This window comes from Cervus canadensis, chromosome 12 (assembly GCF_019320065.1).
Source record: "Cervus canadensis isolate Bull #8, Minnesota chromosome 12, ASM1932006v1, whole genome shotgun sequence".
NCBI lineage: Eukaryota > Metazoa > Chordata > Mammalia > Artiodactyla > Cervidae > Cervus > Cervus canadensis.
This window is the reverse complement of record NC_057397.1, coordinates 35504927-35628870: the sequence shown is the minus strand read 5'-3', so window position 1 is coordinate 35628870 and position 123944 is coordinate 35504927. Positions and strand designations below refer to the sequence as shown.

General features: G+C 38.8%; 2 protein-coding genes and 1 pseudogene across 3 annotated transcripts; 1 reads left to right on the top strand and 2 right to left on the bottom strand.

The window, feature by feature from the left end:
- Window positions 1-29553: 29553 nt before the first annotated feature.
- Window positions 29554-96083, top strand: UBE2W (ubiquitin conjugating enzyme E2 W). 2 transcript variants are annotated; one of them, XM_043483343.1, is made up of 6 exons: window positions 29554-29670; window positions 59552-59643; window positions 65929-66031; window positions 78719-78874; window positions 82378-82453; window positions 90446-96083. In XM_043483343.1, exons 1-6 carry the CDS (start codon window positions 29569-29571, stop codon window positions 90457-90459), a joined length of 543 nt encoding a protein of 180 aa, XP_043339278.1. In that variant the 5' UTR covers window positions 29554-29568; the 3' UTR covers window positions 90460-96083. The 2 variants fall into 2 exon arrangements, with proteins under 2 accessions (XP_043339278.1, XP_043339277.1); XM_043483342.1 differs by lacking the exon at window positions 90446-96083 and adding an exon at window positions 83156-83207.
- Window positions 67489-69809, bottom strand: LOC122450971 (protein Spindly-like). The gene is given in 4 exon segments (XM_043483341.1): window positions 67489-68585; window positions 68587-69177; window positions 69179-69356; window positions 69358-69809. Coding segments are annotated over 4 exon segments (1800 nt in total). The 3' UTR covers window positions 67489-68006.
- A 12266-nt stretch (window positions 96084-108349) lies between the features above and the next one.
- Window positions 108350-108481, bottom strand: LOC122451561 (annotated as a pseudogene).
- Between the last annotated feature and the right edge of the window lie 15463 nt (window positions 108482-123944).

The window sequence follows — 123944 nt, the reverse complement described above, 5'->3', positions numbered from 1 at the left end:
GATTAAATTCTTAAGTATTATACCCAGTGGTCTGTTGGTTTAAACAAATCATTAATCTATATTATAGCACCAAACTAAGAGTTAAAAAGTCTAATGTCTTGTGCTAATAAGCCATGTGATTTTGAGCAAGTGACTGGGTCTTAATTTCACATCTAGGAAATTAGGAGACCACACATCAATAGGGTGATGTTGGCCACATTTTTTAATGAACAAACAAGATCGTGTTTGTCAATGTTGCTTAAATCTAAAATTGTAACATTACAGATGATCATAAGAATTATGAATGAGGAAAAAAGCTTTCTTGCTGCATTTTCTAAGTAGCAGTCTATAAATTTCAATTTTTGCTGCTTTTGATTAGGCATTAAATATTACACATAGTACTAAATAGATTAATTTAGAATCCTTGTTTTCTGTTGCCTGCTATATAAAGAAAATTCCATTTTAGCTATGGTCATCATAACTATGGTCATCATTAACTTTGTGATACAAAGGGAAGTTTATATGCCGTTTCCCTACCAGTAATATGTGATGCCAGGTCAATCCAAAATTCAGTCTTCATTTATGCTCAAGTTTATTAATTTATCCTGAATTAAATACTTAATTTTTTTTATTTACGCCATGTTTCTTTAGCTGTAAACAAGACTGTTTCAAAATGCCTTATAGAATATTCCACTTCCTTTCTCCACATTTCCTCCCCCTGCACACACACACAGTTTTTTTAATTTGGAAAATTTTTAAATTGTTTTGAGGTAGAACTCCTGGTCTTAATCATCAAATTGTTCTATAAGTTTTGTGTTTTCATATCACTCTAATACAGGACGCAACTGTATCAGTATTTGGAGTTTTCCCCTCTTTCTAGATGCTTATATCATTTTTAATACAAGAGTGTTACATTTACCTAGATATATATGTATGCTAAGACTTTTATTTGTGACAGAAGTCACACAATAAGACCTTCATTATTTACAGAAGTATGCATAAGATGATAGCTTGTGATAGGAAAAATTCAAATTTCATGATTTTTACTCAACCAGAATTGTCTCAAATTTTTCCATTTGAACCTTTTATATCATGAAGTAAAGCTGGTGATTAATTCTACCTATGCATACTAACTGGCCCAGGTCCAGTGTTAGGATTTTTTTTTTAACACATCAGAATTTTAACTAGGCATGTGACATTTTGATGCAAATTTACAAATGTATTTTTCTTTTGAAATAGTATATACTGTATCATTTCTGCTCTTGAAAACTTCAAGAGTCTGTGCATCCATCTCAAGTATAATTTTGAATTGTAAAATACATTTTCTTCAGACCATTAGAGACCATTTTTGTCTTTCCATAATTTCATTCAGCTGTTTTTGAAAATGATTGTTTCTTTTCCTACAGCCACCATTTGAATCAGCCAATATATGTTTGATTTTTGTTTTAATGAGGATTAGTTTGGTTAGTCCAAGGTTACAAGCTAATTTACAGTGAGATTCTAGACCCAGATCATAGTTCAAATTAGAACAAACATGGTGCTTAGATTCTAGAAACATCCTATGAATGTTACATTCAGTAAAAGAAGTCACGTTAAGAGTAATGAAATAATATACAGAATATTGAAATGGTGGAATTAGGGTAGGGAGTTAATGCATGAGATGTGCTTATAAAATAATAAATGCTTTTTAAAGTATATGACATTTCTATCCAAATGAACATCATCCTTCACTTACTAGGGCTATTGTTGCTCAAAAATGTTTCTGGAACTGACTTCAGAGCTTATAATAAATGTTCTTTTGAATAGCCTCAGTGGTGGGAGATGCTTTTCTTTCTTTTTTAGGTTCTCTTAAATGTTTTGCAACAGTCAGTGTTTTTTATGTAAAACTACTGAATAAAGATGAGTGGCCAGGCAGAAGATACATAATTAAAGGAATTAGAGTAGGTTTCTCATGCAACCAGTTACCATGCCAGCAGCATGGCATGTCACGAAGCCAAATTTAAGAAAGTAGCTGCATCAAAGTTGTGATTAAAATGGGTTTTTATAATTGTTATCTTACAGTGTAAGACATCATCTATGTTATTTTGTTCAATGCAGCAAGGTTTCCTACAACATCATACTAACAGTTTCTCTGTTATGGGCAAGAGTATGATCTGTCTGATAAGTACCATTTCATCCTTAAATATTGAATGAAAACCTGCTTTCCTAAAGAGCGGAGTCCATGAAGTTCCATTGACTGGTGGAATGACAATACAAAAGTCATAAAAAGCCAGGAGCTCCTTAAAACTGATGAAATCACAATTTATATGATTATCCTTATGTGTAACTAACTATATTTTTGTGCTTTTCCTAGTGGCAATTTTTGCTTTATGTATATCAGCTAAAACTAGGTTGTAAAGCAACAAGGATGGCATTTTGTATTTTGTGGGGATGTTGTCTCATCTCTTCCAGTGCTTAACAGGCTGATTTAAACATGGTAGATGTTCAGCGCGTGAGTGCCAAGTCACTTCAGTCCTTCTCCAGGGGATCTTCCTGACCCAGGGATCGAACCTGAGTCTTAAGTCTCCTGCATTGGCAAGCAGGTTCTTTACCACTAGTGCCATGTGAGGTTATTATTTACCCCAAATTTGAAAATTGTGGTTGAGTGATTTTCTAAGGAAAATATAAATTGTGAAAATTAAATCAAGACAAAATCTAAATAACCATGACAGGAAAATGAAGTAGTTGTCAAGATATTTCTCCCAAAGAAGCATAACATTCTATTATTATTACAGTTAAGTATTTTTTCAAATCTTCAAGGAGCATGATTCACACAGTAAACTGTTCTAACACAATAAAAAACAGCACATTTACAAGCCTCTGTTAGAAAGCTAGTATAATCCTGATAGCAAATTCTGAGAAAACATAGACTCCCCCACCTTAAAAAAAAATCCTATAGACCTATAACACAGGTATATAGAGACAACAATCTTAAATAAAATACTAGCAAATCAAATCCGGGCTGTCATCAGAGCTGTAATTGTTTAGTCTAAGAAAGCAAAGATGGTTTAACGTAAGAAAATTCACTGGTACACATTTACCGAAGGAAAAATGTAGGCACATTTCAATAGAGGTTTAAAAATAATTTGGTAAGGCATCATGTCCACGCCTGATTTTAAACTAATACACTAGGAATAGACTATTTCATTTTTTATTTTATTTTTCAGCTGCACTGCATAGCAAGCAGGATCTTGGTTCCCCTACCAAGGATCAAACCCATGCCCCCTGCATTGGGAGCATGGGGCTTAACCACTGGACCACTGGGTGAGTCCCACATTTATTATTTTAAAACAACCTCAAGCTAAAGTTATCACAAGAAACATTCATCAGAGACACTCTCATTAAAAATGAGGACCAATGAACAAGTGTGGGCTAGGATGTGGAGAAGAGAGACTCCTCATGCACTGTTGGTGGGAATGTAAAATTGTACAGCCACTAGGGAAGACTTGGAGGTTCCTCAAAAAACTAAAAATACAACTACAGTATGATCCGGCATTTCCACTCCTGGGTATTTATCCAAAAACAGTAACTCAAAAAGATACATGCACCCCCATGTTCATTGAGACATCATTTATAACAGCCAAGATATGAAAACCTGTGTCCACTAAAGGATAAAGAAATTGTGGTATATAAATACAATGGAATATTATTCAGCTTTTAAAAAGAAAACCTTGCCATTTGCAACATTATGGATAGATCTAGTGCATTATGGTAAATGACATAAGGCAAAGACAAATACATGATCTCACTTATATGTAAAAACAAAACCCAAGCAGATTGGTAGTTGGTAGAGGTAAGGGGTGGGGAGTGAGCAAACTGAGTGAAGGGGGTCAAGAGATCCAAACGTCCCATTGTAATATGTCATGGGAATGTAATGTACAGCATGTATGTAGTTAGTAATTTTATATTGCTAAGAGAGTTCATCTTGAAAGTTCTCATCAAAAGAAAAAAAATTTTTCTGTGTATGGTGAGAGATGGTAACTAGATTTAATGTAGAGATGATATTGTAACATATACAAATATTGTATCATTATGTTTTACACCTGAAAGTAATGTTTCATGTCAATTATACATCAAAATAAAACACATAGGAATACTTGCTATCAGTACATTCTAGCATTTCTTGGAAATATCCAGACAATGTTTTTTGTTTTTTGTTTTTTAAGTTAGGCATAAATCAGTTCAGTTCAGTCACTCAGTCGTATCCGACTGTTGTGACCCCATGGACGGCAGCATACCAGGCTTCCCTGTCCATCACCAACTCCAGAGCTTACTCAAACTCAAGTCCATTGAGTCGATGCCATCCAACCATCTCATCCTCTGTTATCCCCTTCTCTCACCTTCAATCTTTCCTAGCATCAGGGTCTTTTCCAATGAGTCAGTTCTTCACATCAGGTGGCCAAAGTATTGCAACTTCAGCTTCAGCATCAGTCCTTCCAATGAATATTCAGGACTGATTTCCTTTAGGATTGACTGGTTTGATCTCCTTGCAGTCCAAGGGATTTTCAAGAGTCTTCTCCAACACCACAGTTCAAAAGCATCAATTCTTCAGCGCTCAGCTTTCTTTATGGTCCAATTCTCACATCCATACATCACTACTGGAAAAACCATAGCTTTGACTAGATGGACCTTTGTTGATAAAGTAATGTCTCTGCTTTTTAATATGCTGTCTAGTTTGTTTATAGCTTTTCTTTCAGGGAGCAAGCATCTTTTACCTTTGTGGCTGCAGTCACCATCTACAGTGATTTTGGAGCCTCCAGAAATAAAGTCTGTCACTGTTTCCACTGTTTCCCCATCTATTTGCCATGAAGTGATGGGACTGGATGCCATGATCTTAGTTTTCTGAATGTTGAGCTTTAAGCCAACTTTTTCACTCTCCTCTTTCACTTTCATCAAGAGGTTCTTTAGTTCCTCTTCACTTTCTGCCATAAGGGTGGTGTCATCTGCATATCTGAGGTTATTGATATTTCTCTCGGCAATCTTGATTCCAGCTTGTGCTTCTTCCAGCCCAGCATTTCTCATGATGTACTCTGCATGTAAGTTAAATAAGCAGGGTGACAATATATAGTCTTGACATACTCCTTTCCTGATTTGAAACCAGTCTGTTTTTCCATGTCCAGTTCTAACTGTTGCTTCTTGACCTGCATACAGATTTCTCAGGGGGCCGGTCAGGTGGTCTGGTATTCCCATCTCTTGAAGAATTTTCCACAGTTTGCTGTGATCCACACAGTCAAAGGCTTTGGCATAGTCAATAAAGCAGAGGTAGATGTTTTTCTGGAACTCTCTTACTTTTTCTGTGATCCAGTGGATGTTGGCAATTTGATGTCTGATTCATTTGCCTTTTTTAAATCCAGCTTGAACATTTGGAAGTTCACAGGTCCTTTTCATTATAGGGGACTAGAATGCAAAAGTAGGAAGTGAAGAGATACCTGGAGTAACAGGCAAATTTGGCCTTGGAGTACAGAATGAAGCAGGGCAAAGGCTAATAGAGTTTTGCCAAGAGAACACACTGGTCATAGCAAACACCCTCTTCCAACAACACAAGAGAAGACTCTACACGTGGACATCACCAGGTGGTCAATACCAGAATCAGATTGATTATATTCTTTGCAGTCAAAGATGGAGAAGCTCTATCCAGTCAGCAAAAACAAGACTGGGAGCTGACTGTGGCTCAGATCATGAACTCCTTATTGCCAAATTCAGGCTTAAATTGAAGAAAATAGGCATAAATACTGGAAAAAAGTAAAAAAAAAATATCTGCAGGCAATATAGAATCTCGTAGAAAAATTCCAGAAGTGTGAACTGAAAAATTCTGAAATCTAAAACAGAAGTAGAAAGTGTAGTGGGCATTGTGGGATGTTTTCTTTTGTTTTGGCTGTACAGCATAGAAATCCCCACCCTGGGTTTAGGAAACACCCATTATCTACATCCAGGTGAAAGTGGCGCCCCCACATACTGCTACAGAAATCGAAAAAGTGACTTCTTCCCTGCCTCCTGCCTGCCAGGGCATAGGAACATGACGAAGGAACCCTCCACATCCTTCCAATAATTGCCTTTTCTACTTAGGCTTTCAGTTGAGAACTACAACTCTTACAGAAATGGATATTAATGGTAGGTTACAGGCAACAAATCCTCCAGAAAATGGGGGATCTAATTTTGATTATCTTGCTCAGGTAGAGCCAAAAGTGGGAACAATTCCACAATATTCATAAATGAGAATCTGAAAGCCAAGAGCTCGGGAGGGTTAAATAGCTATTTGAGTTATTTCTTGTCTATTGAGAACAGGGATATGTGAGCATTCATTGCACCTATCAAAGAACATAATAGAAGACAACGGGTTTTTATTTTTATTTTTTGGCCAACTGGCATGCAGGATGTCAGTTCCCTGACCAGAGATCAAACCCATGCTCCGTGCAGTGGAAACTCAAAGCCCTAACCGCTGGACCCCCAGGAAATTCCCCCAACATTGAAAATCAATGGTGTGAATTTATATAGCCTGAGAAGTGGAATGACTGCTTTTAATGATACTGGATAGCTTAAAGAAAGAGTATAACCTCAAATGCCTCAGATTTCATTTCAGGGCACAGCAGGATCCTAGGAAATACCTAGTATTCTGTTCTTTAACCCCAGATAGCTGTTCGATCATTGTAAAACCAAAGTTAAGATTGGTCCAATAAGTTGCTAAGTTAAATGTAGTTTAGTTAGTACTTTGACCACCTTATGCAAAGAGCCAACTCACTGGAAAGTATCCTGATTCTGGGAAAGATTGAAGGCAAAAGGAGAAGAAGCTGGCAGAGAATGAGATGGTTAGAGAGCATCACTGACTCAATGAACATGAATTTGAGCAATCTTTGTGAGATAGTGAAGGACAGGGAAGCCTGGCATGCTGCAGTCCATGGGGTCACAAAGAGTCAGACATGACTCAGCTGAACTGAACTGAACTCAGTACCATGTAAAATTTAGGATACTGATTGAGAAAAGGTGCTACCCTAAGAATTTTAGCAGGGGGTCATTCTGAAACCCTCATGATCCTCCTGGACAGTTAAATCAATCTGCCACCATCTTTTGGAAAGAAGCAGGGTCTCCCTATTACCTGAAGATACCCTCTGGGGACAGGTAATTCTCATCTCACCTGTCATTGTTGCTGACTAAGACTACAAATGGATCCCTGGGGACTCCTAGAATTCAGCATCGAAGTTTTCCGAAGATTACTGCCAGCTCCTTGAAGACAAGACCACTTGGAGCTCAGATCCCTCAGAAATAAAAGTTCAAGTCACCCCTCTGGGTAAAACTCTAGCCAGGAGGTTTGCTGCCTGAAGGCAAAGGAAACATGGTAACGGAAGAGGGAGATCATGAAAATCTGCTTCAGCCTTAGTGAGAAAGTTGCTCAGTCGTGTCCAACGTTTTGCAACCCCATGGACTATACAGTGCATGGAATTCTCCAGACCAGAATACTGGAGTGGGTAGCCATTCTCTTCTCCAGGAGATCTTCCCAGCCCAGGGATCAAACCCAGGTGTCCTGCATCACAGGCAGATTCTTTACCAGTTGATCCACCAGGGAAGTCCTCAGCCTTACTACTCATTCTACTGCTGCTACTACTGCAGCCTACTACTCGTTCACTCTACTCATGTGGAAATGACAGTTACAAACCCTCCTTTACGTTCTTCTCTGCTATGTCCTGTGTATGTTTATATGTGAAAACGTTTGAGTCTTGTTAAGGGGTTTCCGAAGATCTCCAGCACCAGAGTCCTTTATATCTCAGTGCAAAAAAGAATTCAGCCAAAGGCAAAGTGAGATAAGAAGTGATTAATTAGAGTAGGACACTTGTGAGGTTTACAAGCAGGCGGGCAAGGGGGTTGCTTCGCCCCAAGAACTTACTGGGCTACAGTTTTATAATCAAAGGAAAAGTGGGGGAGGAGAGAACTTCTCTGTCTTCCTCGAGCAGGTTGGGCAGGAAAGTTTTCTTGTCCCTACATCGTTAAGCTAGGTCCACAAATTATCATTTTTTTAATGTGTGCAGAGAGCATGTCCTAGGGACCATTAGCTTACTGAGCTCGCCGGGCAGGACGTGGGGCTCATGCCATCACTGTTTTATTGTTTGGGAGCATGTCTCCTGCTTCCGTTGCATGGTTTTGTTAACTTAAGCAAGCCTGCTTGGTTCTGTGGTGAAGCAAACCTGCTTTCTTAAAAGACAACCTCTTTAACAAGTGGTGCTGGGAAAACTGGTCAACCCCTTGTAAAAGAATGAAACTAGAACACTTTCTAACACCATACACAAAAATAAACTCAAAATGGATTAAAGATCTAAATGTAAGACCAGAAACTATAAAACTCCTAGAGGAGAACATCGGCAAAACACTCTCCGACATAAATCACAGCAAGATCCTCTATGACCCACCTCCCAGAATATTGGAAATAAAAGCAAAAATAAACAAATGGGACCTAATGAAACTTAAAAGCTTTTGCACTACAAAGGAAACTATAAGTAAGGTGAAAAGACAGCCCTCAGATTGGGAGAAAATAATAGCAAATGAAGAAACAGACAAAGGATTCATCTCAAAAATATACAAGCAACTCCTGAAGCTCAATTCCAGAAAAATAAATGACCCAATCAAAAAATGGGCCAAAGAACTAAACAGACATTTCTCCAAAGAAGACATACAGATGGCTAACAAACACATGAAAAGATGCTCAACATCACTCATTATTAGAGAAATGCAAATCAAAACCACAATGAGGTACCATTACACGCCAGTCAGGATGGCTGCTATCCAAAAGTCTACAAGCAATAAATGCTGGAGAGGGTGTGGAGAAAAGGGAACCCTCTTACACTGTTGGTGGGAATGCAAACTAGTACAGCCTGCTATGGAAAACAGTGTGGAGATTTCTTAAAAAACTGGAAATAGAACTGCCATATGACCCAGCAATCCCACTTCTGGGCATACACACTGAGGAAACCAGATCTGAAAGAGACACGTGCACCCCAATGTTCATCGCAGCACTGTTTATAATAGCCAGGACATGGAAGCAACCTAGATGCCCATCAGCAGATGAATGGATAAGGAAGCTGTGGTACATATACACCATGGAATATTACTCAGCCATTAAAAAGAATTCATTTGAACCAGTCCTAATGAGATGGATGAAACTGGAGCCCATTATACAGAGTGAAGTAAGCCAGAAAGATAAAGAACATTACAGCATACTAACACATATATATGGAATTTAGAAAGATGGTAACGATAACCCTATATGCAAAACAGAAAAAAAGACACAGAAATACAGAACAGACTTTTGAACTCTGTGGGAAAAGGTGAGGGTGGGATATTTCAAAAGAACAGCATGTATACTATCTATGGTGAAACAGATCACCAGCCCAGGTGGGATGCATGAGACAAGTGCTCCGGCCTGGTGCACTGGGAAGACCCAGAGGAATCGGGTGGAGAGGGAGGTGGGAGGGGGGATCGGGATTGGGAATACATGTAAATCCATGGCTGATTCAAAGAATAAAAAACAAAAAACAAAAAACAAAAAAAAACAAACCTGCTTTCTTGAGCAATCATTAGTTTACAGGGGTCTCCCATCTTTTTTTCTACTCACAGTCTCCTAGTGGGATTCACTAATTAATCACCTACTTTGTCCGTTTACTCTATCATATGTGTTAACTAATTCCCTTCTTTTTTTTTCCCCCCTATCATCTCCTTTTTCCACCTAAGTGTTAGTTGCTCAGTCGTGTCTGACTGTTTTTGACCCCATGGACTGTAGCCTGCCAGGCTCCTCTGTCCAGGGGATTTTCCAGGCAAGAGTACTGCAGTGGGTTGCTATTTCCTTCTCCAGGGGATCTTCCCAACCAGGGATCAAACATACATCTCCTGCATTGGCAGGGGGATTCTTTACTCTCTGAGTCACCAGGGAAGCCCAGAATTAAGGCCTTACAGAGGTTTAACTTTATAATTAGTCCTTGATTGGGATCACAAGAGAACTAGACAAGAAACTGACAGCATTTAGAGATCTCAGATTTTTTTTTAACTCAGTACTTGTCAAAATAGTTGCTCCTCTTCAGGAAAGGAAGGGTTATTGCTTATTTTTCCCAGTTTTGTTGAGATATAATTGACATACAGCACAGTATAAGTTTATTCATTCCACTGTTGATGGACACTTAAGTTGTCTCCAGTTTTGGGCTGTTACAAGCAATACTTCTATGAAGTTTTTTGTACATGGCTTTTAGGGTTACATATACACATTTTGTGTAAAACCTAGAAGTAAAGTTGCAGATTCATAGGGAATACAGATGTTTGACTTTGCATGGTTTTGGCTAACAGTTTCCTAAGTTGTCCCAAAGTATGCTTTCACCCAGCAGTGTATGAAAATTCCTGTTACTCTACGTTCTTACCAACCAACACTCAGTATTGACATTTTTATTTTAGCCACCCTCCTGGAGGTGTAGTTGTATTGCATTTATTTAGTTATTCTCACCCATGCACTTGTGCACTTGCTAAGTCACTTCAGTCGTGTCTGACTCTTTTGCAATCCCATGGATGGTAGCCCACCAGGCTTCTCTGCCTATGGGATTCTCCAGGCAAGAATACTTGAGTGGGCTGCCATGCCCTCCTCCAGGGGATCTTCCCAACCCAGGGATCAAACCTGAGTCTCTTTAAGTCTTCTGCATTGGCAGGTGGGTTCTTTACCACTAGCGCCACCTGGGACACCACACCCATGCATCTATGGTCAATTAGTCGATGACAAAGCTTTGAGGCAAGACTATGCAATGGAGAAAAGACAGTCTCTTCAATAAATAGTACTGGGGAAATTGGACAGCTGCACGTTAAAAAAAAAAAATGAACATAGAACGTTTTTTAACACCATACACAAAAATAAACTCCAAATGGATTAAAGATGTAAATGTAAGACCGGATATTATAAAACTCTTAGAGGAAAACATAGGCACAACACTGACATAAATCACAGCAGTATCTTTTTTGATATGCCTCCTAGAGTAATGGGAATAACAAAATTTTTTTTTTTTTTTGCCACACTGCTGGCATGTGAGATCATGACCATGGATCAAACCTGGGGACCCTGCAATGGAAGCATGCAGTGCTAACCACTGATTGCCTGAGAATTCCCTGACTGGAGGTCATGTTGCTCACCACAAAAACACACAGAAAAAGGGCCTTAACCTCAGTTGAGTCTCTATTCTCAGGATTTCCTAGTGATTTTGATTGAGGTAGATTTTACAACTTTTATTTTTAAAAGGCATGAGAGATGACCTGTGGGAAACTAAATCCTCAAATATATCCAAAATGGAACGATTTTTTCCTTCCATTCTATTTTCATTTCTTCTGTCTCTACCAACTCCCCTATTTTCAAGTCAGAAACCTGAGATTCAACTCCTTTCTTGTCCCATACCTGCCACAAATCTCAGTCCTGTCTGTTCCCCTTTCTTAAGGGAATTCTTAAGGAATTAATATCCCTTCCCTACATGCCCTAGTCCAAGCTCTCATCATGCATCTGTCAGGCCCTTACAAATAGCCTTCTTTTCTGATCTTACCTGACAAAATCTGTTCAGCTACCAGAGCAGCCATTTCAAAATACAAATCTGGCCTCACCATATCCACTTGAACATAACTCATATTTGCCAAGTGGTTTCTCAGATAAAGTCCAGCCTCGGCAGCCAACAAAGCCTTCCATGACCAGATCTTGCCTGCCTCTTGTCTCCCACCTCCTTCCACCAATTTCTTCTGGGTGACTCCAAAGTGTTTGTCGTCCTCTGTAGACACCATTTACATGGTTCATGTTCCCTCTGCCCAGCACACCTCTCTTCTCCTGTTCAGCTCTGCTCAGGCCTTAGCCCTTGCAGGCAGTCATCTTCAGCTCCTAGGCAAGCTCAGGTGCCCCTCAGTTATAGTCCCAACACAGCCAGGAAGTAGCCTTTTCCATATTCTTTCAAAATACCCCCTTTCATCTGTTTCCCTGTTTGCAAGTGATGTAAATATTAGGTGACTATCTTTATCATCTTGCATCCCCAATGCCTGGCATTCAATATATGCTTTGGGGACAAAATTACCACATTTTTAAAAATTTTGTTAAATGTCTGAAAATTCACCAATTAGATCTATTTAGGGGCATCAGATATTCTTAGCACAACGTAAAGTCTACCCTCCCTATTAGGTTTCATAGTTTAAAATGAATCAATTTGATTAGAGCTAATCAAGCTTTCACTTTAAAACCTCACCGGTATGGGTCATTAAGAGAATGGATTTGGAAGGACAGTAGGTGTACTAGTTAAAGAATTCAATCCGTAAAGTAATAGAGTTAGTTTTCAAGGTAAAATTCTGACTCTTCTTTTCAGAAGCTGGGTGACTCTGGCAAATTACCTAGCCTCACTAAGCCTGTTTCCTCTCCTATAAAATGGGAATTGTTTTATGTCCCTCACAGTGCTGTGTTAAAGACTAAATCACACGGGAAATATAAGTGCCTCTCATGTGCCTGTGTGGCACATATAAATATTCAATCCCAGGCAGCTGTCCTTGTTTTTCTCATTAATAAGGGCAGGTCTGGGAGGATGCCATGTGGGGAAGCACACTGGGTAAGGCAGAGAGAGAGAAGATTTCAACCTTGAAGGTTTGTCTATGGCAAGTTCAGTTCCAAGCAGTTTGTCTGGTCTCTGCCATGTTCACAAAGTGGTATGCAACTTGGGAATCTTGGTATGAGTATTTCTCACTCACTGTTATATACCCCATTTCTCATCTCTACCCAACATCTCACCTTTTCACTGCAGAAAGAACAGAGTAATTCAGAAGAAAAGCTAGGCATTGGACTTTCCTGCTGGTGCAATGGATAGGAATCTGCCTGCCAATGCAGGGTTTGCTCCCTGGTCAGGGAAGATTCCACATGCCATGGAGCAATGAAGTCCATGCGGCAAACTTCTGAGTCCACGCTCTAGAGCCTTCGAGCTACCACTACTGAGCCTGTGTGCTGCAACTACTGAAGCATTCATGCCTAGAGCCTGTGTTGTGCAACAAGAGCAGACACTACAATGAGAAGCTCATGCACCACGACCAAGAGTAACCTTCATTCACTGCAACTAGAGAAAGCCTGTGCGCAGCAAGGAAGACCCAGTTCAACCTTCCCACCGCTGGAAAAAACAAAACAAAACAAAACAGGCTGATGCTGAAGCTGAAGCTCCAATACTTGGCCACCTGATGTGAAGAGCCAACTCATTGGAAAAGACCCTGTTGCTGGGAAAGTTTGAGGGCAGGTGGAGAAGGGGATGACAGAGGATGGGACGGTTGGAAGGCATGACTGACTCAACAGACAGGAGTTTGAGCAAACTCTGGGAGATATTGAAGGATGGGGAAGTCTAGCCGCTACAGTCCATGGGGTCACAAAGAGTCGGACATGGCTTAGCAACTGAACAATGAACAACAGGCTTCGCCTCTCATTAGTGGGTGCTGTATAGTTCACCAAGCTCCTTCACATCCATGATAATATCTGGACTTCAACACATGTTGGCATTTTTAATCCCCATTTTGCAGATGATGAAACTAAGGTTCAGAGAAATTTAAGTGACCAACTGCAAGTCACAGAACTAAGAGGTAGCTGAATTAGGATTCACAATCTAGCCCTTCAGAGGTCAAGTCTAGTGTCTTTTTGAACAGGTGTTAAATGGTGATCAGGCAAAAAGGGGCAGAGAAAAAGGGGGGTGAAATAATTGGGAAAGGAGGCAGAGTCATAAGATAAGAAAGAATCGCCAGGCAGGGACAGAATCACCAAGGCTGCGGTCCCTCCTAAGCAGCAGTGTGCATCTGTGCTAAGTCACTGAGTTGCGTTCGACTCTTTGTGACCCCATGGACTGTAGCCCACCAGGCTCCTCTGTCCATGGGGATTCTCCAGGCAAGAATACTGGAGTGGGTTGCATGCCCTCCTCCTGGGGATCTTCCTGACCCAGGGATTGAACTCGAGCCTCTTACCTCTCTTGCATTGGCAAGTGAGTTCTTTACCACCAGTACCACCTGGGGAGCCCCCTAAAGCAGCAGAGGAAGGATATATATGTATTTGGGCCATGACAGCTTAATAAGCCAGTGAAAAAAAAAAAAGAAAAAAAAAAAGAAGCCAGTGAAAAAGGACAATATGCAATATGATGAGTCTTGAGAACAAGATGGCCGAGGAGTAGGTGGACATGGAGTACATCTCTCTCCACGGATACATCAAGAATACACCTTCAGACACAGAAGTGCATGCAGAACATCAGCTGAGAGCGCACAGGCGTACCTGACCAGCAGAAAAGAAGATACAGAACCAGGCAAAACTTGGTAGGATGAAGGAACTAGGGGGGAAAATAGGAATGTTAGTAGGACTGGACCTACCCTCAGAGGGTGGGGTAACTGAAGCATGGGTCTGATCCCCACATCAGGGCAACTGTCTGAGTCAGAGGAGAAACGTCTAAGGCTGAGAGTGAAACAGCTAATCTGTGGCAGCCTAAATGGAATGAGAATCAGACAGTCCTTGTTGCAGGCATGTATACCCTGAACAGGGAGGCTGGTCCCTGGAAGGCACAGTGGCTGGGAGCTGGAGTTTAGGGATTGTGGAGCAATCCCAGGGTGAGGGCTGCTCTTGACTGTGGAGAGACAGACCGAGGGGATGTGAGGGAGGAGATAGTGGTGGGAAATGCCTGTGGAGGAAAGCTAGGCAGCCATGGAAGCAAGGTGATACTGCTGAGTCACGCATAGAGGGTGGGGCCATCACCATAGCCTCTCTCTCCCGGCTGAACAATAGAGAGGCTGGCCCATCAAATGCCTGACGCACTGTACTACGGAGTAGGACCCCAGCCAGTGGGGCCCCTCTATGTGCCTGATGTGCCAAATAACAGAGAAGGGCCCCAGGCAAAGGAGCCCTCTAAGTGCCTAAACAGGCAGAGCTGCAGAGAAAGACTGGCCAAAGATGTCTTTTGATCGCCAGCTACAAGAGCCTCGAAAAAAGACTAAGATAGGGCTGTAACTCCTGGGGCAGAGGCAGTCCATGTCCCGGCACACTTTATGCCACGAGGATACCCACAAGGCAAGCAGCCACGCCACTTTCACGCTCAACTCTCATGGGGGCAGAGCTGCCACAGGCAAAACAAAATATTGTCTATGTGCACAAGGTCACTTCAGTCATGTCCAACTCTTTGCGACTTTGTGGACTGTGGCCGGCCAGGCTTCTCTGTCAGGGATTTCTCCAATACTGAAGAGTATTGGCCAATATTGGCTGCCATATTCTTCTAGAGTGCTATATTTCCTGCTGCCCTAGCCGCCAACTCCCCTGAGTATCGCTAATTCCCCTGGTGCTACCAGAACCCCTGCGACCCAAGCAGCTGCACCACCTCCACAGCTGGCCCTCATGGGGCAAACCCAAGTCCTCCAGGGCACCCTCAGGAGCAATCCCCAGTGGAAGGCCCACACGCAGAGGTGGAAATAAAACCACAGTTGAAACCCAGGGGCAGTGTGGCTAAGGGAGCTGACTCAAAACCGTCCCACCAGCTGTACAAACTGCAGATTAAGCCCACACGATCAACCAAGCAGACTCTGTGTCTATGGAATATATAAAAGGCCATTGAGAGCTCTCCCAAAAGAAAGCGCACTAGCCCTGATAGCTGTGGACATTGAAGGCAAGAACACACAGGAGTAGGACCAGATTAGACTCTGAGCTGCCCCCACAGCAGGTCCAGAGATCAGCACAGTGCTGGAGGGCATCCTAGGGAGGTGAGGTAGACTGATTCCCACTGAGGGAAAGGACTCTGACAGCAGAGACTCAAGAAAAACATTTATTTTTCTTAGGTTTTGACTTGCTCTGTAGATTCTTTTGGATGTTTTTTTCTTTTTCTCTTTTCCTTTTTTCCCCCCAACTGTTGTAGTTGTTGATTTTATTGGTACTATGAAATCTAACTAAGCTTTTGAGCCTTTTTTTTCCTTTCTTTCTTTTTTCTGTCACATTTTTTATTGTTATAAACCTCTGTCTCTACATTGGGCTTTTGCAGTTCTGTGGAGTTTTCCTTTTTTTTCCCCCCCCTCTTTTTTTAATCTTAGCTTTAAATTTTTAAACCTATTATTATTTTTCTACATTTCCTATTGTTCTTTTCCCCTTGCAGTTAGTCTTTAATGTATATAAATCTTCTTTATCTACCTCTATTTAACTTTGCATATCTATTCTTTCTTTTCTTTCCTCTCAACATATTTGTTAGTTTTATTTTCATTGCTTTATTCCCCAATTGGCACCTTGATTTAGTTTTGTCTTCCAGTTTGTGCTTTAGTTAGTTAGTTTTGTTCTTAACTGGTATATATAATTTTTGGTTTCCTTTGTTCTTTGGGTCAATGTATTTATTGTACTTTACTTTTTTGGACTGTTTTGATTTTGTTATGGGTGTATATGTATATGTGTATATTCAGTTACACTTTTTATTGTTGTTATAAACCTCTGCCTCTGTGTTGGGCTTTTGCAGTTCTGTGGTTTTCCTTTTTTTTTTTTTCTTCTTTACTCTTTCTTTAATTTAAATTTTAAATTTTAAATCTATTATTATTTTTTCTACATTTATTCCTGTTTGCCTTTCCTACTGTTCTTTCCCCCTTGCAGTTAACCTTTAATGTATATAAATCTTCTTTGTCTTCCTCTGTTTAACTTCGCCTATCTATTCTTTCTTTTCTTCCTTTCCTTTCCTCTCAGCATATTTGTTAGTTTTATTTTCATTGCTTTATTCCCCAATTGGCACCTTGTTTTAGTTTTGTTTTCCAGTTTGTGCTCTAGCTAGTTTTGTTCTTAACTGCTAGATATAATTTTTGGTTTCCTTTGTTTGCCAGGTACTTTATTTTTGTTGGACTGTTTTGATTTTCCTAATGGCTGTATATGTATATGTGTATGTGTATATGTGTATATTCAGTCACACTTTTTATTGTTGTTATAAACCTCTGCCTCTACATTGAGCTTTTGCAGTTCTGTGGAATTTTTTTCTTCTTCCTTTTTTTCCCCCTTTTCTCTTTTTTATAATTTTAAGTTTTAATTTTTTAAAACTTATTATATTTTTTCTACATCTATTCCTTTGTTTGCCTTTCCTACTGTTTTTTCCCCCTTGCAGTTAATCTTTAATGTATATAAATCTTCATCTACCTCTATTTAACGTTGCATATGTATTCTTTCTTTCTTTTCTTTCTTCCCTTTCCTCTCAACATATTTGTTAGTTTTGTTTTTGTTGCTTTATCCTCCTCTTGGAAACTTGCTTTATTTTTGTTTTACAGTTTGTGCTTTAGTTAGTTTTGTTCTTAACTGGTAAATATAATTTTTGATTTCCTTTGCTGGTTCAATCTACTGTACTTTATTTTAGTTGGACTGTTTTGACTTTGCTTATGGGTGTATATGTATATGTGTATAGTCCATTATTTTAATTATTATTTGCCTGACTTTGTAACTGCCATTTGTCTGGGGTTCATCTTTGGTTTCTTGTTTTTGGGTATTTGTTTTAATCTCACTTAATGCCATAACAAACCACTTGTGGAATTTTCATTCCTAACCAGAGATCATGCCTTGAGCCTTTGGAGTGGGAACACTGACTCCAAGACCCTAGACTACCAAAGAACCAACCCTCAGTTCAGTTCAGTCACTCAGTTGTGTCTGACTCTTTGCGACCCCATGAACCACAGCACACCAGGCCTCCCTGTCCATCACCAACTCCCGGAGTCCACCCAAATCCACGTCCGTTGAGTTGGTGATGCCATCCAACCTTCTCATCCTCTGCCGTCCCCTTCTCCTCCTGCCCTCAATCTTTTCCAGCATCAGGGTCTTTTCAAATGAGTCAGCTCTTCACATCAGGTGGCCAAAGTATTGGAGTTTCAGCTTCAACATCAGTCCTTCCAATGAACACCCAGGATTTCCTTTAGGATGGACTGGTTGGATCTCCTTGCAGTCCAAGGGACTCTCAAGAGTCTTCTTTAACACCACAGTTCAAAAGCATCAATTCTTCTGTGCTCAGCTTTCTTTATAGTCCAACTTTCACATCCATACATGACCACTGGAAAAACCATAGCCTTGACTAGATAGGGAGTATCAAATAGAACTCACAGTAAGAAAACAACTTGAATACAAGACCTAGTATCACCCAACCACCAGTAGCACCCTGTGCAGGACGCCTCATCTAAACAACAACAAAACCAAAATACAAACCCAATCATCAGCAGACAGGATTACCACCTCACTCAATCTTGCCCATCAGAGGAAAAACAAACAAACAAACAAACAAAAAACTCAGCACAAATCTCACCCTATAAGAAGTGTACACAAACTACTGGACCAACCTTAGAGGGGCAGAAACCAGAAGAAAGAAAGAATTCAACCTTGAAGTTTGGGAAAAGGAGACCTCAAACACAATAAGTTTAAAAAAAAAAGTATAATGAAAAGGCAGAGAAATACTACACAAATGAAGGAACAAATTAGAAACATAGAAGTCCAAATAAATGAAGAAGAAATAGGCCAACTACCTGAAAAAGAATTCAGAATAATGATAGTAAAGATGATCAAAAATCTTGAAAACAAAATGGAGAAAATGCAAGAATCAATTAACAAAGACCTAGAAGAATTAAAGAATAAACATACAGAGACAAACAACACAATTACTGAAATTAAAAATACTCTAGAAGGACTCAATAGCAGAATATCTGAAGCAGAAGAACAAATCAGTGAGCTGAAAGATAAAATGGTGGAAATAACTTCTGAAGAGCAGAATAAAGTAAGAATGAAAAGAGCTGAGGACAGTCTCAGAGACCTCTGGGACCATATTAAATGCACCAACATTCAAATTATAGGGGTCCCAGGAGAAGAAGAGAAAAAGAAAGAGTATGAGAAATTTTTTGAAGAGATTATAGTTGAAAATTTCCCCAACATGGAAAAGGAAATAGCCAATGAAGTCCAAGAGGCACAAAGAGTCCCATACGGAATAAACCCAAGGAGAAACATGCCAAGACACATACTAATCAAACTAACGAAGACTAAACACAAAGAATATTAAAAGCAGCAAGGGAGAAGCAACAAGTAACATACATAGGAAATCCCATATGCTTAACAGCTGATCTTTCAGCAGAAACTCTGCAGGCCAGAAAGGAATGGCAGGATATATTTAAAGTGCAGAACAGGAAAAATCTACAACCAAGATTACTGTAACCTGCAAGGATCTCATTTAAAATTGATGGAGAAATAAAGAGCTTTTCAGACAAGCAAAAGTTAAGAGAATTCAGTACCACCAAACCAGCTCTACAACAAATGTTAAAGGGACTTGTACAGTCAAAAAATACAAGAGAAGGAAAAAAAGCTACAAAATCAATCCCAAACAATTAAGAAAATGGCAATAGGAATATACATATCAATAATTACTTTAAATACAAATGGATTAAATTCTTCAACCAAAAGACACAGACTGGCTGAATGGATACAAAAGCAAGACCCATATATATGCTGTCTACAAGAAACCCACTTCAGACCTAAAGACACATATAGACGGAAAATGAGAGGGTGGAAAAATACATTCCATGTAAATGGGAAGCAAAAGAATGCTGGAGTAGCAATCCTCGTATCAGAAAAAACAGACCTTAAAATAAAGATTACAAGAGATAAGGAAGGACACTACATAATGATCAAGGGATCAATCCAAGAGGAAGACGAACAATTAATATCTATGCACCCAACATAGAAGCACCTCTATACATACGACAAACACTAACAGACATAAAAGGAGAAACTGACAGTAACACAATAATAGTAGGAGACTTTAACACTCCACTCACACCAATGGACAGATCATCAAAACAGAAAATTATTAAGGAAACACAAGTGTTAAATGATACGTTAGATGAGATGGATCTCATTGATATCTTCAGGACATTTCATCCAAATGCAGAATACACCTCCTTCTTAAGTGCACATGGAACATTTTCCAGGACAGACCACATCTTGGGTCACAAATCAAATCTCAGTAAATTTAAGAAAATTGAAATCATATATAGCATCTTCTCTGCCCACAATGTTATGAGACTAGATATCAATACAAGAAAAAAGAAAAAAAAACTGTAAGAAACACAAACACATGAAGATAAAACAATATGTTTCTAAATAACCAACAGGTACTGAAGAAATAAAAAAATTTCTAGGAACAAATGACAATGAAAACAAGACAGCTCAAAACTTTTGGAATGCAGCAAAAGCAGTTCTAAGAGGGAAGTTTATAGCAATACAATCCTACCTAAAGAAACAAGAAAAACATCGAACAGACAACCTAACTTTACACCTAAAACAACTGGAAAAAGAAAACAAACAAAAAAAGACCCCCCAAAATTAGTAGAAAGAAAGAAATTATAAAGATCTGAGCAGAAATAAATGAAAAAGAAATGAAAGAAACAATAGTAAAGATTAATAATACTAAAAGCTGGTTCTTTGAGAAGATAAACAAAATTGACAAAGCTTTAGCCAGACTCATCAAGGAAAAAAGAGAGAAGAATCAAATCAACAAAATTAGAAATGAAAAAGGAGAGGTTACAACAGACAATGCAGAAATACAAAGGATTATAAGAGACTATTATGAACAACTATGTGGCAATATAATGGATAACCTGGAAGAAATAGGCAGATTCTTAGAAAAGTTCAATCTTCCAAGCCTGAACCAGGAAGAAATAGAAATTATGAACAGCCCAATTACAAGCACTGAAGTTGAAGCTGTGATCAAAAATCTCCCCAAAAAAACCAAAAGCCCAGGACCACATGGCTTCATAGGAGAATTCTATCAAACATTTAGACATGAGCTAATGCCTATCCTTCTAAAACTCTTTAAAAAAATTGCAGAAGAAGGCACACTTCCAAACTCATTCTACAAGGCCACCATCACCCTGATACCAAAACCAGACAAAGACAATACAAAAAAAGAAAACTACAGGCCAATATCACTGATGAACATAGATGCAAAAATCCTCAACAAAATTTTAGCAGACAGAATTCAGCAACACATCAAAAAGCTCATACACCATGATCAAGTTGGGTTTATTCCAGGAATGCAAGGATTCTTCAATATATGCAAATCAATGTGTGATACACCATATTAACAAATTGAAAGATAAAAACCATATGATAATCTCAATAGATGCAGAAAAAGCCTTTGACAAAATTCAGTACCCATTTATAATTAAAACTCTTCAAAAAATGAGCATAGAAGGAATCTACCTCAACATAATAATGGCCATATATGATAAGCCTACAGCAAACATTATTTTCAATGGTGAAAAACTGAAAGCATTCCCTAAGATCAGGAATACGACAAGGGTGCTCAGTTTCCCTGCTATTATTCAACATAGTTCTGGAAGTCCTAGCTACAGCAATCAGAGAAGAAAAAGAAATAAAAGGAATCCAGACTGGAAAAGAAAAAGTAAAGCTCTCACTGTTTGCAGATGACAAGATACTGTACATAGAACACCTGAAAGATAGTATCAGAAAATTACTAGAGCTAATCAGTGAATTAAGCAAAGTTTCAGGATACAAAATCAATACACAGAAATCACTTGCATTTCTACTTGTTAGTATAGCATTTATACTTGTTAGTATAAACAATGAAAAATTAGAAAGAGAAATTAAGGAATCAATCCCATTCACCACTGCAACAAAAAGAATTAAATACCTAGGAATAAACTTACCTAAGGAGACAAAGGTAAGGGGCTTCCCTCATAGCTCAGTTGGTAAATCATTCGCCTGCAATGCAGGAGACCGAGGTTCAATTACTGGGTCAGGAAGATCCCCTGGAGAAGAAAATGGCAGCCCACTCCAGTATTCTTGCCTGGAGAATCCCATGGACAAAGGAGCTTGGCAGGTTATAGTCCATGGAATCGCAAGAGTCAGACACGACTTAGTGACTAAACCACCACCACCACCAAGGAGACAAAAGAACTGTACACAGAAAATTATAAAACACTAATGAAAAAAATCAAAGACGACATAAACAAATGGAGAGAGACTCCATTTTCCTGGGTAGGAAGAATCAATATTGTGAAAATGACTATACTACCAAAAGCAATCTACAGATTCAATGCAATCCCTATCAAATTATCAACGGCATTTTTCACAGAACTAGAACAAAAACTTTCACAATTCATATGGAAACACAAAAGACCCCAAATAGTCAAAGCAGTCTTAAGAAAGAAGAATGGAGCTAAAGGAATCAACCTTCCTGACTTCAGATCATACTACAAAGCTACAGTCATCAAGACAGTATGGTACTGGCACAGAAACAGAAATATAGACCAATGGAACAAGATTAAAAGCCCAGAAATAAACCCATGCACTGATGGGTACCTTATATTTGACAAAGGAGGAAGAATATACAATGGGGCAAAAATAGCATCTTCAATAAATGTTGCTGGGAAAACTGGATAGCTCTATGTAAAAGAATGAAATTAGAACACTTCCTAACACCATACACAAAGATAAATTCAAAATGGATTAAAGACCTAAATGTAAGACCAGAAACTATAAAACTCTTAGAGGAAAACTTCAGCAGAACACTCGATGACATAAATCAAAGCAAGAGCCTCTATGACCCACCTCCTAGAGTAATGGAAATAAAAACAAAAGTAAACAAGTGGGACCTAATTAAACTTAAAAGCTTCTGGACAGCAAAGGAAAGTAGAAGCAAGATGAAAAGACAGCCCTCAATGGGAGAAAATAATAGCAAATGAAACTACTGACAAAGGATTAATTTCCAAAGTATACAAGCAGCTCATACAACTCAATACCAGAAAAACAAACAACCCAATCAAAAAGTGGGAAAAAGACCTAAACAGACATTTCTCCAAAGAAGATATACAGATGGCTAACAAACACATGAAAAGATGCTCAACAGTGCTCATTATTAGAGAAATACAAATCACAACTACAATGAGATATCACCTCACACAGGTCAGAATGACCATCATCAAAAAGTCTACAAACAATAAATGCTGGAGAGAAGGTGTGGAGAAAAGGGAACGCTCTTGCACTGTTGGTGGAAATGTAAATTGATACAGCCACTATGGAAGATGAGGAGATTCCTTTAAAAACTAGGAATAAAAGCACCATGTGACCCAGAAATCCCACTCCTAAGAATATACCCTGAGGAAACCAAAACTACATTGCAGCACTATTTACAATAGCTAGAACATGGAAGCAACCTAGATGTTCATTGACACATGAATGGATAAAGAAGTTGTGGTACATATACACAATGGAATATTACTCAGCCATAAAAAGGCATGCATTTGAGTCAGTTCTAATGAGATGGATGAACCTAGAACCTATTATACAGAGTGAAGTAAGTCAGAAAGAGAAAGATAAATATCATATTCTAATGCATATATAGAGAATCTAGAAAAATAGTACTGAAGAATTTATTTACAGAGCAGCAATGGAGAAACAGACATGGAGAATAAACTTGTGGACATGGGGAGAGGGGAGGAGAGGGTGAGATGTATGGAAAGAGTAAAATGGAAACTTACATTACCATGTAAAATAGATAGCCAACAGGAATTTGCTGTATGGCTAAGAAACTCAAACAGGGGCTCTGTATCAACAACATAGAGGGGTGAGATGGGAAGGAAGTTCGGGGGGAGGGGATATGTGTATACCTATGGCTTATTCAGGTTAAGATTTGACAGAAAACAACAAAACTCTGCAAAGCAATTATCCTTCAATAAAAAAATACGTTTTAAAAAAAGAAAAGTAAGGAAGCAAATTAAAATATATATATATATATATAAAGAAATATGACACAATTATGGATTTTTTTTTTTTTTTGGCAAGGAAAAGGATTATCTGGAAATTTTTGCAGAAACCATTTTACAGATAAAAAAATCTAGTCCCAGGGAGACACCTGACCAGCCTTTGGTCTCATACCATTAATGGGAGAGCCAGTCTGAAGGCCAGCCAGGACTTACGGCTGTGTTAAAATATTGAAATGTTCCTTTCTGTTTTTAAACAGTTTTTATTAGGGTATAATTCACATATCATAAAGGTCACCCAGAATAATTATTCAATAATTTCCAGTAAATTTATACAATTGAGCAACTATCACCATAATGCAGTTTTAGAACATTTCTGTCACCGCCAAAAGAAAACACTGAAATACTTTCATGTTGTTAGTCACCAAGTCATGTCTGACTCTTTGTAACCTCATGGACTGTAACCCACCAGGCTCCTTTGTTCATGGAATTCTTCAGGCAAGAATACTGGAATGGGTTGCCATGTCCTTCTTCAGGGGATCTTCCCACCCAGGGGTTGAACCCAAGTCTCCTGTGGCACCTGCATTGGCAGATGGATTCTTTACCACTAAGCCATCAGGGAAGCCCATGAAATACTTCTATAGCAGTTGGTTAATAGCCACTGCCCTCAGACCCCCGAAAGAATCTCCTTCTATGGTCTTGGAATCCCCCCACACCTCACTATGATCCAATTACAGATACCTGGCCCCCAGGGCAGGGAGCATCCACACCCTAGCTTCAGCACTGAGCAGTTTCTGTTATGCGTGGTTAGTACCTGTGCCGCATCTGTTGTTAAATAAGTTGAGTTATCCCCTCTGAGAAGGATCAGGGCAAGTGGTCATCTTTTCTGGTTCCTGATCCAGAGCTCTGCACACAGCAATCTGCTTTTGAGAAAGACTAGAAAATAAACAAGTGAACGAAAAGCAAACAAGTGCTATGTGACATCATGTAGACATGAAAGTTAGACGAGTTTTGAAAAGGGCAAAGGGTATCCATCATTGCCTCTTCAGTAAAAGCGTTCTTACCTTGAGGTTGCCAAACCTCTGCCAATGGATGTATTTCTGGGGGGGGGGGTCAGGTAACCTCTAAACTACAAATTTTATGAGTATGAATATTTTCCTGTCAAGTGGGTCCATAGTTTTCATTCGGTTATTTATTTATTTTTAGCTGTCCTGGGTCCTCATTGCTGAGCAAGCTTTTCTCTAGTCGCAGCAAGCGGGGGCTACTCTCAAGTTGTAGTGTGTGGGCTTCTCATTGCAGTGACTTCTCTTGTTGTGGAACATGGGCTCTAGGGTGTGCGGGCTTCGGGAGCTGTGGCTGGAGGGCTCAGTAGCTGAGGTTCTTAGACTCAAGAGCACAGGCTCAGAAGTTTCAGGGCACGGGCTTAGTTGCTCTGAAGCAAGTGGATCTTCCTGGACCAGGGATGGAACGCATGTCTCCTCATTAACACGTGGATTCTTTATCACTGAGCTGCCAGGGAAGCCCTTCACTTGGCTTTTAAAGCGCCCCCTGTCCCCCTCAAAAGGATAACTTTCTAAGAGGTCTAGGGGAGAAGCAAGGAAGAAAGGTGCTTGAGGTCCGCACATCTGGGTAAAAAAATTCTTGACAGAAAGGCTTGGGGGAAGGGGAGAAAGTGAAAACAAAGTTCTCCTGAGAGTCAGTCTTATTTACAAACCAGGCATTATATAAATTGTTTCTGACATGTAGAATAGGTCACACATACAAACCATCTGGTATTTTGTTAATTTTCTTTGTCTCTTCTTAGGAGATCCACATGAAATGACTAGTTTAGATTCAAAATTATAAAAGAAAAGACACTTTTTTAGATATGCTTTTCCTTTTTGGCTTCACTGTGCAGGATGTGGGATCTTAGCTCCCCAACCAGGGATCGAACCTGAGTCCCCTACATTGGGAGCCCAGAGTCTTAACCACTGGACAGGGAAGCCCCCAAATATGCTTTTAAAAGTATCACTCTAAATTGTGGATTTGGAATTTTTGATACTTTTTGAAATCCCTTTTATAGCTCAATTGCCTTATATTAGCATTTTTAAATCTAGAGTTCAATTCTTCCCTGGTGGTTCAGACAGTAAGGAATCTGCCTGCAATGCAGGAGACCAGGGTTCGATCCCTGGGTCAGGAAGATCCCCTGCAGAAGGGAATGGCAACCCACTCCTATATTCTTGCCTGGAGAATCCCGTGGACAGAGTTGCCTGGTGGGCTATAGTCCACAGGGTTGCAAAGAGTTGGACACAACTGAGTGACTTTCATTTTAAAATTGTTAACTAAAGCACCCCAGTATTTCTACATAAATTACAATGACACCAAGTTCCTTCCTCATTTTACAATTTATAAAAGTCATTTTTTAAACTCCAGATAGTATGTCATTTCCATTGCATTTTATCTTAAACATAGTATTTTAGACAAATCATTGAAAATTTATATTTCCTCTGATAGGTGCCTGGAATTTGAAATCTGGAGAGATCATGAAGATTATATAGTCTGACTTGCTCATTTTATTGATAAGGAAATAAACCCAGGGGTGTTAAAAGCCTTGACCAAGCTTGCCAATGACAAAGCTTGGACAAGAATACAAGCCTTGGATTCCTGGCTTGGTGCCTTTCCCAACAACCAATAAACAAGGTGCTGGTTGTTAAACTGCCTCTGTTTCTCTGGTGAGATCACCCAGTGGCAGACTAAGAATAAACCACTCTGGAGAGACACAGACTCAAGTAAGGACAAGTTGACTCTGCCTCTTTACACCCCAACAAGCATTTTCTCATAGGACTGCTCCTAACTCACCAATCTACTGAATCTCTAGAATTCAAACATTCATAAATCATGTGACATTATCAATATTGCAGGATTTGCCCACTGTTCCCTCTCTGGATCCCTCAACTAATTCGTCAGTTTGTTTTCCCATATTTCTTTCCCTTTTCTGCCAGGAAGTCCAGATGCTTTTAGTCTTCTGTGTTAGAGACTGTTTCTTTTCCTTGGCAGGGAAGACCTCAGGTACATATACAGCTTGTGTCTCTTCTGGTTTTTTTCTTCCAGGAAGGTGGAAGTGGGGGTAGTTTGTGAGATGAAGGAGAATGAACTCCGTGAACCTGATGGTCATTTCTTTCTTTTTTTAATGTACAGGTCTTCAATACAGTTTTATGAGTTTTAAAAATTTTTTATTTATTATTTATTTGGCTGTGACCAGTCTTAGTTGCAATGTGCTGGCTTCTCTCTGTGGTGCTTGGGCTCAACAGTTACCCCTTGACACGTGGGATCTTAGTTCCCTAGGCAGGGATCAAACCGCATCACCTGCATTGGAAGGCAGATTCTTAACCACTAGACAACCAGGGAACTTCCCTGATGGTCATTTCTAATTGCTGTGGAAATTTAAAAATGAACATCATTATCAAATCTAACACAGTAATTATTCCTTACTATTATATAATACCTATTTTATGTAAATTTCTCCAGTTGTCTCCCAAATACCTTTTATAGTGGTTTGTTTGAATCAGGATCCAAACAAGATTAACCTACTGCATTTGTTTAATATGTCTCATGTCTCTTTTATTGAAAATGATGCTATTAAAAAGATACTTTAAGGGTAAGGGAAGCTTTATTGTTGCTGAACCGTTTTCTGAAGAGACTGTACCAATCTTGTTTAGAGTTTATGAGAGCTCCATTTCCTTTCCTACTTTTGAAATTGTCGGGCATTTTATCTTTTGCCTATCTGATAGCAAGCCCCACTCTGTAAAGAAATGAGATGTGTAAAAAAAACAAAATAGAACAAAAACTGAAGAAATGAGATGTGAGTCTGGTCCTCAAACGTTGTATAATCGTTTTAGATATAAACATTTCATGTTTCCTGGAGATAATGATATGTTCCCACTCCATCTGATAGTCACTGTTTTAGCTCCTGAGTACATCAGGATCTTTTATGTACCAATGAAAGAATAAAGAAGATAGTGAGGTAATTATGTCCTATTTAATATTTCCTGGAAAGATATGACTGGTACTGACTTGTCCCTCCTGTGACCATCTTAACACATATAAACCCCAAGGGGCCAGATGTTGATTTTACTGTGAGGAGTGTTAAGACTCCTGTAATTCCTTTTCTTCCTTATTAGTATTTGTCATGGCAAGGTGTTGATTCTGATGATGTCATAATGCTTTGTTTGTGGGGTTATTTAAAGTCACTTACACCTTAGGAAGAATCAGCTTTTAAAGCGAACTGTAGGTGGTTACATTTGATCTTCTGAGATCATAGGGCTAAAGATCTCCAGAAGAAAATATATCTGGAAAAGCTCTCTTTCATGATATGAGATTTACTCAGCTGAAATGTAGGCAACACAACTGGGCTGACATCTAATATGTCCCTGGGTCATCCTTGGTTGCCAAGAGCCTCCAAACATTCCTCAAGGACATGGTCATTTTGTATAACAAAGGGAAAACCAGTCCATTTCTGGGAATCAGGTGGAAGTTTGAGAGAAGAAAAGTATATCAATATAAATTCCTCTTCAGTGATGAAGAATAGGGTGTTTAACATTATACCATAGAATAATTAGTGTATTTTAAGGATCTTTCCCCCTTTTTGAACACATTTTACATTAGAGAATTTCACAGAGAACATTGTGATCTAAAGAGTGGTGTGATCTAAAGTGTGATCTATGTTGCTCTTATATTTAAATCTTATATATATTTCTAAAAAGAACTTCAAGTTAACGACAGTTTAAGGTTTCATTCTGGTAAAGTAAAAGCTTTCTACTCAATGTATCAGCCACCTACATGGAGAAAAAAAAAGAACAGGAAGTGCAAACCTTTGGCTTCCATTTTCCTGTTATAAATCAATAACATCTTCAGTTCTGGAACAGCTTTTAAATGCATGGCTTCTTATAAACGTTAGGAGAACTAGTGCATTCCCAGAACAAATTATGTTATTCAGCTCTCCCTACTCAAATACATGCCTGCGTCAAATGCCCACCATGAAACAGGCTTCAGAGGAGTCTAGATGTGATACAAGGAACAAGTGTATATTGTAACATGACACTGGTACATTAAAAACAATTTCACGTCGAGGGGCAAATCGCTATAACCAAATGTCAATGCCATTACAACTTAACTATTAGTGACACACGGGAAGTTTCAAACTGAGGGTCTAGGGTTAAGGGGAGAAATTGTACACCAAAGAAAAACTTCAAAATGTTCTCTTCCCTCAGGCAAATTTCGGCACTACAAACTTTCTTTTCATTTAAAATATCGAAGTGCTGTTCTGCCCTCAATTCTTATCCCATTGTAGAAGGAAATCTGTGTCTCTCTCTTCCCCAAATTAGGAATATGAGAAGCCTTCCGGGTCCGTAAAGAGCAGAAAACAGCCCGGCAGGAAGTTTCATCTTGCCCAAAGCTGTGAAAGTGGGCATGGTGGTGTAGAAAGAGAATACGAAAGGTAAACTCTGTAAATTTTAACACCTGTGGTTGGGAAAACAAACAAAAACCTCACGGGCCTGGACATCATCAGGATCTCGGAATATAGACAGAAAAAAACAACAACCGTGGTTCGGGTCAGAACCCGAGCAGCGTTTCCTAAGTGATCAGGGTAGCCAGTGGGTTCGTGGTGGAGGCCGGAGAGGTCTACGCGACCGAAGGTAGGGACAGCGCCATTCACTGCGCCCTCGCTTGCCCCTCCCCCGCCCGGGCGCGTAGCCCGCCAGCCAATCCCCTGGCGCCATCCCCTTCCCATCGGAGGCCCCGCCCCCGGCGCCCGGGATGCTGGGCCCCCGCGGCGTGACGCGAGCACGGCAGCTCCGCCCCCTGCGTCTCTGGCCTCGCCGGCCTTGGGGGGATGGTTCCATCATGGCGTCAATGCAGGTAAGAGGAGTTTGCAGCATCTGGGCGGGCTCCGTTGCCGCGGGGAGGATGAGAGCCTTTCCTCCGGGGGTGTGTCTGGGACTCTGGGGCACCTGGGCGGGCTCCGGAGCGGCCCCGGCCACCGTTCCTTCCCACCTTCAGGGCGTTGGGGAGGGGTGAGAGGCGGCGAGAAGAAGGGGGGGTCTCGGTCGGTCGAAGCGGACACCAGCCGGCCGGGAAGTTGGGGGATAAAGAAGGCTAAAGGGGAGGAAGGGGCGAAGTTTGATGTTGGCTCCGCGGCGTTGGTCTCGAATCACCTCCGGCTCACACGGACGACTGTCGCCTGCCTGCCTGCCTGCCTCTGGGCCCAGGGATGCCTTTTCCACCGCGGTCCCCGGCTGGGCGGAAACAGCTGCTCTCGCCGTAGTCGCCGGAGCAGGGGCGGCCCTGAGAGGGGCTGAGTGTGGGGAGCCGAAAAGGCGTTCCAGGAGAAGGCGTTTCGCGGCCTCGACTCAGGCCTCCCACGCCCGGCCTCCCTGGCTGTTCGGTCCCTCGACTCTCCTTTTGACTCTCAGTCCTTTGCCCCAGGGGTACCTTCCTCTATCAGCCTTCGCACTCTCAACGAACAGAAGTCCCACAGCTCATTTTCTCACTCGCCGAAGCTATCCTCAGCCCCTCAGAATCATTTGCCGTCTAACAGGCTATCTCCCCGAAGGACGGATCACCAGCCCCCTATACCTCCCGGGATAGCTCACCCTCCAATCTTTTTATTTCCTACAGTGCCCCACCCTTGCGGTCGCGGTTAGGCTACAGCCCTTTGCCCTTCTTCCCCAGACCTTAGTGGCACCTTAGTTTGGTAAGAGGCGTTTGTTAACCCATGTTATAGCTACCTGACTTGGCAACGCGTGGTTTTCTGGTTTTCCAACTTAATAGACTCTTTTCTTTTTCCAAATCCGAAGAGTTTTTTTTTATTTTAACAGACAAAGATGGCATCCATAATTGCAGTTTTGTAGAGATGAACTCTGCATTATCTATAGCTTGCATTTAATTTATAGATGAAGACTAGCTCTGTCAAAACATAGGAAGAGAAGGCAGAACTCCCCTTTGAAGTATCAGCTGAGCGCTTTTTAGTTTTAACAGCATCTTAAAGAGACCACGTTTTTCTTAGAAGGATTTTATATGCTTTTGTTTCTAGAAGGATAATCAAGTTTCCTTATCCCCCTGCCGATTTTTTCTCTTTTTAGGCGAGAACAGTGCTTTTCTTTTAGCTCCTTTCTGCATTTTCTTCCTCTTTTGTGCACGTATTTGCTTCGCATTTACTTCTGTGCTTTTGTGTTATCTGTCCCCTTTGAGCCTGTTCTCCGTACAAGACTCTTTCTACCTTTGCTTCTCCCTCTGGACTTTACTGCAGAATAGGAAAAAAAACAAAATTGTATATAACATTCCTAGTTGAAGAGATGTCATGAAACTGTCCAGAGAAAAAACAAAAACAATTTCAGGAAACATTATACTTTACCGTAATCTCCCCAGAGACGTTGGAGAGGTTTCGTCATTTGAGGCCAAAAAAGGAACTGTGGAACGCGAGTTGAACAGTAGATCGGCTATGTGACCAATTTAAGATTATTTGTGTTAAGATTAAAACCATTCTTCTTAAGAATAAAAAGATTAAAATCCACAGTACTAGTGATGATATTTGGCAGAGGAATATAGGGATAACTGATATGCTGATTAAAATTAGACCTTCAGTGTCTGGAAAAAGCAGATTTCAAAACTGAGTCAGTACAAAACTTAATGTTGATAGTCTGGAATTTTACACGGCGACTTAAGCAATAGACACAATACTTGCCAGTGTAATACTACATTTTTCTATGTCCCAAGTACCTCTATCTTTTTACCCTTTATTCCTTTATGTCTTCTGATTAGAGGAATGGAAAACTGATGTTTTCCATTTTAATTAAAACTAAATTTTTCCTTTTATTTGTATTTTAGAAGTACCTGATACAGATTCTCTGGTAGTATCTTTTTATTTTTTAAGTTTTTTATTGAAGCATAGTTGATTTACAATATTTTGTTTCAGGTGTTCATCATAATGATTCACAACTTTTAAAGATTATACTCCATTTATAGTTATTAGTAAATATTTGCTATATTCCCTGTTCTGTACAATATATCCTTGTAGCTTATTCATTTTATACATAATAGTTTGTACTTTAGCTTGTACCTGTTAACCTTGTCTCCCTATTTCTCTCCTCTCCCTTTCCCTCTCCAATGGTAACCACTAATCATATCTGTGAGTCTATTTCTTTTTTGTTATATTCACTAGTTTTACTTTTTAGATTTGATATGTAAATGATATTCTACAGTGTTTCTTTCTCTGGTTTATTTCACTGAACATTATACCCTCCACGTGCATCCATGTTGTTGCAAATGGCAAAGTTTCACTCTTTTATGGCTGAGGAATACTGCATCGTGTGTGTGCATGCGCACATGCGCATGCATGCATCAACATCTTATTTATCCATTCATTGGTTGATGGACACTTAAGTAGCTTCCCTGTCCTGACAATTATAAATAGTGCTGCTGTGAACATTTGGCTGCATGTATCTTTTCAAATTAGTGTTTTCGTTTTCTTATACATACCCAGTAGTGGATCATATAGTACTTCTAATTTACATCTTTTTGGGGACCCTTCATACTGTTTATCATAATGCCTGTACCAATTTACATTCCCACCAACAGTGTGCAAGGGTTCCCTCTTTTATGTGCTCTCCTGATAGTATTTGAAAAATATTTTAATAGAGATTAACCAAGCTTTTTGAAACACAGCACTTCTCTGTGTGGTTATTCTGTGTCTTTGCACAAAATTTTTTCCTGACCGTCTTAATAGCAAAGTTTAACTCTTCAAGACAAATAAATTATACATAAAACAGCAACTAAGTTATATTTGTTCATTTACACCTCATTTATTTTTTGAGGGCCCTTTATGTCGGATATTCATCTAGGTGCTGGGGATAGAGCAATGAACAAAAGCAGACAAGGTTTCTGCCTTTGTGGATGTAATAGTCTGGTTAGGAGTGATGGGTAAGAACGAAATATTTAAGTTAATTGCTATTATGTTAAATGGCTATAGTGCTATAGAGAAAACTTGTGGAAGGAGGTTGCTAAATGTTTTTTGAATTTTAGTTAGAGTCCTTAGGAAAAAGTAAGCTGTACATGAATGCTGCTTTAACCATGTCGTTACCTAAAACGTTTTCAGTAGATTTCTTCATCTTACCCACACCAGGGTATTACTGCTGCTGAAGAGGTTACTTAACCTGTAAGAGGAACTGTGTTTTAAAAGTATGCATATTATGCAAATGAATGAGACTTACCTGTATTGATAAAGATGGAAAAAATTAGCCATGAGGATCATCAGGATAGCAAGTAAGGGTGGACTTTCAGGTTTTTTTTTTTTGGAGAGTATGTTGTTGTTTTGTCTTTTTAAAAAAATTTTTATTGAAATATAGTTGATTTACAATGTCATGTTAATTTCAGGTGTGTGGCACAGTGATTCAGTTATACATATCTATATGTAGATAGATATAAAGGGCTTCCCATGTGGCTCAGTGGTAAAGAATCCATCTGCCAATGCAGGAAACACAGGTTTGATCCCTGGGTCGGGATAGTACCCTGGAGAAGGAAATGGCAATCCACTCCAGTATTCTTGCCTGGAGAATCCATTGAACGGAGGAGCCTGGCGAACTACAGTCCATGGTTGCAAAGAGCTGGACACAACTGAGTGGACAGGACTGAGTGCACCTGCACATAATGACTAAACAACAACAACAACAGCATAAGATATACAGTTATATCTGTTGTTTTTCAGATTCTTTTTGGATATCTTAAAGCTGACATTGTAACTACTGTAGTATACTCTATTGGTGCCTTGAAACCTGTTTTTACATTGTAACACACATAGAAAATAATTTTTGAATTGCACACCAGGGTGGATGAGATTGTTGGAGGCTGGAAGCACCTGGCTGGGCAGCTCACAGCGAAACATTGGGAATGAGGATCAGTGTTCTGGTATATCCATAATGCTGGGGAAGCTTCTGTTCCATAGTTTTGCTAGAGTTGTTCTTCAACATATAATTCAAAATTGTGGTTTTCAGATTTCTGTGAACCCTTTGAGATTTTTTTTCCTACTTTTGCTTTTTTTTTCTTTCATTTTTTTCCCTACTGTTTCTTCCTAGAACAGACACAAATCACCAAGTAAGATATGGTTAAATTCTATTTTAAGAAACCATTTGTTCTTCAACATACGATTCAAGATTGTGATTTTCAGATTTCTGTGAGCCCTTTGAGATGTTTTTTTCCTCTTTTTGCTTTTTTTTTTCTTTCATTTTTTCCCTACTGTTTCTTCCTAGAACAGACACAAATCACCAAGTAAGATATGGTTAGATTCTGTTTCAAGAAACCATTCTTAGAGAATGGTGGGCTCATGATGGTACTTCAACTTTACAGGAATTGAATAAATAGATTTACATTAATTCTGATGATTCTAGAAATCTTAAATTATCAAGTGGAAAGTTGGTCATACCAGTTGTTTAGATTAGCATTTTAGGGACTTAGATTATTTGGTAAGACTTTCTTAGAACGTTATTAGAGTGAATCTTTTACGTGATTCAAAACATTTCTTAAAAGTGGAGCAATATTAGGGCATTCTGTTTTCAACTAAACCATAAATTTGCATTTTTTGTGTATGTTTCTTTTTTCATTTTGTTCTTAATCTTTTTTTTCTTCCCCATGGGCTCATTTCATATTATGAAATGATTAATTAATTTTGCCTCCTGGATATATTTTCTGATTTTAGATTTTAGCTGTTTCATTCAGACTTCTTTATGTTGGAAGATTTTTAGTATACCTGGTATACTTTTCTAATTTGACCACCTAGATTTATTAATTTTAGTTAATAAGCAGCCTTTACTTTATGTCTTAAGATCTTAGAAAGTCAGTGTATAGTAGTTGATACTTTAGCAGTGATATACTTGAGAGAAATGATCAGTTGAATTACTCTTGTGGCTTTTCTTCATTTTCTTCTTTCTTATTTGGGTATTATACTGACTGTTGATTTGGTTAGATGGAGGGAGATTGATTGTGAATATGTGCTTATTTTTAGATGACTTAGAAGCAATAAATTATTTTGGGGTATTCACAACTTTGCATTGTTGTTTACTCAAATAGTTGGTTCTAGCCATTGAGAGAGAGAGTGTGGGTTCTTGAAAGTGAAAGTGTTAGTTGCTCAGTCTTGTCCAGCTCTTTGTGACCCCATGGACTGTAGCTCACCAGGCTCCTCTGTCCATGGAATTCTCCAGGCAGGAATACTGGAGTGGGTTGCCATTTCCTTCTCCAGGGGAACTTCCCGACCTAAGGATCAAACCTGGGTCTCCTGCATTACAGTCAGATTCTTTACCATCTGAGCCACCAGGGAAGCCCCAGGGAAGTGATTGAGAGATAAGAGTATGAGTTCTTTCTGACATTATTATTATAGTCATATTACTTGACAGTTAGATTCCATATGACTATTTTTGTTGATATCATCATGAAGGGTTACAGCTTAATCAAAAGTGAGAAAACTGATTGTCATCCCAGATCCTGAGGCTTACTAAATACTGGAGGCTTGTGGAGTGTACCTAGAATTATAGTACCTAAGAAGGTTGGCTAGATACTCTGGCCGGGAATGGGGCCAACACAGAGCTGTTGGAGCAAGTGCTGAAGGAAAAGGGAAACAGCAAAGAGTAGAATTGAAGATGTTCTGTGTCAGTGATAAACATAAGTAGAAAAAAAAAAAAGTAGATAGTAGACTTCACCAAACAAAAGCATAAAGCTGGGGTGATTATCTTTTCTTTGTGTGTGTGTGTGTGTGTATGTGTATGTGTGTGTGTAATAAAGTTTAATAAAGAGTACCCCCCTGCTAGTCTTTAGCTCTGTGTTCATCAGAAGGTGGCAGAAAGAGTACCTGATTGTCTTAATTCTCACAGCAGTCATTGTGGTATTTTTCTTTTTGCTTTTAATCAATTGTTGCTTTACAAGATGCCTTCTATTTTTGTCGTAAAAGTGTTGGTTTGGATCTCTTATTTTAACTTTTTAGGTCTCTTCTACTTCGTTGGCCCATAGATTTGATAAGAACAACAACAACAAAAAAAAGTCCTCTCTCATTGTCCCTTAAATGTGCACATAGTGATTACTGTGAGTGCTTGTCCATCACTTGACACAGCAAATTCTGCGTTAGTTCTATTTTAGAGAAATCTAATAAACAGTTTTCTTAATAGAAAGGTTGAGTACCTATGAAGAAACAATTTAAAATTCATTTTTATATTACATGTGTATTCCCCTCAAAGTTGGCTTATTTTCTTGATTTATATGTGCCATAACTTTAGTGTTTTTCAAAGTATTTACATTCTCTCTGGATTCTTACTCCAGCCTTGTAAAACGGGACATCAAATCCCATTTCAGTCTAATAAAAAGAGTGATTTTTGATACATAATCACTTATTTGAGAAGTGACTTACCCAAAATTGTATTGCAACTGAGTAGTGAAGCTGATGCTGTTAAGATGTAGGTAATGAACATACTAACAAGTTTGATCTTGTAGTGAAATCATGGGGATATTTATTTAACTCTTCATTCAATAATTTACCATTCTCTAAAATATTTTATAGCTTCTACAGCTAAGAAACTGAGAGGAAACTGTTCCTTATATTTTAAAATATAAACTTACTTTATGTAGCAAAATTTTTACAAAGGTTCTTTATGCATGTACTTGATCATTGAATAAAACTATAATGGCAGATCTTTAGTGTTCAAAGATAATCTTTATTCTTAAGGAGAGTTTTTAGAAGGATGATCTGGCATTTTTCTTTTTCTTTTTTAAAAATATTTTTTCTTATGATGAGAACTCATTTTACTTTTGGCCGTGCTGGGTCTCCCTTGCTATATGGGCTTTTCTCTAGTTTCAGAGAATGCGGGCTACTCTAGTTGCAGAGTGCAGGCTTCTCTTGCAGTGGCTTCTCTTACTGCTGAGCAGGGGCTCTAAGGACGGTGGGCTTCAGTAGTTGCAGTTTCCTGGCTCTAGGTCACAGGCTCATTAGTTGTGGCAGAAGGGCTTAGTTGCTCTGCAGCATGTGTGGCACGTGGGATCTTCCTAGATAAAGGATCGAACCTGTGTTTCCTGCACTGGCAGGTGCATTCTTTACCACTGAGCCACCAGGGAAGCCCTGGCATTTTTTCTGAAAATGCACTTCTACATAGTATTTATCTAGGTTGAGCCTTTGTTTAGATGACTTTTGTTGCAACTTTATATCATTATCTGCTTCACTATTTTATCTGCGTAATACTTATTCATGTTCGTCAGGTGTTTTTAAAATGTCTCTGTTTGATAGCCTTTATTTGTGAATGCTGTTTTTGGAGTACCAGCAAATGGTGCATGCCTTTGAGTTATTTTTTTTTCTGAGAAAAATTGTATTCTCATTCAGTTGCTTTTATAAAACTTCATTAGGAAAAAGCGCCCAGGATCTGGAGTCGAAAGACCTGGATTCAGGCTCTCTTTCACTGCTTAACAGCTGTGTTGCACAAAAAACCATGTGTAATGTAGTGATTAAGACAAAGTAGATGAGCAGAGAGGTAAGCATTTATGAAACTCCTCTATTTACCTTCCCAAACCTTTTTATAGTATTCTCCGTGTGGTGCTTGGCAGAACTTGATTCTTCCAGTTGTTCAGTTAGAAACCTTGGTTTCATCCCACTCCACAGTCAAACCATCAGCAGATTCTGTTGAGCTCTACCTTCAAAATAAATTCAGAATCCAGCCATCTACTCTTCTGCATCATTGTGTGTGTGCGTGCTAAGTCGCTTCTGTTGTGTCCAACTCTTTGAGACCCTATGGACTGTAGCCTGCCAGGTTTCTCTGTCCATGGGATTCTCCAAGCATGAACACGAGTGGGTTGCCATGCCCTCCTCCAGGGGATCTTTGCAGCCCAGAGATCGAACTCATGTTTCTTATGTCTCCTGCATTGGCAGGCAGGTTCTGTACCGCTGGAGTCACCTGCATCATTACCTGATGTAAATCATCGTCATCTGTCATTTACATTGTATCAACAGCTTCCTAACTGGTTTCCCTGCTTCTGCACTTGTTCCTTTACATTCTTTCCTCAACCCATCATTTAGATTCTTTCAAAACAAAAGTCAAATGTTACTTCACTCACATCCCTCCTGTGGCTTCCCTATTTTATTGAAAATACAAGCTAAAATTCCTGTTAGTGACCTAGAAGGCCTAACATTATCTGTCTCGTTCAGCACCCTCCACCCCACCCTCTTCACTTCTCTGCAGCTATGTGGGCCTCCCTTTTGTCCTTGCCCTGTTATTTCCTCTTCTTGGAGTGCTCTTCTCCACGTATCTGATGGCTCACTTCCTTTTTTGTCTGAGATCTTTGTTCAGATGTAGTTTTCTGAGAGAAGCCTTGTTTGACCACCCAGTACCAGGTAGTACTCACGTCCCTGGCATTTGCAGTGCCCCTTGACCTGCTGCATTTGATCTTTATATGCCTGGCATATTGTTAATCAGTATACTGTTTCTGCTGGACATACCCCAGTGCCTGGCATTTAGTAGACCTTCAGTAACTGTCGGTGGAATAAGCACAGGTTTGAATTCAGATAAACTTTGTTTGAATTCTAGCTTTGCCACTTAAAATCTGTGTAACCTTTTTTAAAAAAACCCATCATACGGGGTAAAATTACAAATCACTTCATGTCATAGATCTTTGGAATTGTTTGTGAGTTATATCTTATAATTCTGTAGGCCTCTTATTTGTGTAAACTACCTCTGTCAGATAATCACTTTAAAAAAATTTTGATTCCTGGTCCTTTGTTGCCTACCAACAAAGGCCACCAAAAAAGCAAATTTCCTTTATATGAAGTCTCTCCTTGTGTTTACACACCACAGGAAGCAGAGAAGAAGTATGATTTCTAATTAGCATGTATTCTTTGCCAGTCCTCTTCAAAGTTTGAGAGTTAGCCAAGTAAAATTTTGAGCCTTTTACATCAGTTTTAAATGGCAAGTTCAGCTTTTTCCTTTTTTTTTTTAATTGAAATACAATTCATGTATCATAAAACTTAACCTTTTTTTAAAGTATAAAAGTCAGTGACTTTTAAAATATATTCACACCCATGGTCACTAAAAGAATATATTCACAAACTCACCCCTAAAAGAAACCCCTTAGCCATTATCAGTCACTTTGTTCCCAGTGTATCATGTTACCTGGTCCCCTTCTTCTCCTACCCCCACCCTTGGAAATCACTAATTTGTTTTCTATCCTTAAAAGATTTGCCTTTTTGGGGCATTTCATATAAATGGAGTCATGCAATATGTGGCCTTTGGGACTGGCCTGTACCACTCAGCATAATGTTTTTGAGATTCATCCATATTGTAGCTTGTGTATCAGTACTTTGTTCATTTTTAGGCTGAGTAATAGTCCATTTTATGGTTATACCACAGCTTGTTTATCCACCAGTTAATTGACATTTGGTTTGTTTCCTGTTCCTGTCAGTTAATTGACTATTTGTATTATTCCTACTTTTTGAATAATGCTGCTATGGGTATTTATAAACATGTTTTTGTGTGGACATGTTTTATTTGTGTTAGGTGTATACCTAGGAGTGGAATTGCTGAGTCATTTGGTAACTCTTTTCTTTTTTTATTTTTCTCATTTGGTAACTCTTATGTTTAATGTTCTAAGAAACTGCCAGACTTTTCCATGTCAGCTGCATTGTTTTACATTCCCATGAGCAGTGTGCAGAGCTTCCAGTTTGTACATATTCTGGCTAATATTTGTTGTGCATTTTATTAAGTGTAACTGTCCTAGTTGGGTGTGAAGTGGTATCTCGTTGTGGTTTCTTTTTGCATTTCCTTAATGAGTAATATTGGACATCTTTTCTTGTTTTTATTGGTACATTTCTTGGAGAAATGTCTATTCAAATCCTTTGCCATTTAAAAAATTATCTTTTTATTGTTGACTTGTGAGAGTTCTTTCTTTGTATATTCTGAACTTATTAGACATTTGATTTGCAAATATTCTTTTATTCTATGAACTATGTTTGCACATTCTTCCTGGTATCCTTTGAAGCATAAATATTTTTAATTATGATGAAGTCCAGGTTTTTTCTTTTGTCATTTGTATTTTTGTTTTGTATCATTACTTAATTCAAGGTTATGAAGACTTGCAGTTTATTATACTTTTCTTCTGAGAGTGTTATGGTTTTAGCTCTTATATTTACATCTTGATTTATTTTGAGTTAACTTTTGTATACGGTTTGAGGCATATTTAGCTTTATAGAATCAATATGGCAGGTTGTTTTGCTTTTGAAGTTGTGTAGATCTACGATGAGGATCCATCAGGTTTGATAATATTCAGCTGGATTCAAGTTGTTTCTTTTGGTGAGTGCAGCTATTATCTATTTTTCAGATATGAATTTATAGTGTAGCCCTACTACTAAAAAATGTGATTGTAATCCTGATAAACTATTACTGAGAATATGTATGTAGTCATATGTTGACTTTTATTATAATTAAAATAGACATACCACCTTTGATTTTTAAACTTGCAAAAGCATTGAGCCACTGGACATTTTAGAGGTCATCTAGTCCAACCATCATACCTTTAAATCATTGCTGAATTTTGTGATTAGTGATCGTTGGTAAAATGTTTACTTTTGTACCTCATGGAAGGCATGTGTTGAGCAAATTGAGTATATAGTTCTTTTTTAGTATATAGATTTGATATGAGAAAAAATGTTACAGAAAAAATGTCCCTTAGATAGGAAAACCAATTTAAAGATTGTAGTGGAGAAAATTACGTAGCTGGGCATATTGGTGCCATCTTTGCTCTTTATATTGCTTAGTGGAAACCTCATAAGTTCCTGTCTTTTGAGCTACCTTTGCTTTGATATTTCTAGTCTATCCACATGGTTCATGGATTCTGTACTTGTGAATCCACCTACTTGGTAACATTTATTTGTAACCCTGAAATCAATTCTCATGGTGCTTTTGTGGTGATTTGCACACGTGCAGAGTGGGAAGATTTGAGTTGCTGGATGTGCATGTGCCCTGCTCAGGTGAAACAGAGCAACACTGTCTTGTTTCAGCTGCTGTACAATAAACAAATACTGTTCCTTGGGTCTGTTGCCACTTTTTTCACATTTTTGTGCTTTTGGTGATTTCACTGTTTAAAATGGCCCTTAAGTATACTGGAGTGCTGTTCAGTCTTTCTAGTTCCAAGAAGACGGATGTGTCTTGTGCAGAAAATCTGTGCATTAGATAACCTTCATTTAGGCATGTGCTGTTGCCCTTGGGTTCAGTGTTGAGTCAGCAGTATATATTAAGAACTCTTTAAATAGGAGCACACAAAAACTAAGGTTATTATTAATTGGTTGAATGTGAGCGGAGGATTACAGGAGCCTAACCCTGTTTTCCTCTGGGAACATGGATCACTATTTGCTAATTAAGTATTTGCTGTGACTTTATAGAATGTAGCTACTGTGAATAATGAAAATTGACTGTATTTTGATTTAAATTTCAGTCCCCCTTTGATTGGAAATGTGTTGAAGCCATGTTAAAACTGGTAAAATGTAATGTCACTCTGGTCAGGTTCCTTGTTTGCTTTTTTCCATTTTCTACTTTAGATACTGTTCCTCAGTTTTTTTTTGTTTTTTTTTTAAACTTACCCACATAGTGCAAGTCAGTGATTTTCAATGTTGGCATCATGTTGAAGACACTTAAGGAGCTTTAACAACAACTATTCCCAGAGAGTAATTGGTCTGGCGTTCATCCTGGATATTGAAATTTTTCTCAGCACCTTGTTAAGCCTGATCTGCTACCTAAGTTGAAAATTTATCTAGCTACAGTGGGAAATTTTAGCTGTGCAAATTATGTAAATTGTATAAGATATAATACTTATCCTTGGACCAGATTTGGCATTCAGGAGATGGTAGACCTTTCAAAGTTGATGCCTCTGGAGAGATCCTTTTAAGAACCAAAGTTGAGACTATGAAACTGTTTTATGTTCCTGGCTGATTAGGGTTCTATCAAAAAACATCTGTTTTCTTTAGTATCAGAGCAAATGTTGACTACCTTGCAAAAGTCTCTTGTTCTGATGGCTCCTTTATATAAAGAAACAGAGTATCTGCTGTAAAGAGCTCTTTCTGGAGGAGGATTAGTGAAGGAAATGCATTGGAGATGTGGCTACTGGGAACTTGCCTGGTGGATGCCACAGGCCAGAACCAAGAGTTAACATGCCTCCACTGCACACCCTGCATGCTGCAGCTGAGATCCGGTGCAGCCAAATATGTACATACATGGTTTTTTTAAAAAGAAGATGTGGCTGCTGGGTGACCCTCCAGGCTTAGTTGTGAGCTGAGTGATTCTTCTGTGCCAGTTGTGTACCTGGACAAACATTTTATATCAGGAATCTTTGGAGTTGAATGAATAGTTACCAATCTAAGGTTGTTGGGTTTTGGGGTTGTTGTTTTTTGTTGTTGTTGTTGTTTTAAATAATCTCAGGAGTCCTATATTAAAATGTAAATAGCCCTTGGAACATTAGTCTTGTTTTTAGTCTTTTGGCCATTATTGTTACTCCATGCAGCTCCCATGTTAGGCCTATGCCAAGAGCTTTTTGTTTGTTAAAATCACTGAGAATCAGGCTCTTTATGATTCTGGGGCCTGAGTCTATTTTTCCTGTCTTTAGGTTGAACTGGATATTACTGTAAACATGTAGATTCTGTCAGTAGCTTTTACTTGCTGTGAATACTTAGCAGCTCTTGTTAGTCTCTTTTTATAGTGAGCTTCTGCTTTGCATTATGGGTAGCTTTCACAGTTCCCAATTTTGTTTTCTCATTTTTCCTTAGGTTTTTTTTTTTTTTTTTTAAGACTTATCTAGCTAAGTTACATACTCTTTCTGCTCTTTATACTGTCATTTTGAATTCAGATTTTACTCAAAATCTCCATTAGTTCTTTAAAACTTTACACCGGGCATCGTGAATCCACCAAACAGTCCCAGTCTCACAGCTGCACACTTTTTACCTCCTGTGTCCTCATAGCACCCTTTACCTCTTTCATAGGATTTTTCACTTCCACCTTGTACTTTTATAAAGGCACTTTATTGATTTTTAAGTCACTGAGGGCAGTGTGCTACTAGTAGTAAGCTCTCAAGTAAAAGTAAAGACATACTTTTTTCAAAATAGTTCAGAAGTAATATCAAAGCATTGCCTTTTTGCCCTATCTTTTGTTTTGGCTTCTGCCGTGGCCCAATTAGGGCTTCCCAGGTGGTTCAGACTGTAAAGTATCTCCTGCAATGGGGAGATTTGTGTTCGATCCCTGGGTTGGGAAGATCCCCTGGAGAAGGGAATGGCAACCCACTCTAGTATTCTTGCCTGGAGAATCCCATGGACAGAGGAGCCTGGTGTGGGCTACAGTCCATAGGGTCGCAAAGAGTCGGTCATGACTGAGCGACTGACACTGGACCAGTTAAACTAAAGAACAGGAAAAAGTGTATAGTATTTTACATTAATGTTCATTTCCTGTTAATTAAATGCATTGTTTCAACTAGGTTAACATTTGGTTTGTAACTCTTTACTTTGAAGATAATGCTTCAGTGAAAGTCTTATTTGTATCCCCTTCTCCTCCCCCACCCCCCGCCACCATGGTAGGTTTTTCCCCTTAAGCTTCCAGTCTACACTTATTTTGACAGCAAATAATCTTAGGTCTTGCTTCATGGAGACTAAAGTTACGTGATTGCTCTCTCCCTAAGCCCAACTATGTTGTGTCTCAGGATACTTCTTCTCATTCCTGAAATTGTATTCCTTTTCCAGTTGTATTCCTAAGGTGTGTCTAGGTGTGGATCTGTCTGTCTGTGCCTGTGGGAGGAGGAAGTATGAGGTTGTATGGGTGGAGGAGTTTTAGTGTAAGGAGTCTGGTTCTCTAAGAAGTAGCAGAGGACAGAACATCTGTTGATGTCTGAAGTTCAGGCTGGGCTTCTGATCAACCTTATTACCCTTAAACGTAGTGTTGACTTAAAGAAAGACACAAAACCTGAGAGTTGTGAGTTTAAATATTATTCAGGGTCTCACTGAGTATGGTAGCCCGGGAGATAGTCACTCAGCTTTGAGGAAACTGCTCCAAAGAGGTGGCGGAGAAGCCAATTTATATATGATTTTTGGCTAGGAAATATTAATGCATGCATTCAGGCATACATCTTGGTAAAACTTGACTGCTAATCACAAAGAACAGATATACTAAGTGATGACTTTTAGTGCTTGTTTGTTTATGGAAAGATGCAAGAATCTGGCATCATTGCATTTCTTCCTGAGGGCCTGTTTTATCCAGGGAACAGAGTTCCTTATCCTATTTTTCACTCTGAATTCCCCTCAGGTTGTACCGTTGGTGGGCAGCTGCAGTGGGTTACACCTTAACACTTGTAGAACTGGGTGGTGAGCATCAAGCCCTTTGTTCTTTGTGTATGGTAGTGATGGTGTTTTCCTAGTGACAGAGCTTTACTTCAGATTTTTTAAGTTTAAAATATAATGGAAGAATTGGTCCATTTGGACTACTACTACCAAAAACAAAACAAAAATTACCACAAAAAACCTCTACGAGGATATAGAAGCCGAGTTCAATCTTGGCAAGCCTCTAGTTTTCATAAGTTTAATGACATTGACAGGAGTACCAGAGAAAGCCAAGACAGTTAGTGGCGTTGGCTTGGAAAGGATTATCTGTGATCCTAAATAGCAAAAGTAGCATTATTAGGTACTACTTCTTCCTGTTTTGCACCACCTGTTCTAAAATAGACTGTTGTATTGGGTTCTGACTGAAACCAGATTTTCCTATATAGATACATTGAATTTTTTTTTTTTCTTTCCTTTTTTTGGCCATGGGATCTCAGTTCCCTTACTAAAGGTTGAACTCAGGCCACGGTGGTGAAAGCCTGGAATCCTAACGACTAGGCCACCAAGGAAACCACTCCCCCCCACATTAAATAATCTTTAACTTACTTTAGATCCTCATAAACTGGCAAAAATTAAGACTAAATTTTAAAAAATTCAGCAGCTCTTCTTTTTGGAAAAACAGTTGAAAGGTACATAATTTCTTAAACTGATATCATAGAATGCCAAAATTGATTTTATAAATTAGTCATTTATACTTTCATATTTCTGCATTCCTTATTAGAGTGAATCTTGGTATAAATACATTTTATGTTCTCTTTATTTTTTCAAGAAATTGGAGTTTCGTGTTATTCTGAAAAAAACTTGGTTGCTGGTTTCATAAAAAAAATAAATTGTAATGGCCTTGCCTTGTGTTGTAAGTTGTTGACTTCTGAGTTTGTTTGGAGTAAAAGGATATATGTAGGGATATGAATATATATAATAACACAGCTCACATTAGATGAGGATATTATGTATCACACAGGATTTATAATACTGAGAAGTGCTTAAAACCATAATAAAAATACTTACATCACTTGTGAAACTACAGAAAACTAACTATAGGTATATATGATTGAATTAGACTGAACAGTATATGGAGGAAGCTTTAACTTGTGAAAATTGAAATAGAGTAACCTGTGTTCTGGAGTTTTTGATTTAAAAGAACTCAGAGATAATCCTTTTTTAAAATGAAAAAATGGACCCAGAACTTAGATAACTTCTCTAGATGTGATACTTAGGGTATACTTGAAATTTGAGAAATGGTCTCCCTAACTTAAATTTATTATTTGTACTTTCAGATAACTCTACTTGACAGAATAAAAATGTTCTCAAATTTTTTGTAGTATCTTTTATTTATCTAAGATGGATTCCATTGCAAAATCAGATTTTATGTTCATTGAAAAATGTTGAACCTAGAATAGTAATATTACAAGAGGAATACAGTACATCTTTAAAAATATGTATTTGTTAAAAGAGTATTAATAACATTACTCGGTATTATAACTGAGTCATACTAAGTAAATTATAAATAACCAGATGTGTGCTCCTTTGAGACTAAATCTGCAAAAAGGATATATCCATGTAATTAAGATCCATCTTGTCTTATAGCTTAAAAAGAATCTTATAAAATCTTTTTGAAGTCATAAAACTTAAAAGATGTGGAAGCTGTCCTTTGGTAGAGAGTTAAGCATCAGTATTTGTTTTAGCAGTATGTCGCGATCTAGTTAGCCATATTCCTGTTTCCACACTTTTACCATTACAAGCTGCATGTGTGCTGCTTCCTCTCCCTTGCACCCCCAGTTTTGTGTTATTCTTTAGGGTAAATTTTCAAGAATGGTGTTACTAAGTCATAGAATCTGGGTTTTCTAGCTTTCAAAATACCTGATGATAGTGAATTGAAAGTTGTGGCACCAAAAGTACCAGAAATTTTTGCTCTGTGAGTACCTACAAAACGAGGGCACAGCAAGTAAAATGTAAGAACCCATAGCAGAAATAGGAAGAGAAGCCAAGTTTGGCATAATAGAATCAAAGAGAGAAAGCTCTTCACATGAAAGATTGTAAGTGATAAATCTGTGAAATAAGACCTCCAGTAGATTTAATCAGTAAGTGGCTTGAACTCTCAGAAGCTTGCAGGGATTGAAGCTTTAAGTGAATATATTAGAGGGGAAGTAGAGGCAGTGGATGTTGGCTCACCCACTTCTTTCATGGAGTTGTACAATGAAAGAAAAGGAAGACATTGACAGAGAAAATAAATCATGACTGTTTTAAAGCTAGGAGAGACCCAGTTGATGACTGAAGGAAGGGGTTATGGACTGGGAAAGAGTGAAGTTACTAGAAACCACATTATTGACTCTGAGAACAATATCCTGGATGAGTTGGTAAGGCATGAGGTCCAGAGAGAGGTGGAAGGATTTGAGAAGGGGAGAGAATCTTCTTTTTCAGTTGAAAGGAAAGCTGAAGTTTGTTATTTAAAATATCACTCCAGGAAATTCCCTGGCAGTCCAGTGCTTAGGACTCAGAGCTTTCACTGCCAAGGGACTGGGTTAAAAGAAAAAAAAATTCCCCCAAATGAATGAAGTTGATACACATTTTCATGCGCTTTCTAATAAAGTTCTTTCTCATATCCTAATTTTAGGATATTTTTATTTCATATCTTTGCTTTAATTGCTATCTGTAAATTTTAATACTACATAGAGTGTTTATTTAAACTTTTCAAAATATGGTTAAATTTGCCGACCCATCTCATTCTGTTAGTCACAATCCAGCTTCTCAGGTGGCTCAGTGGTAAAGAGTCCACCTGCTAGTGCCGGAGATGTGGGTTTGATCCCTGGGTTGGGAAGATCCCCTGGAGAAGGAAATGGCAACCCTCACCAATATTCTTGCCTGGGAAATTCCATGAACAGAGGGGCCTGGTGGGCTACAGTTCATGGGGTTGCAGAGCTGGATGCTACTGAGCATGAGGTAGATATTTAATTATGTAGAAATTAAGGCAGAATATTACTTACACAAAGTCACACATGCTATACACTCCTGGAAAGCAGATGTTGAGTGTTCCAGTTGAACATACTCCTTTTAGCACCTAGACATTTTCTTCCCTCTCCTGGAATGCACCTTGTGGCTTCTAGAATCTTAGTTGCTTGACCAGGGATTGAACCCCAGTCCCCAGCATTGAAAGTGTGGAGACTTAACTCCTGGACCGTGCACTTTTACTCTTAAGGCTTGACTTTTGCTTACATTTTTAACGAATAAATAACCAGTTCTATTACCCTAAATCCTAATTCTTGCCTCATGTGATACATCTACAGTTTGGTTTGTAGGTCAAACCAGACTTTCTACTCAGCATATTTATTTAAGACTTGAGGGCTTCTCTTGTGGCTCAGTGGTAAATAATCTGCCTGCCAATGCAGGAGACACAGGTTTCATCCCTAGTCTGGAAAGATCACACATGTGGAACAGCTGATCCCGTGGGCACAATTACTTAGCTTGTGCTCTAGAGCCCAGGTAATCTGACTGCTGAAGCCTGCGTGCCCTAGAGCCCATGTTCCACAGCAATAGAAACCACCCAGTGAGAAGCCTGCACACCGCAACAAAGAGTAGCCCCTGCTCCCTACAAGTAGAGAAAAACCCACCAAAAATAAATAAATAAATTTAAAGGGGCGGGGGGGAAGAGTTGGTGTGTGCCAAATCATGTATAATCTACATTTCCCACTACATAGTTGTCTTATGCTTTATGATATTTTATTTGCCTCAGCAGCTTTATTAATAGTTATCAAAATCTCTGAATGTAGCCCAGCATAGCCAAACCTGAAAAGGTAAAAAATTTTGAATTGCACATTTACAAGGGGGGAAAAAAATTTAAATATTCCTCCCATGTCAAGAAAGCTTACCTAAAATGAGACCTTGACTCTATCAGACTTAATGCTAATTATTGCTTTTCACCTAGAGCTTGAAATGTAGTGATCCCAAGGGCAGGACAGTAGATTCTCAACTGTATTTTATTTCATCCAGAGTCAAGGTTTCTGGGTAGCTTAAATATTTTATTTAGAGTGTTAATTTCCAGAACACCAGACAGATAACTTCTGAACTAGCTTGAGAAATTTGGATATGATTTTATCACTGTAAACTCATTGCCTCCTGGAGCCAAGCTGCTTTAAAGTTTATATCATGGATCCACTGGGCTCATGGTAGAGAGGATACCTAGCCTAAAGAGTTCATTTAAAAGGAGCAGCCAGACTTCAGCTCTGGTTGATTCAGTTATTTTTGTCTGTCATTCTGAATGTTCTCAAGAAACTTGAATCTACACGTCCAAAACTGATTTTAATCTTATCTGCCTCCATCTCCACATAGACAGACTAGCTTCCTGTACCTGTTACTCCTGCTGTGTATGTTTCAAATTAATATTTCCACCATCACTCAAGCTAACCTGGAGTCTTTTTTGTTTTTTTCTCTTTCTCACTTCTCTTGATCATTTACCACTAAATCCTGTCTGTTCTGTATATTGGTTGTTCACTAGTAATGTCTCAACTTCTTATTCTTCAGTTTTCAGTTTGGCTTCCTGGCCTTCATTCTATCTTAAACTTCTCCAGTACATCTGCCACACTGTTTTCAGTTATAAGGGTTAGAGAGGGAGAGGGAGATTATTGTCTAAAAGTCTAGGAGTTGTTACTACCTGTGGGTGGAACTAAAGAGCCTGTACTTGTGCTCAGCTGCTGGAGACACTGGTGCGAGTTCCTGCTGCTTCGTAGAACCGCGCACACTCCTGGTTCTTCCCCTGCCTGGTCTTGACTTCAGTAGGAGGAGACTCATTCACTTGGGTGTATCAGACCAGGAAAGAATGGGAGGGGAAATGGCATTTTTCTTCTACTTTTGTCTTGTGTCGTTCCCCACCCCACCCCCACCCCCAGTACCTTCTGTTGGCAAAGTGGAAGACAGGGGAGTCTGGCAAAAATAGTTTACAGGCTTTTTTGTCTCTATTACTTGGAGAGATGTTAATAAAATCTCCTACTATGAAGGTAGATTTGTTAATTTTCCTTTTGTTTTTGAAGCTAAGTTGGATATAATTACACTTTTGATGAACTGAACCTTTTATCATTATGTAGTTTGTTTTTTAAAAATCTGTTAGTATTTTTGGTCTTAAAGTCAATTTTACTTGATACTAGTGCAGCTATATCAACTTTTGATCTGGTGTCTTTTTTCTGTCCTTTGATTTTGAACCTTTCTTTGACCTTACGTTTTAGTTATGTCTTTTAAAAATCACAGAAACTATATATTTTCACCATCCATTTAACTTTTATCTTTTAACTAAAGAAGTTACTCATTTTTTAATGTTATTCTTGTTTGTTGTTCAGTTGCTAAGTCGTGTCCAGCTTTGCGACCCATGAACTACAGTACTCCAAGCTTTCCTGTCCTTCACTATCTCCTGGAGTTGGCTTAAACTCATGTTTATTCAGTCAGTGATATCATCCACCATCTCATCCTCTGCTGGCCCCTGTTTTCTTTTGCCTTCAGTCTTTCCCAGCATCAAGGTCTTTTCCAGTGAGTTAGTTTCATCACATCAGGTGGCCACAGTATTGGAGCTTCAGCATCCATCCTTCCAGTGAATATTCAGGGTTGATTTCCTTTAGGATTGACTGGTTTGATCTTAGTGCTGTCCAAGGGATTCTCAAGAGTCTTCTCCAATGCCACAATTTGAAAACATCGATTCTTCCATTCTCAGCCTTCTTTATGGTCCAACTCTCAACATCTGTGCGTGACTACTGGAAAAACCGTAGCTTTGACTTTTGACTTTGTTGGCAACGTGATGTCTTTGCTTTTTAATATGCTCTCTAGGTTTGTCATGGCTTTTCTTCCAAGGAGCAAGTGTCTTTTTTAATTTTGTAGTTGCAGTCACCATCTGCAGTGATTTTGGAGCCCATGAAAATAAAGTCTGTCACTGTTTCTGCTTTTCCCCTATCTATTTGCCTTGAAGTGATGGTGTATATAAGTATATATGTATATAAATATATATATATAAAAGTATGTAGTGCAAACATGGGTATCCACTTCTCTATTTATACTGCTAGGAGGGAACTACTATAAAATGGTTGGATGTGCTTGCTTCTGGTCTTTTCCATATTCATTTATATGATGTTTGTATAACTCTTGCTTTTGTTTTAATATAAAGAAATTACATGTATTTTTGAGGCTTGCTTTTTTCCATTTCAGTATGTTTTGGGATTCTTCTGTTTGTGTTAGTACACAGAAATCCACATTATTCTTTTTTTTTTTTTAAAGACATAGCTTTTAAAAAAGTTATTTATTCATCTATTTTTGGCTGTTCTGGATCTTCATTGCTGTTTGCAGGCTTTCTCTATTGGCAGAGATTGGGGATTACTCTTCGTTGCAGTGCTTGGGCTTCTCATGGAGGTGGCTTCTCTTATTGCAGAGCACAGGCTCTAGAGTGGGGGCTCAGTAGTTGGGGCTCACAGGGTTAGTTGACCCCCAGCTTGTGGGATCTTCCCAGATCAGGGATAAAACCCATATCCCCTACATTGGCAGGTGGATTCTTAACCACTGGACCACTAGTTAAGTCCCACATCATTCTTAATGATTGTGTGTGTGCTTATGTGTGCTGAGTTGTGTCTGACTGTTTACAACTCCATGAGTTGTAGCCCATTCGGCTCCTCTGTCCATGGAATTTTCCAGACAACAATACTGGAGCCAGTTGACGTTTCCTTCTCCAGGGGATCTTTCAGCCTCAAGGGTCAAACCCACATCTCTTAAGTCTCCTGCATTGGCAGATGGATTCCTTACCACTGAGCCATCTGGGAAGCCTAATGGTTGTGTAATCTTACTTCTGTATGCTGCAATTTGTATAATTATTGATAGGCACCTATATTGTTTCTGGATTTTGCATACAGTGAAGCAGTCAGCATCCTTATTAATTAAAAAAAAATGTTTACTGAGGGAAAGCGTTATGTGTCAGGCAGTTTTGTGGCACAGTAATACAGAATCCATCTGCCAATGCAGGAGATGCAGGTTCAGTTCCTGTGTTCAGAAGATCCCCTGGAGGAGGAAATGGCAACCCACTCCAATATTCTTGCATGAAAAATTCCATGGATAGAGGAGCCAGGCGGACTATAGTCCATGGGGTTGCAAAGAGTCGGATATGAGTGACTGAGCACATACAGTTTTGAATGCTAGGATTACAAAGGTAAATAGTAATCTCTACCTTAGAGTTGCTTACAGTTATATAAATGCTACAAGAACATAAAGTAAATTAATTGGGGATATAGTGCTTTTCCAGCTAGAAAAATCTTTATTGCATCAGGTATTTTATGCTGTTTCTTCTGAACAGCTTCTCACTTGGGTCTTATTACTTTTTTAAGTTTCTAGATTCTGAAAAAAGAAATGTTGCCTCAGTGGTTAGAATTTTATATTCCCCAGGATATTTTGTTTGTTTCTGCCTATTGCCTGGGGCGTTACTTCCTTGACCACTTGATTAAATTCTTGCCTTAGGTTCTCTGTGGGAATTCAGACAGAGCCATGTGGGTATCTGCTTGAGATTCAGACATTTAATGGGAGACATTTTTTTTCTTCCTCTAGCCATTGCTAAGTTCTGAACAGGCAGATTTCATTGTTATCTCTTTCTGTGCCCTTTATCTTATTCACTATTAGTTTGAGGGATCATAGTTTTATGCAGGTCTTCTGAGAGATTCCATATTTCTTGGTCTTGCACCCCTTGGATTTGGTAGAGAACTCCAAAATGAAATCCAGCCCTGATCCTTTTGAATATTTCAAAGTTCCTGCATTCATTTGATTTTTGTTTTCTGTGGAAGTATTTAGAGTATCTGCATTGTGCTAGAAATATGTTTAGTCTTTTTATTTATTTATCTGGCTGTGTGAGGTCTTCGGCGCTGCACGAGGGATCTTTCACTGTGTCCTGCAGAATCTTTCACTGCCATATGCGGACTCTCTAGCTGTGGCCCTCGTGCTCAGGAGTTGCCGTGTGAGCTTCGTTGTTCGGTGACAAGTGGGATCCCAATTTCCCAACCAGGGATCACACTCAGGCCCTTGGCAGCCCTAACCACTGGACTGACAGAGAATTCCCCAAAATATTAATTTTAAAATAAGAGTGAACACCTTGATTTGTTGAAGACTACCCATTTCCTAAAAGGGGGGAAGTTTCAATAAATAAATGTTAGAATTAAGAGCTGTAGAAGTATATTATACTTAGGAAAGGAAGTATTTTCTTAATTTGCACGAAACAAATTCTACCTAATTTTTAAATAAGGTAAAATCATTTCAGTGCTGTGTCTGCTCACCCTTTTTCATTTGAAAAAAAGAAAAATGTTGTAATTGTTTAATATTGTTACAAGAAGTAGTAATTTATTAGTGTAATGATATTAATATGTTGTTTAGTCACTAAGTCGTGTCTGACTCTTTTGCAACCCCATGGACTGTAGCCCGCCAAGCTTCTCTGTCCATGGGATTTCCCAAGCAAGAATACCTGAGTGAGTTGCCATTTCCTCCTCCAGGAGGTCTTCCTGACCCAGGAATTGAACCCTCCTCTCCTGCATTGCAAGTGGATGCTTTACTGCTGTGCCATATTAATGTGTATGGTGTTCTAATTTTTTTCCGTCATACCCTCCTATTGTTTATTTTCCACCTTTAGTTGATTGTTAGATGAAATTAGAGAAAACATGTTGGGCATTTTAGGTACAGTTGGATTAGCAATCATTGTCATATATCTCCACATTTTTAATGTTTTCCCCCCTTTAGTTTGTATTTCTTCCTATCCTAAATAAGGATTTCAACTGTTTAGTTTCTCAAAATGTCACTTTTAAATAAAATTTAACAAGATGTGAGGCCTAACTCTCCAGTGCCTTAACTTGCTCCATTTTTTGTCATATTTTAATATTACCACACATGTACTTTTTAACTATTTATTTACTGTCTCTTCCTTCACTAGAGTTTAAGCTTTACACAGCCAGGGATCTTGTCAGTTTGTCCATTGATAATATATTGTCATTTTTAGTATCTAAGAGGGATATATTCTCTTCTGGTTTTGATTGATAATGTCAGAGTATCATTTAAATATTTTGTACCTTGATTTCAACATGTATTAGTGTTGGATAATACTTAACACAAATCCATTAGTTTAGAAGCTGAGCTGTTTTATATATGAATGAACTTTTTGGGATGCTATTTAAAATAGTCCTTTGTTTGCTCAGAGCATTTCATTGAGTGTGGTATTCCTCAACTTGAACAGTGTTGTTCACTATCAAACAACTATAGTGATAATTTTTTTATACAGTAATACCCATCATCCTCAGCTGTCTGAAAAAGCAAAAACTTGAACTAATAAAGCACAAGCATTTCTGAAAATGATCAGGAGCTGAAGAGGCAAAGATGGCCTCATTGGGATGAAACTTACTGTCTTAGGACCATGCTTCACAGTGTGGTCTGTGGACCTGTTAATTACTGGGCTGTGCTTTTCATTTTTATGAGGACTTGGTAAACTTGTTCCTAATTTCTCCAGTTAGTCTCAGCAAGGGAGTATAGTCTGGTTTAAGAGCAAATGAAGCAACAAATGTTAGTCAGTGTTAATGCTGTCACTGAAGATTAGTTGGCATTTGTTATACCAAAAAAAAATGTGACGTAGTCACCAAAGAAAGTAAACCCTTTTGCTTGCTAAGGGAGTTTGCGGCTCCAAAGTGGGAAACAGCAAGTAAAAGAGAAAGAGAATTTCTGTGATTAGAGGTTAAGTATTATGAAAAATTATTGACAATCAAAGAGCAGATGACAGTTTAAAATGTGAGAACTGGGGCTGTCAGTCTACTTAACTATATGCTGAAGGGTCAGGTGGGCTTGTAGACCTCACTGTTGTCTGAGGCTGTCACAGTAATCATTATTAACAGGTTAAATTATTTTCAGTACACATAGTGTCAGGGATCTGTATTAGAGTTTAGAGTTTTACTACATTCATATAAAATTTTTTTATATTTAAAAGTGTTCATTTTTATCCTTTATATCTCATTCCCTGGTTATACCAGGGAAGCACATGGCATATTCAAACTTGGTTTAACATTATGGGTCTATACTGGGATGGGCATTGATAATATCAGTTGGGGAAAATGGAATAGGGCTGATTAGAATATAGTGATTACAGTTTTTTTTTTTTTTGCCATGCCACACTGCATGCAGGATCTTAGTTCCCTGATGAGAGAGTCAACAACCTGTGCCTCCTGAGTAGAAGCATGGAGTGCTAACCACTGGACTGCCAGGAAGTTCTCACAGCAATTGCAGTGTTGTTTTTTGTTTTTTTTTTTTTTTCATTATTTTTGATTGTACTGGATCTTCATTCCTGTGCATGGACTTTCTCTAGTTGTGGCGAGTGGGGGCTCTTCTTTGTTGCTGTGCGTGAGCTTCTCGTGGCTGTGGTTTCTCTAGTTGCAGAGCACAGGCTCAGTAGTTGTGGCCTGAGGGCTTAGTTGCTCTGCAGCATGTAGAATCTTCCCGAACCAGGGGTCATACCTGTGTCCCCTACACTGTCAGGTGGATTCCTACCTACTGTACCAACAGCGAAGTCCTGATTACAGTTTTTAAATGGATCTTTCAGTTGCTTTTACTCTATTGTATAAAAACTGCGGCTTGAGCTTTTCAAGGTCTTTAAGTCTCATAAGGCCAAAAGGCATAGTGTTGGTATCTGTTTAACTCCTTTGGGCTCTTCTGTCCCACGCTTGACCTGTGGTGAAACAGCTGCTGTAGTGATTCTTGGAGTGGTGGTAGTGGAGAAGAGCGGGTGTTAAGCTCCTGGCCGCCTTTTCATGTTACACAAATACTTCCCTGGACCTGTAGTAAGCCCCAGCTCTAGGGGAGAGTGACTCTCAGGAATAATACCTCACAGCACTGAAGTGGGAAAAAGGTTTAGGAACTGAGCTTCTGTCACCCTGTCTTAAGTGCAGGGTGACGCATCCTCGCTGTTGCAGTGGCCTGGAGCTCCTCAGCCGCGGTATTATGACGTACGGGAATGGCATTCCGTTGTGTGGTGCTTCCCAGTGTCTTGTCGTTGACAGTAGTTAGCTCCAAAATTTGTCAGTGGTTTTCTTACCCCCCAAAGTAGTAAATAGCGGTGGATTCATATCACTTTGATTCATTTGATTCATAAGGAAGGAGAGAAAGGAGGGTGCTGTCTAGACTTGTAGAGCCACTGGACAGCTATGCCAGTTCTGAAAGCATTAAATCATTTTTTTTTTCCCATAGTATTTAGATATATCAGGATCTTTCACAGTGGGTGTATAAACCGTTTGGATCTCTTAGAAAAGCTCAAATTCCTCTGAGTTTTCTAGACTTGAGCCAACACACATGAGGGCTAGATAGAATGTTTAGGTTATTCTAGATTTGGGATGCTCTTAAACATTTAAATTGTGGGCCTGCCTGGTCTTTCTGCCTTGGAGCACAGGTGTGCTTGTATTTCATGCAGTCTGGGAATAAAGTGCAAATTTACAGATCGACTGAGATCATGCATCGTGGGGTATATGTTAAATATTGAGAGAAGAATCATTTTAGGCATATTAAATTTACTCAAAATTAATTTTTACTCTTCAAGTAGTTCTGATACTTAACAGTTAGGGAAGTCAGACCTTTATTAACAATTTTGAATACACATATTCCTCCCTACTTTAACATGTCTGAAATCAAGATATGTCAGTGGAGTGGTGTTGTTTAATTGGTAGCCATTTTCCTTTCTTAGTGTTACATAAAATAATACAATTGATGATGTGTCTCAGATTCAGAGAACCATGATACATTTGTAATATGTGTAATTACTTTTCTCATACCTCTCCGATTCAGGGACAGACAGGGTGATATTTGGCTGTGAACCTTTGGAACTGTCAGCTTTTCAGCCCCCTCAGCCCTCAGTGGTTTGTGGGTAGTTCTGCTTCTTTAGTTACCTTCTGCAGATATTTTCCAGTTGTCTCCTGTTACCTCAGTTCGAGGCTATTATTTTCACCGCTGTCTAGGGAAGCAGCCAGTGTTGTCCTGATGGTCTAATGAGCTGGTGGTATCTTTGGCTTTGCTAGAGTTCAGTCCTAATGCAGGTATTTCACATCTACTTTTAACACTTAGTCTTCAAAATTAGGAGGTGAATGCTTCCTCATGTGGTAATAGCTTTCTGTTGATAGATGCTGCTTGGTATGATTTCTAAACAGTTACACTAGTTCTTCACATCCTGGAGTATGAATTTTCATTTATTTTTACATTGAACTCTTTAAGTCCTCCTTTTTTAACTTCTGTGCTCATAGTCAGGGTTCTTAGAACCAGTTTTTTAGAAGAGCCAGAGGATCGTTGAGGAAACTGTTTGCTTACTCAAAAACACTTCCTGTCCCCTCTAATGAATTATTGTTATGGGAAGGATACACCTAAGAGTGAATTCCCTGTTTTTGTGAGCCTACCAAATACACTGTTTGACCTTCTACCTTATCTTTTTTTTTTTTTTTTTTTTTAGTACACGGGTGAATCATTAGTTTTTATTAGTGTGTTTAGTAAGTACTCATTAACACCTCTCCCCCATGTTAGTCCTGATTTGTCTTTCTACTGCAGAAATACGGATGTGCGAGGTAGTTTATTGCCTGGTAGCAGAGACAGTAAGGGGCTGGCATGGCTTGTCTTTTAATGTAGTGACTCCACGTCCTCCGTTAAAAAACACGCTCCAGCGAATGTCTTGAAATGTTTGAAAAAACATGTGATGTTTGAAAGAAAAAACACTTATAATACCTTGTAATTCCAAAGAGTTGGATGGTTCTTGTTTGAGTTTGCAGGCAAAATATTGGCCCCGGCGGCAGTTGTCTGAAATCTTGGCTGGAATTGGAGATTCCAGATTGGAGGTTCTTCCAAATGACGTGTGGTTATTGGCAGGAGGCCCTAACCTTACCCTGCTGACCTCTGAATTGGGTTGTTCACAGTATGGCAAGTGATTCTAGAGAGAACAACCAAGACATAAATCACAATCTTTTATAACCTAATCTTGGGAGTGACACACCTTCCTTTCTGCTGTATTGTATTGGTTACACTGACCAACTCTGGTACTGGGTGGGAGGATGTGACTACCAGGAAGCAGTTACTTGGAGATTCTCTTGGAGTTCGGCTACCACGGGGCCCCTTTCTTTGTGGACATATAAGTAGTAGTATCGGGGTGGGAAAAGCTTTTCTTTTTCTTCAGTACTGATCACGTCTTTTAGGGATAATTACACCAATGCAATTCTTCTTAGCTTGCCTTTGTATCCTGTTTCTTTTGGTAGCTGTTTATGCAAATTGACCTTCTTTTGTATCCTGATTCAGTGACAAGGGCTGTCTTCCCTGTCTTATGTGAAGTTCTGAAGGTCTGGAGGATTTCCACAGCATTGTTTCCCAAACTGTGGTCATTGAAACAAGACTTTCCCAAGATGCCCTACACTGAGAGGATTCCATTACTTTGGAAAGCTGTATGTTATCTTCCTCCCCTTAGAGAGTCGTCATGCAAGTTAGTATATCTGAGAATTCCTGCTTTTAAAAAAAAAGCAAAACCCTTTTTTTTTCCCCCAGTCTAGTGTTTTTGAAAATTGACTTAATCACAGAACCTACAGGATTTGTTGACTTTAATTGAAAGTGAAAAGTGTTAATTGCACAGTCCTGTCTGATTCTTTGCAACCACATGAACTATATATAACCTGCCAGGCCCCTCTGTCCCTGGGATTTCCCAGGCACGAGTACTGGAGTGGGTTGCCATTTCCATCTCCAGGGGATCTTCCTGACCCAGGGATCGAACCCAGGTCTCCTGCACTGCAGGCAGATTCTTTACAGTCTTGAGCCACCAGGGAAGCCCCTGTTGACTGAAGTAAATTAAAAAAACCCTCTTCTACACAGACACTTTTCACAAATATATACATTCTTTATTCAAAACGTTGTTTAGGCAGCTTTAGTTCTATGTTTTCGATAATTAAAAATTTTCTAAACTAATGTTCAGTTTGTAATTTTGCATTTTGGAAGGCAACTGAGGTCAGAAATTACAGTTAATATCTTATTTTCATTGTTGCTAGCAATTTTGGCATTGTATCATTTGAGGAAAAGTTTTCACTTTCGCCAATTAAAAGAGCTATTGATTCTCAACAAAAAAGGGAGGAGTTTCCTAATCTGTAGAGGTGTTAGATGTTGGTAGGCTTATTAAAAGATGCTATGAATTGAAAAGATCTAGAAAACTACAAACATTGCTGTATTGATAGTGATATTCCACTGTTTTGAAAAATCAGAAACTAGCTTTTAAGTAGAGTTGTTTGAAGTTCTGAATAGGAATCCATGCTCGTGTGCTTTTTTTTTTTCTGAACACTTACTGTGTACAATTTTATTTATTTTTAAACAAGCTTTTAATTAATTAGTGGCTGTGCTGGTCTTCATTGCTGCGCTCAGGCTTTCTCTCGCGGTGCGCAGGCTTCTCATTTTGGTGGATTATCTTGTGGGGCGTGGACTCTAGGGTGCACAGGCTCAGTAGTGGTGGCACATGGGCTTAGTTGCCCCACAGCATGTGGGATCTCCCTGGGGCAAGGATCAAACCCATGTTCCCTGCACTGGCAGGCTGATTCTTAACCACTGGACCACCAAGGAAGTCCTGCTTGTGTACTTTAATCCAAAAAAAAATGTTCATTAGGAATCTTTATAATGTTGCATGCACTTCTAAAAACATTGGTTATTTTGCTTTTAAACCGATAAATTATGGACTGTTGTGGTTTTTGTTTTGCTTTGTTGTGTCCTGAAAAAGAATGTCGAATGATCATAATAAGGGAAGAATTGAACAGTAAAAGCTATACAAAAAAGAATGCAAATACATAGCCATTTCAGGGCATCTAGTGTGTGAATAAATAACTTTATGTAATCTCAGGCTCTGATATATTATATCCTGGTGTTGAAAGATTAAATCATATGTGGATGATACTATTTTAAGAAAACAAATAGCTGTAAATTTAAATTATTTTAAACTTTTTCAAAAGACGTTTTCTATAGTTCTTCTGGAAAACCTATTTGTCTGAAATGATGCATTCTTTAAGAGTTATGGAAAACTATGATTTTTATCATTGAAAACCATCAAAGGAAGCCCTGCTAAAACTTTTAAGCATTTATAACCTTATAACTTGGTAACTATCTTATAGTATCAATGGTTACAAATATATTTAGAAATAATTTAAAAATTGTGAATTATAGGAAAGCAATAAAAAATTAGAGAGTCAGGCATGTAAAATATATAGATGTAAGGGGTTTATAAAGGAAAAGGCACAAGCATTTGGAGGAAATTTAATCAGGGATTTCAGACTGTATGACTACAAGGATATTATGTTGTAAGAAAAAAAAGTACAAATGATACTTTTTTTTTTTTTTTAGAAACGACTACAGAAAGAACTGTTGGCTTTGCAAAATGACCCACCTCCTGGAATGACTTTAAATGAAAAGAGTGTTCAAAATTCAATTACACAGTAAGTATTTTAAGTTTTAAAGTAACTTATTTTTCTTTTGTTATCAATGTAAGTATGAATATATACTCATTTTAAAAATACAGAATTATATTCTGTATGTCAGAATTATTTTTATATTTCATCTGATTCTCTCCCACTGAGAAGTAAATACAGTAAACATATCTTATTCTCTGCATTTAAATACACAGTTTTGTTTTATAAAAGTTCCTGCTGATGAGGTAGCATGTTAAAAACTTTGGCCTGACTTTGTTAGGGAGTATTCTTCACCTGTGATAGAGTAGTTTGGTATGAGGTTATTTATCAGATTTTTCAAAAACATTTGAGGCTCTGAAGTGAACTTTGGCCACCTGATGCAAAGAGCTGACTCATTTGAAAAGACCCTGATGCTGGGAAAGATTGAGGGCAAGAGGAGAAGGGGAAGACAGAGGATGAGATGGTTGGATGGCATCACCCACTCAATGGACATGGGTTTGGGTGGATTCCACGAGTTGGTGATGGACAGGGAGGCCTGGCGTGCTATGATTCATGGGGTCCCAAAGAGTCCGACACGACTGAGCCACTGAACTGAACTGAAGTGAATAAACAGTCAAGAGGCGCACCTCTGTCCTTGTCCCCTGAACATACAACATGGTTGCTTTCTTTATAGCGGTGTTAGCTAACTGAATGTCACAGCCTCATCGTTTTCATTTGATAGATTAGAGACTTGCATGAGGATGAAAAGGTGAAGGGTAGAAGGACACAGAAGTGTCCTCTGATTCAGCTCCTTCCTTGGGAGTGGAGCAGAAGTTTCTTCCTAGATATGTGCCAAGAGTAGTAGAGAGATACGGGTTCCTTTAAAATGAGCATTTTTTAAAAAGCGAGCATTCCCTCTCTTAATGAGCATTGAATTAGTTTGAAATGTTTTTGAGAGTATCATCCTAAGATTTCACAACTGACTATTTGGTGTGTCCTTAACACTCCTTTGATTTAACAGTTCCATTGGAAAAAGGTAAATGTAGTAAAATGGGAGATTTTTAAGTAATTTTCCTTAAAAAAGAAAGAAAAAAACCCCAAAATGTAAAAGGGGTATAAGCCAACAAGATAAAAATTTCCTATAAACTGACTTGTAGAACAAATTGAAGAATTCAAATATTTAGTGATACAGAGACCAGAGACCAAAACTCACACAACAGGGACGTACTTACTTTCAGAAGAAACAATTTTTGGTTACCTTTGACCATGACATTTGAGTCAGTAATTAAGACAGGAGTCAAACTTTAAGAACAGGAATATTAAGAAAGGATTTTTTTAATGAAATGAATTACAAACCAAGTATTAATCTAGCTAAAAGAGATGCATGTAATTAACAGGAAATAAACACTAATTTTAAAATAATATACTTTTTTCTGTTGAGTTCTTTAGTTTCTTTAATCAGGGCAGGGCAGAAGCTGAAACAAAAGATAGATATTAGGGGAATCAGAGATAGGCGAAAGAGCAAAGTTTTGATATAACTTCTAACCTAGTTTGAAAAAACTACACAAGGAATTCCTTGGCAGTCTGGTAATGAGGACTTGACAACTCTCAACTGCTGGGGCACAGTTTCAGTCCCTGGGCTGGGAACTTAAGATTCCATACGCTGTGCAACATGGCCAAAAAGAAAAAAAAATTTGTTTAAGTGGGATCATATGGAATGGGGGATATGGGTAAGGAAGATGAAGTAAGCCCATTATGCTTTATGGAAGACAGTTTGGTAGCATGTATTTAGACCTTTAAAAAAAAAAAAAGACCTTAAAAATAATGAGAATCATGTTCTTTGACTTAATATGCTATCCTTTGACCTCTATGCTCTCCTAAGGAAGGAACAGATACTGAAAGATCGACTTGGAACTATTGTGGTCTCTCAGTGTAGCTCAGTGAAGTGGCACCCCTTGAATTAACAGTCCACAGTCATCATGTAAGGCAAAAATTTTATATAGTCATAATTGCCTTTGAAAACCCCTTGAGAGAGGCTGTATTGGTATATATTCTATCTTAATATATCCAGCAAAGCTAATTTTTCCTTCATATATTTGTTTTTTTTCTGTCTGACTTCACTTAGTATGATAATCTTTAGGTCTTTAGGTCCATCCATATTGCTACAAATGGCAATATTTCATTCTTTTTTTTTTGGCTGAATAATATTCAATTGTATACATGTACCACATCTTTATTTTTTTATGATTTTTTTTTTGGTTGAAGTATAGTTGGTATACAGTATTGTGCCAATCTCGCTGTACAGCACAGTGAATCAGTGATACACATATATATATTCTTTTTTGTATTCTTTTCTGTTATGATTTATCACAGATATTGAGTATAGTTCCCTGTACTATACTTTAGGACCCTGTTGCTTATCCATTCTGAATGTAATAGTTTGCATCTGCCAACCCCAGATTCCCAGTCCGTCTCTCCCCACCCCCCACCACATCTGTTCTCTTTGTCTGTGAGTCTGTTTCTGTTTCATAGATAAGTTCATTTGTGCCATATTTTAGATTCCATATATAAGTGATACCATATGGTATCCGTCTTTCTTTTTCTGACTTACCTCACTTAGTATGAAACTGAAAGTGTTAGTCACTCAGTCACTCATCTGACTCTGTGTGATTCCATGAACTGTGGTCTCTCAGGCTTCTCTGTCCATGGAGTTCTCCAGGCAAGAATACTGGAGTGGGTTGCCATTCCCTTCTCCAGGGGATTGTCCCAACCCTGGTATCGAACCTGGGTCTCCTGCATTGGAACCTGATTCTTTACCATCTGAGCCACTTGGGAAGCCCATGATAATCTCTAGTTGTATCCAAGTTACTGCAGATGGCACTGTCTTGTTTTTATTTATGCCTGAGTAGTATTCCGTTGTATATGTGGACCACATCTTTATCCATTCAGCTGCTGATGGACATTCAGGTTGTTTCTGTGTTTTGGCTGTTGTGAACAGTGCTGCTGTGAACATACTGGTTCATATATCTTTTTGAATGATAGTTTTGTCCAGAGTGGGATTGCTGGATCCTATAGTAATCCTGTTTTTAGTTTCTGCAGAACCTCCATACTGTTTTCCAAACTGGCTTTACCAAATTACATTCCCACCAACAGTTAGGAGGTATGTATACCACATCATCTTTATTCATTTGTCTGTCGATGGACTTTGAGGTTACTTCCATATTTTGGATGTTGTAAATAGTGCTGCTATGAACATTGGGATGCATTTATCTTTTTTGAGTTAGAGTTTTAATCTTTTCCAGCTACTTACCCAGGAGCGAGATTGCTGAATCATATGGTAGTTCTTTTTTTAGTTTTTTTAAGGAAACTAAACTTCATACTATTTCTTTAGTGGCTGCACCGATTTACATTCCCACAAATAGTTTAAGAGAATTCCCTTTTCTCCACACCCTCTCCAACATTTCTTACTTGTAAAGTTTTTGATGATGGCCCTTCTGACTTGTATGAGGTGACACCTCATTATAATTTTGATTTCCTTTTTTCTAATAATTGGCGATTTGGAGCATCTTTTCATGTTCCTTTTCATCTGTTTGTCTTCCTTGGAGAAGTACTTATTTAGGTCTTCTGCCTATCTTTTGATTGCTTTTTTGTGGGGAGAAGTTAAGCCCCCGTCAGTCTCATTGTTTGCAAATGTTTTCTCCCAGTCCATAGGTTGTCTTCTCATTTTGTTGATGGTTTTGTTTGCTGTGCAAAAGCTTGTTAGTTTGATTAGGAGGAATGACCTGATTTTTATTAAAGAGAGTAGGTTTTTTGTTTTTGTCTTTTTAATGCAGTTTTTGCATTGCATTTTATTTACTGTGTACTGGTTCTGGTGTTAGGAATATACTAAGTTTTTTGCATGTGCAGTATCATTTATCTTTCTAACAAAATTTTAAGGTGACTTTTTTATTAACTTTTAACAATTTTTTAAAATAACTATTTTAGAATTTAAGTACTTAAAACAGAAGAGCGTACTCAGGGCCACACAGCTAACTAAGGGACTGTTTAATTTTGCTGTAAAGTATTGCCTCTTGAGTCTGTGGTCATATCTTTTCTTATCATGCAAAGTATTCAGCATGCCTTCTGAGAATGAATAGCCATGCATTTAAGGGATCATCGAAAAAGCAAGAGAGTTCTAGAAAAACATCTATTTCTGCTTTATTGACTACACCAAAGCATTCGACTTTGTGGATCACAATAAACTGTGGAAAATTCTGAAAGAGATGGGAATACCAGACCACCTGACCTGCCTCTTGAGAAACCTGTATGCAGGTCAGGAAGCAACAGTTAGAACTGGACATGGAACAACAGACTGGTTCCAGATAGGAAAAGGAGTACGTCAAGGCTGATATATCACCCTGCTTGTTTAACTTAATGCAGAGTACATCATGAGAAATGCTGGCTGGAAGAAGCACAAACTGAATCAAGATTGCCGGGAAATATCAATAACCTCAAATATGCAGATGACACCACCTTTTGGCAGAAAGTGAAGAGGAACTCTGAAAAGCCTCTTGATGAAGTGAGAGGAGAGTGAAAAGTTGGCTTAAAGCTTAACATTCAGAAAACTAAGATCATGGCATCTTGTCCCATCACTTCATGGGAAATAGATGGGGAGACAGTGGAAACAGTGTCAGTTTTATTTTTTGGGCTCCAAAATCACTGCAGATGGTGATTGCAGCCATGAAATCAAAAGATGCTTACTCCTTGGAAGGAAAGTTATGACCAACCTAGACAGCATATAAAGCAGAGACATTACTTTGCCAACAAAGGTCCGTCTGGTCAAGCTGGTTTTTTCCAGTGGTCATGTATGGATGTGAGAGTTGGACTGTGAAGAAAGCTGAGCGCCGAAAAATTGATGCTTTTGAACTGTGGTGTTGTAGAAGACTCTTGAGAGTCCCTTGGACTGCATGGAGATCTAACCAGTCCATCCTAAAGGAGATCAGTCCTGGGTGTTCATTGCAAGGACTGATGTTGAAGCTGGAAACTCCAATACTTTGGCCACCTCATGTTAAGAGTTGACTCATTGGGAAAGACCCTAATGCTGGGACGGATTGGGGGCAGGAGGAGAAGGGGATGACAGAGGATGAGATGGTTGGATGGCATCACCGACTCAATGGACATGGGTTTGAGTAAACTCTGGGAGTTGGTGATGGACAGGGAGGCCTGGTGTGCTGCGATTCGTGGGGTCGTAAAGAGTCCGACACGACTGAGCAACTGAACTGAACTGAACTGAACTGAACTGATGGGTTCCAATCTGGTTACTTTCAGACAGTAGGCACACTTACTATTTTATATACTCCTAAGTCCATAATATGTGAGGTGCTCAATAGTAGCCCAGCACTGTAACCTCAACCTTCCTTTTGTTTCCCTGTATTTAATATAATAAATTTTTATACCTGAAAAGTATAGAATTTAAGGAATTGACCAGGTATACAGTAATTACAAATGGCATGGCTGTAATTAGGGACTTGGATTTTTACTTCTAAAATCTGCCCTGTCATCTATGTTGTAATAAACTGTGTTCCTCTTTTTTAAAATAATTGGAGATAGTGTGCTGTATATTATTATAAACAGATTTATATTCATGATTATTATATGTGAAAACAAAGTAAGCTTATATAGATGCCATGGAAATCTATTCTGGGTTTATTAAACGATTGAAACATAATGAGAGACAAAGGAAAGGCCTTTTAGAGCCTTGAGAAGCCATCAGAGTAAGTGGACTGATGTCAGCTTAGTTTCCTTTTTCCTGGTTAGCTGTCTCTGGAATACTCATGAGAAAATTGGTCTGACAGCTGCTGTAGTCATTGCTGCTATCAACTTCTCTCATATTAATAGCTTCTAAAATAATTGATACCAGGAAAGCAGTTGATTAGCTTGATTTTATCTATAAAATGTTTTCCATAATTGTAGAGATGGTCTGAAAAAATAAGTTACCATAAACAGTAAGAAGAGTGTAGACTTTGGTGTCAGTACACCTAAGTTGAGTTTTATTTTGTTTTTTTCTGGACCTAAAACTTGGAGTTAAACCTGGAGTTAAAACTTGGCTCTGTCCTTTTTAGCTGTCTGACCTTGGTCTACTTATTTAACCCAGGAGTGTCAGAGAAAGGAATAGGGCCAGGAGTGTTACTACCTACTCCTGTCATCGTTGGGAGGATGAGGTGTGTTGTTATACATGGGTGACTCCTGTCCCATTGCCTGGCATAGATGCATATCTGGTGTTCTTTTTCCTCTTCACCCCAGTCCTTTATAACTGAGGTTTAAATTTCTTTTTTTTTTTTTTTCCTATTCTAGGTGGATTGTAGACATGGAAGGTGCACCAGGTACCTTATATGAAGGGGAAAAATTTCAACTTCTATTTAAATTTAGTAGTCGATATCCTTTTGACTCTCCTCAGGTAACTGTTTTGCTTTTTAAAATTTTATTGTATTTTTAGATTATAGACAAATGCTAAATTTGTGATTTTTGACTAAGTAAAAACTTATAATCATTGCAATTAAGTAGATTTGTTTATTTATCTTATTTGTAATATAATCAAGGTCATATGAACAATTTACTTTATTGAGATTAGGGCTTTGCTGCTTTTGTACTTCTAAAAACTTAAGACTATTTCTGATCCATTCATGTTAAGTAGACCAAAGGGCATGGAAATCTAACCCCTAGGCCCACAGGTTGTGGGAGAACTTAGCATTTTGGAATAGTTGGAGCCATGTCTTTCTAGATAAGATGATGGTATTGATAGAATGACATCATTAAGAGGCAAGTGCTGTTTTGAAAGGAGTACTTCTTTGATTTCTCATTGCCATGAGAATAGTCTTAAGTTTCTAGATCATTTTAGTGTGAAGCACTATCAGTTTAGTTAATGTCTGAAAACATGGACAAAGGGTAGTGGTGGTAGATAAAAATTTTTGAGAGCTGTTTAACTGTGGTAAATGATTAATCCTTGGAGGTTAGAGAAAAGGAGAATTCCAGATTTCTAGGTTGGTAAAATGGATAATGAGTTACTAGTAGCTAAATGATAGGGCAGTGCCTAACTGTGTAGCACTGCTATGTGATCAGGTGTTGTAGATCATGAAATTCAATGTGTTAGGTGCTAAAATATGCTATTTTTGAGGAAATACTTATTTCATTGGTACTTTTAAGTTGTTATTCAGTTGCTAGGTCTTGTCCTACTTTTTGCAACCTCATGAATTGCACCACGCCAGGCTTCCCTGTCCTTCCCTATCTCCCGGAGTTTGCTCAAGCTCATGTCCATTGAGTCAGTGATGCCATCAAACTATCTTATCTCTCCTCACCCCCTTCTCCTCCTGCCCTCAATCTTTCGCAGCATCAGGGTCTTTTCAGTGAGTTGGCTTTTCGCATTAGGTGGCCAATGTACTGGAGCTTCAGCTTCACCATCAGTCCTTCCAATGAATATTCAGGGTTGATTTCCTTGCTGTCCAGGGCCTCTAAAGAGTCTTCTCTGGCAGCACAGTTTGAAAGCATCAGTTCTTCGGTGCTCAGCTTTCTTTATGGTCCAACTTTCACATCTGTACATGACTACTGGAAAGACGGTAGCTTTGACTAAATGGACTTTTGACGGCAAAGTGATGTCTCTGCTTTTTAACATGCTGTCTAAGTTTGTCATAACTTTTCTTCCAAGGAGCAAGCGTCTTTTAATTTTGTGGCTGCTATCACCATCCGCAGTGATTTTGGAGCCCAAGAAAAGAAAATGTCACTACTTTAAGTAGTGACACAAACAGCTTAATCTTCTCTTAGCCATGTGGGAGTATAGATGGAAGTCAACTTTTATATTGTGCTGTAGTTAAAAAGATAATTGTTTCAAGGCTTAGTATTTTTTTTTTTTTTAATTATAGCAACTTTATTTTAAATTTCAAAATTGTATTTTTCATGTAATCGAAACAAAAATCATGTAGATGAATACAAAGATGAACATACATGCTTTAAACACTGACAAAATCTAGTTACAATATATTTTTAAACAAAGTTTTCTATTTTCACAAAATAGTGAAAAACTACGTTCATAAAAATGTACATAGGAAAATACAATAATGTGTTCTCTTTTCAAGTATATATGGCTCTGAAGGTACTTTAATAATCTATATACAATGCAACCAACAGATTTATAATAACACTTTCCTTCAGTTAATAGTCTATTCACTGTGATTCACAGTTCATCACTTAAGGAACTCTCCTGGTTAGAATCACAATCACATTTTGAATGTTTGCTCAAAGCATGAAAATACCAGTTCCTGGCACAATGAGTAGAAGGAAAATAGGCTGCAAGAAGGTATCCTCAGATAAAGACAACATTTAAGCTCCAGAGCAATCTTTGGGGCAAGTGGTACCTTATTCTCATAAAGGAAAAGTCTTTACTGCTGAGGGCACTGGGTCTCTGGAGTTGACTTGGAGGATACATATACAATAGGGTGTGATTTCTTACAAGCTGCTTTTTCCAATTTGCTTGCAGTTTCTTGTTTAACTTCTGTTTGAAGCCTTGATTCAGCAGCTAACCTGGGAGAGTTAGGGGTGTTTCCACTTCTTTCACTTAAGGCTTCTGAGTCAGCGGGAACTCCTGTAAGTTTCACACACTTCTTTTCCTTTCTTGGCTGAATATCCATGGGCAGATTTTTGTAAGGAGAGAGAATGACTCCTGATGTGCTTACAGAAACTGTCTTTTCTAGCTGCAAGTTGTTATCTTCCAAACCACTAGAATAGGATTGTGCCTCCTCTTTCTGTGGTGATAATCTATAAACTTCTTCCCCAACAGCACTGGTGGTACATATAGCATTAGGGGTGGTTATATCCACAGGCAGGACCTCACGTCTCTTTTTGAGTACAGGCACTTCAATTTTCTCTTCAGGTTCAAACTTCAGTTTCAGCTCATCTAATTTAGCTCTCAGTTTCATATTTTCACTTTGGGAAAGCTGGAGGCACCTTTCATTTAAAAAAAAGTTTCCGCTCAATATCCAGAGCCCGCTGGCTCTCAAGTAATGCTTTCATTCGCTGGATGGACAATTCACCTTTAGTGTTTTCATTTTCTTTGTTTAAGTTGTCAAGCTTTATTTGAAGTAAATCTGTGTAATAGGTGACATCTTCCAGAGGAACAGAGTTGGCTGAAGGCTTAGATTCCATACTTTCATATAAACTCTTAAATTTCTCCAGATTCCTAATTTCACCTAAGAGATGTTTAATTTCACCATTCTTCTGCTCCAACATGGCAAGCAACCGTTCCTGCTGTTCAAATTCAGCTTGAGACCCTTTCATTTGTAGCAATGTAGCGATCTGTAACTTCATTCTTTGCATCCATTCTCTATTAAATGCATTTTGCTTCTTTAGTGACTGATACTTGACTTTCATGCTGATAAGCTGACGTTCCATTGCTGCCCTTCGATCCTCCACCTCTGCAAACAAAGAGCTGCCTTTACTGTTAGGGTCCAAGGCTTGCTGGAGGGCCTGGTCTAGCTGCACCTGAAGGTCCTGTTTCTCTACACGAGCTTTCTCTAAGGCATTATAGTAAGAAACCACTTCTTTCTCTCGCTCTTTCTTTTTCTCCTTTAAGCCGGTCTACCTGGCGCATTAAATTAGCATTAAGAAGTTCGAGTTGTTCTTGTCTGTACTGCAGTTCATTCACTTCTTCTTGGAGGGTGGTCTTCACATTTTCCATTTCAGTCAGCTCAATTTGAAGAGTCAGCATCTCTGAAGACATACTTTCATGTACACATTATTTGCATTTCCTTTGATTTACTAGAAAGGAGTTCCTGCTGATGATCCACTTTGTGCTTCAGCTGCTTTTCACTTAGCCGAGCTTCATCTAACTCAGCTTTCAGTGTTTCTAACTTTTTTTTTAGTTCATTCACTTCCTGCCTGTGGCTTCTGCTCAGTGTTTCTTCTAATTTCTCCAGATGCATTTTCTGTTGTTGTTTAATAGCTTCACATTCAGAGCTCAAACTTTCTAACATTCGACTCTTGAGCTCAACTTCTCTCTGAAGAGTGTATTTTTCTTGTTCGTAGCTCTCAGCCAGGGCCGTCATTTCATTACGGCATTTATCCAGTTGATTCTGCAGTTCATTCTGGCTCTCCACTAGCTGTAAACCATACTGTGCCGCTTTCAGCCGCTCTTGTTCAGTCTCTTTGAGTTTGCGTTGAAGATCTGCTATTACATCTGCCTCCATGATTTTCTTCCTGTCTCTCTCCTCACCCCTTCCCCTGCTGCTGCACCGCTCCGCTCTCAGATTCCCAACGTTAACTCCACGGCGGCAGCGCACAATCACCGGCCCACTCACTCGCCGCCAAGGCATAGTATTAAATGGAAATTGATTCCATGAGTTCTGAAGTTTCTATGTGAGCAGAAAAGTAAGATGTTGGGGGCTGATTTTTATCTTTTTCTAAAAAAAAAGTGAAGAAGTGTGTCTTGTCTTGACCTCTGGGTTTCGATAATAACCACACATCAACTGTAATCAGAAACCAAATGTATTGCTTCTCTTCAGAAAATGATCTTCACTTTCTGTTGTTGCCTTCGGCTCATCAGCATCATCTTAACCGTCTTTGCTTGAAGGCAGTGAGGCGTCCACTTGTTCTCAGCCTGTTCCTTTACCTCACTTCAGCTAAGTCCCTTGAAGGCCTGTGAAGGAAGAATACGAATCATGGAATTGGAAACTTTGCCTTAGGGAATACTGGAGAAGGTTAACTGTGGAAACTCACAAATATTTAAAAAAAAATTTCTCTAACTAGGTCTAAGGTATTCTCTAAAACTCCGTTCTTAATTAAATCAAACGGCAAACTTAAGCATCATTTGAATTTCATCTTTAATATTTTTGTGAAAGCCTTTGTCATAAATCCTATCATCTTAGCTTGTATTCCTGTTATCCTCTTCCCTGGTTTCACTCCTGCTTACTGGTCTGATTTTGGTGTCCTCTAGCTTCTTTATTCTTCTCGCTCTTCAGTGTCTTTAACCATCTTAAGCCGCTAACTCCCAGATTTCCAACTCTGTGTACACACTCTTACTTCTGAGGTTTAATTTCATGCCCTTGTTGGGCAGCTCTACTTGAACACCTCCAGACATCCCAAATTTAACGTAGCTAATAAACTCAGTTTTTTTCTAATAACTAAATAAGAGAATTCTCTCTTTCGGTTTCTGTTCACCCATCTTCTTGTGTTAAATTTCTTTCCTTTCCTTCATTCTTAAGTGTGGTTTTTCAGGTCCTTTCACAGATGTAAGGCAGTCTGATCACTTTGCTTAAGTTATCATCAGTGCTGTGTGGTCCAAGTTTTTAGTTTTCATTTGGACTGTTACAGAGTAGCCTTTAATTCTTCCCACTCCTAGACATCCTTTCACATTGCTGTTGGATTTCTTTGAAGGTGCCATTACCTCATTGGTTTTCCCACGTACATCCACCACCACCATCCTCACCCTTCTCAGTAAATCCTGTGATGGTTCTTACTTCCTGTGGAGTCAAGCTTAGCAGTCAAGTCTCTTTATGGTCAAGTCTGAACTGAAGCATTTCAGCGACACATTAACCTCCATGCCTTCTATTGTATACTAGTATTTGCATCATACTTTATTAATGTAACTTTCATTCTGATTTTATCTTGAAACAGCTCAATGAAATAGAAGAAATAGATTTATCCTCATTTAATGTGAGGGAATTGAAGCCTGTAGAAGTGAATTGTCTTGTTTATGGTTTAGAAGCTAGTTATTAGAACAATCAGGAATCAAACCTAAGTTACTCTTCTCCCATTCTGCTGATTAGGTATTAATACCAACGTGGAAAATACCTGCTTATTCATTAAGTGGCTCTGTGGTAAAGAATCTACCTGCTAAATGTAGGAGACGCAGGTTCTATCCCTGGGTTGGGAATATCTCTTGGGAATGGAAATGGCAACCTACTCCAGCATTCTTGCCTGGGAAATCCCACAGACAGAAGAGCCTGGTGGGCTACACTCCATGGGGTGGCAAAACAGTTGGACACGACTTAGGAACTAATCAGCAACAACAAATTTATTAAGTAATGTTATTTCTGGAAATTAAAGACTACATGTAGAATGATGTGGAAACCCTAGGGCAGTTGTTCCAGTCTTTTGAAATACAAAGATCCCCTATTAACATCAGTTAATTTTATGGTCCCTCCCATGTGATAGAAGTTATATGTTCTGATACCCATGATTGAGAAAATGACAGAGCACTGGAAGTCCAGTAATACTTTTAAATTATTTTAAAGTTATTTTAATCATATTATCTATATGGTTATAAAATAATTATAAAGGGTCCGGTACTCAAAGCTTAATGTACATATAGATTTGAAGATTTTTCTGATAGCAAAACTTTCCTGAGGTTCATTGCTCTGGACAAGTGGTTGCAAAATTCCCCATTCACTGAAGATTTTATTTGATGAGATGTGGAAGCACAAGCGTTTAGGGAGGCCAGATAAATAATGGCAGTGACCCAGGTGAGAGGTGATGGTGATTTGGACCAGAAGGGTAACCATGGAGGTTTTGAAGGTGGCCATATTTTGAACTTATTTTAAAGGTGCTAAAAAATATACTTGCCTTGATTATAAAACTTTAGAAACATTTTGGCAAATAATGTCTTCATCCTTTTGTTTGTGGTCTGATTCTCGCTGCTTTGTGAAAACTATTAATATTCATTCCACTGATACATATTAGATGACTGAAAAGAGGAGAATTGAATTGAAAACTATTCTAAAATTCTTGTCCCCAACCACTTTTGTCAGATATTTATCATTTATGCTAGACTGACTATGTCATATATATTATTCATAATTAGATTAGTTTATGAAACTGTCTACTTGTATGTTCAGTTTTTGTAGTTGCCCTTTAAGTATTCTCATCTACTTGCAATTTTAATTGGAGAAAACATTCCCTCTTATTGTCCCTATAGAAACCTTGGTGTCCTTATTGTAGACTGGCTTTTATAATTATAGCCTGTTTTGTATAGCTCATTCTATGTATATTGTATTTTGACCTATCTTCACATACCATATTCAGTGTCTGACTTTCTAATCACTTGTAGAGCATTAGTCTGAATACATTAGTATGCCTGCATTGTGGTAAGATCTCAGTACTGTGAGGTCAGTGAGTATTGAGCTTAATGTTTAAAGTCCTCAGGTATGATAAGTAACATGAATTTCATATTAGAAACAGTTAGCTAATATCCACCCTTTATATTATCACTGTTGGTAGCATTCAGTTTAGATCTTAGTAGTTTTATGAACAAATACTACATTTAGTACCCAAAGGTTACCCTGAGGTTGACTTGCTTAAAATTTTAGGTTGTATGTGGGAAATGCATTCTTACCTCCAAAAGCATAGTTCTTTCTCAGCTCTCATCTGCTCTCGAATTTGAACCACACTGATAGTGGGGTATTTGGAAATTTAGAGACATTTGAGGGCTGCTTCTTATGCAGACTCAAAATTTCAGATGTGGTTCACATGCATTAGATCTAAGATCCTTTTCTAAATTTTTTTCCATTAAATAGCTTGTTCTTGAAAGTCTGTAATTCCATTTTACTCAATTTGATTTGCATAATGGGCAATATGTGCACTCTGGTTGCTGTTTAATCTGAATGACTACTTTGAATAAATTGTTTAAAAAATAGGTTTGCAAAACTCTTTTTCTCCTTTGGTTTCAAATTCATTGTATTCAGTTTTCTTGTCACATCTGTGTTAGATAGTTTATCAGCTATTTGCGACTCCCCCCCCAGCCCCCCCAAAATAGGTTTTGAGCTCTGAAAAGTTTAAAGACTCTTAAGTTTTTAGAACCTATGTAGCTGCATTAAAAAAGCTTGAAATGTCCATTAATTCCTCTGGCTTGTACTGCATATTAAATAAACAAGGACAGTTAAGAGTGTGGCCTTGAAGAAATTCAGCAGTGTTTACACTTGTGTGACGTGCAGAGAACCAGAATAGCAAAGCTTACATCAAAATTGTCTGTGCAGACAGCTTACCAGACTTTTACATGAATAAACTGTTGAAAAAAGTTTTTTCTTATATTTCAGGAATTCTTTGGCATGGAAACTCAGCCTTTCCATGTTTCGACAAACTCCTAGGGGTTACCTGTACCATGTGCAACGAATCACTTCACATGTTGTGGGTTGTTGGAAAGTTTTAGATTGGCTGCATTTGTCCTAATGCAGCAGGTGTAAAATACACCCCACCCCACCCCCCTTTTTTTAAGCATTGTTGAGATCTAATTTATTTCCGTCTGCTCAGGAGACTTGGGTTTGATCCCTGGGCCAAGAAGATCCCCTGGAGGAGAAAATGGCAACCCACCCCAGTATTTTGCCAGGACAATCCCATGAACAGAGGAGCTTGGTGGGGTACAGTCCATAGGATTATAAAGAGTCAGACATGACTGAGCCATTGAGCACATTGTTACTGATAGGTGTAATTGATGTAAATGGTCCTTCAAACACAGCTGTGCCCAAGTCTCTCAGGGGGTCTTCTGCAATTGGGCAGGACAAGTAACTTGATATCTCTTGTTTTAAGACTTTTCCTTTTAGTTATCAGGTTTACTTTAGCTCTCCATGGAAATCGGAGAAGGCAATGGCAACCTACTCCAGTACTCTTGCCTGGAAACTCCCATGGACGGAGGAGCCTGGTGGGCTGCAGTCCATGGGGTCACTAACAGTCAGACACTACTGAGCGACTTCACTTTCACTTTTCACTTTCATGCATTGGAGAAGGAAATGGCAACCCACTCCAGTGTTCTTGCCTGGAGAATCCCAGGGACAGAGGAGCCTGGTGGGCTGCCGTCTATTGGGGTCACACAGGGTCAGACACAACTGAAGCGACTTAGCAGCAGCAGCTTCATGAAAATGGAGAGTGGATGTCCAGAATTTAAAGGACAAAAAAAATGCAGTGTATAAAGTCATTCCTTTGAGAAAAAATTCCTCTTCCTATCTTATATTCAGTTCAGTTCAGTCACTCAGTCATGTCAGACTCTTTGCAACCCCATGGACTACAGCACTCCAGGCCTCCCTGTCCATCACCAACCCCTGGAGCCTACTCAAATTCATGTCCGTCACGTCAGTGATCCAACCGTTTCATCCTCTCTCATCCCCTTCTCCTCACGCCTTCAATCTTTCCCAGCATCAGGGTCTTTTCCAGTGAGTCAGTTCTTTGCATCATGTGGCCAGAGTATTGGCATTCCAGCTTCAACATCAGTCCTTCCAATGAACACCCAGGACTAATCTCCTTTAGGATGGGCTGGTTGGATCTCCTTGCAGTCCAAGGGACTCTCGTGAGTCTTCTCCAACACCACAGTTCAAAAGCATCAATTCTTCAGTGCTCAGCTTTGTTTATAGTCCAGCTCTCACATCCATACATGACTACTGGAAAAACCATATCCTTGACTAGACAGACCTTTATTGGCAAAGTAATGTCTCTGCTTTTTAATATGCTGTCTAGGTTGGTCATAACTTTCCTTCCAAGGAGCAAGCGTCTTTTAATTTCATGGCTGCACTCACCATCTGCAGTGATTTTGGAGCCCAAAAAAATGAAGTCTGTCACTGTTTCCATTGTTTCCCCATCTGTTTGCCATGAAGTGATGGAACCAGATGCCATGATCTTAGTTTTCTGAATGTTGAATTCTAAGCCAGCTTTTTTACTCTCTTCTGTGAGGCTCTTTAGTGCTTCTTCACTTTCTGCCAAAAGGGTGGTATCATCTGCATGTCTGAGGTTATTGATATTTCTTCTGGCAATCTTGATTGCAGCTTGTGCTTCATCCAACCTGGCATTTCGCATGATGTACTCTGCATATAAGTTAAATAAGCAGGGTGACAGTATATAGCCTTGACATAACTCCTTTCCCAATTTGGAACCAGTTTGTTGTTCCGTGTCTAGTTCTAACTGTTGCTTCCTGACCTGCATACAGATTCCTCCGGAGGCAGGTCAGATGGTCTGGTATTCCCATCTCTTTCAGAATTCTCCACAGTTTGTTGTGATCCACATGGTCAAAGGCTTTGGCATAGTCAATAAAGCAGAAATAGATGTTTTTCTGCAACTCTCTTGCTTTTTTGATGATCTAGCAGATGTTGGCAGTTTGATCTCTGGTTCCTCTGCCTTTCTAAATCCAGCTTGAACATCTGGAAGTTCACAGTTCACATACTGTTGAAGCCTGGCTTGGAAAATTTTGAGCATTACTTGCTAGCTTGTGGGATGAGTGCAGTTGTGCAGTAGTTTGAACATTCTTTGGCATTGCCTTTCTTTGGGATTGGAATGAAAACTGACCTTTCCGGTCCTGTGGCCACTGCTGAGTTTTCCAGATTTGCTGGCATATTGAGTGCAGCACTTTCACAGCATCATCTTTTAAGATTTCAAATAGCTTAACTGGAATTCCATCACCTCCACTAGCTTTGTTCATGGTGATGCTTCCTAAGGCGCACTTGACTTTTCATTCCAGGATGTCTGGCTGTAGGTGAGTGATCACACCATCCTGGTTATCTGGGTCATGAAGATCTTTTTTGTATAGTTCTTCTGTGTATTCTTGCCAGCTCTTCTTAATATCTTCTGCTTCTGTTAGGTCCATACCATTTCTGTCTTTTATTGTGCTCAGCTTTGTATGAAATATTCCCTTGGTATCTCTGATTTTCTTGAAGAGATCTCTAGTCTTTCCCATTCTATTGTTTTCCTCTATTTCTTTGCATTGGTCATTGAGGAAGGCTTTTTTATCTCTCCTTGCTATTCTTTGGAACTCTGCATTCACATGGGTATATCTTTCCTTTTCTCCTTTGCCTTCCACTTCTCTTTTCTCAGCTATTTGTAAGCCCTCCTCAGACAACCATTTTGCCTTTTTGCATTGCTTTTTCTTGGGGATGATCTTGATCACTGCCTCCTGTACAGTGTCACGAACCTCATCCATAGTTCTTCAGGCACTCTATCAGATCTAACCCCTGAATCTATTTGTTACTTCCACTGTATAATCGTAAGGGATTTGATTTAGGTCATACCGGAATGGTCTAGTGGTTTTTCTCTACTTCCTTCAATTTAAGTCTGAATTTGGCAATAAGGAGTTCCTGATCTGAGCCACAGTCAGCTCCCAGTCTGGTTTTTGCTGACTGTATAGAGCTTCTTCATCTTTGTCTGCAAAGAATATAATGAGTCTGATTTTGGTATTGACCGTCTGGTGATGTCCATGGGTAGAGTCTTGTCTTGTGTTGTTGGAATCTTACATTAGCTTCAGCCAAGGAAATGGGTCCCATATGTTAGCAGTAGAAATATTAGAAGACACCTACTCATATGAAAGTGTCCTTTGTTAAATGTAGGTATTTGTAAAATTCTAATAAAATCAGATTTGTAGGTAGATATTTAAAAGCAAAACCTAACCTATGGTAATTTACTATAATGTATCCTGTATTAAAATATAGCATACTTTATTGTGGCCACACTTTTTTTCACTGGCTCTTTTCTGCTCTATAAAGGAAAAAAAAGTGGGGGGGGGCGGAATATACCTAGAGCAATATATTTCATCAGTTTTTCATCACTTAAGGTAGGGTTTTTTCCTTATGAAGATTTTGCTGTATTCAAGTATGAGGCAGTTTGTGGGGCTGAGATATACTTACTGTTAAGTCTGGTTTGGGAACTACTAGTTTATATTTGATGTGCTAAGACACTTCAGTCGTGTCCAACTCTTTGCAATCCCATGGACTGTAGCCTGCCGGGCTCCTGTGTCCATGGGATTCTCCAGGCAAGAATACTGGAGTGGGTAGCCATTCCCTTCTCCAGGGGATCTTCCCAACCCAGGGATCAAACCCATGTCTCTTATGTTTTCTGCATTGGCAGGCAAGTTCTTTACCACTTGAGTCTTATAAAAATATCATCATACCTAGTGAATCAGAATCTGTGAAAGTGGGGCTCTTGAATTTGTACTTTTAGCCAGATCTCCAGGTGATTTTTTTTTTTTCCCCTAAGAGCCAGATGGGGGACTTTTCCTGGCAGTTCAGTGGTTAGGACTCCATGTCTGCACTGCAGGGGGCCTGAGTTCCATCTCTGGTCAGGAAACCAAGATCCTAAATGACAGGAGGCACAGGCAGAAACTTTTAAACGGGGTGAGGGTGCTGATCAAAAAGTAAGAAGGATTGCTAAGAATTGCTGCAACAGTAAAAATGGTGCATCATACTGCAGTGTAAAGTTCACTTAGAGGATTGATGGTTAATTTTATATCAAAGTGATTTATTATGAACTAACATATATCCAGGCATTGTTAAATATGAGACTTCTGCTTTGATCTAGTTTGACCTGTGCTTACAGATTCCTTGGAATATATGAATTTACTCCTGCCTGTTCAGATGCTTAGATAGATATGTTTCAGAAGCAGCACTATTGGTATTCTGAATGTATTAGGGCTAAGGAAGGAAATAATAGATTTATTATCTTTCAAAACAGTGCTGAGGCAAGATGGATAAAGGAGAAAACTGGTAGAAGAACTGAGTAAAAGAAAAAGCAGAGGAAAAGAGCAAGTAATTGGGAGACTCATTCAACCTTTGCTTTCTCATCCAAGCACATGGGTCTTTACTCCTTAATAAGTGGGAATCTGTGCTCATCATACTGGAAGTTTGAGTTTAGATGAGGTAGAATATATGGCAGTCATTTCCTTTTATGTATGTGGCACCTTAGATAATAGCATTGTTGTCAGTAGGAGGAGTGTTCCTATCACATGTAATTCATATTGTCCTAAAATTGAATACTTGGATTTGGAATTTTAGTGTATTTGATTTCTGTATGGGGAGAACAATGAGTAGAATTTGAAAAACCATTCTTGTACATATAGTTTTCTTTCACTCATCTAAAAATGCTTGGTAATTTAGAAAATTTAAAAGTAATTTGTAAAAAACAGCTGAAATATAAAATAATCAGAAGGTTTTTTTCCTACTACATGGTTATTCGTATTAATAAAACCATTACTTATTGAATTGATAAAAATAAACTACAAGCAGTTGTTTATCTTGTTCCTGGCATTGATTTTGTTTGTTTTCAATTTGGTTTTTAAAATATTAACTTATATGGATAATATTTTATTTTTTGGTAATACAGATAAAATTAATGGAATTTTGTTCTTTCTTAGGTCATGTTTACTGGTGAAAATATTCCTGTTCATCCTCATGTTTATAGCAATGGTCATATCTGTTTATCCATTCTAACAGAAGACTGGTCCCCAGCGCTCTCAGTCCAGTCAGTTTGTCTTAGCATTATTAGCATGCTTTCCAGCTGCAAAGAAAAGGTAGGACTTTTCAGAACTATTCAGGTAATAGCTCTTCTTTTAGTTCAGGTAGAGAAACTATTTTAATATAAAATTTATTTGAAGAAAGTACTTGATGCTTTTTGCTATGAAGTTATAGAGGATGTTTAGTAGTAGATTGGAAAATAATTTGATAATAGACATCAGACTTTATATTTCTTAAATAGGAAATTCCTTCGGATGTTCTTAAATAATCCAAGTTTTATTTCTGTAGGCATGCACAGGGCAAAAGTGTATAAGAAATTATGGTTTCTAGATTTCACTGTGGGAAGCCCCAGAAACAATCCTCCTAGCTCCCTTCGCCTCTCTGCTGGTTTCCACCCTATCAGCCTCCTTTAGGGAATTTTCCAGGAACCGGAGCTCTCCTATCATAAAGACTAGACCGAAGGTGGCGGACTAAATCACTAATAGAATTTTCAGAACTTTTCCTCTTATTCTCCTTTACTAATCTACAGATTCTGTCTGATAGAGAAAGGGGGAAAAGACCAGAAAGAAAATTCATGTGAGTTAAATTTAGAATACCCTTTTAAAGTGTCTAAATCCTCTCTGTTTCCAGCCCTCTTTGTCATTCCTGCTTGAGGGTTAGTGTCTCAATATTCTTGTATTTCTACATTTTATTTTATTTTTATTTATTTATTTATTTTTTGTTTTGTTTTTTATTTCTACATTTTAAAGCTTCTCTTCTCCATGGTGAGGGGAGGGTTTTGTTTTGTATTGTGTTTAAAGGAGAAATGAATTTATCTTGGAGATCAGGGAGCTGTAGGGTTATTCATTTATTGTAGCAGGGCTATTTTTCCATTTGAACTGTCCCTTTTACTAAATTACTATTTAGAGAATGTTGAAGAGAGTACTTTATTTTTAAATGGTAGCTTATCTAGATTTTGAAACACTCTTAAGCCACTTGTTTGCAAGGTGAGTTTCTTAGAGTGTGAGTTCCATAGGAGGTTTCCTGGTGTTCAGTTTATTTAAAAAAAAATTTGTTCAAATAAGAATGGGAAATAATGGGTTAAATAGCATATATATTTATAAATTCTAATGTGAGAGCCTTTAATGTTGTATTTTATGTACCACAAGAGAAAGAAAGAAACTTCTTGCAGTTAAACTATCACATACCCTTAGTCAAAAGACGATCCCCATATGGGTAAAATATTAAGAAAAAAAATGTACATCTTAGAATAGATGAAAGAGGGTACATATTATCTAATGTTAATATCACCTTTTAACTTGAATTTCCTCTTGGTTGTTGGCTTTCCTTGGCTGCATTTTAGGCTACACTTGAGCTTTTGTTAACCCTAAGGGCTTGGAAACAAGCTTTATTCATTTATTGCTTCCATATTTTCTCCTCTCCCTGCCTCCAACCCCAACACACATACAGACTTTAAATTTAGGTGTGGGGCAGAGCAGTTTACAAAGGTTTCTCTTAATTTTAATGCCTGTAGAAAGATGAGGTAGTAACTATAGGATTTAGAAGAGAAGTTAAGATTAATGCAAGTGGTGTTTGTGCATAGTTCTTACATGTGCCTTATGATTATTAAATCTGTTTACATTTAAATGCAGTGATTTACTATTAAAAACTAGAAAATGATTTTGTTCTCTTAACTCCTTCATCCTTTTCTAACCCTCATCTTTCCCCTCACTTTCTAGTTGTCTCTTAGTGTTTCTTGCATAGTTAGTGTAAGACTAATCATTCCATTTAAATTATTGACAAACTATATTATATAATATAAACTATAAATTTTACTTCATTCAACCAAAATGATAATATGGAAGTTAGATTCTGACAGTATTAGTTTTGTGAAAAATGATAAAATTCAGACATTATTAGGGCCCTACTATGTGCTGTTGTACTGTGCTAAGTACCAGGTTACTAAGATGAAGAGGAAACATGCTCTGGCACTGAGAGGAGTCTAGCGTGAAACAAACTTTAAAAAGTCTTTTAAAATTCACTGAAAATTATTCTGTTAAACAGGTGAGTTTTATTCTGTAGTGGACGTGGATATATGAATTTCACTTTAATAGTCAACTCTCAGAATACAAATTTTAATTTTACCAGAGGCATATTTTAGTCATAATTCTTCTGTTCCAATTTCCTTTTTCATAGTCAAGAATGGTTCCCTAGACTGAAGGCTTTTAAATCCATTATGTCCGCAGATTAAAGATCATTCCTGATATTGAGACCAGGGGCCTTTCAGTAACCTACACTTTAGTCTCAGTGATCTTGTGATACAGATAGTCCAAACTTTCCAGCTTGTATTCCATTCTTAAAACAATTTAGCTAATCCAGTTTTTTGTATCCTTACTTTATTTTTTTAAGAAACATATCTCCTAGTCACTTACTAATTTGCTTATATTCTTGATAAAAGCAAATAGAATGAACTTTTCCTCTGTCTTTTGTTTTTTGAGGATTGGGTTGTGATAAGTGAGTTTATAAAATTGTAGCAGCAGTAGCAGCTTATTCCACACGAGCACAGGTTATGACTTTACAGGACAAACAATAGCAGACCATCTATTCTTTGAAGTAGGCATCTAATTTCATGGTAATTTTTCAGGAATTTTCTCTAACTGTATAAACAGGATAATCTTGGAATAGTTGTTCAGTGTCTTATGCTCTACTCTTTCTGTTAAATTACTGTTATTGCTATCCTAGTTTTGTATATGGATTTTGGATGCGTCAAGTGAGACTGTCAGTTTTGATTCCTGCTACATCAGTAGTCCTGTTCAGCATTGCTGTTTAATTGGACCTATCATATATCTACTAACCTGCCTTCAGTGGCTTTAATGCACATTTCACATGTTTCCAAATCTTTGTAAAGAGGCACATATTTCTTGTGTTTGTTCAACATCTAATAGTTTTCAAGAACATTATTTTACAACCTGTCTTCACTGTTGTTGGCATCACTATTTCTGATGGAGCTCCCCTATAGAGCTGCCATATGTTTCTAATAGTGTGCTGGTCTGGACATATGCATAGCAGAAATGCTAATGTATCTCCCTCTTCTTTTCCTCTTACATACATTTTGGAAACTGAATCCTTTGGGTTCTCCTTAACTATACTTTTTTTACAGGAAAGCAATAATCCTTTGTTTATAAATTGCTAGAATTTCTCAGACAAAGCTAGTTAGGTAGACTTTTGTTTTGATTAGCTCATAAAAATAATTATTAAATTACTTCTAGGGAGACAAGATAAATAAAACTAGAATTCTTTAGAACCTAGGTTATGCTGCCACTATGGTTGATTGTCATTCTCTAGTAATTCCACTGGAAGCTAACCCAAATCACATATGCATATCTGTTTTGGAAAAAAAAAAAAAAATTTCAGTGTTTTAGAGGCTACATTTTCTGGAATATATTTTTTTTCAGTGTGACATCAGCATTTATATTGTTTCTTATACATTCTATGATAATTTTGCCTAGAGGTTTTATTAAAACTATCTCCTTATGTTTTCCTGTTTTTTAACTTATCTGTTTAAACTTTTTCATTTCAGAGACGACCACCAGATAATTCTTTTTATGTTCGAACATGTAACAAGAATCCAAAGAAAACAAAATGGTGGTATCATGGTAAGCAGTTTTATTTAGAATGAAAATTTTTCAGTATTTATGTTTGAAAGATTATAAATCTGGGAAAAAGAAGGAATTATGTAATGGATGTTGTGGATAAGTTAGACCAGAGTTTTAATGGAGCACATAAAATCATGGCCATCATACAAGTAGAATCTAAAATTGCTTGAATATTCTGCCCTACTATTTTATTATAAAAAAGAAGTACTTAATAATAATAAATCAAATTAGAACTAGCCTATTTGGAAACCTGTTACTGGAGATAGAAGTTGTAATGCCAGTGTACTCAGTTGTGGTGCTCTTGTTGGCGGGTGGAATGTCTTATTGTTAGAGATGGCCTATTAACTTAAAGAAAGCTCTTCCTAATCTAATAGTTATTCCTAAAAAAATCTGAGGTTCTACTGATTGTAGCTTTATGAATACATTGTTTTTAATATTTTAATTTCTGTTTTTGTTGGGTGATGGTAGCTTAATAATTGAAGGCTGCTAGCACCTTTTCTAAACTGCTTCGTCAAAGAGGTGTTTGAAATTAAAAACAGAAAAAAAGAAACCGTAAAGTTATTTTGAAATATAAAAATGTATATTCTTTACAAATTATTGGTTTAATGTGTAGTTCAATAGAAATTCAGTAGAATGATAGAATGGGTGCTTTTAAGGTTTGGAAGAAAGATGATAAAGGTGTTTTGTTTTTTTTTAATTAAGATATTGAAGGAGGATAAGTCTACCAAACACCAAAAGATAATAGGGTAAGAACAGACATCAAAATAGAATTACTCTTTTCTAGGCCTTTTTGTATATAAGTTTTGAATATGTGATAAATAAATGTATCACAAACCAATGAGAAGGGAAAAATTATTTAGTAAGTAAGTAATCCTGTTAGAAAATTGGTATTTTGGGGAAAGAAGATTTTATCTTTTCATATAGAAAATAGTTCCCAAAAACCATTTTGGGAAAGAAAAATTTATCTTTTCATATAGAAAATATTTCCTTTGGATTGAATTAATAAGCACTTTAAAAACTACATACAGTAGACAAATATCTTTTTTAAGTTGGATATCAGCTCTGGAGGAAGGAAGAAAGAACTTCTGAACTTAAAAGGAGTCACAGATTAAACATTTAGATATGTGAAAATGTAAATCGTATATAAAAGCTTGGGAAAAAACCTCAAATCACAGTCAATGTAAAGTTAAAAAATAAAATTGTGAAAAACATAGCTTTGTAATAATAAAGACCATTTATAATCGCTACTCAAGAATAATTACAATCATGGGCAAAAAAGTTCAAAACAGTAAAATAATTAAATTTTAATATTTTGAAACTTATTGGCAGTTTTATAAAATGAGTGTGGTGTTGAAGGAGGAGGATTAAGAGTTTAACAAAACTTGTCTTATTTGCTGGTGGTACAGCAGTGGTAGTCGCTCGGTCGAGTCTGACTCTTGCAACTCCATAGACTGTAGCCCATCAGGCTCTTCTGTATGTGGAGTTCTCCAGGCAAGAACACTGGAGTGGGTTGCCATTCCCTTCTCCAGGGGATCTTTCTGACCCAGGGGTCAACCTGGCTTTCCTGCATTGCAGGCAGATTCTTTACCATCTGAGCCACCAGGGAAGCCTGGTGGTATAGCAAGTTCAGTTCAACTTAGTCGTGTCCGACTCTTTGCGACCCATGGACTGCAGCACACCAGGCCTCCCTGTCCATCACCAACTCCCGGAGTTTACTCAAACTCATGTCCATTGAGTCGGTGATGCCATCCAACCATCTCATCCTCTGTTGTCCCCTTCTCCCGCTTTCAGTCTTTCCCAGCATCAGGGTCTTTTCAAATGAGTCAGTTCTTCGCATCACGTGGCCAAATTATTGTAGTTTCAGCTTCAGCATCAGTCCTTCCAATGAATATTCAGGACTGATTTCCTTTAGGATGGACTGGTTGGATCTCCTTGCAGTCCAAGGGACTCTCAAGAGTCTTCTCCAACACCACAGTTCAAAAGCATCAATTCTTTAGTACTCAGCTTTTTTTATAGTCCAACTCTCACATCCATACATGACTACTGGAAAAACGATAGCCTTGACTAAACGGACCTTTGTTGGTTAAGTAATGTCTCTGCTTTTTAATATGCTATCTAGGTTGGTCATAACTTTTTTTCCAAGGAGCAAGCATCTTTTAATTTCATTGTTGCACTCGCATCTGCAGTGATTTTGGAGTCCCCAGAAATGAAGTCTGTCACTTCATTGTTTCCATTGTTTCCCCATCTATTTCCCATGAAGTGATGGGACCAGATGCCATGATCTTAGTTTTCTGAATGTTGAGTTTTAAGCCGACTTTTTCACTCTCCTCTTTGACTTTCATCAAGAGGCTCTTCTTTGCTTTCCACCATAAGGGTGGTATCATCTGCATATCTGATGTAGCAGGTTAATCTTTTAAGAAAACAACAGCTTCTCTTTCTTTCACATCCTCTTGCCTTTTAGGACTAAGCATTGTCCTAAAATGAGTTGTCTCTTCCCTCTGTACCTTTACAAAAAACCTTTTCCAACAAAACCAAAAACACTCCTTGAGTGTCACAGTCCCCTTTACCTTTCATAAGTTCTTTAAATTATCAGAGACTAAGATAAGTCAATCAATAATGTTGAGAAACCCAACTACATCAAACATTTTTTAAAATGTCAAAGTTGCAAAAAAAAATAAAAATAAAAAAATAAAATAAAATGTCAAAGTTGCCAAGATAGTAGTCATTCTATTTCAGACCCAGCCTCACTAATAATAGAAAAATTCCCCTATTATCTTCTCCACGGTGTTTTTTTTTCCCCCCAGTGTTTTAAAACCACTTTTAAGTTTTTGTTTTTGTTGTTGTTAAGCTTGAGAAGAAATTGTCTTAGAATGATGGAATTTAGAAAATATGTATATTTTGAAAGTATAGTCCTCTTTTCCACTCTGTCCCACCCCATTGTTAGACAATATATTCCCATTTTCTTTTCTATTCCATAGGAAAGTTTCAAAAAGATCATCTTTGAAGCTCTCTAATGCTGTCTTGTTATGTTGAAAGGACTTAAGAGAAGGCCTTTACTTAAGAATACTTCTAGAATTTCTTACTGCCTGGTTTTGAATAAAAAAGCTTGCATAATAAGTCAGGAAATATAATAATTCTTTAAAATATACCTCATAGATGTTTTTCATAGTCGTTTTTATGTGTTACTTGAGAAATCTGTATTTTTAAAACTGAAGTAGAAAAGTCTTAATGGTTTAAGGATGGATCATCTCCAAGTTAGCGAAGAATTTTTTTAAAGGCTTTTTAAACTAAATTAACCTTTTACTTAATGTAAAATAGTACAGAGTTTGTGTAGGAATTCATCTTCCCAATAAACAGATTGAAAATATCCCTGCCCCCATATGAATTATCCATTTTAAAAAGGCACCTGTTTCTCATTCAACTAAACCGTTACTTTCTTGATCTTGTTTCCTGTTGCAGATACAGATACTTTTTTTCATTTACAGATAATCTTGTTTAAAACATCCTCAGTTTGTTCTTGGGCTTCCCAGTGGTAGAAAATCCCATCTGCCAGTGCAGGAAACGCATGAGATGTGGGTTCAGTACTCGGGTTGGGGATATTCCCTGGAGGAGGAAATTGCAAACCACTCCTGTATTCTTGCCTGCCAGTCTGTTGGGTCGCAAAGAGTCAAGACACTGGAAAACACCCCCACCCACCTTCCTCCACCCCCCGATTCTTCGATAGTTTTCTGCTCTTGGCTTGAACCTTGTATGCCTGCATCATTCCTCTCCTGCATTCTCTGTTAAATGGATGGTTTTCCTCCATGAACGACTGTCATACGAAATCAGTGCAGGGTAGTGTCCATTTCACTTGGAGATGGTAGAGCCCCCACCCTGTCACTCCGGCGGTTGAGTACAGGGACTCTTCTTGAACTCTGCCTTTATCTTTCCACAGCTAAAGCATTTCAGCTGTTTAATTTCTATTGTCTTCTCTTTTCTACATTCCACGATAACAGTTACATAGCAACATGAGAAATAGTTCACCTTGGCACTGTAGTTGAATTTGGAAAAATCTTATCAAAAAAGGTAATCATACTCATTCATTAAGCAGAACCACATCAGCTTTGTTTTGAAACTTTGGAAATTTCAGCTTACATTTTTCTGCTTAGCCGCTTTAGTTCCAAAAGATCTTTAATGATTGTATTCTCCTTAGAATGAGAGTTACCAAGAAATATGGGCTCTAGTTATTTTCTTATGATCACCTTAGTTCTGAAAGGATTGCAAGGTCAGAGCAATGTCAAGATGTGACCTGCAATGGTAAACAAAAGATCAAAGACTAAGCAAAGGCTTGCTTGATGTTGGAAGAACTCAACAAAACACTTATCATTCGGTTTCTAGAAACCACGCAGAATTGTAAGCCTCAGGTGTCAAACTTCACAGCCATTCTGTTTGGTGCTGACCAGCATACTTGGGTCAGCATGGGACAGGATGTTTGTCAGGTGTGATCAAAGAGGCAAGAGAGATTTGGGTTCAGATTAGTGACATATGTGCACCTTAGAAGGGGCTTCCAGGATGTACAGTGGAGTCATTATTAATGAAAAACAGCAAATCTGAAATTGAGTTGATCTCCTTTTGTTTAGACGAGAAGGACTCAGCTGACATACCACAGTTGAGCTGCCCAACACCAATGTTGAAAAGAAGCCCAAGTTTAAATTTGTGATCTTCCACATTATTAGGACACCTTGAAAATTAGGCCAATCATCCTACCCCAGTGTTACTGTCTTTGTACACACCACACCTTATATTACACTTCTTTTGAGATTTTTCTCTAGCACACAGTAACTTATTAAAGTGTAAAAAGTCACTGGTGTGTGAATATATATTCTGTTTTGTTAATTACTTGAACTTGACTGTCAACCTGTTGCCCAGAACTCTTTTACTTTCTATTCACTAAGGAATTAAGGTCATACCTGCACTGGAATGCAAATATTCTGTGTTGCCAGTTAAGGTAGGGGTCTATATGCTTTGAAAAATCAGTTGAGCTATGAAAAGGGTTAAAAAAAATAAAGGGACCTAACCAAAATAGGTAATAAGACAATTCTTCTCAGCATACAAAAGGACTGAGGAATTAATCTACAATTCAGATCTAGAATTTTCCTTAGAAAATAGATCTGTACCCAGTCCAGTGCACAGATTAATGATTGAACCTGAGTTCTGTATCATAAAGCAAATGTAATTGTTCTTGAAAAAGATTAAAAAAAAAACCTCTTTATGACATCATAAAAATATTTCAGTGAGATCCATTAATAATACCTATTTCCTGGGATCAATATTAAATATAAATGACTTAGTTTCTTAAATGATCGCTTTTCACAGATGGGAGTGTAGATATGTGGTTCCTAAAACATTTTCCTTAAGGTGATAGATAACTGAATAGTATAGTTTAAGATGACTATTGAGTATTGGCTCCAGAAAACTAGACTTATAAGAAGTAAATTGACATAATGTTTATAGATAGTATGTCCAGTAGACTGATGAGATGGTAATTTGGGGAGGAATGTCTTTTTTTATAAAAGTATAGAGTACTTTCTGGTTCCATTCAACTGGAACATTTCCTATAGAACAATAAGGATTATAAGGGGATAGGAACACAAAATTATCTCAGACTAGTATAACAATTCCTTTTCTCCTTGCTTAATATGTATCTGTAGGTTTACCTCTGTTAGTTGTGAACCTTTTTATTTGTACTACCTTTTAGTGTTATACAACCGCTTTCTAAATTCCTGAGTCCAAACTTTCAGGTTAATTCTTTGCCCTTTATTTTCTGTAGGATAGCAGTTGTGTGATCTACTGTGTAATCTTCCTTGAATCGGAGGAAAACTTTTAATTCCCTAAACTGTTGAGACTCAAACGTAACTGATTTATTTTTGTTTTTCTTGGAGGTGGAATCCCACTTCATATCTACTCACCTCTTACTGTGTTCCTTTACTTCTAGTCTTCTGTCCCTGGGAATTTTCAGGGAGGTGATTTCTAATAAAATGTGATAGCTTTTATACTTTGGGGAAAACCAAGTGACCTTCTAATGCAGTTCTGTCATTCACAATTTCCAGAGGCCCAGTGAAGTTAGCCACGGTAGGTGTCAGCTCTTTGGAACTGCTAATTTGTATATTATATTTGAGGGTATAATTTTAGTAGGGTCTTCTCTAGTTCCAGAAAAGGTTTAAGTGGTTTATGATAAGATTTTTTTTAGGCCGTAATTTTGCCACAAATGTTGTAGCCAAGAGGTTAACCATACTGTGTTCTTTGACCGCCTTTTATAGACCTGTACTTATACTTGTCTTGACCCAAGATAGGTTAACAACTTGGTTTTTTTTTTTTGGGAAGCCAAAACTAGGAAACTGTGTTCTCTCTGTTAACAAATGAATTTTTTCTTTCTTAGTGATTCTCTTCTTATTTAGGGAAAAGGTAGACGTGGGTTTGGGTCATTATTTGTCTCCATTTTGAACTTTTACTCACAGATTCTTTATTAGCCATATAACCATCATGAATATATAATGTTTCAGTCTGTGGGTCCAGCTAAAGTTCCTCCCCAGTAGTTTGACATCCTAGGTAGATTTTAGTGGCCTCTCTTAGCTTAGCGATTTAAATGTGATTAGTTTTAGTACTAATTTCAAGAACCCTAGTGTTATAAAATACTCTACTGGAGAAGTGAAGTTTTAAGAAACCTCCTCATATTCTGAAGCTTGTTCTGATCCATGACAAATGTATCTTCTTTATTCCATGATCTGCAGTCATTTAAGGAACAGATATATATATATATATATATATATATTTTGGCTATGCTGTGCGGCATGCCAGATTTTAGTTCACTGACCAGGGATCAAACCTGCACCCCCTGCATTGGGAACACGGAATCTTAAACACTGGACCACCAAGGAAGTCCCATAAGACATATACTTTAATGTGACAGAGGCTGTAAACTATTTACTTGTTCTCTTCTTAAAGATGTTATTTATTTAAAGGATTCTAATGACTTAGATACAGCTTATTTTTAAAATTTTAGTCTGTTTCACCATTTATATTACCCTTAAAGTATAGGATTGTGAAATGTTTCACTAATTTGCCCAGCATAGAAGTCAGATTTACTGCTTTTTAGGTCTCATTGAGTCTTCATGAGTGAGAATTTTATTAGCAATATATCAATCCTAATATGGGATGGTTTGTGTAAAACATTTTGGCCAGTTTTTCAGAATTTTCTCCTTGAGAGCTTTCACAACTTTGAGTTAGTTGCCACTGTTCTTAAATCTTTCTAAAGGTTCTTCCTGAATAATAACTAATCCTCACAATCCTTCAAATATATGTTTTGTGAGGTAAGTGTTGTGAAATAAGTGATGAACCCCCCAGAATTTATATGTTACATAAATGTGTTGAAGCTATCAGAAGGTGTCACTAAATCTTTGGGATTTTTTTAAAATGACCTCCTTTGCATATATATATACATACTTCCTGAAAATTTATTTTCTGAAGAAAAGTTAATAACATTTACTGTTGATTGATTTAGAGATTATGCCTCATTTGTGAAGTTACTTCCTTCAGAGACATGACTTGTATTAGTTTTTGTTAAGTAGTGTGACAGTGTTGGTTGTGAGTTTACTTGCCGTCTCATTATAGTTTTAAATTGTTACCTGTAAAAGAATTCTCTGATAACTGGTAATCATAAATATGTGCTAACACATATCAGTTTATTATTTGAAATAGAACTTAACATAATAATAATATCATTTTAAAATTTGTGCGAACTACCACTTCTCCGAAAACCTAGAGTTTGATTTGTTTGTAAATATGTACTTGAACACAAAATGGACTCATTTGCAGGGGATCCAGGCAGATGAGTCAGAAACATAAACCATGTTCTTCTTGCTGCTTGAGATTTTTGCTGTATTAGACTGACTTGTAACTTTTACTTACGCATGCTTGACTGTTTTAATTATCTTTTTTCTCCTTTTCTTAAAGATGATACTTGTTGATGCCACTGTTCTCATCCTCCTAGCAGAAGATAGTCCTACTGAGAAAATGAGCACTTTGATCATTCAGTCTTTGAACTTTAACCTTTGACTGGAAGTGACCTATAGGCAATGAAGACTGCTTCCTTTGACTGCATTTTTACTCGTGTGCATTCGGGGCGCATGTTGATCGCTGGTTGAGTCCAGGCAACTGACATGCTTTGATTAGTCATACAGTATTAATGCAGGTGTCAGGAAATGTCAAATATAATTCCATTTTTTATTTTTATTTTTTTAAGCTTTTGAAAAGTTCCAGGTCCTCATGTATTGTGCAATAACAATGACTTCCTTGGCGGTTTTGGGACGTTCATTGCCGGCAATGGACGTTGTAACAGGAAAAAATTTCATTAACTTCTGCCACTCAATGATTAATGCGTGATATAGGGCCTATGACATGAACTTAACGATTAGAGTGGGATTATAAATAAAGTGAGGGATCCAACATTACTCTGAAAGTCACCCCAACTGCTCATATTTGGATTCTATGCACTGTGAACCTAAGGTTAACAGCATGAATTAACATGCGTCTTTAAAGGACTGTAATGAAAGATCATTGCGTATTTATTGAATTGTTTATATCTGCTGTCAAATTGTTTTGACATGGACGGTTTTCAAGTAACATTGGCAGAGAGGTACAATATGTTATCCCTATGGTGAAAATAAATTCGTTTGTTGTACATAGTTCCTCAATCTCTGAAGTAAAGGTATGAGTAATATAGGGTATAAATGGTTTAATCAAGGCTTTATTTTGGAAGTAAGAAAAATGGCAGTGGTGATCAAACTGCTACAGTCCGTAATTTGGGCTTGTTGTTTGTACATTATCAATTTTCTCCAAATAGATGACACTCTGTTACTTCCTGCTAGCCATCAGCATGAGCCCTACTGCCTAAACACTATTTCATTTATTTATGTTTGGAAAATCCATAAACATTTTTGTTTGCAATTTTGTTTCTTTTGTTATGTTTGAAGTCAAGTTTGAATGTTATGATACTTTAAATTGAAAAACTTTTGTCAAGTTTTTTCTTGTAAATTTTCTTTACTTGTAAGTATCATCTTGTCCTTCTATCCTGTACCCTAAAATAAGAAATACATTTTTGACAGAGGCTTAATGTTTTAACAAAAGAGTGTGGACATTTTTATTTTAAAATTTAGGCAAAAGTACACTATAGAACGGTATGTTTGCTTATTTGTCTCACACAACCATACAGGTTTTTTTTTTCTAGAGGGATTTGTTTTGTTTTGTTCTGTTTTGTTGTTATTTAAGACTTCACTTATAGGTAGACAACATTTTTCTATAGAAAAAAATTGTTTGAAAGGTCCAACTCTCAGTACCATGTAAGTTAATGATACTGCAACTAGGTTCTCTTTTTAAAAAGCAATTAATGTATTTTATAAATTACCTTTCACATATGCAAAATCTGTTTCTACTACAATGTTATTTTTACTAATGCCTGTTGTTGCACTCTATGACATATCCTACAGTGAATATATGAATCAATTTGGGCTTAAAAATGAAAGCCAGTTGGCTGAAAGGTTTGAAATATGTACCCCAGCAAAACCATCCAATCAATAATTGGCAGAGAATATTTTAAAAATTGTTTTTAATCTCTGTATAGATGACATTTTGTAGCTTTGTACATGTTGTTAATTAAGGGCATATAATTTTACACTCTAAAAGTATAATTGTTGAACTCAGGGGTGGGTAGACTTCAAAAATATGTCTGCTGTAGAAATTAACTTGAAAAAAAATTTTTAAACTATGGCCAGCCACCAAATTGTGGACACTGTTTATACTGCTAGTTATTCACAGCAACTACCACTGTTCAAAAGTAAAAACATTTTTGTTCTGTCGTGCCTAGATGTACGTAAGTTCTCTCAGCAGTCTCTTATCAGTCCTATTAGTTGGCCAGTTTAGCTAAGACAAAAAATGTTTTTTGGAATGCTTTGAACTGCTCTTAGTTTTTAACTGCTTTTTAATATGAAAATTGCAGCTGTAAATGATGTATTTTTCATATTTTACATAACTGCTCTAAACTACTGATTCACTTGGTCATTTTCCCGGGTAGGGGTGGGGGAATCTCTCTCCATACTGCTGGTCCTCTTACTAAAATCCTTTTATAAGGAAATGACCTGTGACATTTATTCACCAAAGGAATTAATATACCAGGTCAAAGGATAACATTGCTATCATATAGATTAATAGGTCATATATAGTCTCAATTGAATTTTTTAATATGAATAATACTATTTTAACATACCTCTCTCTCTACATAGAGATACCATAAAATAAATTAAGATGACGAAAAGGAAAGTAGAGGAGAACCAAATAACTCTGGTACATTTTATGGTTTAAGGAAAAGAAGACAGGACGAAATACCTAAAACATAGATGCACCAACCATTCAGAATTTGCAGTCTGATAACACCTGCGTTACTTCCTTGAACTTTAGGAATCACTGAAAACTCATGTGCACTTAGATTTAGTTAATTTTAAATATGTTACATTATTAAAAGATGTTTACCTAAGTCACTGCTCAAGAAGGGGCAATTACCGACTTTGTAATAATAAAAATATTTCTCTGTAATACGTTGTTGAATAACAACCAGAATACCAAGCAAGTAGGTACATAGGAACATGCTACTTCCCTCTTGCCCACATTCCCTCTGTGAGGCACTGTCTGCTGCAGAGCTCTACAGAATTAGACCTTCAGATTTAGACAGCATGAACTCTCTCTCTTTTTATTTATTTATTTATTTATTTTAAGGCCATTCTTCTGGTTTGCCAAATTCTGTTAAGGCAGTGATGCATTCAGTTCCTTATTTTGCATGCTTAGATCACAAACTTGGTGCCCTTCCCCCAAAAAAAAGTCAAGTAGGTAATTAACACCATAGATTTTAAAGAGAGAAATGGTTTTCAGTTTTTTAAGATAAATTTTTAAAAACAAATTTTATGGCAGTTCTCTTAAGGAATTTAATACTCATCTCTAAAGGACTGACTTGTACAAATTCCTCCTTTTTAGCCAGCAGGGAAATAAGGCTTTTTTTTTTTTTTTTTTTTTAATCCCTGGAAGAAAATGCTAAAAAATAGCTTTTATATACAGTTCATCTGGAGAAAGATCTTGATCTTTATTGTTTTGACTAGGTATATAAATATTTGGTACAAAGTAATGAGAATAGTTAGCTACTTTTTCCCTTTTGAAATTTTAACTATATGCAAAAACATATATCATTAGATTCCTGTGGTGGATAATAATTTCTTCAGATTCTAAAACAGGTATCTAGTGACTGTTTAATTGTTCCCAGGTTGCATCAAAGATAAGTTGAAATCAGTAATGATATGAAAATGATATGTAACCGCATATTACTTGTTCCTGGTAATCAAGTCTTATTTTTTAAAAAGCCTATTGTTTTTGAGAATTGAGACATTTAAAACTTGTTAAAGCTTCTTCCTAAAAATAGAAGAGAAGAGGAGGTACTGTGTGTTTAAAAAAAATTTTTTTTAAATAAAGAATTCGGTGTCACTAGTTCTCAGCCTTTATGGTTACTGCTGCTTATATTTCTCGATCTCACTTTTATTTAGATTTTTGTACATATTTTAGCTGAATGCATAAGGTTTGTAACTTGTGTATGCATGTTTATTTTCCAAAAGAGCTGAGGCTTGACTGAATGTCCCTTTGAGGATTCATTGCTACCAAAAGCCAGCTGCTGCACTATTCTTTTATGCTGATACCTTTGCATAATTAAGGTTTGTGAAGAAGGTGTCTTTAATCCGCACCTCCTGGCCCTAGTCCTCTTTGCAGTCTTTGTTTTTATTCCTCCTCTATTTTTCTACCTTCTCATCTCACAGGTATCAGTGGATCAGTCTTCAGTTGCCTCTCTGACCACTCATTTTTTCTCCCCTCTTCCCTCCCTTCTTGTCTCCCTTCCCCTTTACTCCCCCTTTCCCATTCTTGAGGATAGGAAATCCAGGAGGAGGGTTATTAAAATTACACCCAAAAAAGTTTTAATAAAAGGACTCCATCCTACAAAAATTTCTGATAAGTAATTTTAGTCCATCAGTAGATGGCTAAACTTGTAGAATAATTGCTTGATAAATACGCTACCAGTTAGCTCTAATTTAGTTCTTAAATACTGATATTGAGGGAATTTTGTTTACTTTCTGGATGTGACTCTCTCAAAGCCTTTTTTTAAAGATTTTGTTTTGTTTTTGATATGAACCATTTTTAAAGTCTGTTTTGAATTGGTCACAATACTGCTTCTGTTTTATTTTTTTTTTTATTTTTTTTTTGGCCCTGAGGCATGTGAGATCTTAGTTCCCCAACCAGGGATTGAACTCACACCCCCTACGTTGGAAGGTAAAGTCTTAAGTGCTGGAACACCAGGGAAGTCCCTCAAAGACTAATTATTGCCCTAATGAATTAAATTACTTATTTTGATGAACATGTTTTTCCTTTTAAGTTTCTTAAATCATTTTTGAGATTTGGATGGAACTGTTTTTTAAAAATAATTTGTGGGAGATTTTTATCTTCTCAGCATAAATTAAAGACAGACCTATATACACCCTTATCACTAGAGGTCCATGGAATCTAAATTTGTACTTCAAACTTAGATCTCTGTCCTTCAAGTTGAAGTTCTAGTTCTGACTATGCTCCTGATAATTTAGATTTTTTTTTAAAATTTCATTCTCTAATGTTAGTATTACAACTTTTATTTGGGGATGAATCTCAAAAATTATTACATAATATCTTTTTTATAAAAAAATTTTTGTTAATATAAGTGTGATATCTGAAGCTATTTTGACTATGTGGCAGGAGTGTCTGAATAGACGTCAGTACATCCTCACATACCAAAACTCAAGTTTTTCAAGTTGAGTGCAGTTGATTGGGGAAAGGAGAAGCAATTCTTTTCTATTTCTTGGTATACACATCATCAAGGGTTTTGAGAAAACTGATCCTACAATAATTCTCAGAGCTGTTTTCTCAAAGGCAAAACTGTGGTTTCAAAACTCACAGGGCTTTGGCTTGTCAGATGTGACTTGTCAGATTTCGTGGCACATCAAATAATTGAAGAATCCTGCCTCTGTAATTAAAAACCTGAAACAGGGCAAATAAAGAGTTTGGTAGATGGTTTCAGATAACTAGAAATGCTAGTCTCTTCATAGTTAACCACAGATTGTTTACATAATGCAGATTGATTGTCAAGCTCAAGGTAACAGTTATTTGAATAGATTATTAGGTCAGTTATCTAGTAGCCAAGAGTTAGATGCATGTTCAAGTTATAATGAATTTTTTTATTTTTAATTGGTACCATTTTTCTCTTAATATTCAGAAATACAAATTGTGCATTTTATTAATAGGAATGAAAGCTCATGCTGGAAGATTTGCATAGGGTGGATGTATATATTTTATAAAATCAAGTTGTAAAATATGTAAAGCTACTGCTTTTTAAATAGAATATAAATGTTGACAGATAAATCTATATATTATATATTTTTAAATACATGTATGAAACTTTTGTTAGTTGAATATAAACTACATTGTGTGCTTTATGAATCTCAGTAACTTTTAATAATAAAGCAGTTGTCATTGATTTCTTTTTTTGTAGACTTCAATGCTAAGTTGGATAGATATTAAAACTTTTTGTAGTTTATAATAATGTGAAAATTTACATAGTAGTTCCCCTTTGCAAAAGACTGTGATCTTTAAAAGATTATGGAGATAGTAACGTGTCCATTTCCAAAATGAATACAACGGAATGAAGATAGTCACTAAAGCACTTTTGTTTGTTTATTTAAAGATCATCTTTGCTTATTAGTGTAGCCTAGTATATTTTAGTGATTCTTCATGCTTCAGTTAATGAAGTCCTGGTTAAAGACTGGGCATTTTCAGAGAAGATGGAAATTGAGACCAGAGCACTTGCTTCAAGTTAATCATGAGTCTGGTGCTCCTGAATTTTAGGCTGTACATGTAATGAACTTGCAGATACTTTCCTAAATACAGATAGATCAACTAACTTACATAACTGAGGGGCTCCTGAAGCTCTGAGAAGAGAGAAAGAAATAAGCAGAAGGGAATGTCTCCACATCTCAGACATTCCTGGCAGGAAGAAATTCCGTGTGTCCTGCTGCTAGTCTTGAGATTTCTTTTCACAGGAGATCTGCTTGCCCAGGAACGCCATAGTCCTCCATTGGGGTAGCCATGCTACCGTAAAGCTCTTTTATCTCAGCAAGCTGTTTCTGCAGCCCTAAACAACTAGATGAGTAGCTGATTAGATAAATGCGAGGTTTGTCTTTCTTTGTACTTTGATGGCCCTCTCTCCCTTTGTTATATTCCTTAAGGTAATTTCTACCTCTCACAGAAGGGATGACTTTTCTCCACTAGTTTAAGCTACATAGATAAGTGGTCTTACTGAAATCCTTCCTATATTCCATAGTACTTTTCACACTAAGGTGACACATGGCAAAATTAAACATTAACTGAATAAAAGTGTCAAATAAGGAAAGCTGAAATTAAAGTAAGGCAGAAAATACCTTTCATACATGTACTTGACCTTCAAATGCTTAATGTAGGTAAATACATGTCATCATGCAAGACCCTAATATGGATGATTGTCCTACAGAAGAGGTATCCAGCTAACATTAAAAATCTCTCATCTCTACTTTCAACCTCCCAAATGTCTGTTTCTGTTTTATGTTATAGTTAATTGCATTCCTATCCAACCTAATCATACAAATGAAGAATCTAATACTATTTACCAATCTTCTCTGACATTTTTCATCATCAAGTCCTGTTGAATGTGTCTTTTTAAACCATCTCTGATACTTCCTCATTTTCTCCAGTCCCTTTGTTATGACTTTTCATTGCCTGGCCGTGTTGTTCTCAGACTGCTTTTCAGCCCCCTACACACCTTGTTCCATAGATAACAGCACAAAAAGACTACTGTGGTCTTTAATGTTCTTCCCTGTTGCTGGAATGTTCATTATCTGCTTTTCTACTTGCAAGGTCCACTACAAATGTAGTTATAAGGTTATCATTTTTGTCCTTCCCTTTTAGAAGACTGTCCTGCCAGCCTTCTATCCTGAACGCTTTCTACTGGGACGATGTCTCACTTGTGTTTGTGTACCCAGCACTGTGGCACACGGTACCTATCACAAAAGCTTTTAATAAATGTTAGTTGAATTAACCTGATTGTACTTGTATTTTTATCCCAGCTTTTTCAAGGAAACATAGGCACTAGCAATTTTGGAACAAATCTAAAGCAAACCACCATCTGTGTGAAATGTTAGAACACCCTACCCTTCCTGTCCCAGAGAGTTTGAGAAAAATTGCTTTAAAGTAGATCATGAGTCATTCTTAATTGTTTTGTTTTTTTTTTTTATAAAACGCCTTATCTCTGAGGTAAATTGCTTGAATATGTTCACAAATTAAGAATATGATTATTTTAAACAATATATCTGTGGAACTCTGAGATCATAAAAGTAAGCCTAACAGTCGTTAAGAATAGGCATTAAGCAAATACTTAGTGACGACCTATCCTGTATCAAGAAGGATGGCAGGTAAGAAAAAGTATATATCTTCCAAGGGCCTATAATAAGGAAGATAGATAATACAAAAGTGCTGAATGTGAAAGGGTACAGATAAATGGCATGTTTGTGTGTGCTCAGTCTTCTCTGATTCTCTGCATCCCCATGGACCTGCCAGGCCTCTCTGTCCATGGGATTTCCCAGGCAAGAATACTGGAGTGAGTTGCCATCTCTTTCTCCAGGGAATCTTCCTGACCCAGGGGTCAAACCTGCATGTCCTGCATTGGCAGGCTGATTCTTTACCGCTGAGCCACCTGGGCCCACAGATAAATAGTAGTTTCTGACAATCAGAGGAACAAGTTATGTCATGGCTTGAAAAATACAAACTTTATGGATGGATTCTAGGCAAGTACAAAGGTTTCAGGTACAGAAGCTGTAGGACAGGAGTTGTCTGAAAGTCAACCCAAAGGATGGTGTGGCTGGTTCAGAGACAGGGGATCAGAAGGCAAAGGCCAAATGATGTAGGACTTCATGAATCAGGGTAAGACTGAAATTGATTTTTCATGGCTTCCACTAAACAGATGGGCCTAGCAAGCAAAGTTGCCTTTGTTCTCAGGGCATTTGCCAGTTGGGAGGAAATTAGGAAACTGAGCCCCTGTATGGGCAACATCACAGGAATGTTTGCCTAGCAAAGTCCAGAACATCCCCAAATGAGTCTAAGCTACTCTGTCAACATCCCACCCATCAAAACTAACTTAAAGCCAGAGCCCAGTAGAACTCCACTCCCAGAGGAAGGATCACTTGGGACAACAGCTCTGATTCAAACTTGCACCCTGGAGTGGTTTGGGGAATGTCAGACTGTGGATCTATATTAAGATGAAGTCCCTGACTGGCTGTGTCCTCGCGAGGAGATCAAAAGCAATTGGAAGTCCTCTCTGGAGAAAGCCTCAAGTTATTACTGCAAGTGATTCATTTCAATTCAGTGATCTGTACGCAAAGATTACGTGGGAAACAAGACACCAGGGTAAAAAACCAGCAGAAAAAATAGACCTAGAAAGCATTGGAAATGTGGGGTGGGGAGTGACACCATCTGATATGGTTTACTGCTCTGCACGCCACCCCATGTTGCCAGCTTCTGAAGAACAAGAACCTGTCTTATTCAACTTTATACACATTCAAATACTGAGTCCGTGCTGGGTCCCCAGGAGGTTATGATCTGGCAGGGAGGGAAGGACAGGGGTGTCACAGGGTAATAATAGGATGCAGAGTGAGCATCGAAGCAGGCCCAATCATAAAATAGATAACTAATAAGAACCTACTCAACCAGTCCATCCTAAAGGAAATCAACCCTGAATATTCATTGGAAGGCCTGTTGCTGAATCTCCAATACTTGTGGCCACTTGATGCAAAGAACCAACTCATTGGAAAAGACCCTAATGCCAGGAAAGATTGAAGGCGGGAGTAGAAGGGGGTGACAGAGGATGAGGTGGTTGGATGGCATCACTAACTTAATGGACATGAGTTTGAGCAAGCTCCAGGAGTTGGTGAAGGACAGGGAAGCCTGACGTGCTGGAGTCCATGGGTCGTAAGGAGTCGGACACGACTGAGCAATTGAACAAGAACCTCCTGTGTGACACAGGAGCTCAGTACTCCAGGATGACTTACACAGGAAAGAATTTGAAAGGCAGATATATGTGTATAATTGATACACTTTGCTGTGAAGCATCAGAAACTAACATGACACTGTAAGTCAAGTATACGCCCAATAAAAATTAATTTTTTAAAAAAGGAATAATCAAAGCTAACTAAGGGAGTCTGGAAAGAATTCCAGGGGAACTGAAGAGTATTTGCCAGGCATCTGAGATAAAGCACACAGCAAACACAAAAGCCACGGGTGAGGGGGAACTGTATAGCATGAAATTTGAATGAGGGAAAATACGAGATAAAACTAAAGCTAGAACATGAAAGACCAGGTTATAGAGTTTTGATTTTATCTTATGGGCAGTAGTGACTGACAGAATCAGATTTGCACTTCAGAAGAGTTACCTTGGCCATGGGTTGGAAGGGTTACAACAGGAGGCTTAATTGTAATGCAGACAACAGATGACCCTGACGTGAATTGATTATAAAGCATTGGCATAAATAAATACATCAGTGGAACACAACAGAGAATCCAAAGGTAAGGTTGATTAATTTTCAAGAGAAATGCCAAGGCACTTCTAGGGCGAAAGGTTAACCTATTCAACATGTGGTACTAGTGCATTTGAAGAACCACTTGTAAAAAATGCTACCTCATACCATATACAAACATTAACCTAAATTAAGAGTAAAAACTGAAATTTCCTTAAGAAAATGAGAAAATCTGAGATCTTGAATTTGGCAAAGATTTCTTAACTGGCACAAATTATTGAAAGCAATTGATTTAAAAAAGATGCTCAACATTGCTTATTATCAGAGAGATGCAAATCAAAACTCAGGATTGATCACCCCACAGTAGTCAGAATGGCCATCAGAAAGTCTACAAGTAAAGGCTGGAGAGGGTGTGGAGAAAAAATGGAACCCTCCTACACTGTTGATAGGACTGTAAATTGGTGCAGCCACTTTGGAGAACTCTGTGGCGGATCCTTAGAAATTTAGAAATAGAACTACCATATGATCCAGGGCATGTATCCAGAGAAAACTAATTCGACGGGATAATATGCACCCCAGTGTGCATAGCAGCACTGTTTGCAGTGGCCAAGACATGGAAGCAACCTAGGTGTTCATGGACTGATAGAGATGATGTGATATACACACACACACACATATGTATACATACATATGTATATATGTATACACAGAATGGGGTGTTAGCCATAAAAAAGAAGAATAATGCCATTAGCAGCAACATGGATGGACCTAGAGATTATCATACTAAGTAAAGTCAGAGACAAATATCATATGATGGCATTTATATTTGTATTTAAAATATGCTACAAATGGACTTATTTACAAAATAGACTCAAACAGACACAGAGAAGGCAATGGCAACCCACTCCAGTACTCTTGCCTGGAGAATCCCAGGGACGGGGGAGCCTGGTGGGCTGCCGTCTGTGGGGTCGCACAGAGTCGGACACGACTGAAGCGACTTAGCCACAGCAGCACAGACAGACATGGAAAACAAACTTAGGGTTACCAAAGGAGAAAGGAGGTGGGGGCGGGATGGGTGGATAAAGAAGGTGTGGTGTATGTGTACATAGACATATATATGTACATGTGTATTACACACAATTAAATACCACTCTACCATAAAAAGATGGAAATTTGCCATTTACAACATGGATTGACTTGAAGGGTTTATGTGTAGTGAAATGGGTCAAAGGAAGACGGGTGCTGTGTGTTGTCATATGTGGAATCTGAAGAATGACATAAAGTAGTGAATATAACAAAAAGGAGTGGACTCGCAGATAGAGAGAACAAACTCAGTTACCACTGGGGAGAGGGAAGAGGAAGGGGGACAAGATGTGGATAGGGGGTTAAGAGACACAAACTACTATGTATAAAATAAGCTACGAATTGGACAGCACAGGGAATATAGCCAATAAATGGAGTATGATCTTTAAAAACTGAATTATTTTGTATACCTGAAACTTACATGCTGTTGGTAAATCAGCTAAACTTCAATTAAAATAAACCAGGGATTTCTGTGGCAGTTCAGTGGTGAGGACTCTCTGCTTCCACTTAAGGGAGCATGGGTTCAAGCCCTGATTAGGGAACAAAGATCCCACATGACACGCAGCCAAAAAAGAAATCAGAAACATGTTTGCTGGAGAATATAGAGTGGTGAGAACAGGCGTGAATAAACTTATGGAGGTGATGGATATGTTCTTTTTCTTATCTTGATTTCACAGGTGTGCATATATGTGTGTGTATATGTATATACGCCTATATATAAACTCATTACATTATACATTAAAAATAATTGTAGTTTATTGAACACCTTACCTTGATTAAACAGAATTAGTAAGCTTTCAGTAATAAAAGACTAAGAATGATAATGGCCTGAAATAGGTATGAGAACATGAACAAATTTAACTGTCATCAACTTGCTCAAAATCACAGCTTAAAAGTGATGGAGCTGGAATTTAAATCTGTATCTGACACCACTCACCGCCACCGGAGGAGGAAATGGCAACCCACTCCAGTATTCTTGCCTGGAGAATGCCATGGACAGAGGAGTCTGGTGGGCTACATTCCATGGGGTGGCGAAAGAGTCAGACACAACTCGGCGACTAAACAACAATAACAACCAGAATTGATCTCACTACTTCAAATACTCTAATAGACAAAAGAGAATGGAATTTACTCCAGTTTAGGTCAAAGATTTTTCAAGCTGTTTCTCACAGTTCTAGGAATTCCTTGGAATTACCTCAGGGACATATTTGAATATGTTTCACATTGATGGTCTGCATATGTTTGCTTTAGGAGAAAGGGTTTGCTGTTTAGAACAAGTTTGAGAAGCACTGGTTTAGACACTCCTTTTAATAATACCTGTGGTTGAATTCACTTTTTCTGGCAGCCACATCACACTTGATTTTGATTGGTAAAGCTATATTTTTCATTTTGCTTATATCTATGTAGGGTTTTTTTTTTCTTCTTAATTTTATTGTTTGGTCCCAAGTAAAGTACATTACTTATTTGAGTAAGCTTTCACCTTGTTTGGGCTTCCCTAGTAGCACAGCAGTTAAGAATCTGCCTGTCAATGCAGGCGGATTGGGTTGGGAAGATCCCTTGGAGAAGGAAATGACAACCCACTCCAGTTTTCTTGCCTGGAAAATCCCATGGACAGAGGAGCCTGGTGGTCTACAGCCCATGGGGTCAAAAAGAGTCGGACACGACTTAGCAACTAAACAACAACAAAGTATGTTACTTATTCATGTAAAGTTTCACCTTGTTTAGTCCTGCTATGTGGTTTTTTTGTTGTTTGAGCCTCGTTTGTTGAGCCTTGTGTTTTTTTGTTTGTTTTTTTTGTTTGTTGAGCCTTGTGTTTTTTTGTTTGTTTTTTTTCCTCTTTGTACCGTATGCTCTCTCCTTCCTTTTCGGTATCACCTCAAGGCATCTGTTCTACATCTTTCCCATATTTAAAATAAGCAAAGGACAGCAGGCTACAGTATCTATAGTAGCCCAGTGTGTTATTTAATACTTTTCTGTCACACATTAAACTTTCACCTCTCAGGCCATATTTCTATATAGTTTTATCAAAGAAAGGAGATGCTGATTTTCTGGTGCAGCTTGTTTTTGGTGAGCTTCTGCTGGTTCCAAATGGTCATTCCTTTGGTTTCTATTTGAATAGGTAAATTCTATGTATTGTTATGTAATTTCTAATCTGCTGAAATGTACACTTTCCACTCTAAAAATATCTCAGAGTGACCAAAGAGAGATGGTGTCAGTGAGGGCGCACCGCTCCCATCTCCCTTCCTGAAGTAACTTGCTGATCAGCTGGGACAGTGCACTTAGCTGGTACCTACGCCTCACTGAAGCCCTTCAGGGATAATCTGCCTTGGTTTTAGAACCAAAGTCACCCTTTTTTCAAGTGTTCATGCATGCTAAAGCACTTCAGTCATGTTTGACTCTTTGCAGCCCTATGGATTCCAGGCAGGAATACTGGAGTGGGTTGCCATGCTCTCCTCCAGGGTATCTTCCCCACCCAGGGATTGAACCCTTGTCTCTTACATCTCCTGCATTGGCAAACGGGTTCTTTACCACTAGTGTCAACTGGGAAGCCCCTTTCCCAACTATCTCCCAGCCAATAACTAAGCTTGTGGTGGCCCGGCCCCTTCAGCCCAATGTGGGGCCTTCTCCAAACAGGTAATGCTTGCTCTCGATCTTCCCTTTAGGGGAGATCTGCATCTCTCCATGCCCAAATTTGCCTCCTCCCCTTGTTCCCTTCACAGGTTTCATATCTGCAGCATAGTTTCGTTTTCCCAGCCGCATCCGACTTGTATCTTCCACAAACAGTACGCAACAAACCTCTCATGCTCCTAAATCAGTGTCTGCTTCCTCAACAACCGGAATCAACACAGTTGACCCTGGGTGTTGTCAAAAAGATAATAGGAGGTTTGAGACCTCATTACTCACTGTCATGCTGACAATGAGGTGACGACTTGGAAGAATGTTCCATTGGAGGAGACTGTCTTGGACAGTACAATGGTTCATGCCTTTGGAAACTATGAGAGAACAATGGAATTGGCTGGTTTGTTAATTTTGTTGACCACTGTTGGTCTGTTTGGGCCACCATAGCAAAATCCCATTGATGAGTGGCTAAAACAACAGGAAATGATTTCTCACAGTTGGAGGCCGGGAACTCCAAGATCGAGGTGTTGGCAAAGTATCTATCTGAAGCCTCTTCTGATAGGCAGCTGCCATCTCTCTGCTCCCATGACCTCTTCTTCATGCACTCATAGAGAGACGCAAGAAGTGATGCACTGGTCCTCTTCTTTGTTGTTGCGACCCCATGGATGATAGCCCACCAGGCTCCTCTCTCCAGTCCACGGCTAGGCAAGCATACTGGAGTGGGTAGCCATTCCCTTCTCCAGGGGATCTTCCCAACCCAGGGATCAAATCTGCCTTTCTGCATCAGGCATATTCTTTACCCCTGAACCTCCTTGGAAGCCTCCAAAACCTAATTATTTCTATACCCAATACTAGCACATTGGGATTTAGGACTTTAACATATGAACTGGGGATTGAGTGGGAAGGGGAACACAGTTCAGTCCATAGCACCTCCAATAGAAAGATAATGCAAAATTGAGGGCAGTTAACACACAATGGAAAAATGTGTCTCAACACCAGAGGGCCTCTTTATTAACTGCCAAGGAAGATCTTATTTCCTGCAGTGGGAGAGAAGGAAAAGCTGGAGACCAAAGTTCAAATGTAAAATAGCCTTCAGTTTCCAGGATATTTGAATGCTCAGCTGAGAGAGGTTTCTTAATGCCATGGTCAGAACACCAGCTGGGATAATTTGAGACTCTGACACTTGGGATGGAGACATCTGGGTGGATAACTCCAAATATTTTGGCTCCCTTGACCCCTGTGAAATTTTAGAGCCTGTAGAGATGGCTTGGCCCTCCCAATAAAGAGATAAAATGCTGGGAATTCCCTGGCGGTCCAGTGGTTAGGACTATGCACTTTCAGCTCAGGGCCTGGCCCCCCCCCCCAAAAAAAACAAGCTAAAATGCCTTCCCACGTGTAAGTCTAAGGTACAGCAGAACCTTCCTGAAATGTGCTGCATAAATGGAGAGAAAGAACTATATTTTTTAATTTTTTCCAGCGTTTGTGATGTAATTGACATACAACTGTATTAATTTCAAGTGTACAGTGTGGACTTCCCTGGTGGCCCAGTGCTTAAGACTCCTCACTTCCAGTGTAGGGGGTTTGGCTCTGATCTCTGGTCAAGGAACTGAGACCCTGCCTGCCACACGGTGTGGCCAAATAAATAAGTATACAATGTGATGATTTTATATATTTACATATTGTGAAATTGTTACCTCAGTGTGGTCAGTTAATACTTCCATCACCTCACATAGCTACCATTTCTCTTTTTCATGAAAACATGTAAGATGTACTTTCTTAGCAACTTTTAAGTTTATAATATGTTTTGGGGGTTTTTGTTTTTGGTTTTGGTTTTCTTTTAGCCTCGACGCACGGCTTATGGAATCTCAGTTCCCCAACCAGGGACTGAACCTAGGCCACAGCAGTGAAAGCCTGGAATTCTGAACACTAGGCCACCAGGGAATTCCCTATTATATGGTATTACAATGTTGATGTTCAGTCACTCAGTTGTGTTCAACTCTTTGAGACCCCATGAACTGCAGCACACCCGGCTTCCCTGTCCTTCACCATCTCCCAGAGTTTGCTCACACTCCTGTCCATTGAGTCAGTGATGCAATCCAACCATCTCATCCTCTGCCATCCCCTTCTCCTCCTACCTCACTGTATATTAGGCCCTCAGAACTTTTCCTGTGGTGCTGGAAAGTCTCTTGGACAGCAAGGAGATCAAACCAGTAAATCCTAATGGAAATCAACACTATTATTCACTGGGAAGGACTGATGCTGAAGCTGAAGCTCCAATAGTTTGGCCACCTGATGAGAAGAGCTGACTCACTGGAAAAGACCCTGATGCTGGGAAAGATTGAAGGCAGGAGGAGAAGGGGGCGACAGGGGATGAGATTGTTGGATGGCATCACTGACTCAATGGACATGACTTTGAGCAAACTCTGGGAGTTGGTGATGGACAGGGAAGCCTGGTGTGCAGCAGTTCATGGGGTCACAAAGAGTTGAACATGAGTGAGTGACTGAATGATAACACCAACAGAATTTATTCATCTTACTGGAAGTTTGCACTCTTTGACCAACATCTCCCCGTTTCCCCCACCTCCAGCCCCTAGTAACCACTCATTTTCTACTCTGTTTCTATCAGAAAGTAAGCAGGACCAATTTAAAGAAGTTAACAGAAAAGAATGGAGAGAACTAAATGCGTGTATGCTGTCTCTTCAGTCTTGTCTGACTCTTTTATGATCCCATGGACTGTAGCCTGCCAGGATCCTCTGCCCATAGGATTCTCCAGGCAAGAGTACTGGAGTGGATTGCTGTGCCCTCCTCCAGGGGATCTTTCTGACCCAGCGATTGAACCCATGTCTCTTATGTCTCCTGTATTGGCAGGCAGGTTCTTTACCACTGAGCCACCGTGGGTTTGAAATGTATGAAGTAACAGTTTTCCAAACGTGGGCTATCAGGCAAAGAAGGACAGTGCTCCTGAGAGAAAGAAAGCAGCTGTGGTGAACCCTACATGGAGCACAGCTTCCTGCCTGGAGAGGGTCTTCCAGGCTGCCTTGTGGGCAGGGGAACTGGGTGGAGCCCGGCCGCCTCCTCTGCGAGGAGACAAAGCTGGAAGGCAAGGGAGGCCCAGTGTGATGAGAGTTGTCAGGTCCAAGCGCTGAGAAACACAAGTAATGTGCAGAGAGTTCCAGTGTGGAACAGCAAGTTCCAGGTTGCAGGTGGGAGCCAGCAAGTCCTCAGCCTGTGAGAAAACCACATCTGAGTCTGAGAAAAGAACCGCACCGAAAAAGGGCAACCCTAAGAGATGACAAAAGGCCGAGAAGAGTTTGTATTCTCCTCAGCCAGAGAGGGAAACCTGTAATTTCTGGGGAATAGCATGGACTATTCAGGAGACCATTGCCTAAGTAGTGAGGGAAAATGAATTCCCAGCTCTGCTCCCACCACAAAAAACCCAAAGGCAAGTGTCAAAGAGGACCAAACTCTTTCTAGGCAATTCGATGGCATCACAGAACAAAGCTCTAGAATATTTCTGGAACTATATCTGTGTATTCTCATTTCAACGTTCCTGGAATTACATCTGTTGCTCAATCTTCCATGGTGAAAGTTTTTCCTCTAGTCACAAAGCTGAACAGATTTTCATGAGCTCATGGATGCTGGCCAGTGACAGAAGAGATCATGTTTTATATCTTTGTTTCTTTAAGAAAGAACTATAACTTCGTTTACTACAGCAGCGTGTGTGCTTGTTCGCTCAATCGTGTCCGACTCTGACCACCTGGACGGTAGCCGGTCAGGCTCCTCTGTCCCTGGGATTCTCCAGGCAAGAACACTGGAGTGGGTTGCCATTTCCTTCTCCAGGGGATCTTCCCGACCCAGGGATCGAACCTGGATCTCCTGCATTGCAGGCGGTTTTGTTATCGTCTGAGCCACCAGGGAAACCCATATAGCATTGCCGAGTGTTAAATCAATTCAACTCAATCTTCTTCCAGTGAGATTTGGAATGGAGCCAGAATTCATACTTTAGGGGAATAAAGCTCTCCTAGATGAATCTGAGGCACAGCCAGGTTTGAGGATGACTGGTTTAACTCACTTCCAAGTTTCTTAGGTTACGAGTAATGTTATTTCTCTTTCTTTTCCAGGAGGACAGAAAACAAATTTTCAGCTGTAATTTAGTATCAGGAGTGTAAATACTTGTCTGGGAGAATAACAAGACAAGGGAACAACAGCAAAATGTACAAACTGTAATTCTATTGCAGAAACAGAGGAAGATATATAAACTGCTAACCAAATATTAAGAGGAAATACACTTCCTGTTTGGGCTTCCCAGGTGGCAAGGTGGTAAAGAATCACCTGCTGAGGCAGGAGATGCAGGTTTGATCCCTGGGTTGGAAAGATACCTGAGAGTAGGAAATGGCAACCCACTCCAGTATTCTTGCCTGGAAAATTCCATGGACAGCTTGGCGGGCTACAGTCCATGGGATCGTAAAGCATCGGACATGAGTGAGCACACACGCATACTTTCTATTTAAAATAAATATGGGATTTTAGTGGAGAGAATTAGTTATGAGATTAGTGACAAACTCTCCAGTCATCAGAAAGAAATTTCACATTATTTTTACACTTGATCTTAGCCAAAAGGCTGAGAAGCGTTCAGATTGTTTTTAATGTTCATAAACATCCTTCCCATTTCTCCACATTTCAAGCTGAACCTGGGTTTTGTATTAGGGCTATTTTTGTTTTCAAGCAAAACTGCTGCTGCTGTTAAGTCAACTAGCTTTAGCTAAAAGAGATTAGTGGATTGATAAAACCAGAGAGTCAAAAGTGGCACTGACTTCAGAAAAGCTGGAAACAGGACTCACAGGAGGTGATCAGGGCTCTGTCTCCCTCTCCCAGCTCTACTTAGCTTTATTCTACAAATTCTCCCCAAATGGTGAGGAAAAGGATCACTGACAGCTATACTTCCCAGCCTCGCACCTCCAAGAAAACTAGTGTCTCTTTCCAGTATTGGTAAAGCCATCTTAGAGTGGATTCTCCTTGATCTTTTTTAGATCCTATGTCTGCAACACCCCTCAGTCATCAGTGAGCCTGGGGGTACCAGAAACTTTGTCAGATATGAGTCTCATGGTTTGCCCTGTGGGACTGAGTTTACAGCTACATCAGGACCACATGCAGTTGGGGAGGAGTTTCCCAACACAACAAGAATGAGGTTGGGAAATTCTAATGGACAGAGAATCTGCCTACCAGCGCGGGAGATGCGGGAGACATGGTTCTGTCCCTGGGTTGGGAAGAACTCATGCAGGAAGAAATGGCAACCCATCCCACTATTCCTGCCTGGAGAATCCCATGGATACAGGAGTCTGGGGGCTACATTCCATGGAGTTGCAAAGAGTCAGACACAACTTAGTGACTGAACAGCAACAGCAGCAATTTATTGGCCCTTTCATGGCTGGGTGACATCAGCCAAGTTACTTAAACCTCAGTACCTGGGTTATTTTGTTTCCAAATACTAAGAAGGGATAGTGATTACTTCGGAGCACTGTTGTAAGACTTAAATGAACTAATACATTAAAGTGCTTATAGTAAATTGTCTATAAATGCCAGTCAGTATGAATTTAACCTGCTCCTTCCTCAATTAAGATGCATTAAAGAATTCTCATTCAATTTTACAGTATTCTAAGTTTTGGTATTTTAACTTTACTGTAATCATGGTGTATTAATTTCCTGTGGCTATTGTAACAAATTATCACACACTTGGTGACTTAAAACAACAAAAATTTATTATCTCACAATTCTGAAGTCAGAAGTCCAAAACCAAGATGACAGCAGGACCATTCTACTCTGGAGGCCCTAGGCAAGAATGCTTCCTTGGCTCTTCCACCTCCTGCTGGCGGGGGGGCAGAGGTGGGGAGGGGGGACGGTGGGGCGGTGGGAAGGTATTCCTTTGCTTCTGTATACTAGGCTTCGCTAGTGGCTCAGATGGTAAAGAATCCCCCTGCAGTACAGGAGACCCAGGTTCAATCCCTGAGTCAGGAAGATTCCCTGGAGAAGGGATTGGCTACCCACTCCAGTATTCTTGCCTGGAGAATCCCATGGACAGAGGGGCCTGGCCGGCTACGGGTTCACAGAGTCAGAGTTGGACACAACTGAAACCATTTAGCACCCACCGTCCAATAGACAGGACAAAATACTCCACTATCAGCTGTGCTGGAATTTGCTTTCATTCCCCTTCCCTACACCTTCCCTCTCTCCCTTCTCCCTGCCAATTTCCTATTTTCCTCCCTTTCAAGTTCTTTGTCTACTTGCTTATTATCTGTCATTGTTTTCTTCCCACCTGGAACATAATTGGTCCTTGGTACATGATTTTCAAATAAATCATGAGTGAATAAAGGAACTAAGGTAAAAATTTCCCCCTTTATGTCCCTTTTCTTTTAGCCCTTAAGGTTAATGAATATAAAGTCTGGCCCCTATCTTTCCTGATTTTTTCTTTTTGGTTGCACTATGCAAATTATGGAATCTTAGTTCCCTGACCAGGATTGGAACCCGTGTTCCCGGCAGTAGAAGTGTGGCATTCTAACCACTGGACCACCAGGGAAGTCTACCCTTTGCTATGTAAGTATACACATATAGCCTGGGCCCACTCTCTAATGTATATAGGTGTGTGTGTGTGTGTGTGTGTGTGTGCACGCGCGCGCTAAGTCACCTCAGCCGTGTCCAATGCTTGGCAACGCTATGGACTGTAGCCTGCCAGTCTCCTCTGTCCATGGGCTTCTCCAGGCAAGAATACTGGAGTGGGTTGCCATGCCCTCCTCCAGGGGATCTTCCTGACCCAAGGATGGAACACTCGTCTCCTGCGTCTCCTGCATTGCAAGTGGATTCTTTACCACCGAGCCACTGAGGAAGCCCAATGTCTGTTAAATCTAATAATGAAAATTTGGCTTTGTAGCTTGTATGTATTTGTTTCTTAATTTCATTTTTCTAGTTATTCATTTTTATTGTATTTTACACAAGCCATTAGTTTTAGTCACACTGATCTAGAGTGCTTGGTAAGTACTTTATTTCTACTTTATTCTTAGCTTTACTCTTGTCTTCATTTGGAAATTGAAGGTGTTTTATAACTTAATGGCTCCCTTTAAAAAATTTGTTTGTTTTTGGTTCCACTGCTTCTTTGCTGCTTCTCTCAGCCTTTCTATAGTTGTGGTGAGTAGGGGTTACTCTTTGTTGCAGTAGCTTCTCTTACTTCAGACTGCGGGCTCAGTAGTTGTGGCTAACGGGTTTTGTTGCCCCACGGCATGTGGAATCCTCCCAGAGAAGGTATCAAACCCATTCTCCTGGCTTTGGAAGGTGGATTCTTAATTCCTGGACCACCAGGGAAGTCCAGTGGCTCCCTTTTTCCAACCTTATTTTCAAGCGTAACCATTTAAACCAATTTTATCAATAAGAAGCTCTTGACTCATTTAAATTTCCCCTTGATTTTAGATTTTCATTGACTTAAAGTTAACTAATGCCACCTCTCTTTCTGTGCTTCTTTTCCCCAAAGCTTTCCTGTGTCTTAATTCAAGAAAATAGCGTTCAGGCAGGATTCCACTCCTTTCCTATCCAAAAGTAAAAAGTCATGTTTTTTGAAGACAATTGCATAATTCACTCATGATGTGTTTTCATTCCATTTTGACTCCACTGAGACCTTGAATGGGCTTGAGATGCAGTGATTTTTCTTTTTCCTTTGAGATGCAGTGGTTTTTAAAATAAGTTTTTAAAAATCAAAGTAATAAATATTTATAGCATTGAATGCCAAACATACTAAGAGATGCAAGAAAAAGCAGTAGTTATCAGCTCACTCTCTTTGTAGAGCCAGTGGAGTGCCCCAGAAGTTACCACTGTCCTCTCTGTTAGCTGTGTCTACTGATATTTCTCTCAATGTTTACAAAAATTGAGGAATAATTCACACATTGTAAAACTCACCTTTTTAAAGTGTGCAAGTCAGTCGTTTTCAGTATGTGGTGCCACCATCACCACCATCTAATACAGAACTTTTTCATCACCTCAAAAAGAAACCCCTTGTTAACAGTCTCTCCATTTCCCTATGTTTTAATTGGGTTATTTATCATTTTGATGTTGAGTTGTGAGAACTCTTTATGTATTCTGGATACTACCCCATTAGATATATGACTTGCAAATATTTTCTCTCACTTTGTATATTGTCTTTTTACTTTCTTGATACTTACATGCACAGAAGTTTCTAATTTTGATGAAGTCCTATTATTTTCTCTCTCTCTTTTTTTTTTTGCTTCTGGTTTTGGTGTCATATTTATAAATCAGTTGTCTGATACAAGGATGCAAAGATTTACATCTATGCTTTCTTCTATGAATTTTTTGGCCATCCCAATATTAATTTTGTATGTGTGAGGTAGACATTCAAGTTCATTCTTTTACTTGTGCACATTCATGTGGCCCCAACACCAGTTGTTGAAGTGACTGTTCTTTACCCGTTGAATCATTTTGACACCCTTGATGAAAATTAATTGACCATACATGTATGGATTTATTTCTGTCTTCTCAAGTCTATTCCATTGAGTTACATCTCTAAATATCATTATGCCAGTAACACTGTTTTGACACCATAGCTTTGTAGTCAGTTTTCAAATCAAGAAATGTGTGTCCTCCTGCTTTGTTCTTGTTCAAGACCATTTGGTTCTTTGGGGATCCCTTGAATTTCCACATGAATTTTAAGATCAGTTTGTCATTTCTTGCAAAGAAGCCAGCTTGGATTGTGATAGGGATTATATCGAGTCTGTAGATTAATTTGGGTGGTATGGCCATCTTTATAACATTTGTTGTTCTTTAGTCGCTAAGTCGTGTCCCACTTTCTGTGACCCCCATGGATTGCAGCATGCCAGGCTTCCCTGCCCTATCTCCCAGAGTTTGCTCAAAAAATGTCCATTGAGTCAGTGATGCCATGCAATCATCTTATTCTCTGTCACCCCCTTCTCCTCCTGCCCTTAATTTTTCCCAGCATCAGGGTCTTTTTTAATGAGTCAGCTCTTCACATCAGGTGGCCAAACTATTGGAGTTTTGGCACCAGTCCTTCCAGTGAATATTTAGGGTTGATTTTCTTTGGGCTTGACTGGCTTGATCTCCAAGTCTTCCAATTCTAAACATAGGATATATGTCTTTACTCTTTATCAAATTTAATCCTAAATATTTTATTCTTTTTGATGCTGTTTCATATGAAATTGTTGTTTTATTAATACTTTCAATTTCACATTACTTATTGGTGTATATACAAATACAATTGAGTTTTATGTATTGATCTTGTATTCTGCAACCTTCCTGAACTTATTAGCTTAGTTTGTGTATTCCATATATTTTTCATAATATGTTTATAACTTATTTTTTGATTTATCAATTTTAGATATTATCCTATTATGGTGTATTAGGATTTAGATAAATATTTCTGTACCTCACTGCTTACCCTCCCTTTATTCTCATCAATTCTTATATGATAACTATGTGAACATTATTCTCTGATGGGGCAAGAAGTATGTTATGATTTTTTTCTCTTTCCTATAAGCATTTTTTGACAGTAATAATTACTAATAATCACCTCCTTGGGCTTCCCTTGTGGCTCAACTGGTAAAGAATCTGCCTGTGATGTGGGAGACCTGGGTTCGATCCCTGGGTTGGGAAGATCCTCTGTAGAAGGGAAAGGCTACCCACTCCAGTATTCTGGCCTGGAGACTTCCATGGACTGTATAGTCCATGGGGTCGCAAAGAGTCGGACATGACTGAGCGACTTTCACTTGGCAATTCCCTGGCAGCCCAGTGGTTAAGACTCTTCACTTTCACTGCCGAGCATTTGCTGTGTGACATGGCCAAAAAAATTTTGTCTCTTTAACCTTCTTGTTTTTCATATTCTTAGTGCCTTAGAAAAAAATTCTTGACACATGCTAGGAGCTAATAAATATTTTTTAAATAAATGAATGTAATCGCTTAATTTTCCAGGTACCTATCACTAAGTCTTCCCACATTCTTACGATACAGTTTTCCACATGGTCAAACGTATCAGATGATGTTATCAGTCAGGACATAGGTCAGGCGGTGGTAACAAATTACCCCCAAATTCCAGTGATTTACAAGAGAGAAGTTGTTTTGTTTGATTTTTCTCATGATAGAAGTCTGTCTGAGTTTGGCTGCATGCTGTCTCTGCTCTGGGACTGAGTGAAGAGTAGCCTCTTTTTGGAACAGAGCCAGTTGGTGGGAGAGCACACACTGGCTCTTAAAGTTTCCACTCACGTACCTCATCATGTTTACTCGCGATATGTTGGGTCAAGTAGGTTCTTTGGCCAACCTTTCCATCCCAGGGGGCAGGGGTCTGTAATCTCAGGAGTGGGCACTGAAAGGAAGGGTATCATGGAAAAAGCCAAAGTATTTGGCAGAAGGGGGATGTAAGTTGCTCAGTCGTGTCCAACTCTTTGCAATCCTGTGGACTGTAGCCTGCCAGGATCCTCTGTCCTTTGGATTCTTCAGGCAAGAATACTGGAATAGTGGGTAGCCATTCCCTTCTCCAGGGGATCTTCCCCACCCAGGGGTCGAACCTGGGTCTCCCACATTGCAGGCAGATTCTTTACCATCTGAGCCACAGGGAAGCCCAGAAGGGGAATAGTCTTCCACAGATGATTTATCAGGTCTGTTTTCTCTAGGAGTCACGCCCCCCAGGCCCATGTCCCTGTTTGCTCTGAGTTGTTTGTGCCCAGGCCCGCCCCACAGCCGTGGTGGGTCATGCGGGCATTTCCCTCTGCTTCATCCTGGGAATTTCCTGTGTGTGTCATGTAGACTGGACCCCTGCTTACTGGATCTGGTGTTTTTCTTCTTTGTTTACTTTCTCATTTGCTTTCACTCTCCCTGTAGAAAGAGAAGGCAGGCACAGGAGGTAAATTTTGAAACCCTTCAGACTTGAAGATGTCTTTACCAGAATTCCCTGCTGGTCCAGTAGTTAGGACTGTGTGCTTCCACTGCAGGGGGCATGAGTGTGATCCTTGGTTCCTTGGTCAGGGAACTAAGATCCCGCATGCCACAAAAAATTGTCTTTATTCATGATTAACAGTTTCACTGAGTATAGGATTCTAAGTTGGAGGTCGTTTTTCCTTAGAATTTTTTGAAGGCATGTCTTTACCAATTCTGGATTTCAGTGTGTGTGTGTGTGTGTGTGTGAAGCTGATGCCATTTTTTCTCATTCTTTTGTATGTGATATGTGGAAACAAAAGTTCCAGAAGGTTTTTTTGAAGTACTAATTTCATGACAACATGCCTTTAAATGGGTCTCTTTTTAAAATTCTTTAATTTATTTTTAATTGAAAGATAATTGCTTTACAATATTGTGTTGGTTTCTGCCAAACATCAACTTGAATCAGCCATAGGTATACATGTGTCTCCTCCCTCTTAAAAAGGTCTCTTTTTCAATCATGTGTGGGGTGCTTGATGGCCTCTTTCAATCTAGAAATTCTTGCCCTTCAGCTTGGGGAAATTTTCTTTTACTGTTTCTTTGGTAATTTCCACCCTTCATCTTCTGTTTTTGGAGCCCTCAGTAGAGGGATGTTTCATTTCCTTAACTGATTCTCTAAAATTCTTTTTTTCCTCTTTCAAAACTATTGTTTACCTTTTTGCCTATTTGTTTTTCATGTTTTACATTTGTTTTTCATTCTTTTGCTTTAATGTTTACTTCAGTTATTTTAAATTTCTAAGAACACATCTTTCAGGTTATAATTTTTTTTTTAAGCATTTAATTCTTTTTTTTTCCCCCTTCACCTTTCTTATAGCTCTGAAATACCAAAACAGAGAGGAGGGGCTTGGCTTTCTCTGGCTCTGCTTTAAAACATCATGACTTTCTGTTCCATACAGGGAGAGGGGTAGCTCAGAGGACCCAGTCAGGGGGGAGACTTTGGTTAGGTCCTTAGTTTCCTCTGCATAGACAAGACTCGGGTGTGGAGACATGGTCGCACTCTGAAGTCCCTGGCCGACTGGACCCAAGCCGGGAATGGTGTGTTACCTCACTCAACCACCAGGAGGCGACTATTCCCTCTGGCCTTTTTCTCCTGTAGGGAAGCATCCAATTCTTTTTCTATATAATTTTGTGTATCTATTTTTGGCTGTGCTGGGTCTTCCTTCCTGCAGAGGATTTTCTTTAGTGGTGGTGAGTGGGGGCTACTCTCTAGTCATCGCGCATGGGCTTCTCACTGTAGTGGCTTTTCTAGTTGCTGAGCAGGGGCTCTAGGGCTCGGGGTTCAGTAGTTGAGGCACACTGGGCTTAGTCCATGGCACACGAGATCTTCTTCGACCAGGAATTGAACCCGTGTCTCTTGTATTGGCAGGCCGATTCTTCTCCACTGAGCCACCAGGGAAGCCAAAACATCTACTTCTTTTTAAAGGATACAGTATGGACTCTAAACTCTGATTAATGGTAATTAAAAAAAAAAAAATTCTGTTCCTTGCATTGTCTCTCATCTTAGTCCTATTTTTCCCCCTGTTTTCATTATCAGTCATTTTCTTTCATGTTAGATACTCTCTTCCTGGGTCTGGTAGGCACAAAAAGCTGGCCAGGTCCCTGTGCATGTTGTTGTTCAGTCACTAAGTCGTGTCCAACTCTTTGTGACCCTCAGGACTGCAGCACGCCAGGCTTCCCTGTCCTTCATCATCTCTCAGAGTTTGCTCAAACTCATGTCCATTGAGTCGGTGATGCCATCCAACAATCTCATCCTCTGTCGTCCCCTTCTCCTCCTGCCCTCAATCTTTCCCAGTATCAGGGTCTTTTCCAATGAGTCACCTCTTTACATCAGGTGGCCAAAGTATTGGAACTTCAGCTTCAGCATCAGTCCTTCCAATGAATATTCAGGGTTGATCTCCTTTAGGATTGACTGGTTTGATCTCCTTGCAGCCAAGGGACTCTCAAGAGTTTTCTCCAGCACCACAGTTTAAAAGCGTCAATTCTTTGGTCCTCAGCCTTCTTTTGGGTCCACCTCTCACATCTGTACATGACTACTGGAAAAACCTTAACTTTGACTATGTGGACGTTTGTCAGCAAAGTGATGTCTCTGCTTTCTAATACTCTGTCTAGGTTTGTTATAGCTTTTCTTCCAAGTAGCAAGCATCTTTTAATTTCATGCCCTGTGCATGGGCAAGGTTTATTGACATGTAGGATTTACTGCATGTGATAAGGCAATAAGCCCGAGTGTTATTGCTTTTGTTTGTTGTTGGATAACTCCAGCAGTATCTGCAAATTGTTTCTCTGCAGCCAACCAGATTCTATAGGGAAATCTCTAGTCTCTTGCCTGGGTGTCAGCTTGCCTGCCGCACTTCCAGTAGTGAGGTGTGGCTGTTAATAAGGATAGAACACTAGATAGGGATCCAAAGTTCAGTGGCTTGAAGAACAAAGTTCTCTTTTGAATAACTGTCAAGCTTAGGCAAATAGACTGTTCCTTCCATCTGATTGTTCAGGGAATCCAGTTTCCTTCTACTTAGGTACATTTATGGGGTAATGGTTCATTAGCATCACCTAGAATATTGTTAGAAAAGCAAATTTTCTGGCTTGCTGTAGATTTACAGAACCCTTATCAGAACCCTTGAAGGTTCTGGGTGGGGCTCAGTGTTTTCATAAACCCTCAGATGATTTTCCCTGGTGGCTCAGATGGTAAAGTGTCTGCCTACAATGCGGGAGACCTGGGTTCAATCTCTGGGACGGGAAGATCCCCTGGAGAAGGAAATGGCAACCCACTCCAATATTCTTGCTTGGAAAATCCCATGGACTTAGGAGCCTGGTAGGCTATACAGTCCATGGGGTGGCAAAGAGTCAGACACAGCTGGGAGACTTCACTTTCAGATGATTTTGATCCTTGTCAAGGCTTCCCAGGTGGTGCTTCCAGGTAAAGAACCTGGCCTGCCAATGTGGGAGACATAAGAGATGTGGGTTAGATCCCTGGGTCAGGAAGATCCCCTGGAGGACGGCATGGCAACCTACTCCAGTATTGTTGCCTGGAGACTCTCATGGACAGAGAAGCCTGGTGGGCTACAGTCCATAGGGTCTCAAAGAGTCGGACAGGACTGAAGTGACTGAGAACACACACGAGGTTTAAGAACTGCCCTAAGGCATCGTCCTCTGTAATTGAAACACCATCTCAGACTAACCAGATTCCAGCCTAAGTAAACGGAAAAAACTAGGAGCAGTTCAGGTACAAGAAAGTGTCTGCTGCTGACTATACTCTGGTGACAGCTTAGTCATCTGGTCACTCTTAGCTGCTGTGGATCAATTTCCACAGACGGGAGAATAAGCCTCCCGTCTCCTTGGGGGACTAAACAAGAGTTCTTCAGCTGTTTGTTGCACGAGTACAAACTCATTTAATGGCTCCTGTTTTTCAATCAGTTCTTATGCTGTGAGCTCAATGCTTTATACCCTCTAAGCACTACCTGATGCCTCAGTTTCTGGGCTGTTCCTGGATTCTTCTTATGAATGATAAGTTCGTAAGTTCAACTGATAAGTTCAAGGATAAGTTCATTTTCCACTAGGCACTTAGGTTCTGCTTTCTTGGCTAATGGTTGATGACATTTGTCAGCATTTCTTCATCCACTGTACATATTCTCAACTTTCTTAACTATTTTTTGTTCACTGGTTTGTTTTTTTTAATTTTTCTTCATGAGCTTAGAATTTTCAGATTCTTTGACTTCATTATAAGAGGATGTTGGGGGAGATGAGAGATAAATGGATGTGTTCAACCTGCCATTTGTAACCAGAAGTATTAATTTGAAAAAAAAAATGGTTTCTATGTACCTTTCATATTTAGGAGGGAGGTGTATTATGGGAATATGGAAAGAGAATGTTGCCTGCCATTCCAGTAAACAAAGAATACTGCCATCAAGCCATCGGCCACTGCAGCCACCAATCCCCACTACCCGCATCAGAGTGTCCTTAGGGGAATTCAGAATAGAGACAGGAAACATTCTGTGTTCTGAATACTGGCCCCAGACCGTTAAGATGCATATCTAAGGAAAATTTTCAGTGAGCCCAGACTCCTGTATCTTCCCAGACATAAAAAACCACTAAAATCATTAACTCGAGATGTCTGTTTCTGTAATTAGCAGTAATCTTTTGATATTTGACCACATTTTTTTTTTCCAGCAAAATTCAAATATATCCTGGCTCCTCCCTGATTTCCTTGGAGCAATTCTTCAGAGCCATGTGAGAGGCTGTCTCCCGGGCTACGTCCCCAGTAAAGTCTCCAAGTAAAACTTAACTTGCAACTTTTATGTTGTGCATTTGTTAACATTGGACTTAACCATTGGACTGCTGGGGAATTCCTAGGTTGTGCTTTTTTTTTTTTTTCAGTTGACAGAAGAGGGGGAGAGCTCTCTGGAAAAAGAGGAAGGAGGGATGTCCCTGGTGGTCCAGTGGTAAGACTCCACACTTCCACCGCAGAGGATGCATGGGGTCTGGGTTCAATCCTTGGTCAGGAAACGAAGATCATGCGTGCTGTGGTATGGTCAAAGAATGAAAAAAAGAGAGAGAAAGGAAAACTTGCAGAATACACAGAGATGGCTAATGCGAACACAATATAATTAATTGCATCATTTCAAGTTTAAACTAGCAAAATTCATTGAAATATGACTTTGAAAAAGACTGAATACAGAACTAATACCACCTTCTATTTTCTCTTTTAACTAAGTGTTGGCAAACTTTTTAATAAAGAGCCAGATAGTAAATATTTTCAGTTTGTGGAGGGGGTGATCCTACAAACTCTATTGCAACTACTCAACTCTGTAGCGGAGAAGGCAATGGCACCCCACTCCAGTACTCTTGCCTGGAAAATCCCATGGACGGAGGAGCCTGGTAGGCTGCAGTCCATGGGGTCTCAATGAGTCAGACACAACTGAGAGACTTCACTTTCACTTTTCACTTTCATGCATTGGAGGAGGAAGTGGCAACCCACTCCAGTGTTCTTGCCTGGAGAATCCCAGGGACGGGGGAGCCTGGTGGGCTGCTGTCTATGGGGTCACACAGAGTCGGACACGACTGAAGCGACTTAGCAGCAGCAGCAGCAGCAGCAGCAACTCTGTAGGTGCATGAAAGCAGTCATAGACGATATGTAAATGAAAGTGTGTGGCTGTATTTTGAAAAAACTATATTTACAATAACAGGCAGCAGGCTGTTTTTGACCCATAGGCTGTAATTGGCTAACCCTGCTTTAAAGCATCAAACTTTATCTTTTTTAGACATTGGGCCATCAATAGTGCTTTCAAATTTGACATTTTAGATCTTAGAGTTAAGAAAATGGAGTACCAGGGACTTTCCTGGAGATCCAGTGGTTGACTCTGCCTTGCCAATGCAGGGGGCACGGGTTCAATCTATGGTCAGAGAACTAAGATCCCACATGCTGCATGTGGCGGCCAAAACAAAACAAAACAAAGAAAAAAATGGAATACAGAGAACGGAGAGAAGACCTATGAAAACATGGTCAGTTGGCCATTATACCTTTGGCCAAACCCTTGAAAAGTACAACATACACAGTGAACCCTAATGTAAACTGTGGACTCTGGGTGATCACTTGGTGTCAGTCATCACAAATGTAAACAGGATGTTGGTGCAGGTATAGATGTTGATGATGGGGGACCCTATGCTTGTGTGGGGAAAAAGATGAATGGGGAACCTCTGTACCTTCTGCTCAACTTTGCTGTAAATCTAAGACTGCTCTAAGAAAAATAAATTTAATTTTTAAAAATGATCTGTTGATAAGTAAAGATACCAGGGAAATTAACAATGTCTTATTTTACCAGTGATCTTCCAGTTCCTAGCTGGGAATTGGTGTCTTTAGCTCGATCTACACGCAGAGTTTCTCTGCTTGATTTTTCAACCATGCCTAAATGTTTCCCAAAATGTGCTCCATGGATGTGCTCCCTGCCAAAGAGGTCCTATAGCCAAATAAGTTTGGGAAACAGAACACAACCTATCCCTTCTTGGAGACTTCATCTATATTGGCAGAAGAAATTCTCTGAGAAATTCTGCAGTAAAGAAGCTTCTCTAACTTTGTTAAAGAATGTGTCTAACAGCTTCTTAGACACATTTAATCAAAGAACCCATTCCTCACATAACATCTATTAATGTCTGTTGAAATGATTGCATGGAATTACAGTACATGGTATTCTGGATCAGTCCTATTTAAGGTCTGGAATTTGCTCAAAAGATTCCATACTTAATACTGTTAACCCTGCTTTTGACTGGTTCTGGCTTTATAGTCTGAATTTAGGGGATCCAAGAATAATTCTGACGGGATCCATTGAGTCTGCTGCTAAAAGAAGTGCTGGAAAAACTGACCTGATAGGATCCAGTGACGAGTGTTTTAATTCCTTTTGTTCTATAAGGGGAGACAGACAGTCACTCACTGAATGGAAGTGGAAAAATGACACTAACTTGGGAGTGGAATGGGAAGGTTTAGATCATTTCTGACCTCAGGGTATTGTCAGCCACCAGCTGGCTTCAGGCAACTGACTGAGTCCACAGCATGGAAACAGAGCGGTTACCATTTCAGGCTACCCATTCACAAAGCCCTAACTGAGGGCCAGTGGGGTTGGAGATCCATTGCATCTTCTCCTTACACCCATTTTCTTGGCACAAAAGTGATATTTACTCAATAACATTTGCGTCTGTGGAACTGTGACCACCCAGAAGAGTTATATTTTATAAACTCTCATAAAAGGCATTTGTCATATAATAAGAAATATATATTTGATCTTTGCCCCAAGTTTCTGACATAGTGCTCCTAAAACTCTTGAAATTTCCTAAATGATGGGGGAATAGGAGTGTCTTTTGTTATAATATTTAGTCTTTCCTGACACCAGAAAGGGCTTCCCTTGTGGCTCAGTTGGTAAAGAAGCCGCCTGCAGTGCAGGACATCAGAAAGGAGATCAAGCCAGTCAATCCTAAAGGAAATCAACTCTGAATATTCACTGAAAGGACTGATGCTAAAGCTGAAGCTGCAATACTTTAACCGCCTGATACAAAGAGCCCACTCACTGGAAAAGAACTTGATATTGGGAAAAATTGAAGGCAGGAGGAAAATGGGACAACAGGATGAGATGTTGTAGGGCATCACAGACTCCATGGACATGACTTTGAGCAAACTCTGGGAGTTAGAGAAGGATAGGGAAGCCTGGTGTGCTATAGTCCATGGGTTCGCAAAGAGTTGGACATGACTTAGTGACTGAACAACAACACAAGAACTTCTAAGATTCTTGGAATGTCCTGAGTGATGAGTGTGTCTTTTTTTTTTTTTTTTAATGTTAATGAGGTGATGAGTGGCTGGGTTGGTCACCAGGAAAATCAAGTCTTAGCTAAAGGGTTAGAACTTTTAGCCTCACACTCCCACCTCCTGACTGCACACCTCTATGTGGGAGAGGGCACAGCCAAGCATGGAGTACAGCGTGACAAAATTTCATTCTGTGGATTGGTATCAGCAGCTTTAAAAAAAACCAAACTATTATTTACTTTTTGGCCATGCTGCACAGCATGTAGGATCTTAGTTCCCAGGTCAGGGATTGAACCCTTGCGCCCTGCAGTGGAAGCATGGAGTCTTGACCATTGAACCACCAGGAAAGTCTCTCTGCAGTTGTTGAAGAACCTTTACTAAAACGTATTGTGAGAGTAATGTGGCAGGAGCATCTTTGGTTTTGAAGGCTGCAGATGCAAGAGTCTGTTTGGATTTATCCATGACCCACAGCTCACTATGGGGCAGCCCAGGTGGTGCTATTGGTAGAGAACCTGCCTGCCAGTGCAGGAGTTGTAAGAGATGTGTGTTCCATTCCTGGTTCTGGAAGATCCCTTAGAGGAGGAAATGGTAACCCATTCCAGCATTCTTGCCTGGAGAATCCCATGGACACAGGAGCCTGGCGGGCTATAGTCCATAGGGCTGCAAAGAGTCGGACAAGACTGAAGTGACTTAGCAGGCACACATGCCTTACTATTAAACTGTGGACAAAGAATGTCACCTGCTCTATCAGTAAACAGCCATCAAGCCATCAGCCACTGTAGCCATCCCCTCCTCCACCCCCAGTGGATTCAGGATGGAGAAAATGAGGATTCTGTATAGTGAAGATTGTTGGTTGGAAAAAAAAATGCACAACCTAAAAGTAGAGAAATCATGTTTTATTTGGTAGACGAAACTGAGGACTTAAGCCCAGGACACAGCATCTCACCTCTGAGAGACTGCTCTGAAGAGGTAAGGGAGGAACACAATATAAAGGACTTTTTGCAACAAAGACAGTAAATCAGAACATTAAAAGATTACTGTTGATTAAGGAAAACCCATCATCTCAAGTTAAGGAATTTAATGCCTTTCTCTATATGGGAAGATGCAAAAGTCAGGACTCATTGAAATCATTCCTTTGCTGTGCACCCCAGCTGTCTGGGATCGGTACTCTCGTCCTGAGTCTCCTCAGGGTGCTCTGTGGTGGGTTGTCGGCTGCAGTGTCGATGGCTGATCCTGAGCTCCCTTAGGGCTCACCATCGGGCTAGCTGCAATGTGATGACGTGATGGCTGTAAGATTCTTTTTTTTTTTTTTTTTTTACTGATAAGGCAGGCAACATTTTTTCTTCCTTAATGATAAGATATATATCTACATATTCAAGGAATGACTTCAAAGAACCCAGACTCTTGCATCTTCCCATACAAAGAAAAGCGCTAACTTCATTGACTTGAGATGTCTATTTTTCTTTAATTAACAGTGAAGTTTTGATGTTCCTACCACCTCCTTTCTTGCAAAAACTCCTAAATGTCCTGACTCCCCTCTTACCTCTCAGAAAGCCCCTTGGGGCTATCTCCTGGGCTTAAGTCCTCAGAAAGTTTGCTGAATAAAATGTAATTCTCAGCTTTTAGGGTGAGCATTTTTTTTAGTCAAAAGATCACTGAAAATTATACTTGATCTAGACACAAAGCAGGGTGTTCCTGAGGGAACAGCCAGGCTTGTGAACTGGATAAAAAGCCACGTAAGATCTGTTTACCCTGAGAAGACAAGACTGCCCCACTCCCTCTATAAACACCAGTGGAGCACTCCAGGTGAAGCACCTGATATGCTTCATAT

Excerpts from the sequence above, each read along its gene's own strand:
- UBE2W (XM_043483342.1), top strand. The coding sequence starts at position 29,569 with ATGCTGGGCCCCCGCGGCGTGACGCGAGCACGGCAGCTCCGCCCCCTG. Across the intron at positions 29,671-59,551 it reads CCATCATGGCGTCAATGCAG|AAACGACTACAGAAAGAACT; the intron begins GTAAGAGGAGTT and ends TTTTTTTTTTAG. Across the intron at positions 66,032-78,718 it reads ATCCTTTTGACTCTCCTCAG|GTCATGTTTACTGGTGAAAA; the intron begins GTAACTGTTTTG and ends GTTCTTTCTTAG.